At 43.3% G+C, this 134687-nt stretch overlaps 14 protein-coding genes across 29 annotated transcripts; 6 read left to right on the top strand and 8 right to left on the bottom strand.

Moving 5' to 3' along the window:
• Positions 1 to 4873: 4873 nt before the first annotated feature.
• On the top strand, positions 4874 to 7092 carry LOC108116406 (class E basic helix-loop-helix protein 22). Of its 3 annotated transcripts, none has more exons than XM_041818658.1 (5): positions 4874 to 5008; positions 6031 to 6227; positions 6286 to 6529; positions 6650 to 6861; positions 6917 to 7092. In XM_041818658.1, exons 1-5 carry the CDS (start codon positions 4962 to 4964, stop codon positions 7042 to 7044), a joined length of 828 nt encoding a protein of 275 aa, XP_041674592.1. In that variant the 5' UTR covers positions 4874 to 4961; the 3' UTR covers positions 7045 to 7092. The 3 variants fall into 3 exon arrangements, with proteins under 3 accessions (XP_041674592.1, XP_041674591.1, XP_041674590.1); XM_041818657.1 differs by having other exon boundaries at positions 6286 to 6544; XM_041818656.1 differs by having other exon boundaries at positions 6286 to 6556.
• Positions 7093 to 7188: 96 nt separating this feature from the next.
• On the bottom strand, positions 7189 to 9793 carry LOC108116405 (growth hormone-regulated TBC protein 1-A). The gene is given in 4 exon segments (XM_017228283.2): positions 7189 to 8381; positions 8451 to 8528; positions 8531 to 9054; positions 9132 to 9793. Coding segments are annotated over 4 exon segments (963 nt in total). The 5' UTR covers positions 9161 to 9793; the 3' UTR covers positions 7189 to 8049.
• A 258-nt stretch (positions 9794 to 10051) lies between these two features.
• LOC108116407 (MICOS complex subunit MIC27) lies at positions 10052 to 11145 on the top strand. The gene is made up of 2 exons (XM_017228287.1): positions 10052 to 10372; positions 10433 to 11145. Exons 1-2 carry the CDS (start codon positions 10218 to 10220, stop codon positions 10968 to 10970), a joined length of 693 nt encoding a protein of 230 aa, XP_017083776.1. The 5' UTR covers positions 10052 to 10217; the 3' UTR covers positions 10971 to 11145.
• Positions 11146 to 11254: 109 nt separating this feature from the next.
• Positions 11255 to 28515, bottom strand: LOC108116404 (serine proteinase stubble). The gene is made up of 11 exons (XM_017228281.2): positions 28358 to 28515; positions 23992 to 24744; positions 16799 to 16861; positions 15505 to 16083; positions 15201 to 15388; positions 14797 to 15113; positions 13676 to 14081; positions 13100 to 13289; positions 12706 to 13003; positions 12318 to 12467; positions 11255 to 12253 (listed from the first exon to the last, which is right to left on the bottom strand). The coding sequence occupies exons 3-11, from the start codon at positions 16837 to 16839 to the stop codon at positions 12119 to 12121; spliced, it is 2304 nt and encodes a 767-aa protein (XP_017083770.2). The 5' UTR covers positions 16840 to 16861; positions 23992 to 24744; positions 28358 to 28515; the 3' UTR covers positions 11255 to 12118.
• A 25512-nt stretch (positions 28516 to 54027) lies between these two features.
• LOC108116251 (RAC serine/threonine-protein kinase) lies at positions 54028 to 57294 on the bottom strand. The gene is made up of 7 exons (XM_017228041.1): positions 57265 to 57294; positions 56262 to 57068; positions 55993 to 56190; positions 55534 to 55923; positions 55240 to 55473; positions 55029 to 55175; positions 54028 to 54956 (listed from the first exon to the last, which is right to left on the bottom strand). The coding sequence occupies exons 1-7, from the start codon at positions 57292 to 57294 to the stop codon at positions 54873 to 54875; spliced, it is 1890 nt and encodes a 629-aa protein (XP_017083530.1). The 3' UTR covers positions 54028 to 54872.
• A 1936-nt stretch (positions 57295 to 59230) lies between these two features.
• On the top strand, positions 59231 to 90324 carry LOC108116352 (unconventional myosin-XVIIIa). Of its 9 annotated transcripts, none has more exons than XR_001772834.2 (18): positions 59231 to 59344; positions 60431 to 60912; positions 60974 to 61792; positions 62166 to 62309; positions 67211 to 67633; positions 67697 to 67883; positions 68561 to 68727; positions 68786 to 69696; positions 69756 to 70359; positions 70428 to 70622; positions 80875 to 81009; positions 81076 to 81303; positions 85284 to 85652; positions 85715 to 85993; positions 87301 to 88259; positions 88323 to 88706; positions 88774 to 89082; positions 89452 to 89583. XR_001772834.2 is itself a non-coding variant. In XM_017228167.2 (18 exons), the coding sequence occupies exons 2-18, from the start codon at positions 60463 to 60465 to the stop codon at positions 89634 to 89636; spliced, it is 6597 nt and encodes a 2198-aa protein (XP_017083656.2). In that variant the 5' UTR covers positions 59231 to 59344; positions 60431 to 60462; the 3' UTR covers positions 89637 to 90324. The 9 variants fall into 9 exon arrangements, 7 of the variants coding, with proteins under 7 accessions (XP_017083656.2, XP_017083657.2, XP_017083658.1 ...); XR_001772835.2 differs by having other exon boundaries at positions 89468 to 89548; XM_017228167.2 differs by having other exon boundaries at positions 88774 to 88947; positions 89468 to 90324.
• LOC108116355 (phospholipase A1 1) lies at positions 71206 to 73030 on the bottom strand. The gene is made up of 3 exons (XM_017228178.2): positions 72731 to 73030; positions 72418 to 72661; positions 71206 to 72222 (listed from the first exon to the last, which is right to left on the bottom strand). The coding sequence occupies exons 1-3, from the start codon at positions 72798 to 72800 to the stop codon at positions 71379 to 71381; spliced, it is 1158 nt and encodes a 385-aa protein (XP_017083667.2). The 5' UTR covers positions 72801 to 73030; the 3' UTR covers positions 71206 to 71378.
• Positions 90325 to 91285: 961 nt separating the features above from the next.
• Positions 91286 to 98816, top strand: LOC108116409 (NACHT and WD repeat domain-containing protein 2). Its single transcript, XM_017228293.2, has 12 exons — positions 91286 to 91443; positions 91530 to 91939; positions 92140 to 92284; positions 92352 to 92577; positions 92670 to 93111; positions 93218 to 93418; positions 94076 to 94924; positions 94986 to 95378; positions 95434 to 95747; positions 95797 to 95900; positions 95961 to 97082; positions 97140 to 98816. The coding sequence occupies exons 1-12, from the start codon at positions 91341 to 91343 to the stop codon at positions 98024 to 98026; spliced, it is 5196 nt and encodes a 1731-aa protein (XP_017083782.1). The 5' UTR covers positions 91286 to 91340; the 3' UTR covers positions 98027 to 98816.
• Positions 98036 to 107927, bottom strand: LOC108116408 (protein mini spindles). Of its 4 annotated transcripts, none has more exons than XM_017228288.2 (16): positions 107568 to 107927; positions 105857 to 106635; positions 105730 to 105800; positions 105348 to 105667; positions 102755 to 105288; positions 102460 to 102697; positions 101881 to 102398; positions 101395 to 101490; positions 100792 to 101205; positions 100514 to 100703; positions 100198 to 100451; positions 99805 to 100135; positions 99568 to 99741; positions 99367 to 99505; positions 99043 to 99272; positions 98036 to 98986 (listed from the first exon to the last, which is right to left on the bottom strand). In XM_017228288.2, exons 2-16 carry the CDS (start codon positions 106543 to 106545, stop codon positions 98906 to 98908), a joined length of 6279 nt encoding a protein of 2092 aa, XP_017083777.1. In that variant the 5' UTR covers positions 106546 to 106635; positions 107568 to 107927; the 3' UTR covers positions 98036 to 98905. The 4 variants fall into 4 exon arrangements, with proteins under 4 accessions (XP_017083777.1, XP_017083778.1, XP_017083779.1 ...); XM_017228289.2 differs by having other exon boundaries at positions 99043 to 99248; XM_017228290.2 differs by lacking the exon at positions 101395 to 101490.
• Positions 107928 to 108176: 249 nt separating this feature from the next.
• LOC108116285 (methyltransferase-like protein 23) lies at positions 108177 to 109114 on the bottom strand. Its single transcript, XM_017228071.2, has 2 exons — positions 108862 to 109114; positions 108177 to 108799 (listed from the first exon to the last, which is right to left on the bottom strand). The coding sequence occupies exons 1-2, from the start codon at positions 108988 to 108990 to the stop codon at positions 108185 to 108187; spliced, it is 744 nt and encodes a 247-aa protein (XP_017083560.1). The 5' UTR covers positions 108991 to 109114; the 3' UTR covers positions 108177 to 108184.
• A 236-nt stretch (positions 109115 to 109350) lies between these two features.
• LOC108116466 (inhibitor of nuclear factor kappa-B kinase subunit beta) lies at positions 109351 to 112271 on the top strand. Its single transcript, XM_017228396.2, has 5 exons — positions 109351 to 109536; positions 109813 to 111281; positions 111338 to 111507; positions 111571 to 111963; positions 112025 to 112271. Exons 1-5 carry the CDS (start codon positions 109434 to 109436, stop codon positions 112056 to 112058), a joined length of 2169 nt encoding a protein of 722 aa, XP_017083885.2. The 5' UTR covers positions 109351 to 109433; the 3' UTR covers positions 112059 to 112271.
• A 510-nt stretch (positions 112272 to 112781) lies between these two features.
• LOC108116468 (protein takeout) lies at positions 112782 to 113981 on the top strand. Its single transcript, XM_017228399.2, has 4 exons — positions 112782 to 112933; positions 113046 to 113365; positions 113446 to 113500; positions 113569 to 113981. The coding sequence occupies exons 1-4, from the start codon at positions 112843 to 112845 to the stop codon at positions 113877 to 113879; spliced, it is 777 nt and encodes a 258-aa protein (XP_017083888.2). The 5' UTR covers positions 112782 to 112842; the 3' UTR covers positions 113880 to 113981.
• LOC108116467 (protein takeout) lies at positions 113888 to 115176 on the bottom strand. Its single transcript, XM_017228397.2, has 3 exons — positions 114847 to 115176; positions 114502 to 114742; positions 113888 to 114444 (listed from the first exon to the last, which is right to left on the bottom strand). Exons 1-3 carry the CDS (start codon positions 114971 to 114973, stop codon positions 114006 to 114008), a joined length of 807 nt encoding a protein of 268 aa, XP_017083886.2. The 5' UTR covers positions 114974 to 115176; the 3' UTR covers positions 113888 to 114005.
• A 2384-nt stretch (positions 115177 to 117560) lies between these two features.
• LOC108116369 (GATA-binding factor A) lies at positions 117561 to 132943 on the bottom strand. Of its 3 annotated transcripts, none has more exons than XM_017228206.2 (4): positions 132305 to 132943; positions 119317 to 119937; positions 118993 to 119254; positions 117561 to 118873 (listed from the first exon to the last, which is right to left on the bottom strand). In XM_017228206.2, the coding sequence occupies exons 2-4, from the start codon at positions 119818 to 119820 to the stop codon at positions 118188 to 118190; spliced, it is 1452 nt and encodes a 483-aa protein (XP_017083695.1). In that variant the 5' UTR covers positions 119821 to 119937; positions 132305 to 132943; the 3' UTR covers positions 117561 to 118187. The 3 variants fall into 3 exon arrangements, with proteins under 3 accessions (XP_017083695.1, XP_017083693.1, XP_017083692.1); XM_017228204.2 differs by lacking the exon at positions 132305 to 132943 and adding an exon at positions 123423 to 123908 and having other exon boundaries at positions 119326 to 119937; XM_017228203.2 differs by lacking the exon at positions 132305 to 132943 and adding an exon at positions 123423 to 123907.
• Between the last annotated feature and the right edge of the window lie 1744 nt (positions 132944 to 134687).

The following is a 134687-nucleotide window of genomic DNA, read 5'->3' as shown; positions in this document are numbered from 1 at the left end:
CGGCTGCGGCAACCGAAATTTACGATTCAACGGCAACATGCCGCCACTGCAAAAGGGTATTATAGGATTTTTCATATGCTTGCATCGAAACGAAACAAAATCTGGCCAACAAGTTGGCTTTATTACCAACTGATCAGAAATTCTTTAACTAAATGTTTTCAAATTGTTTAGGGTATTGGATGAATGTCTATAGCCTAATGGAATTCACATATAGGTGTTATACGCCTATGACAAATACTGTTAGCTTAGGCGGTGTTCTCTTTGACCAATGAAGAGTATCAAACAACCTTCTTAGCTTTATGACTCCTTTAAAAGTACTTTAATTTAACATTTTTGAGGTAGAATAATAAGTGTTATTTTTATAGTTATTAAAATCAATTTCTTAATTTCCATATTAATAGAAGAGGTAAATAAAAAGTACATTATTCTAGCAACTAAAATCACTTTTTTTTACATCTATAATCAGTAAGAGTATTTATTTATCGACTGACAGGCAACATGCATTTTATTTTTTTTGCACAGCTTGTTTGTTTTGGTTTTGTTTTATAATTCACAGCAGAAAGAATACCAAGCAAGTTCGTTTATTTGGGGGTTCATTAAAATGTATTTACACGTTCATTGATTACTAGTTTTGAGCCGAAAGCTCGCATGTTTGCCCATTGAGAAGTGATGTGAAGTGCGCGGGCGACAGCTGAATGTCATCCCCGACTGAATCTGTAAACCACCTTGAACCCGGGCATTAATATTTCCCCGTCCTTTTTTTAGCCGTTTCAGTTGGTCTTAAAGATAGCAACTTGAGATGAGTTCACCGAAAGATATGCAAATTTTATAAGTTTGCCGAATTCGAGTACAGGTTGATCCACCTGAAGCCTCGTTATTTCCAAAATATTTTTCTTCAATTTTTGTATTTTGAGCGTGCATTCAATTTGTAATTTCACAGTTTATTCTCCATTACTAATGGTGTCAATATGAAATGCTTTGTTTGCTTGGTATGTTTTCTAATTCCTATTAAATCTGTATTCACAAGTGAAAAAAAAATTTTTTTATGATTATTGAAATAAAAACACTCCAATATGCGAAAATTGGTTTTCTCAGATTTTCTCCTCAAAGTCTCAGTATTATGCCTGTAACTAAGCCAATAGTGGTCCGAATATGGAGTACAATACCTCGTTGAGTTTGTTTTCTAATTCCTAGTCGAACTGCATTCACAGTTTGAAATGTAAAATTTTGCCCATTTTTTGCAAAAAATATGATGTTACCCCTTATCTAAAATGCGAAAATTGGATTTCTCAGATTTTCTCCTCGAAGTTTCACTATTTACCCATAACTAAGCCAATAATAATCCGAATATGAAATACAATACCTCGTTAAGATTGTTTTCCTATTTCTAGTCGAACTGCATTCACAGTTTGAAATGTAAAATTTTGCCCATTTTTTGCAAAAAATATGATGTTACCCCTTATCTATAATGCGAAAATTGGTTATCGTAGATTTTCTTCCAAAGTCTAAGTATTATGCCTATAACTAAGTCAATAATAGTCCGAATATGGAATGCCATACTTTGTTTAGTTTGTTTCCTAATTCCTAGTCGATCTGCATTCTCAGTTTAAAATGTCAAATTTGGACCATTTTTTGCGAAAAAAGGTGATGTTACCCCTTATCTAAAATGCGAAAATGGGATTTCTCAGATTTTCTCCTCGAAATCTCAGTATTATGCCCATAACTAAGCCAATAATAGTCCGATTATGAATTGCCATACCTCGTTGAGTTTGTTTTCTAATTCCTAGTGGAACTGCATTCACTGTTTGAAATGTAAAATTTTTACCTTTTTTTTGCAAAAATAGGTGATGTTACCCCTTATCTAAAATGCAAAAATTGGCAATCTTAGATTTTCTTTCAAATTCTCAGTATTGTGCCTATAACTAATGGTCCGAATACGGAATGCCATGCCTCGATAAACTCGAAATTAAATTCCTATTCAAACTGCATTCACAGTTTAAAACTTTTGGCCATTTTTTTACAAAAAAAGATGATGTTACCCTCATCAAAAATGAGATACTTGGTTAGACCCGAAAAATGGTCCTAATCTGAAATGTTTTTGGACCCTAAAAGCACAGGAAATCTTCCGTAGCGAAAGCTCACTCAAAAAGCAAACAAAGACAATTTTCCAACCAATTTTCCCTTTCAAGCTCTTATGAGAAGCTTTCAGTTTTCCAGCTGAAACTCACCTCAGCCGCTGGCGCTAAGGATGTTTGCTTTTCCCAGGATATTCTAGCACGGCGAATCGGAGCGCATGAAATGGCAGGGACTTAGCACGCATTAAACAACATCAAAATAAACAAACAATTTCGCAGACAATTGCTTCGAGGCAGTTTGAATCAGCCGCAGCGAATTGCGGTCGAAGGACTATGGATAAGGGGAATGAGTACCACAAGAGCATGGGGTGGGATTATCCTTGTGGAAAAGTGCTTGGTCCTTCGGTCGTGTGCCGCCACAGAGATTCACAGAATGGATTTGCTCTGGTTTGGATGCAAAGCGCTAATCGATATGTACCAGACAAGGGTACACATCCTGCGTCCTGTCAGCAACTCCAACAGGGATGGCCTGCGGTTGATGGCTGCGCTTCCAACTCCTTGACACTATCAATCTGTTTTCCTTGGTTTTTTTTTTTTTTGATTTAATTGTGAGAACCATTTGATTCAATTATGCCAACTGAATGATCTCAGATAATATTTGATTTTTGGTATAGAACAACTTATAGTATAGATTGAGATATTTTAGTTCAAAGAATAGAAAACTAGATTAGAAAAGAGCTTTGATTTAAGCGAAATCAAAGCACATATTCGCCTAATTTATTTTTAATCAACATGATTAACAAATTAAAAAAAGGTAATCTGATTTCAAAGTTCAAAGTTGGTTAGATTATTATAAGTGGAATGGTTTAATTATAATTCTATTTTTAAAATGTATATTTTCGGAAACTTTTTCAACAGATAATGAAGGTTCTTAATTAGTTTTAGAAGATAAGCAACTTTTATTAACTGATTCCCACAAAGCCTGCAACTCAAATAGCTCTACAACTGTAACCCTAACTTAAATTAGCTTGTTCCATGCAGCTTAGACCCAAAGGACCTCTCAAGTAATGCTCTTATATGCAAATCAAATGGGTTTACGATATTCATTCTATTTACTTTTTGGTTTTCCCACAGTCCGTGATTTTCACTTCCTTCGGTGCACTCGTTTGAAATGCGATAATTTAATTGTGGTGCCATGACAAGTCCAACTCACTGAGTTTAGGGTTAGGATTAGAGGGGTACGTCGAATCGGAAGGGCGGTTTTCCTGCGGCAATTGCAAAAGTTAAATTAACAATCGTGTTTACATTGGTTGGTAACAAGATTTCACTTAAGGATGTCAGCTTTGTTCGCGGCACCACATACCTATCTCCCGCTCAATCGGTTTCGACTTGAATTTTGCACAGGATTCGGGCACTAACCCTCCATCAAAACTGATTACTGTCATCAGACTCATGGTAGTTCTGGATGCGAGGGGTGTGCGAAGTGTGCGCCGACGCGTGCGACAAGCAAATTTGTCTGGTAATGAAAAGGTTTGCGCATCCGCCCTGACATATTGCCGGGGTCCTTTTGTTCTGCGGATCGGACTGCTCGGGATTTTCGCGCCTCGGGTTAGGGCACGTGACCGAGCCGCCTGGCTGGGCGGGGCATTCTCCACTTTGACGCGAGTGACGTAGCTAATTTGCGAGGAAACCAAAACATCAAATAAACATAATTCAATTTTAACAATTACCCTGTGACGGCTGGTTGACAAAGACTGTGGTTTCGAGTGGTTCCTGATCCCGTTTCTCGGTTCTGGTTAGGTTAAATGATCCGTAAAATGTAGCGACCAGCTCTATCTGCCTTGGATCTAATTGCTCTGGTTCTGATTTGTCCTCATCCCGTGGGAATCAAAGTTCAGTTGACTCAGATCAACAGGTCCTTGGACCCCTATATCGTACTCCGATTACTGGCAGACTTTGTGACCCGATGTCATTGGGATCACGTTCCTACGTACGTCTGTAAAAATTGACTTTGGAAGGGGATATGGTAGGGTTATCTGGGGTAGGGTTAGACAGGTCCCCCATCTCTGGAATATTGCTTCTTGTCCCCCCCAATCATCCAAGTGGTAGACACAAACATGGCGGCTTCCTGCTGTGCGAAATATAATGGCAGAATGTCAAAAACAGGTGAAGGAAGCACAAAGTACGTGGAGCTGTAGGTAAGTCTGAGGGGGGTAGTTGGAATGGTGGGCTGTGGTTATAGTAGACTTAAATATGTCCTACAATCATAAAGAATATTTTGTATTTTAGATTAAAGGTGATAATACATTTAAATCATTTTTAAAAATTTAATTTTTCTTGTTTTAAGAATAAAAGTATGATCATAATTTGATATAAACTTTTCAGATTCAATAATACATGGAAAGCTTTATCAAAATGGATATAACATTATATCCCTAAGCCCAAGATCAGACTTCCTAAGTACCACTAAGAAATTTTTCAAAGAAAACTCGACAAATCAATTATCATAATTAACTCCAGATCAAGATCTACGCCCAGCAATCGAAGGGCAGCCAGAGGCGAATATAACCAACGGATTTCCCACAGCATCCGTTCCATTTGCAGGGGGAAAACACCCTGTACTTGGCAAGCTCCGCCCATTGAGTAGAGGACGCACGGCTACTGGCTGCAAGGACATTTAGGGGTGGAAAAGTCCTGGCCAGAGTTGTGGCATTTCCAATTGGATCTGCGGCACTATAAAAGGCTCTCAATTCCCAGGAGATGGACTCATTAAAGTTTTTAACTTATTGGATAGCGGAAGTGCATTCGAGTGTTAGGAAAATTTTAAATCGTATATAATAAGTTCGAATTAGAAAAATAAAACTTAGTGAAGAAAATTAATTAAAAATGTCGCGAAATCAACTACCAGACTCGTCCTCTTCGCCGCCCATAAGGTACGGGAATTCAACATAAATATAAAAAAAATATTTTTTAAGAAAGATATTTAATAACTTAGATTTCATATTCAGTGCTTTTATATTCCCGTTTTTTACTTTTTTAAACAATAAAAACATTTACTTAATAAAACTTGATAATATAGTACGACGCGTAAAAACTAAAATTAATATTATATAAATATTTAATACAAGAGTGGGGCAACGCCCAAAACATGTACTGACATTGGTCTGTTCCGTCGGCAACTTAACACGAAGGATGCTAATTATCAAAAATGTTCAGAAAGTTATTTATTTAGTAAACAAAATTAAATCTAGTATACAATACTACAGTACTGTATACTATACAGTATAGCTGCCAGGGCCTACGACTCAAGATTTCAGTGAATTAAATTATTTAAATAAATGTACAAAATTGTTTTTCAATTTTTCGCCTTTATAGCATGAACATTTATCCTGTAGATCTTAAAATATTTTATAAATTTTTTAATTATCATTCAAGATATACGAGGTGTGTTCAAAAAGTAAGGTGACTCTTCAAATTTCGCGAATTTCAAATTTTTCGATTATCGATTTTTTTGTTTTGTTATATTGGTACACTCTTCCCTAACATCTGTACCAAGTTTCAATGGAACATCCTCTTTTGTTTGGTTGTGAGAGGCGTAAAGTTACAAGTTATTTTGCGAGCTCGGCGATTTTTTGCTATCGAAAAATATGGATCAAAGGATTTGGATTTTTTGGCCAAAAACAACACCACAATAATGCCTCAGCCACCATATTCACCGGATTTGGCCCCATGTGACTTTTTCTTGTTCCCAAAACTGAAGATAATCGAAAAATTTGAAAAATTTGAAATTTGAAAAGTCACCTTACTTTTTGAACACACCTCGTATAACTTCTAAAAGGTTTCGATAATCGAAAAATTTGAAATTCGCGAAATTTGAAGAGTCACCTTACTTTTTGAACACACCTCGTATTTGCCTTTACAATTCAAATAAAATTTACCTCCATTTTCCCAACAGTCATTTACCCTTTCACAACTTTGATGATGATTTGATCAACGATCTGCCCTCCTGCATTTATGCGGGTCAACATCAAGGTGGTGGCGCCACCGGTGGAGGCGGTGGTGGGTCAGGAGGAAGCGGTGGAAACTCTGGGCTGCGTCTCAGCTCGAATAACCTGCGTCATATTCAGCAGCATTATATGCAGCATAGTGGAGGTAAAAAGCAATAAATATATTTCAGAATATTCGGAAATACATTTTATAAATCCAATAGAGAATCTGCTAGACTCATCAACCAATCCGATGGGGGTGCACAATTCCGGCGGTGGAGCGCCTTTGATGTGCAATAGTCCCAGTGCCAGCAGCAGCGGAGGAGGTGGCGGCAACGCAGGCTCAGCAACTCCTGGCGGAGGAGGGGGCCCAAATCCTGGCTATGGTTCAGTGGGAGCACCAACTGCGTCCAGCTACAAAATGCAGCGACAGGCGGCCAATGTGCGGGAAAGGAAACGCATCCAGAGGTCCGCCCCAACTGGGTACACCAAATGGTCTTTTCCATTTTTCAAATTCCTAAAACACCAAATTGCAAATCAGAAGTTGTAACTAACGAGCTTTCCTTATCGTTTCCTTGCGCTTTGCAGTAGCATCAATTCAGCTTTCGATGAACTCAGGGTCCATGTGCCCACTTTTCCCTACGAGAAACGTCTCAGTAAGATCGACACTCTGCGCTTAGCTATCGCCTATATATCCCTGCTTCGTGAGGTTCTCCAAACCGACTACGATCCTTTGACCTACGTGGAAAAGTGCCTGCGGGGAGAAATCAAAGCGGATCGGGCTAATTGGAATACGAGTGGTGAGTAGAGAAGTTAGCCGGAATACCAATGGTCAATAAAATGTTCGCTTTGCAGATCTCACAGCTCGTCTTTCCTGGATAAACTGGGAAAATCTCGGTGTCCATCCTGGTAGGCGAACTCTACTAACTTCATTGGCTCTATCCTCAGAGCCTTTGTGTGGTGCTCATTGCGGAATGCCATAAGCATAGATCTAGTTACGGGCTAAGCCTGTGTAAACTGCTGAAAGCACATACTTACTGACTCATCTTCCCTTAGGGTACCAAAGTCTTCTCTTTATTTTTTGATCCCCCTTTAAGTTTAAGGCTGTACATATTTTCTACAGTTACTAACAGTTAGCAATAGTATTTTATTTGAAAAGCGTCTCGGCTGCATAAAATACAAAACCCATCAGCCATTGTAAACCACTTCCACCTAAGGGAATAGTAATTGGTTGGAATGGCTTGCGGGATAATGCATTTACAAATCAATTCCTCAAATTATATTTCAGGATAAATCTTTTGTAAATAGTATTGAGTATTGGGCAACCGATTCGAGACAAACCGGTTGCGGCTAACAGACGTTTTACAGTTAAGTCAACTATTTAACAACTTTAAAAGCATTTATATATATAAAAGTAAATACACGTTTCATCTAGACGTAGACATTTACATAGCTTCCTATCAAAGTACATATACTCAAAAATAAATACTTCTTTGATCAACAAGATAACTAAGAACACAAACTGTTTGGTTGTTGGGTGAAAAGTGGGCTAAATGCTCTGCCGATGGTTAGGCATGTATATATATATATATATGTATATAAGGTCTACATGTGGAAGATATCAACTATAAACTTTTGGCTACTACTCCTAATGCATGGATATTTCTAATTTAACTAATCTGATCATTTATGTTCCATTTGAAATTTTGGTTTGGTAACTCGACTTGACTTCGTTGGCTAATACTCGAATTGTTTTGGCCTTGGCTACAATTGGGCTACAATTTGGTAATACAAATGCGCACATATATAGGTACGTACTATTTAGAAACAATTACATAATGCACACTCACAATCATGAACATAAACACAATGATACGGTTGAACTACTTTCCTAATAATTGAATTTTTCGATTGCTTCTCCAATTTGTTTTTGGTTTTGTTGCTGTTGTTTGATCTATTGGTCATTAAGCCCCTTCAACTTGGACTTTTTATGCTGGATTTAGCACAGCCACCTTACGCAGACTCTCTAGCTCACTTCGCTTCAGGCGCAGTTTGAACATGGACTCAACAAAGCCATGACAATCTGTCACAATGCTGTCCTGGATCATGGTATCCCGGAATAGGTTGGCCAGGGCGGCAATGTCATCACAAGCCAAAATGGCATTCTTATGTGTCACAAACATGGCCAGGGCAGCACGAAAAACGATCTTGTAGCCTTCAGCGAAGACGCAATCCCAGATACGTAGAACCGTCTCCACGGGCAGCACCTCAGCAAAGATGCAGATGAACCATTTACTTGCGATTACCGGATAGGGTAAACCTACAATGAAGCAGAGTTTAGGCAAGATAGTCAAGGATCATTGCAGAAATTATTTAAGGTAAACCTTACCCAAGTTATCGACCTGCCGATTGACAGCGGGAATCCGCCGAATGACCAACTCCCGAAACACGGCCAGATCCCTTAACAAGGGACAATATTTTCCACGATGTGCTTGAGCAGCCAAAAGGACTTTTCTTCGTCATCGGTAACGATCAGTAGCAAGCCTGCTATGTAGTTGAGTCCCTGGCAGTAACCCACGTCCCGGTTGTGGTGGGCATAGGCGATGAGGATGTTATATAGGCGCTGTTTCTTCGTATCGAAGTGAATATTGTCGGGAAAGGTACGAGGTAGATCGATTGATATGGAATCGCTGATTTCTTTGTCAAAGGTCTCGGTGCGCAGAAGGTTGCGAAATAGATCTGGGGAGCGGCGCTGGGCGGCGGCAGCGCCAGATATCTTCATCCAGACGTCGGGACGGTATGGACCGGGTATGCCCTTCCGAATGTACCGCTTCAATTTGGCATCCACCTGGGTGAGATCAGTATTCTGCTGCAGTATGGCCTCCCATTTCATGCGTCTTCGCGTCAGCGTCTTCAGATAACCATCCATGAACTTGGAATAGTTGTTATAGTCGAAGTAGTCGCCACGCTTGAAGCCATACTCGTCCACATCGCTAACCACGTGCGGTTAAGATAAGTAAATCCAAAAGGTGAAAATAGTGAAAAGTAATGCTATAAATAAGTTACACACCTGAACTTTGAACTGGCGGTAGCATCCATATGAACTTTTGACTAGAGTTTTTATTGCTCACAATGAATAAGTGTGGTTTTGTTCGTTGCTTGCCACGATTTCCTGTCAGCCGCTTCCCGCTCGTGGCATGGCCCAAAAACAAAAAACGATTTGGTATTCTGTGCACGTTGCGCGGTTACGTCGCTGCCTTTTCCTCTGCCTGTGCCGCTGCAACTGCAACGGATTGAACCTGCGTTAAACGTCAATAAACATTGCCTTTAACTTGGCCCTTCATTTATTTATAAGCCCATTTGGCCTTCAGGAGCACTACCTCTGCCTATGCCTCGTCCTTGAGCGATGGGTGGCCTTTTGTGCGCGCCCACTCGTCGTTGTTGTTGCTGCCTCTGCTGCTGAACTGATAACATTAACGGACCGAAGACCAAATTGGGTGGGCGGCTAGCGAACAGGTGAGGAGGGGGACGGGCGTGGGCTTATAGGGACGCTCCGCTGGGCGTGCGCTTGCAGGTGGCCGATGGTAGTTTATCTAACTGTTGTGATTTCATTGAAGATTACTGGTCCGCTTATCAGTGGGTTTAAGTTGGTTTATTTTTGTTTTTATTAGCGAATAAAATTCGCGTCTTGTGACTGGTGACCAGAGGCAGGAACTGGTGAAATGCCACAGGCAGAACTAGTTCCATTCTGCAATGTTCGTGATACGATATTTCGAACTGGCTTATAATCCTTAAACTGGTTTTAAAAAAAAATTTTTATTTATTTATATGTGTAAGTTATGATAATAAGAAAAATATTTTACTACCTTTTGTTGTTACCAATGTTGCAAATAATATTCATGAACGTTTATTTACCCGATATATCGGATAACATACACCCACACGTGATCGTTGCGCACATCTGTTGCACGAATCACCCGATGCCATCATTCCGCGTCATACGTCATTCAGTCGCACCGTGCCTTGAGAAATTACGCAATGTCTAACAACTAATGTAAAACACAAGCGATTTACCTAACAGTTGGCTAAATTCCGTGTGTATACACACTCCGATCGACCCAGAGAGGCACTACACCCAGCTTCTGACCACTTCAAGATGCTGCGCACGACAGCAACGATGGGAATCATGGCGGCGGTGGCCGTGAAAGCGGCACCCGAGCCCCAAAAACCAGCATCAGTCAGTGGGTCGGATTGCAGCCTGGTCTGCCGGCCCAGCGAACTGCCCATCTATGGCAGCCTGCGCAAGACAGAGTAAGTCCTAAGGTTCAGGTCGGGATATGTAACTTACAATTATTTTATAATTCTGTACAGACCGAAACCAGAGCGGCATCCACCACAAGACTCGGCGCTGCACAAGAATCTGGAGACCGGAGTCCGCTATGTGCGCGAAGAGGTCCAGGCTGGCTACAAGGCTGTGGCCGATCGGGCCGGCGTTGTGGGTCATTACTTCGAGACGGCCAAGGCACACACCCAACACACCATCGACCTGCTTAACGAACCCCAGAACTCCTTGCATCGCAGCGGAGCCATTGTTGTGGGCGGTCTGGCGGGATTCATCTTTGCTGCTCGCGGAGGCTTCATCAAGAAGGTGGTGTACACGGGTATAGGAGCTGGAGCGGTTGCCTCTCTGTGCTATCCTCGCCAGGCTGAGGAGAACTGCAGAGTGGTCCTGTATGAAGGCCGCAAAATCTTCGCAGTGGCTTATAACTTCATAAAGGGTGTCAAACCAGGAGACGAAGTGTCAATCGAGCCTATACAGAAGTTCCCAACCTCCCTAGAGGACCTTAAGTTCTTGGCAGGCGACCTATACGAGGAGGCTAAGGATTTGATATTCCCCAAGAAGAAGTAGGAAATGCCCTCTCGCAAAAGGGAACTTCCCAATCACCCCCAATCCGGCCGTGAAATGTGCATCGATTTAAGTTCAATGGAGCTTGGATTATTTCCCATTATGTGATCAAGCTGGAAGTAGTTATATTTTTTCTTGTTGCCAGAAATAAATTGGCCTCGAGTCCGAAAAGTGAAAATCCGGCAGCTTTGTTGTACCTGTGTGTGGGACGTAGCCAGAACCCGCTCTCACATGAAGCTTCGAGTGATTAATTGTTCGACTGCGGTAGAGGTGTTGGTGTCAAGTCAAATGTCACGCCAGTGAGCTGTTGAAAAGTGAAATCCATAGGAAAGTGCCGGCTGCGGATGTCTCCCATCTTTCGCATCTCCCCACGTGCAAATCGATTGTGCCAATCATCATCGTCAATGGCCCGCAGCCGAACATGGCGATGACTGCAAATTGTGTGAATGGTTATGACCATTCCGATGTGCCCTCGGGGGTCTACAATTGCTTTGGAGGAAATCAACTCTTATGTCGATGGGTATCTCTAGACCTGGACCAGATCTCCGAGGGCTATGTTATTTATTAGACAATATTTTCAGTAATCTTTTATTGCTCTCGAGCTTTCGCATAGCTATAGATAAACTTGTTCTTTGGGCAAGATACAAACAAAACGTTCGGATGTCTGCATGCATTTGTTTACAATAAATATAGATTTAGTTAATTGTTAAATATTACTATACTAAAATACCAACAACTTGTGGACATGCAAATGACTCTCAATCCCCCCTCTTCCCATCCCCCAAAACCCTTGCGGCTTTATATGTACAAAGAGATAATCCCTTTTTGAAATCCAGTCGATTTCCTTGTTAGACAACTTACAGCGCTAACATTTTCGCTAGACTAACTTAGTGGGCTTTGACTGTGTGTGTGTGTGTGTGTGTGTGGATGTATGTGAGTGTGCGTAAATGTGAGTGCGAATAGGGGCGTGGCAGTGGCCCACAAGGCCAAGTCAAGGTCAATGCTGTTAAAATTGTTAAATTGAAGCTAACTACGCTTAACATTCCTTTAAGATAAATCACACAAGACTTATAGATACAACTGATAAATTAAAACAAATAACAAAAGTCGAGCTGCCATTATTATAATCGCCATGTTCTCCAGGCTGATCATCATCTGACATGCTCCAGTATCCACGGCGTAAACTTGGAGATTCGCGTACAAACTCCAGGCAGATTGGCCTCAGCACAGCCAATGCCCCAGGAGATGATACCGGCTAGGAAAAAGCGACCGTCTTGGGATTTGGCCTGGAAGATAATAAGATTGTGGATTAGTATACTTTTAGTAGGACTATTATAATTCAGATCTCACCTGTAGTGGACCTCCTGAATCGCCTTGACAGGAGTCCTGGCCTCCTGTTTCGTAGCCTGCGCACAGGAATATGTCCGGAATGAATTCCTGGCGACCGGCGCGCATAAACATCGATTTGCAATTGTCGTTACTCACAATTGGCACGGATACCTAATAGAAGGGTTAAGATAAGTCAAGATAATAGAAAATAATTTTTGATTAAAAAAAAAACTTAAGCTTTGCAGTTCCCCTATAAAAATCTCTTTTATGATCTTCCAGACAATTCCTAATTGCTATCTCCCCATCAAACTCCAAACCAACGTTCATTTGCCTGCATTCAATTCGCTGCGGTTTTCATTGTCGCTGGATTTTGAGATGGAGTTTTAACTAAACCTGGGTTAACACTCACCTCCTGGAGAACGGAGGGCAGGGTGCCGCCCTCGCTGAGACGACCCCAGCCGGTTACCGTGGCGTTCATGCCAATTAGAAGGCTCTCAGTCTCGGGCAGGCAAATGGGACTGACATGCGGCGCGAATTCGAGCGGCTGCTCCAGCTTGACCAGCGCCAGGTCGTACTCGTACGTGAGGAAGCTGTACTTGGGATGCACCACCTTCTTGGCCACCCCGCGTTCAATATAGGGCAGCTGTTCCTGCACATGCGAGAAGTCGTACTCGCCCACGCGGATGCGTATCTGTGAGATGAGCAGGCTGAAAATGGAAGAGGGATAGAGATTAGCTTAAGATCCAGATTCAATTCCGGTTTTGGACTTGGGCTGGGGCTTGGTCATGGGCTGATCCACTCACTCGTCCACGCAGTGTCCGGCGGTGGCTATCCAGTTCTCGTTGATCAAAGCGCCACCGCAGCGGTGGGTGCTGGAGAATCCAAAGAAGGAGGTGCGCCGCACCGACACCTGCCAGGGCCAACGACCGAAGGCCGCACTCTTACCGCCCACGATTCGCGTCTCTGGTCGCGCCAAAGTCGGCACTCCGCACTCTGCAATTGCAGCAATAACAAATTGCATTGTCAAGTTGGATTTTTGCAACAGTCAGCAATACATTTCTATGAAAGCGATTTGGTGTTTACTTTTTGGGAAGGTCTTTTTCGAACATCACAAATTGATATTTTTTATCAGTTAAAGAAATTTTCATTCATAAATTTGTTCTATCTTACCATATTACTCAAAAATGTAAATTTACTCAAATCATTAAAATTAGTATTTAACTACAATAAAGTCAATTTGGGAAAACATTTTTATAAATTTTCCAAAAAAATTGCTTTTGAGTTCAATAAAATATCAAAAATATCTATAAGATATCTATCTACAATCTTATTAATGATACTAAAGTTTATATTCCCAAGTGCATGGGATTTTCACTTACCACTGCGTGCTGCTGAGATGGTCTTCACATGGCCAAGAGCACCGGAGTCGGGGCTGGAGGAGTCCGTTATCTCATTGGTCTCGATGCCGGAGGTGGCCAAGACCGGCGGACGATGCGTGGGACGTTGGCTGCTGGTGACGATTCCGCTGCTGCTGGAGCTAATCGGCCTGGTCGTGGTGGGTGTCTTGCCCGCAGTGGTTGTAGAAGTTGAGCCCAAGGTGCTGGAGATCGCCGTGGTAGGCCGCTGGTAGGGCCTTGTGGGTTTGCTTGTCGTGGTCTTTTTCGTTGTGGTGGCCGGTGTGGTCGTCCGTCGAGTAGTTGTTGTCGTTGTTGTAGATGTCGTCGAGGTGGTTGGCGATGGCCAAACCGAGGACGAGGATGCGGCTAATGATGTGCCCGGCGACAGCTGCAAGGCAGGCCAAAGTGGTAAACATTATGCTAAAATACTCGACCAGGCTGGAGAGGCAAATCATTCTCCATTCCCGTTTCTCATTCCCCATTTCCATTCTCATTCCCATTCCACGCAAAGAATCAATTTTTCATTTCGCCGCTAAATCTGCATTAAGTGGGAAACTTTCTAGGTGAACAGATGAAAGCCTAGATGCTCTAACTAAGGAATCTAAGATTTCTTAACTTCTGTAAGCTTGAATGAAATTTTAACAAACAAATAAGACATATAATAAATATATTCCGAAAGCTTTAAAATATGTCACTGTTTCACCTGTCTCATTTAAATTTTCTTCGAAACTGAAACCGATTCTTTTTCCTGGACTTTAAATTAGCAAGAGCAAGTGGCACGATCTGTTTAAGGTACCCTTTTCCTGGAAGAGTCTTAAATTCCACACACACCCCTGAGAGCGGCAGGCGAATCTTACATCAACTTTTGGCTCCAGCTCCGCATTGTGCAAACAATAAAATGTCCCCCAAGGCTGTGGCCTGCCATTATGGGGCTGAGGTTGAGGCTGAGGCCCAGTCCCAGTCGAGGAGTAAATGACCTCGTGGCTCGTTTGTTTCGCTTTCGACATCAATGCATCACCCAGAACCCAGAACACACAGAACCTGAAGCTGAACCTGAATCTGAACCTGGGACCCAAAGTCGAACCAGACTCGTATTTACATACCTGCGGCCTGGTGGGGCGATGCGGCGGCTGGGGGTGATGCGTCTGGCCTGGCCAAATCAGCGACGTCGTTGATGTCGTCGAGGTGGACGTTGATGGTGCACCGGACGGTGGCGGAGGTGTCCGGTCGTAGACAATCGGTTTCTTTGTGGGCTTCGATGGTTTCGAGGGTCGCGCGGGCATTGGCAAATTGACGATGCCGGGCTTGGTCCAGCCGGTGGGTCGCGGCTTGGTAATAAAGCTCGGCTCGGTGGTCATCTGCCAGTGGTTCTGCTGATTCTGCTGATGCTGCTGCTGGGTCGATGTATGCCAAATGCTATCTGCGGATGGTATTTGTTTGTTACAATTCATGCTAACAATGCACCACCGTTGGGCGGGGGCGCCAAGCCTCCTCAAACTCCACTTACTGGGACTCGAACTGGAGCTGGAACTAGAGCTGGGATGTGAGGCGGAGCTTTGCAGATCCGACGCGGTGGTGGGCTTGCTCTGGTATGGCGGCGGATGCGGGCGTGCCAGAGTTCCCTGATGGTGTGGACCCGAAGGACGAATCACAAGGGTGCCAGCGCCATGAGGACGTTCTATGGTGGTCATGCCACTGCAGAGTATAGTAGAAGATATTTTATTTTTATAAATATTTTATTTATTAGTTCTCATAGAATGAACATAGATAGTGATTAATTAAATCAAACTATTAATTACCCAATCTCTTACCTGATCATGGGCTTGTAGGGCGCCGGAGGACGCGGACGGAGCGTAAGCGGCTTGGTGGGCCTCGTGTAGGAGAAGGCGGTCTGCGGCAGGACGATGTTGTCGGTATAGTTGTGCGTGCAGCAGGAGCCGAACATGAAGGAGTCGACGCACATGCCCACGTGCCTGCCCTCGGACTTGATGCACTCCCACACAAACATGCAGGTGCCCTCGACGCGACCAAAAGAGCATGGCTTGGGGCTAATCTTAAAGTTCTGGCCGCGCTGCAGCTGTTGCATCTGTGGATAGCCTTCCAGACGGTGGGGGCTGCGGTAAAAGCCACCGGTCATGTCATCATCCTCGTTGGAGGTGGGTGAGCCCAGGGACAGCGTTTCGAGACTGTCGGGCGGTGTGATCAGCGCCGCTGCTGCCGTGGCCAGACAATTGACTAAGATTAAGGCTACTAATACTTCTACTATTTGGTCTAGACTGCGCCTACTCCTCGCCGCAGCTCCTCTCGATCCTTGCGAGCCCGCTGCTCTGTTGACTAGCCAATGCCGTTTGGGACACATCTTGGTGGCTGCTGCTGCTATGCTTCTGCTTCTGCAAGGAACCAAAGAACGGGCATGACAGTTTTCGGACATTAGTCTTGTTTCGCCTGCCGGAACCTATCCACCAGAACCCTGTTTAGTCCACTCCTCCCTCTCGACCCCCCTACTAATTAAGCGCACTTGTCGCAACAAAAAGTGGCAGAAAAAAAAAACCCAAAGTCAGGCAACGATTTCTACTCTTTATGATTGTTGCTACTGCTGCTGCTGCCGCTCCTGCTTCTGTTGCAGATGTTGCCGCTGTCGTTGCAGTTTGTTTTTGTGTGCTGCTCGCTGCTGTGCAGTCAGTGACTGGTTTAATTACAACTTTTCACTTTTGCTTCATAATCAGCTTTTTTCGTGGCTGTTGTCTTGTTTTATTGTTGAACAAGACTGAACAAAATTTATTGCGATCGCACGACGGCAACGACGACGTCAAACGACACATGCTACAATTAATAATTTCTTGTCCCAAAAGCAAGTGCACTGCTGCCCCACCCCGCTATTCCCAACCATGCCAACATCCCAACTAACTCTTGGCTGCAGCTCATCAAAGCGGAATCGTTGTGGCGTTTTTTCAACAAATTTAATTAAAGTTTAACCAATCCATTGCTGGCCAAATTAGATGTTTGCCTTTATGGTTTGTAACCTAAACTGGTAGCACACATCGCTGCCTCCTGTAGGCAGGCAGCCACCACCTGCCCCCCATTCCCCTCCGGTTGTCAACTCACCTGTGTCTGAGTCTGGGTCTGATTAAAGTCGCTTGCTTCATCGGTAACGTGCCGGGCGCATGTCTGCAATGGATTGCAAGGAGAATAGTAATAATCAGTATGGTTAGCAGAAGTCGGTTGTTAGAAAATCGTATGCTTTTTTTTTTCGGTCTTTGGTTTTTTTTTATTGTGCCAAGCTATGTTTTGTGCTGTCGAGAATGCTGGGCGGAATGTGGCCGGCTGTAATTAGTGGGCTAACTGCGGGATATATCTAACTATATGCGGTCATGCATATGGCCATGGCGATGGCGATGGAGTTAGTGCTGCAAATGGCCCACCCACCAGACAACCCACACTCACGAGATTGCAGTATTAGCCAGCCACAGATCGTAATCGCCAAGATCGCCATCATAATGATGATTATAATTGGGAGACTGTGGCGGAAGGAAATGTGGCAGAAGTTGTTGGGGCATGTGTAAGTGGATGTGCTGACAGCACATTTGGGGGCGGGATCGTGGCAATTATGCGACACTTAAGAATATTATGCAATTCATGGAATCGGAGATGAAGGAACTTAAGATTGGATAGATGTTGTTGGTGGTGAGTAAATGTTCTGTGATCGACAGAATGATATTTTTAATGGCTTAATGATACATAAATCTTGGGAAGCATTTTAAAAGGAAAATATACCGTTGTATTTAAAGGATAAATTAAAAGCAAGCACCGTTGGAGAAGATATTTACGATTCCTGATTCTACATCAAAATTTCTCTGTCATAAAAATCTTTCTTTTTTAATTGTTAATTTCAACTTTCATGGGAAAATGTAGATACCCAAACATCTTTGATCCAACACACATCAAACATGCTGAACTCGAAGCATGCCCCAACCAAATCCCGTTTATCGCCTAATCATCTTAATGTTGATTATAATTACAAATCGTTTGAATGCAATTTGATACCAAATACTTTGTGCACATCATTGGCTTGGAAAACGCTTCATGTCCATGTTGATTGAAACCGAAATTGATATTGATGTTGGAGTTAAAGTTGGAGTTGGAGTTTGAGTAGATGTGGAAGTGGAGGCTTATATGCTGCGGATGAACATGTGCCACGAGATTAATTTCAGCTTTGGCCACGAACATTTTTCCCCACATCGTGGCCGACTTCGTGCCGTGTTCTCCATGGGCCTCTCGAATCGATTCATCAATTGACCGGCCGGGTCCAAAGACTGCTCAATGGACTCCATTGAGTCAGAGACGCAAACGAAACGCTAACGTTAGCGCTCACTCCTAATAACTCTATTTCCAATTGGGAGAGGGGGTAAAGATGTGCTTGCCCGTGCCACACGCCGTCTATATAGCTGTATAGCTATATATATACCGATCCATTCGGCGCATGAACCGTTGGAAATCGATTTCGTTACGTTTTCATTTCCTCAACGAAAGCAGCATCCAGTTTCTTCTTAACTTCTTTGCTTTTAGTACTTTTGGGCTTGGTTTTTTTTTCGCAGAGAGTTAGTTCGTAAAGAAAAAAATACCCGAAACGTAATTACCCCGTTTAAACGCCCCAAAAACAGAAGCAAAGGAAAAAAGTAGCAGTAGTGGTAGCAAGTCCAAGTAGCAACAGCATTCTCTCGTGCTAATGACTATCTTTAGGAGCCCAAAACGAGCCAAAGACGGGTAGCAGCAGCGGTCTGACAAACAGTCAAATGGGCAGACATCGACTCTGGCCCAGACAGACAAAGCCTCAAATTCAGCCAGCCAGAGGCCAAATAATTTTCCAGCAAAATGCCACAACTATTAGAAAAATGTTATCCGAACTTGGCCGACTCTCAGCCTGACCTGCTAGAGTTTTGTCTGTGATTTTGGGCACTCGGCAATGCTCACTGACAAAAATTTTATAGACTTAAATTGATTACAGATTTAAATAGGGAATAGAACTATTGACCTTATATCTTTGGCTTAGATCAGCATTGAAGCAAGTCAAAGATTTTTGAAATTTCATTTTTGGAAAAGTAGTTTTATAATTGGTTCTGCTCTAGATTTTACTTTCATTTATTTGATTTTAGTTTTGATGTTTTTCCTGTTTTCTAGACCTCTGTTTCCGTATCATAAATTTTATGTTTTTCTAGGAATTTTCTAAAAATCTCTTAAGTAAAAGCCCCTCTTTTGCTGAGTGCAAGTACGTGCTGAGCAGCTCAGCTCAACTCAAAGCTGGGCCTGCAGCAGCCGACTTAGTGGAAGAGAGTAATTGTAATAACAATTGCGCAATTTGCGTCAGTCACTTAACTTCCTCCGCCCCCCATTGCTGCCCTTTTCCACCGCTATTGGCGTGTGGTAAAGTGAGGAAAAGTCTCAGCCCGTTTAGTTAAGAGCACTCCTGTCTGGGGGCATCGGCATCTGGCCAGCTTTAGCATCAGCTTCAGGTCCATCTCCAGCATCAGGTATCAGCTTTGTAGGATGAGGAGGAAGACTTTTACCCGGTAGGCGTTTTGTCAATCGGTTGGCGATCGACAGGCGACGGCACAGATGACAGGCCGCCCAGGCTAATGAAAAAGATAAACAACTGGATCACACAAGCCACTAGCGACTTAAACAGCCTGACACGCAGCACGCTGGTACACTGTGCGAAATTTATGGCTCCTTATAACTTTTTTTAATTATTAAAGATATATGCCCAAAATGGTTGTATAAGCTAGCCATTTCTAATGAATTTTATTAAAGCAATAAACCATCTCATAAGTTTATGCCAAAACGTTTTTAATCTTTATATGGCCAATAAGATGTCTCATATAAATATGAAAAAATCTATGCAAGTAGTGAACATTTCTCTCTGTGCCTATAGGAAGGGTTTCTTTCGATGGGGGCATGGGGCAACTGAGATGAAGCTGGGCTGGCGGCATCTTTTGAGATAGTGAAAGAGGGATAGTGAGCGAGAAAAAGTGAAGAAGGGGCTCGGAGCTTGTTATAATCACTGCGCGTAACGCAAACACAATTTTTGAGTGGCCGGCCATGTGAAATCCATTCCATCCATACCTGGAGGCGGTCACTCGATGCTACAAAAAGGGGAATCTAAGTAAGAGAATCTGAGAGAGTCTGAGAGAGTGCGATGTGTGAGTACTTAGAAGAAGAAACAGTGAGGGGGAAAAGTCGTTGCACCTGAGACGACCGCTTATCAATGTGAAAATCAGTAAGAACTAAGCGAACCAGTCTCAAACAGCGGAAGCATCGCAGTAAATTGAAAGAAGTGTTTAAAATCTCGTTATAACTGAGAATGGCTGTAGGAAATATGGAGCTATAGTACCGAGCATGATAAATGACAGCCATTTGATATAGGGATTAATGGCCAGAAACCGTTTTACGAGCCTAGTAAAAAGTTCTTGATGAATATTATGGATGGAGGCCCGTGGTTTTATATGGCCCAGGCATATGCAGCTATGATATACCAATGATGCCGTGAAACATGACATCACTTTAAGATTAAAAAAAAAAACAAAAAAAAAAACTTATCCTTCACCTAGGCTATTAATTTCACTTGGGAAAAGAGTTAATTTTATGACTGTGTTTACATCAGTGGAACAAACCATATTTATGGTGCTATAAACTAAACAATTTTCTTAGCTTTTGTAAAAATTTTGTTTTTATTTTTTATGTTCAATGCATAAATTAAATCCCCGAACACTTTCTAATAGAGTTATTAAATGGATTTTTCGCATTTTCTCGCTTTTCCACGACTTTTGTTGAATTAATTCGTTTACAAGTTGTAAATATCACAGGATGCTATTTATTCCCCAACTTTCTTACTTTCTTTTTGTTTTTCATTGTGATCTCTTTTTTTTTTTGAACGCATTAACAAACTTTATGGAGCGACTGTTTAAAGCCTGGCGCCTATTACCTGTTAGCTGATTGAAAACATAAGCGAGCGAAGAGCGTTAATTAATTGCATTGCAGCCTTGTGATGCATTACGCATACGCAATGTGGAACGTATCCTCTGGCGTGGCATTGGCCGGGGCAACAATTTCGGTCCGAAATAAAAGCAACACGTTTCCAACCTGTTAAGTGTCTGAGACTGGGCCACAAACATAAATCACCGCCAGAGCGGGCTCGGTTTCCCCCTGGTTTATTAACCTCACGCGGCTAATGGCCAGTGGTCGATGCTTGGTGGCCAATGGCCAATGGCCAGTGGGCATGGTCAAGTGCTATGCAACCTGTGGCTGCCTCTCTGCTGCACTTGCACCTTTTGACTGACCGCAAAGTTTAGAGTCTGCCCCAAGGGCCCCCAGCTGTTATTGTTGTTTGTCTGTTTATGTGTTTGTTTGTTGGTTTATTTGTTTGTTTTTCCCTCCTTTTTTCTTTGCTTTTGTGAGGCATGGGCTTTCCCGCTGCCAGAAATGAAAAACAAAAAAAAACAAGGGGTGAACTGGCTATCTAGCTGGCCCATTGTCCAAATATTTACTTTGTCTTCTTGGCCAGGCTCAAGCCGCATGACGGTGCAGTTTTTAAGGTCGGGTTCTAAAGTGACTTCTCGTAATTTATTTTCCACTCCTCGGCATAATTAATTCGGTTTTCATTTCCAGTTTTGCTTTTCCCCTAGCACCTATTCTAAATGGCTTCATTTTCGATTTCATAACGGTCACTGGTTGCCTAAAAGCTGAATGGATTGGTAAATTGAAAGACCTCATTTCGGGCACGATCATGACTATCGGGACCAGTCCCTTGAGGAAGTTACGGCAACACGTGCGTAACCGTAACGCATCCAATTGGCCGTAAATGAGGGCCTAAATCAGGCCAAAAAAAAAAGAGCAGAAATAAATGTAAAAAAGTAACAGTCTCTGCATTGCAAACATAACACTTTCAGTCAGACAAAAATACCAGGCAAATATGTTTAAGCAAAAAGTCGTGCAGACGGGCAATCACTTTTTCAGCTTCAGTTGGTGTGTGACAATTTGACAGATTGAAAGTGAAAAGAGCTCAAAGTAAATGTCCCTAAGTGCTGGGGCACAGGGATAGATAGCCACCGCCTTATCGTTAATTTGCATGAAGTTCACGTTGCCATCACTTTGTAGCACGCCCCAAGCTATTGGACGGATCCCATGGATATATGGACTCAAAATCGTGGCCCATCCAGTGGGTCAATCAGCATTCACTTGTCCCATTCGCAGACAACTCGAGTGGCAGGCAGCTAAAAAAAGGGCCTCCGGGCAGATGAGCTGCAGAAAGTTAAGAAAAGAAAAGTGGCGAAAATATAGAATGGAGTTCCAAAGTGCCACAGTGCCACATCAATTGAATCCATTCACACCTCCAGACTCATTTAAACTAGATCTCTGGCTCTGTTGGCGAAGAGTGTCAAGAGTGTTAATTGCTGTGTCCGCAATTAATGCAGAAATAATTATACATTTTGCCGCTGACTGTGTTTGTGCCATTCATAATCACAGACCATTCGTTCATTCATTTAGTTGGCCATTCATTCGGTTAGCTCGGTTGGCCAATGATTAATCCAGCAATTGCATTCATCGTCTAGACTTTAATTGAGGCTTATAGCTGTAAATAGTATCTGTGTTGATGTCATAAAATCAACATAATGGCTAACAATCGGATGTGACCCGAAACCTGGTAAACTCTTCTCTCATTATTCTCATTTATTGATTGACTGCGAATGACATTTATGGAGTAACAATGGAGTCGCTTAAATAATTCTCAAAGGCAAGTCTTCCTCTTGACCCTGATTATTATGCCTTTAGAGTCATACTTTGTTGTTATTGTTTTCGGTGGGAATTTCTTGCTCTACTCTGGAATTATACATTTCTATATTTTCGGGCTCAAGGGCAGGGAACCACAACGATTGCCTCATAAAAGTTAAGTTCTGGATTTTACTTAGGTTAAACCGGGGCATGACATGGAAGCAATGTTGAAACTCAGAGACTTGTCATCAAGTTTAAGGTTTCTTTTCATGAAATATAAGAAAAATGCAATTGTTTTGATTTTATTTCCTAACATAAATAATTATTAACCTGAAGGCTTGGGCTAAGATTTGGTTTTATAACAATTAGGTAAAGTTGAAATGCAAACCTAAGGCCACTGCACTTTTATTGTATAACTGTCCCCCTAAAGCCAAGGTCTTTCAAAATCACCGTAATAATCAAAAATTAAACTATCGTACTGATATTATTTCACCATTTCCCAAAAGCGACAGAAATGTTTGACGCATTTAAATAATTTTGCGCCTGAAGTTGTACAAATGGAATAATGGGTTCGGAAAATTATATAACTGCTGGAAGCAGCCAAAGGCAGTCGAAAAGACGGTCACAGTTTGTTGACTGCTGACTGCTGCTGCTGCTGCTGCTGCTTGCCAACAGTGCAATATTGGGCCGAAAGGCCCAGAGACACCGAAATTGGTTAAGAGCAGGAGGACAAATTTGGTTTTACGCGCAAGTGAATTGCGCTTTATGAGCGCTCGCTTTGATTGCCGCACGATGGTGTAGTATGGGATATTATAGATGGGAATGTATAGGATGGAGTGGGTTGTATATATGGTATATGGTATATGGCATATGGCATATGGAACCACATTGCAACAATTATTCTGCTCGATGACTTTCGCTAATAAAAACGACACACGCTGCGGCAGAAGATAGCCCGAGGTTGACACAACCCAGACAGTCTGAGAGATGACTTCGAACGGTGGGGGGAATTTTATAACACTCCCAGCCGGATAATGGCCTCTCTGGATTTACAGACTAGACACGAAATGTGGCAACTATTGCGAAATTAGAATGGCTGGGCAAATTAAGCGAGGCCAGGAGCATAATCAAATTCGTTAGGGGGGAAAATTACACCTGCCAACGATTATAAAACAAATGTTGATGTTAATTTCGTGGTAAATGCATATATTAAGGGAGTTCTCAAGTTGCTAGAAGTGTTTTTTCTAAATTGGACAACCTAACCTAACGGGCTATTTCCTAATTAAGCGACTTGGTGTGGAATAACAAAAGTGATCATTAAAATATTAGCCTGGGCTGAGAACCATAAAACACTAAAAGAATTTTTCAAAGAGTGAGAGAGAGGGAGAAGGGTTCTGAAAAATATTAATCCAAAATATTTAAAAAATGGTTTTGTGTTGATGCATTTTTGGCTTATCTAAGAATGGCATCGTTAGTTTTTGGTGCTAGGTGAAAGCTTAGACAGTAAAGACAGAATTAATACTTCAACTTACTAGACTTTCAGTTCAGTTGCGGTTGAGCTATTTGGCTTTGATCGTTAAATTAACGCCTTGTTTTAAGTGTCTGGTAAATGTTTAACTATCTATCTATTTTCGTTTTTTTTTTTATGGATTATTAAATTTGATTTTCACTCTTTGCCATTTTGGTCACTTGGCTGGGAATTTTTCTTTAACGATTTATCTCTCCGATTGCTTTTATTTTAAAGATTTGCACGCACACTATTTTCGGGAATTTTCGTTAATTATTTTTCTTTATTTTAGAGTCGCGGACTTTCCATCGTTTTCATGGTCAATAAAACACAATTATTCCTCGTGTAATGGCAATCAAATTGTAACGAAAAATTTCTTTTCGTTTTTGTTTGCGATTTTTGTTTCTCCTTTTGTTTTTAACAATTTTGTGTTTAATTGATTTGCATTTCACTGCCAAGCCGTAAAACTTAACTTTTGTTAATAAATGTGAGCTAGTTTTTTTTTGTTTTGTTATTTTTTTTTAAGCTGTAACAACAATCACCGCCACACTCTTAATTAATTGTTGCTGAGAAACCTTTATTTGATTTTTCCCCAGCTTTAGCTTTATTTGTTTTCTTTATTGCTGCGTCTCGAACTGAAAAATTTATTTCGCTTGTGATTGAGTTGAGCTTTTATTGCACCGCGATTTTCCTTGGCCTTTATTGTTTTTCACTTTTTGTTTCGGTTGATTTCTTTTTATTTTCTCACCGCCTCTGCAGACGTGGGCGTTATTGTGGGCTGCAAGACAAAACAGAAGTAGAGCTGTTAATGGAAATGGGCCAACGATCGAATTAGAAATCAGATGCCCAGCATCAATTTTTCGGCTTCACTCTCCGTCTCGATCTCGACCTGCCGAAATTTATGCAAAAAGCCCTCGACAGCCATGTGATTAGGCCAAAAAACCAAAAAACACTAAAAACCAAAAAAAAAAAAGGCACGGTCCGTTCTCCGGACCCTATTTGCATTCGATTCGCTGGTAGCCAAACGGAATTGCCAAAAATTGATGCATATCAGATGGATCGTGGGGAGTCCATTCCACCGAACAGGTTGGAACACTGGGCTCTGGCTTCCAACTAGGCAAGCGGCTGCCACTTGCCCAGTTGGCCTGTTAGACCCAAATTGACGACTATCTTGAGTTATGAGGCGTTATGGAAATGGAAATTGCATTTTACATTCGCGGACCACTCAAAAGTGACAGTTGAAAGCGTCGACGACGACGAAGATTTAACGAATTAATGTTTCGTGTTTATAATTTCGGATCTCTGATTCGAAAGTGACAAACGTTGTGGCAGGGGGGGTCCCCTCCCCACCAATTGATGGCCTCCTAATTCAAAGATGCTTAACTGGGTGAGAGACTAACACTATCACATCAGTAATTGGACTAACAAATTGAGTTTTCTCTGGCTTGAGGAAATTAGTGTAAATTAAAGCCACATAAAAACAAATTCCTTTCTTTTGGGAAAATGTTGGGGGCTTACAAAAGGCCATCAAATGCTTGCTCTTACCAAAATAAACTTAATGAGGCATTAACTTTGAGCTAGTTAGAATTATAACTTAGAAAAACTAGTTTACCTAACAACTTTTTATTTAAACGAAAACCATTTTCAATTTATAATTAGTATAACTATTAAGCAAATAAAAATCAAAAGTTTATTAAGGAAACGTTAATGAAAAACCAGTAACTAAGCCATAATCAACTGGATGTTCTAACCATTTTTTTTATACCTTTCCATTTCAATCAAAGTCAAATCAATGGTACTTTATTATCTAATTAACTGCCTAATTATTTTTATATTTTTTTTATAGTTATAATTAAGCTTTGATATGGGAAAAACATTAAACTGTAAAAAAAATATAATAAATAATGTTCATATTATTAATTTTCTTTATGATAATAATTTGCAGTTTACCACTTATTTCCCTTGTTTATCTTTTCTCTTTGGCAATTGCACTTGCAACCGCTGGAAAGTCTGAGATTTCCCCCACCTTCAAGACACCACAAGAATCACTTTCAGCTGGCTCAGACCGCAGCTTCCTGCCCCTTTGGCCCCTTAACGCTCCCTGCCCCCAGTGGCCAGTGGCTCATTAAATGTGAATTTGCACTTCTTTGCCGCTTAATGGTATGCTTCCTTGTGGCACGAAGACTGCGACGACGTCGACGACGACGACGACGACTGGAAGTTGTCAACGGCCAACAATTAACTGGTGCATCGCCTCAGTGCCACGCTGCTCTTGGCCAGTTGGCCACTCTTGGCCCGATCTTTTGTGTTGCCAGCCCCTTGCCTTAATTGTGCCAAAGTGCTGCCAATTTTTATTGCCGACTTATCGCTTGATTTCCCCCTACCACCCTTACCCCCATTGCACTTTTCCACCATTTCGCGGCTGCTGTGTTGTACTTCACTTAATGAATCCCGTTAGCCAGTTGCAGCCGCAAGTTGATTTTTCGCAACGCATTCGCAGAACAAACATCAAACTGCTGTTGCTTCTGCTGATGCTGCTGCTGCGGACTCCATGGAGCGCTATCAAAACTAATTTATATGCAAATGCAGTTCAAGTAGCTGCAACAAAAGACAAAGTCAAAGACTTTGGTGTGGAGTCCCTGGTGGAAAATTCACGGCACCAGTTTCAACGGTGGAAAAGTCTTCAATAAACAGTGGGAAGTAAACAGAGTTCTGATCTGAGTTCTTATGCCTTCGATGCACAGAAAGAAATGAGATAGTAATTGGATTTTATATAATGATATATTGGGGTTGCAGATATAGTTTAAGAGAGTGTTCCTGCTTAACATCCCTTATTATCTTTTTACACTTTTTCAATCTTAAACCTTCAAGTTCTTTGATTTTTGAATAAATGTTTTGGGAACAAAAGGAAAAATGTGTTAAATTTTTTACATATAATTTTCAGTGCTTACTATGAGTTGGAGGCCCATGAAAAAACGTTTTTCTAATATCAAGAAACTTTTGTCAAACTCTAAAAAAGAGTTACGGAAAGATGAAATCATTGTTTCATTATTTGGCTTTAGACTTTAAAAATTGTTGGGAAATGTAATAACTTGTTGAATGTTAAACAATTCTAGAAAATTATGGACACTTCCAAACTTTTTTTTAGAATTAGTTTTAAAACACTTCAAAAATATTGAAAGGACTATTGATATTTTTTTTTCTTCGTGCCACTTGTACTCTCAATGCGAAAATTCTGGCTGCAAGGCAAAGAGCCAGCACACACGGCATGATTTACCGTAGAGAACAACAAAGAAATTAATTAACTGCACTTGTATTAGATGCCTGTCCGGCTGGCTGCGAGTGTGTTGCATCGGTGAGTATCTGTGAGTGAGTGCATTAGCTTGGCAGTTAAATGCCTCACGAGCAAGTCGCCCAGCCCGCGAGTTGGCATTTGACAGTGTCGGGAGCAGGAAAAACTGGCTGCCGCGGCATTAACTCACTTTGCATTTATTTGCAGCTGAAGCTGAAGCGTTTTTCGTTGTTCTCGCTTCGTGATTTTGTTGTTTCGTTGTTTATTTTTTCTCTTTTACTGGCCAACAAGTGGCAAGTTGAGCAAAGATTGCAGTTTACATTTAGCCAAAAGACTGCGACGCGACTAATTAGTGCTCATGTCGCCTGCCAAAAGTTATCGACCAGGTAGCCCAGGGTTCATTATCCTGTCTAGCTTTTATCCTGCTGTCAGCATTTGCTGCGACCGATAAGGTTTTTATTTCTTAATTAGCAGCCAGCCAGTCGCAGTGCTCCAGTTTGTTTCGCGCCCCTCGGGGTGTTAATTTCAAAATCTCAACGCGTGCCGCAAGCAGAAAATGCTGCTGCTTTTGCTGCTGCTGCAATGCGTTGACAGCGAATGCAATTTGAACTTGATGGCCGGCAACGTGACACGCATATTAAGCAGACTCTTGGAGCTCCGGTTTTGTAATATACGAGCAGTATGCATATGTGCGGCGTTGCCGAGGCGGCGCTTTAAATACGCACAAAGCGGCTCCGCATGCGCAATTAGTCGTGATTGAGTCGCAAGTTTGTTTAAGCATCGAGAGCAGAGGGAGCACAAGATGAAGAAACTACGGCAAAATTACTTCGAACATGGGCACGAACGTGGAAAACTCTCACTTTTCGTTGGCTTTATGTCTTAACAGTTTTTATTTTTTTTTTTTTAAGCATTTTGTGTAATTTTCGATTAACAATTTCGATTAGGTTTTGCGTCTTTTTGATTGATTGAAATGTCTTGTCGGTTTCGGTTACTTCTTTTTATAGTTTCTTAATATTTTTTTTGTTTATTTAATGATTTTTTTTTTTTTGGTTTCTAGCCTCTGGGCTGAATGCTAAAGTGTGTAACAAAAATTAGGCACCTTTTTGTGTATTTCTTCTTGTTGTTGTTTTTAATTTCCATACAGAATGTATGTGCGAACCGAAAAAGCGAACAGTAAACAGCAAACAGCAGACAGAAAATAGCGAAATCGAAACCGAATCCGAATCGGAAACCGATCTGAACCGCACTCAAGCGCTGTGAAAAGCAAACTGCGGCCGGCAAAGCATCAGCCAGCGCATAAAACTGCGCCAGGTGCCAAGAGAAAAGCCCCGCTCGAAGAGCGTTTGGATAAGAGAGAGAGAGAGGAGCCAAAAAACAAGGAGAACCACACAGACGACGGGCCCATAAGCTTCGAAGAGAGATTTATGACGGACAAGTTTGTGCCTTAAGTCTTTCGTTTGAACAGCTGATTGCGAGAGCTCTTTGGCTGGCAAATTGATAAGTGCACAAATGTTTACGGCCGCAGCGACCTCGACCCCCCAGGCTCACTTCTGGGTAAACAAATAGCCGTGTGCGCACCACACACACACACACACAAATTTTGGCCATCAATTTAGCACGAATGGTTTTTGGCCACTTTCCCGCCCATTCTCAGACTTTGTCACTGTTAAACCCAACTCCCCCCTCTGAAAAGCACACCCCCACCTTCTTGGGTGATTCATGGTTTTGCGATTATTTAATCTCCGTATTAGCGCAAGCTCTTTTATTTGGCGACCCATGTGCGGTTTCTTTATTGACTCACCGACTTTTAAAAGTGGGTCAGTGTTAAAGATTTTTCGCCTCTCATTTGTTTGGGGCTTTTTTATGAGTTATCAGTATAACAGTTACATAACACTGAGTGCAGCCTATTGTTGCCGTTTTACGGGGGATGCCAGAAGCAATCGAACCGATGATTCAGTTCGATTCACCGGAGGATGCTGTTAACATTGGGGAATCATTAAGCTGAATATTCGGCAAAGTCGTGGGTCATTTATCAACAGAGGTTTTAATGGGTTTTCCAAGGAAAAACATAAATATTCGGCATTAAAAATGGAATTTTCTTTGAAGAAAACGACGAGATGCCGTATTAGGTCTAAAATTTATGGTTAGAGCTGCGTTTTTTTTTTGCATTTAAAACGATTTCTCGTTAAAATAACTTCTTAAAGTAAAATTGGTATAAAAAACATAAATAATCCAATACGTATAAATGACAAATCGGTGTACCTTCAACCTCTGTTAGTCAAGAACATAGGTAATTACTAATCACAGCAGATAGCAAAGCCGATGTTTATGTTCCAGCACAGATCACTGATCAATCCCGATTACTGCGAACCAATACGATTTGCATGATCCTATCCGCCAATTCCTATCAAATTTAGCTCAAATTGCCGACAATCTCCTAAAGCTAACCGGCTTGAAAAATTAACACTCGAACATTGTAAATGGCCTAGGCGATCGGTTTAGTGCAGTTCAACGAACGTTTGCTGGGTTCTCGATCGGTGATCTTGGCGAAATGAAGAGAAACATTCATTCATGCCTGACTGGGCGCTGATAAATGGATCTTCTAGTGGATTCCTGCACAGCAGAGCAGTTCAATGACAGAATACTCAACGCTGATCGTTGATCGTCGACGACTGGCGATCGTGGATCCATGGCAATTGCCTACTACTGAATTACTCAGACATCGATTGAGCCAAGATCATTTAACACTGTCATCGCTAAACGATCATAAATCAGCTGAGAATAAAGTTGTATAAAAAGGGGGTAATCATGGTTGATGGCTGAAATGGGTGAGATTTTGGTCTTGGGAAAGAAAAGAAGCGAAAGTTCATATAATTGAAATATTTTATACTTAATAGCTTAATCTTTTTAGAACAGTTTTTGATTGATTTTTTATGATTCCTCTTAAATAAAAAATAAAGTATTTTATTCAATAAAATCCGGTTTAATGGTTCTGGTTTAATGCTCTTTCCCTCTACCAACACTTCTTTCCATTTAATAATTCCAACTGTTATGAGTCTGCCAATTTAGCCCGAAACTAAAATATCTCAATTCTGCCATAAAAACTCCCCATGACATCTTTTTTTTTCTACCAATATTTAATTTGGCTCTAAGCGTTCGATGTAAACCGAAAATCGAATTCCACCTTACTGACCCATTTAGCCAACTCCACAACCCCGCGGCTGGCAAGCCAAACGCAGCAAGTGGCACTCTCCGAACTGGCGAAGAGGTGGTGGCCAGTGGCAACGGGGCAGGAGGAACGGATCGAAGCCAGTTGGAGTTGCGACTCTCTGCTTGAGACTTGATTAATCGTTTACACGTGAATCAAATCTCGAATCGTTAATTTAAATGAGTAACACAATGGCCTGAGTCTGAAACAAAATGCTGCCAATATATTTGCCAATTATGCTGGCTCTCAGGCAGACAAACTACGTTTAGTATTACATTAAAAGAAATGTCTTGATAATCTATAAAAATTAGGGAGATTTGGGAAAATATACTTTAAAAGAACTGAAGCTCAAATTGGAAATAACAAATTTTCGATTTGTAAAACATTAAAAAATACTGAATGGGAAAATGTGATGGTAAGAAGAGATCAAATGTCGCTGCCTTACATCAACAGAACATTTTCCGTTGATCTTTATAATTGAACAGGAAATATTTATAAAATATAAAGATAATTTCAAAACCAAGTTCAATTTAATTTGAGTGTAACCTTTGGCTTTTAGCATCCTGTCAACGCTTTTCTGATTGACATTTGCATAATCTGAACCCACCGAAGATCTCGTGTGCCGTGTGTGAACTGAGGGCCTTGGGCCTGGGCTGGGGCAAAGTGAAAGTCCGTGTCAAGATTAATGGGTCGCAATTTGTCATGCCAATGAGGTCTCACACCACTCCAGACGGTCGTATGGTCTTCTGGTCGATAGAAGACTCTGCTCTGGTTAAGCCCGATCTTGGCGTGCACATCATGTCATTTTCATTCGGAATCGTTTTGTGCTGTCAACAATGCCACAAAAGCGCTGCAAATGACATGTACGAACTCAATCGATTATCGAGTAGGAAGTGGAAAGCGAGGCAAGTTTGTGCCTTAAGTCTTTCGTTTTGGGTTCCGCAATGAGAGAAACGGATCGTCAGATGGCGCGATGGCTAAACTCGATGGAATGCGGTAATTAATTAAGCCAAAAGCAAGAACTGCCAACGGCAGCTGTCGAAGAATTTTTCTTTCATTTCCAGCAGGAAAAGCTACCAAGCTCCGTAGCGATAGGGCAAGAACGAAGGGTGGGACATGGTGGGCGGTCGATTCCCGAGAATCCAAACATTGCATGCATGAAATGAGCGTAATTATTAAGTACAAGCCAGGCAGCTGGGCACTAATACCCCTTTGCCACCGCCACCGCTGCCGCTGCCGTCGTCGTCTCTTGGCCGCCTCTTGGCCATGTCTTTATTTAATAGTTGTGTAAGTATTTTTCACAGCAATATTGAATTTTCCGCACACACATGTGACATGGGTCAGTAACCTAGAAATGAAAATAACACCTTGCTGCGGCTATGGCTGTGGCTGTGGCTGCCAACTGCCATAAATGTGGACGGAATGGAGATGGACATGGGATGGAGCCGGGACTGGAGCTGGATCTATAGCTATAGCTATAGCTGGAGCTATGGTGCTGTAGAGCTCTTGAGCCTCGCTGCAAACGAAACGAACCCACCTAGCCACCGCCAGCGACCCCCCTCCGTTGTGTGTGCATGTGTGTGTGTGTCTGTGTGTGCGAGTTTGCTAACGTTTCAAGACCATATCTATATCTAAGCAAGTGTACGGCAGCCCAAGAGAAACACCAGCCAGCGCAACAGAGACGGGGAGAACCTGTATGGAGAGACAAGACCAAGACTTAGACCAAGACCAAGACAAGACCCAGGCCAGGCCAGGCCACATCTCCAGAAAATTTGTTAAACCGCAGCAGAGAAATGTTGAAAACATAAACCCAAAACCGCAAAATGTGGCAAAAACAAAAAACAAAAAAAAGAACTACATACCAAGTGGAAAACCAGCAGTAGCAGCAGCAACAATAAAAAGAACAATAACAACAATAAAATGGCAGCGAACTCTGGAGGCAAATTAAATTAAAAGCACTCACAAATGTAACCCTAAACATTTTCTAATGGCCAAAAAGAATACAAAAGGCCCAAAATGTGTGGCAATGTGAGGGAATAACTATCCAAATGGCAATGACAACAGGAAGCCCAAAAATGTTGTGAAAGAAAACGAACTGAGAATGCCCTAACTAGAAAATAATAAGTTAGACTAGAAAATATATTACTTCTATTAAGAAATCCTAACATCTTAGTTCAACTTCTTATACCTCATTTTAAGCTGGTTATTAATTATATAGAAATCTTTAAATGACATAACATGCTCTATCGACCAACATTTAAACTATGAAAAATATGACAGAATATTAACTTTTCTTTTAGCCAACCTATGATTAATATTCAACCGTAAGGTCCATTAATTACATTTCAGTTGTTCTAGTTTTGATAAGCCACCACCACTCCACATAGCCCCTATTCCATGCGCTAGACCCCAAGATCGGAGGCCGAGCTGCCAGAGTATAACCGCCGGGTTAGTGACTCTCTTGGTGAACTCTTAGTCGGAGGCAGACGGTCACAGTCAGTTAACAGTTGGCGTTATGATGATATAATAAACAATGACGGTCCCAGAGAATGGAGAGGAGGAGTGTATGAATGGCTATGGAGTGCTGAGACCCGGCTAGAACAGATAGATGGTGTAGATTAAAGCCAGGTCATGTCAGGAAAGACAGAGTCAGCGCAGTCAACGCTTTGGCATGCGTTTCAATTTGGGTGTCAGACCAGGCAGAGACTCAAACAAATCACCCAACACCATGGACAAAATGACGGCAGACTAGTAGTGTTGGACGCAGATTAATTTCAGTTGACAAATTACACATGAATTTCTAACGGCAGTCCAATATTTATGGGAATCTTCCCATTGCCCCGCCAACGTCACGCGTGCACCCCAAGCAGACACAACCTGAAGTGGAGCGCTGGCACTGGCCAGGTTCCTACTCCGGTTGACAGCTGAAATTGAGATTAATTGTGCTAAATTAAGTGAGTGAGAAATTACGAAATTATTGCAGCGTGTGTTGCAGTTAGAAATCGCAATCAGTTTGCCCGAATCAGCTGGTCCCGGTCCCGGGCCCCAGAGGGTCCTACAAATTGTCTTCGTCGCGATCCGTGGTCTGGTGAAAATTACAGGTGTGTGGTGGCCAGCGCGAAAGGTGTGAAGCCGGATGAGATCCCGATCCCCGAGAACCAAGAATCAAGCTACGATGCTCCCAAGCCCCAGCTCCAACTCCAGTTCCAGTTGAGGGAGAAGGCCATGGCAATTGGGTGAACGCCCAGTTTTCGACCGGAGGATGGGGCAGCTGATGACTGATGATAGAGTTGATTGAAAGTTAACAGCCAGCAAAAGGGATACCTGGGCAGGCATTACCTTTAAATGTACCCGGACAGCTTGCCTGGTGAATTTTCCACCTTTCGCTCCTTTTTTTTTTCTCTCAAATGGCTAACACATCTTGACGTAGGTAAGAAGACTAGTTGTAAAATTGATCAGATAGCCCCGTATCGTAAGCCCGTAATTTTACATATTTAATTTCTATTAGAGGTAATTAGAAATACTTAAGAGAATCTGCATGTAAGACTTCCGTCTTCTGAGAAGCATCTATCAACGCACTTAGATTGATGATAGAGCTGATTGAAGGTTGTACACGCTGTGAGAAATTCCAGACAGGCAATTAAATAGTATTATATCTTTGATATTAGAGTTCTCGAAAGTTTCATGATGCAGCTTTGATAGATCATAAAAATTTTTGAAAAGGTTTACTATATTTTCCTTTCCCCTATCTATCAGAATTTATATGCACATTAGAAATAGTATTACTGCCATTAGCAATGCAATTTTTATATTCTTTCCACTTAGCATAGGTTAGCTACCGAATTAAATTGAATGAGTGTTGTGAGAGTTGATTGTGGAGAACCCTCGGCCCCCTTAAGGCTTTCGAATTCTAACTCAAAGACTTCCTCTTAAAGAAAGTATCCCAGACGTCCAGAACCGCATTCCATGGACCACAAAAAGCCACTGTAGCAACACCCACCAGGCCCAAAGGTGACACATCACAATCAGAGCTGGAGCAGGAGGAGTCGAATAGAAATGGATTTTGGCCAAGGCCAAGGCAAGAAGGGTAGTGAAGGGCGTGTCCAGGCCATCGCATTCGGTTGCAGTTGCAGTTGCAGCTCCCGGCTGAAGGTAAAAGCGGAAGGTGTCACGGGGGCAGGTGGCTGGCATAAGGTAAGTGGCAGGGGGCAGCAAGCGTCAAAAGCTGTTACAAATTGTGCAATTGGTTTTGGGCTAATGCCAGGCAGGCCATGGAAAAGCCAACCGCCTGGGCAACTTGGAGGCCGAGGCAGCAGATGTGCTGCATGTTGCATGTGTGAGGAAGCGCAGCAAACCGAAAATGGTATACGACCACTGCAACCTGTTTAGGCCATAGAGCTGGGATGAGGCTAAAGCTGGAGATGGAGTCAGAGACCGCGTCGCACTTTACAGTTTGATTTCTCACGAGGCAGACGCGGCATCTACCGCAGGACCGTTACTTACATGCATCTGGTTCCGCACTTCAAGTTCAGGTTCGGGCCAAGCCACTTTTTGGACGAAGAGGGGACAAGGGGACTAGGGGACTCTAAGGAGGACTAGTAGGTACAGGCACTGGGTCGGTAGGAGGGGAGCGATTTGAATAGGGATTTTGTTTTCACTTGTGTCTGGGTCGTAGCAAGCCACATCAAGTGGCACAAGGTCAACAGTGAGCCAGATGAAGATGTTTCTTGGGCCAGGGGAGAGATGTTTCTGCCGGACGGGAAAACCTGCCTGTAAACATCTTCATCGCCATCTCCTTTGCTGCTCATAATGATGATGATGACGATGATGATTATGATGATGGGGATGTTGATGGCGGCGGGGCAGCGTAATGAGTTCAAATCACAGTTGCATCCATGAGATATCGCTGCTCGTGTAATTGTTGGCATTGGCATTTGTCAAACGTTTTGCCCAGCAACGAGCCGACAAACCGACCGACAGGCCATTCGACCAACCGACCAGCAGATGCAGTGCAGCAATTAAAAAAGAAATAGAAGAGAGTCCAGCACTGGGATTCGAACTGGGATGCTGGGACGTTGGGATGTTGGGATGCTGGGAGCTGGGAGCTGGGAGCTGGGAACTTGAGACTGAGTCTGAGGCAAACTGCAAAAGACGGACGTGATTGAACTGCAACTGGGGAACCTGTTTGCTTGTCTATATTAGATATGAGGCAGCGATAAGTGGAGCGTTCTCTCTCTGTCGCTCGGTTGAAGCCAGAGTTGAGATCGTCAATACAAACATGGCCAAGATATCAGCGACAAGCTGACATTCTCTAATAATTGGCCACTGGCATTCCTTCGCGCTTTGAATTTACAGAATTTATGGTCAAAGAGAAAAGATCCCAGGCGATGGCTCACCCAAATCCAATTCACATCGTTTGAAGCATCCGCTCCTGATGATATTCCGAACTCCACTCCCTGCCCATCCTGATGCCCCGTCTTGTTCAAGTGCAAGGCCATTACTCCAAATTAAGTGGCACAGCCGTATGCAAGTTTTACAGCCTCACATCCCATTAACAGGCAACCCCTGAAATCTCCTGGGCCCGCTTCTGATGTCTGGAAGCGCCTCCTGGTCGGATCCCAGCCGGGGAGCTACCATAAACACAGGTATGAATATATGGCTGCATATCCATGTTGGTCCCATCACTCAACGCCACTCTGGGCAATTAGCCGAGTGAAATTCAACACTCGCCAGTGGTACCATTGTCCAATTGGGGCTGGCTTCGGCCAGGCGATTTGGTCATCGGGCGCATGCCTCGCGAAAAAGTTGATTCAAACTGCTCGACTTGATCGCTTGTTTCCTGTTTGGCATTTTTCGGATATTCTACGCATTGTGATCTAATTATTGGGAAATCTCCTCAACTATTTAAACTGAAAGCTTACTATAAAAGGTTTTGAACATTAAACTAGGTTTTAGACATTTTCGTATGTCGAAGAAGTCATCTTTATATTCTTTTAATATTGTTATATTATTTTAAGGAAATATACCTTCAAGCGTTTATGTTATAGAAACCATATTTAATCTTAACCACTAAAATTCTAAGGCACAGATCACTTTTCCAAGAAATCCCCCAGAATTCTGGTTGCGTCTTAGAAAAAACATGAACACAGTCGCATCCGAAGTAACTTGGCAATGGCAACAACTTCATTTTCTGTTGCGGCTGGCATCTATTTTTATTAGCCATGCAATTTGGCCAAAGGCAGCAGGAAAAATAATAAAAATAAGCCTGAGACCAAGAAGAAGAGGCAGCAAAAGAGACTGGGACGGATGATGGCAAGACCTCAATCCATGAAAACCCAACCGCTGGGACACAAACCGAAAACCAAAAAAAAATTTAAAAAACGGTTCCGAGCTGAAGAGACACCTGTCATGAGAGCCTCTTAACAACGGCCATCAGCGGAGGCAGCAACACCTCTATTCAAATAAGCCACAGACTCAGATTTAGGATCGGGTCCGTGTCGGTGTCGCCACTTGTCCAGTTGACTCGCCGTGGACTTTTAGTGGTTCGCTGCAGTCTGTGGTCCGTTGTCCACTGTCCACTGTCCACTGTCCACTGTCCCTCGTCCACCGTCCGTTGTCCGTTGTCTGTTGTCTGGGCCATGCGTGGTCCCATTTCCCAGCGAAACCACTCGCGGTTGACCCAATGCTAAGCGGGCTAAGTTGGACAATGGCCCACAGCGCAGTTTAACGGATGCTTCCTCATCGCCGTTGCGGTGGAGAACATAAAGGGTGGAACGGGTCTGGAGGCATGTTGCTCCATGGATCGCCACGCCGCAGATCGCCACTCGAACTCGTTCCGCGGAAACGTGTTTGCTGTTTGCAGTTTGGTGCCTAGTTGACCACACGAGCAGCGACCGAAGTCAGGCCAACCAAGTGCAAGACCAAGACCAAGACCAAGTCGAAGTCCCATTCCCAGTCCCGGTCCCGTCTTGGACCAGTTGAATATGGCCACAGTTGGGCTGTGCCTCGAAGTGTGGCCACAAATCGAATTGTTGTTAATTAATAACAGCGAAACACCTTTGTCTGGACCCCATTGCCATTGCTATGCCCAATGCCCCCCACCATCTCCCTCTTACTACAGCAGGTGCTCCTAATTTGGGGTGGCGCCCCAATGTTGACGCCCTTTTCTGGCTTGGTTTCGGTTTGGAGTTTACAGATGGCGAGGGGGCGACCATTCGGGCTTGTTAGCATGGAGTTTTGGCCACAAAGTCCAGTTAGACAAGCGCTCCCAGTTGCCCAGTCTATCGCCATCTCTGTCGCTTAATTTGTGGCATAACTCGTTTCGTAATTGAGAATTACATTAGATTCGTGACGAGTGCGTGCAGCAGAACTAGTTCCACAAGCCGCAACTATTGAGTCATTTGGCAGCACAGAAAGGAAAACAAGAAACGCAGAAGCCAGTGGTTATGGAGACATTTGATACTGTGTACTGGATATTATTAAAAGCAATAATGATTGGGATATATTTTGAGACCTTTGATTGTAAGTTACGGTTATGATCTTAGAAATTGTTAAATATTTGTCATATTTCCCTATGTTAATAAGTATAGTCCGAAAAAGAAGAGTACTATCTGTTACGGTATCCCAAAGAACGAGGCTATAAATTGGGCAAGATAAGCCGAGCGTATGCCAATATTTATAAGTTTACGTGGTGCTCTCCACTCATTCTGATGATCAACGGCTGATAGCAGTCGGGCCCACAAACATATCTATCTTTTATTGCACGCAATTTCCTTTCAGCTCAATTCGTTCGCCAAATCATTTTCCCCCAGAACTGGGCAAACATTTTGAGTGCTCCACTGGAGCCGCTCCCGGAGATAATCAGCGTTTGGACCGGGGCTCGCTACCAAAACGAGCTACCAGATTGCCCCTGGAGTGAGAGTGCGGAAAGGAATGATAGCCAAGTGCCAAGTGGATCTCGCTCTGTGTGGGTATTAGCATGGGTAATCAGAGATGGGGCACAGCCCTCTCAGAATGAGGCGATCTATGGCAAAATGGCCAAGTCGAGTGTTTGATAGAAGCTGCCGATCGAAGATAATGAAAGCCCTGTCCCAAGGATACATAGCAATATTCTCTAAAAACCAGAAGGTCTGATCAGCTACAAGTGTTTTCATGAAAAGCTGCTATGATGTTGAAAAACGTAAAAAAGAATATAAGAAAAAGATTTGATACAACCAGCTCAACAAATATAAAGAAGGTCATAATATATGTAAGCCAACTATAGATCAATGCAAAAACACAGACAACAGCTGTCAAAGAAGACGTATACAAACGACATTCAATCGGACATTTCCATCTTGGTTTCCTACCACAAAGTGGAAGAAATCAATGGATGGCAAGTCAAATCATATATAAAATCATCCATCAATAGACGGTTCACACAATCGGTTTGAACTTCCTGTGTGCCAGTGGCTTCATCTGTGGCAACTACATCCACCTCCCTAGCCACCTTTAGTACGGCTAACCACTAGCCACTTGGATATGGGCCGCCAATTGATTCCATTGCTAATAACTGCTAACGGTTCCACAGACACTTGCCGCAGCTACGATTGTGGCTGCAGAAAGGAAACCAGCGGTTACCGATGCAACGCCCAAGTCGCCGGTAGTCTCTTCCAGGTGCAGATCTCGACGCACATCGCCTGCGGCACAGTCGGGATGCGCTTGATGGATACATGTTTATAGCTTTGCAAAACATTTATTACAAGACACAAGTATAGTTTAGAAAAAGTATTATCTAATGTACAAGGACAACATGTCGTATGAGTAATATTACGACTTCAATTTCTAAAAACATTTTAATATTAACTTTAAATGGGCGTACAAAGGTTAAATCAGCAATAAAACCAAGTTTTTTCAAAGTCCATCTAGTTCCGTAAACCCTTCGAGGTTTCTCCTACTCGAGGCTCCACTGTCGTTGGGCAGCAGCACGTTTGCGTGTGGCTTCCGCGGCCGCCAGTTCGAGATTGATTGGGCACTCGTTTATTGTCAGTGGAGCTGGCTTATCGCATCAGTGCAATTTGTTTGCGACGCTGCTGCCGGTGGTGCCGATTCCCCGCCGTTAGAGCTGGGACCTCAGCGAGTGGCTGTGGCGCAACAAGTGAATTTATACCCAGGCATCTGCGCCTGCACCTTATGGAGGATGGCTAGATGGACAAGAGGATGGAGGACTCAATGCCAATGGGCACGCACGCAATGCGGCTTAATGACCCCGCAAGCCTTAATTAAGGCCCGAACTAAAGCACTTTGATTGATTTACGCTTGCAAACTGCCTGAAGACAGGGACAGTGAGATGGAGAGTGCCACAATTAAGAGTGCGGTGGGGCTGGCAAACGAATCCGGCTGCTTGCATAATTACCCCATAAGACTCAATTAACTGTAAATTAAAGAAAATGCTCGCTTACATTATGGCTGCACTTAATGTCGCGTGTGATAATGGTGCAGATCTTCTCTGGCACTCAAAGCCAAGACTTTGCGAAAAAAGAAGTGCTAAACTAGATAGTCGACGGTTGGAATACTCTAACAAGCAGATGATACTTGTTAAATTCTATTAGATATAATTTCAGGTAAGCAGAAGATTTTCTCAAGATTCTCTCGGATTCCAAGATATGATTAATGAAACATAACGGATAATAAAGTAATTTCCACTTTCTACAAAGTTTAAAAAGAAACAATATACCCCTCTAGGAAGTGTATTTTGAGATCTTCGCAGAGTAAAAGCATTTTTTGTTGCTTCCTTTTTTGCTTTTGTTTTGTTTTTTGCTGCCACCACCTCTCCTTTGGCGCACACACATGGAATTAGAGCGGGTAAAAATGTACGAGGAGATAAAAGAGAGGCGAATTAAGTAACAAGGCACTTAACGTTAACACTTAACAAGGCAATGTCGTGGCTGTGTGGAGGCTTAGGGTATGCACCATGCATACGGGGAAGTTGGCCATAAAAGTTGAAGTTGAAGCTAAAACTTCGAGGCCTCTCAGGCCGAGGAGCTGGGGAGCAACGAAATGCCATTAAGTGTCATTGCTCATTCCTGCGAAAGATTGATATCGGACTTTAAATATGTTTACTACGGGCAACGGGGCAGATGGGATAGTCAGGTGATAGCAGGAACATCACCACTGTCACGGGCTCGCTAAGACTTTCGTCTGCTCATCCCCCAAACACCTTGGCCAAAACTTCCCATAAAAGCAAGAAGACGAAAGAGATTCCAAACGGAGGCTACTAACCCATAATTACTTACTTTCCGAAGAATGAATTATACGTCTTCAATTCCCAGAGAACATTCTTGGGGTTAATAACTTTCTTTATTCTCTGAGCTCGTGGCAGAAAGTAAGTTTGTAAATGGTAATAAGCCATAACACTTTAGATATAGTTATGGTAGATTATGGGAATCCATGCAATACTAAACATAAACGTTTTTAATACTAATTGATTTTCTTTCTGTTGGTAAAGAATTTTATTTTTAAGCCACAGATGGAAACAATTCTCAAAACACTTAACTTAAGAACGCAAGAATGTAGTATCTCAGAAAAAAAAACCAACTGCCTATCAAAAGTTTCCCAAAACTTTGATTGATCGCAGCGTTAGAAACCGCAGAGTTCTCCTTCAATACATACCAAAAAGTGGTCCGCAGGTGGGGCAGCAAATGTTGGCCCGCAGTGAACTCCAAGCTGGCAACTGCGAGTGGCAGCCAAAGGCAGTTTGCGGTTAAAGCGGCTTATCACATTAGCACACTTCTAGACTTCCTCCAGGTCTCCAGACCCGAACCGCGCCGTACCGAACGGGGCTAAAAGAGCCGCTGGAGAACCGTTAGCGATCGCGACATTCGCATCCTGCTTGGGATCCTTCGCACACACGCACAAAACCAAATAGCCGAGATACAGATACAAAGATACAGATATATGGTGCTAGAAGGAGATACTACCACAGAGATACGAGTACCGGCCGGCTGCACTTAACTCTTTGCCTGGACGAGATCTTAACAAAACTAACTCGATCGCCATTGATCGGACGCATTTCAACTGAAAGTCAAGTGGAGAATGCCGGCGCTGACGCTGACGTCGACGACGACTGCAACGTCAGCAGCGAACTGCATTCCCAACTCGAGTCGCGGCTTACTCACAAAATAAATAAAACAGAATGATACAAACACACAAAAAACTAAGCCAAACCGAACTGTGTGTGCAGAATTTATGGCTTGGGCTGTGGCCGTCCAGAGAAATGCTCTACAAGGCGGCCACTCAATAGATCTTGGGTCTTCCCAATGAATCAATGGCTTTCCCGGAGCCACTTGCATAAGACAAAAGAAACACAGGAAACCCGCTTGATTTCAAGATCAATCTATAGGGTCCCAAAGAAAGTGGCGCTTGAGTGGGGGGAGACCACCCTATGGTAGTGATGGAAAACTTGAGATTGGAAGAAGTTGAAGATCTCGGGTAACAGTTGCTATTGTTGTTAAAGAAGAAATTAAGAGAAAGAAGTAGAATTTATATTAGTTTGGAAGTGACGTAAATGAACGTTTAAATAAGACTGATATAAGTTATTGATTTATTTGTATTTTTAAATAAATATTTAAGCTCATGAATAAGAAGTTGATTTCCTGTTTTTTTAACATAAAAAAGAGATTAATAAATCTCGTAGATGGAATTCTGAGCCGGAATAAAACGTCTCTTCCGACATAATTCAAAAAGGAAAACCTGAATAAATTCTCCAAACGTCATAACTCCAATACTTTGTGTTGATCCTCAGTTGACATAATTTATGGAAGCTCTTAGGAAACCAAAGAACCCAAAATAACTTCATGTAGCGCACAACAAAGTGTGGAAGAAAAGCAACGTTCTGCAGCGGAGCTGCTCATTTTGTGTGGTTTCATGGCTCTGGAGGCAGGTGGAGCAGATGGGAATGAAAGGTGGGGCAGAGGCAGGGATAGGGGGCAAGAGCAACGGGCCAGCAGCACAATCGAGTTTCCACCAATGTGAATTAAATAGTTGGCCAAAAGAGAGGCGACAGAGAGCTCAAATGCCGCTAAAAAACGCAACAAATCCCAGACGTTGGCCACAAAGTAATGGAAATATTGAGAATTCCTTAGCCGCCACTTCGACGGGGACTCCATCTCGGTTAGAGTCTGGGTCTGAGTCTTGGATGTGGCATAGCCGTAACTCAAACCGACCATTAGAAACGAACATTAGCAGAAGACGTCTAAGAGCTGCAAATGCCGCAATGGAAAAAGAACTAACGAACCCTGACAATTAAGTTTGCGCCACTCTGCCAAACCCAATTGGAATTCAATGTGCATGCAATGCCACAAGCAGAAGCAGCCAGGGATCTCCAGGTGGAGGAGGATGCGGTTCAGGAGAAGTAGGGGCATGCGGAGAAGGAGGATCTGCAGCCACAAATGACGTTGATGATGCTCCCCCAGTCTCCTCATCATAACGAAGCCGGAGTCTCCAGACTGTAGTCGCTGCTGTCTGTCGCTTGCTAATTCCCCAACAAATGTTTGCTGTTGCTGTTGGCGGGTTCTGCAACATGTGTTGCAACAAATCGCCAACCAACTGCAGCTGGAAAGTCGCGTGATGATGCGCCAAGTGAAGAGGAAAAATCTCGTTAAAGGTCGTGTCACAAATTCTGCAGCACTCTGCAGCGAAAAGGGGACAATGCCAAGTGCCAAAAAGCAGCAGCAACAACAACAAAAGCAGCAGCAGCCACAGGCACGGCAGCAACATCAGTTGCAAGTTGCTAGTTCCAACAACGGCAACAACGGCAGATGCAAACTCGTGCCGCAGCTAACACAATAAATTTTCTCTTTCAGCCCAGGCGAATCTCGCAGTAAACTGCGTACATGGGTGGCCAAGTGGTGCTCCTCCTCCTCTAGCTCCTCATGCTGCCACTTGGCCCCCAGTAAATGGTAGCAGAAACAATCTGAATAAATTTGTCGCTAACTCTAGACTTTGTCCACGGGAGCGGGTGGAAAATTTATGAACTCGTTGATAGGCTGATGGAGATCTTTCGGGGAAATATTTAGATGGGTGTGTGAGAGTGGAAGATGGGATGACGTGGCTTGGAGTCACCTATTGGGTAATATATTACGCTGAGTGTATCTTAATGTGTGCTTTTTTATTGATTTCACGACCGTGTCTTAATAAATTCCAATAGAAAAAGTCATAGTGAAAGGTTTATAAGGTCATGATGATGCGGAAAATCGGTATACCTGATATTTTCTTAGCATTATCAACCGAAAATGGTCTTCTCTATAGTTTAACTAATAACAAGACATAACGTTACAGACTTTTAATAGCCCACCATTTAATTTAAGCCATTTCGTTTGATTTCAACTTTGATTCAACCCCACCCATCAATATTATCCTTAATACAGTGCAAATTCCACCTTAAGTACTTGCCATTAAGCATCATTGCAGTAACTTTGTCTTGGCCATAACTCGAAGTCGAGTACCCTCATCGGGGTCTTTAATCTCCAGCGGTCCGGCTGCCGTCAACCGGGCCCCATCCTCCAGACTTTCCACGTCCGCAGCTTCATGCGTGACCCCGATTCCCACAAGACTGGAAATGTTTATGGGTAGGATGGAGGGGAGGTGATCGGTTCGGATCGGGATTGGGTTAGGGATATGGATGGGCTGCGATAAGCGATCACGGAATGAGGGATAACTGGTCGGTTAATGAATGGGTTCGCAATAATTGATGCCACTTTAAATTGGCCAAATGTTGATGGCCCGCACTGGACGAGAACAGCCGAGAACAGGAAGGGAAAGTTGGCCAAGGGACTTGGAGGCTGTCCCAGCAGCAATCGCTGGGTTTCACAGGTGATACTTGGACATGGAGTCAAAGTGATATTTCAACCTTTCTCCCGCTATCCAAAAGCGAAAACATTTTGCGAACGTGATTGGGGATGTGGATGTTTGGACATGGCCTTTTAATCAAGCCCACATTGCGAGGCAAGTGATTTTATGCCTTGCATTTCAGCGCTCACTGACCAATTTAGCAGGCTGAGCACAAAATTTCACCGCAAGATCATCGCACTTGGCACGCAACCCGAAAGCCAGGCCCAAAAATCCCAACTTGGCACTGGACGCCGCGGCCTGATGTTTATGTATGAGTTCAGTCATATTTTGGGCCAAGCCAAACGGTTAGTTGGATGCTGAAAATTTGAAAATGGGATCACTGCTGCGCTGCACTGGCTCGCTGACTGGCACTCGCATGCTCCAATTAGTGCCGCGATGGGATAGGATGTTATGGTATGGGATTTGGATGGGTTGGCTGTCCAGCTATCCACCTATCCAGCTGTCACTCCCGGTTATATCACCCAAATGCAGAGCCAGAAACCAAAAAAAAAAAAAACCGAAATTAAGTTGAATGCACCCGCTAGCGGGAAAGCGCGAATTCCATTGGCCTATGACTCCTGGGAAGCTGTGGAAATCGACTGCATCATATCTGCCGACTGCAGTTGTTGCAGCCGACAACATCACTCATACGTGAATGATTCAATGATTGCATGATCACGAGGCAGATGCACCAGGCCCGGCAGCCGCAGCCGCAGCCACAACCACCCACCTGTCCATCTTCGCTGGCCGCTGGGGTGTTGCATGAATTTGCGCAAATCTTTTAAAATTTAATTAAAAACAATTATTTAAAAATAAAATTTAATTAATTGCAATGTTGCATGAGTAGACACCCCGCTGCTGATACTGTAACGGTGGCACTGGCCTCGCCACATGGGGCATCCACACCTCCAGCTCATGGGTGGCACACTCCCTCCTCCTACACATCAACATCCTCATCCTCATCTCCCAGCTGCATGCGAAATGAAATGCAATGTGCTATATGGCCTATATAGCCAAGTCGGTGTGGCACGGGAATAATTAAGTTATGCTATCTGCTGCTGCCTCGTTGCATAATCAGCTGAACTGAGGGGCAGCGAGAGGGGCTCGGACTCAAGATTGGACGTAATGGATAATGAATAACATTCTTTGGATTAGGATTAGTCTTCGTCTTGTTTATTGAGCGGAGAGAAATGAATAATAAAATGCAGAACAAAGAACTATAAAGTAGCCAAGCTGAATTGATTTTTTATGACATGGAAAAGATTGAGATCCACAGATAGATAAAGAGATTCTAGATTTAATTTATTCCATCTCTGCTGAGGTAAATCCCATTATGAAATCTTTAACGAATGAATAAATATAATCAAATGCAAATAGTTTGGACTATTAACATAAGTTTAATTACTTCACCTATAAAGCTATAAAATAAATATAAAAACTATAAAATTCGCATAACAATGTGTTTATCAATCATTATAATTTGTTTTTTTAGCTAAAACCATTAAATATTTACATTTGTGCCAATGAAAATGACACACACAGCAGGTGTGATAAAGAAAGTATTAATGAAAGCCCAAGTAAACATGACAAAATGAAGAGAACAGCTTTTATTTTATGTAAAAAATGTTTCTTATGAGGTGAGACAAGAAAGATAAACACCAAAGTGTAAAGTTTGTGATAAGAAATCGAGGCTGTCAGTGGTAAATTAGATTAAATCGCTTATTTACATACCTCTCAGATGTGAAATCCCGGCACTAACCAGCAGATGAAAGCTGCCCCAAAGTTCTTTGGCTGCCAACCTACCTAACTATACATGCTGTCCGAGACTGGGAATAAAGAAAATAACATGTTGCCACAAAACTGCAGTTATGCCCTGGAACGACCAGCAACAAGCCAGAAAGCCAAGCTCTAACCACTGATATTGGCCCACGGGGCAACGGCGGGTAACACATTTAAGAAATGCGCCCAAAATATGCCGAGAACAAGGAAATGTTTACTTTGGCAGTTAACGTGCCCGCTCCACTTGGACCCAATAATTGCCGACCAGAACCAAAATAACAGCCCAACTTTGTCTTGGCCGAATGCTGCACGCATAAATTTAGCCTTAATTGGCTTTAATATTATGTTGTCAGCCAAAAAAAAAAATAAAAAAAAGAGAAGAAAAAAAACCGAAATCAGCAACGCCAATCAAAAAGGGACAGGATGGGAAACGGAATTTGGACAGGATCGGGAATGGGAATGGGAATAAGAATGAGACTGGGACAAGACTCGCCAAATGTGGCACGTTTTCGGTTGCCACGGTGTTGGGCTTAATCAGCGGTTTCCATGCAATTGCCAAAAACACAAAATGTCTTACACAAAAGAGGTGGAATGGGCCGAAAAATGCAGATATGCATGTGAAAGTAAAGAACAGGCCCTTAAATAAGCCCAGATCACAGTGATTGCCAAGGCAATGATGATGATGATGGGTCAGGCATCGTACCCTTACCACCACCACCCACCCTCCTCTTTGTGGCCAACAACCTGTTGGACTTTTTGGCGCATTAACGGCTAGCCAGAGTGGCTAAAAAGCGATGGTAAGCGGTGGGAGGCGGGAGAAGGAGTCAGATGATGGGGCAACCTTTTAGACAGACAGGTTCAATGCCACCCAATGCGACGAAGGCAATAAAAGCAAACTACCAAATTTGAAAGAAAAAAACCCACCTGGGCAAGAAGCAATAGTGGAAGACGAAAAACTACACAGCGTTTATATAGCAATTACCAACTCTGCTCGTGTTTCGGATCATATGCAAGCCGCACTCTTTTTGCGGCGACTGTGTGAGTGTTACATCAGAGCTAGAGATGATCAAGTGATTAAGGTTTTCTTGGCCTTTCTTTTAGATACAAAAAATAACAGTTAACATTGGTAATCATCAATAGATCTTATAATAATAATTAATATTTATAACTTTTCATTTATATCTATCTTAAATTCATGAATAGACTTTAAAGCCTGGCAATACATTGTATATGCTAATAAATTACTCTCATTAAAACTCACTGAGAAGTCCTTGGTTCCGGATTAAGTTCTAATGCTGCACTTGAGCCCATCACTCTCCCAGCAGGAATTAGCCTATATCACTTACTCATCTCTGGCCGTGGTCAGTGGCTACTTGGTGGGGTTTACTTTGTGGCTGCTGCTGGAATATATTTAGATATACACACTTATCTATAGATACAGATGCATGGAGGAGCAGTGGAGGTGTATATATATATGTGTGCTTACGTATCTATGTCTAGTGGTTTTGGCTCTGGCCAGCAACAACATCAAAAGTTCATTATGCTCGCTCGCGAATCGTGACATTGCATAATGGCAGCTGCAAGTGGACTGCAAGTGGCCAGGCGGACATGCAAGGCGCCGCCGACGTCTTCGTTGTCTTGGCCATTCCCCAGTCAAAGGTGGTGTACTGGCACACACACACATACACACAGTCACACGTTTGGAGAGAGGAGTTGGGTTAGGTGCCACACCTACCTGGTAGGTGCAACAGCTTGGGTTGGGAAATTGATTCCCCGGCTAACGGCAGAGTAAGCCAGCTGCCTGCTGATCTCTGTCGTCCGCATTCACATTCACAACCACATCTTCATCGCATCCCCATCAGTCAGCTCATCATCGTCAGCAGCTACCGCACACGGCGTATGCAGAATGGGGCATATTCCTTTCGGTGTGGGGCAACCTTAGACTCGTGCTCTGAAGTTCAATTCTACACAGTTCCAAGCTTAAACACAAAAATTCTTATTAAAATATTAATAAAGTTCTGAATCGTAGTCGAGTTTATCTTTTAGCTAGGAACGTATTTTGATAGTCTCTTGGGCAATCCATAGTATACAGAGCTGTTGATCATCAATTCTTGAAACATTATTTTTCCAAGTGCTCCCTTGCCGCCTCACATCCTTTGTCCAGGTTGCAATTAGAATCTTTGTCGTGTCGCTGGCTTATCGCCGCACACTTTCCGACATTTTCGAGGTGTGTTCGGCCAGCTTTCTTCTGTCTTGCCAGCCCATTCTGGCCCATCTACAGAGAGAGACCATCCCATACCATACCATTCCGATTCCCATTCGCAATTCGCATTTCCCCCTCCTGCAACAGAGATAAAAAAGAATGTGTTGCGGGTATTTTTTCCTATTTCTCTTTCTAGGTTATCGCTTATAACAACTCGTACATGGCTCTTTTTTGTCATACTCCATGGAGTTTAGACGGAGTCATATAATAAAGGCGTTCCAAGGCATGCTCGGAAATTGTCCAACGTCTATATTTGGCGTCTATGCTGTGTTCTGTTTTCCCCGAACCCCGAACACCGAACTCCATATCCCGGGACTCTATCACTCCCCTCTGCTGACCACAAGTTGACCATGGAGCCAAGAGTCGGATCCAAAGACTCTCCTTCGGAATGGGAGTAGAGATGTGTGCCATGTTGACCCGTTTTTATTAATGTTAACATGCGGGAGGCGGTGGGGAGATGAGGTGAGGGGCCCAACTGGAACGCTTGACATGTGCACCGAAGCCAATCCAAAATGCTGTTGAACATGGCCAAAATATTTGCAATGCGGTCAAAGTTGAAAAGGTTCCCGCAAACTGGAGTGAGTGCATCAAGTTGTTCAGTGAGTGGATGGGATGGAATGAATGCTTGTTTGTAGATAAACAAATGTACGCTACCGAATCGGAATCTGGAGTGTGTGAAGTTGTTTGTACTAGTAGCAATTGCCAAGATTGTTGCAAGAATTTTATGTCCATGGGGGGGCGATAAAACTTCATGAAGATTGCTAGGAAACGGTATGGAACTTAACATATCTTCTGTAATGCAATATATCAAATGACAGGAAACGGTACTAAATCGTCTTACTATCTGTTATTTCTTTAATCTTTATCCTATATCAAAATAGTACTTCAATTAGTGAGAAATATTTACTACTAATGAGCTCTTTACACAAATGTCTAACCATACTAGTTGTAATTCCGGATAAGTCGCGTTTTATCTAAGTGATAATCTACAGACGAATGGCAAAGTAGTTCATCGTTGAAGCCATTAGTTGATCATTAGCAGATCACACATAACTCATCTCGAAAAAAGTGGATCACTTGTCGCCACACTTTCCCCCACTCCGGCAGCAATTAGCCGACGGATTGAAGAGCCATCAATTCCCCATTCGTTTGGACGGACACCGGGCTACCGAAGAGCCTCCGCTCAATCAGCCTCCAATCAAAGATTGTTAGATGAACGGGTATAAGCCAAAGCGATCCCCTTAAAAGCGAACAAACGAAAATTGCAGCGAAATCGGCGAATAATGCGCGAAACAAATAAATAATTGCCCCGCTAAAAAGTCAAACAAATCTTCGGCTACACCAAAAAGGAGTAACAACGGCCAAATACTGACAACCCCGATTGCTATATATATACGAATATATATAGTGTATATAGGCGGCAAATAATATTAACAACCAACAAACAAACGCCGATCAATCAATCAATCATTTTCACTGAGATGTCGATGGCGAAGTCGAGGCTGGATTGAGTTGGATCCCCCCGACTGGCTGGTCTTGCCCTATGGATTTGATATGGCCATAACCCATAAACCAGCCCCTGCCCCACACTTCTTAGTCATCTCCTGTGTTGTCTGGGCGGCTGTGCAATTAAATAAACGAAAGTTTTTCATTAATTTCGATTGCAGCTAGACGACACTTAGACCAGGGCCTCCTCTTCAGTTCCTTCCCCTGATCTTTCAAACAATTCCAATTCATTAGCCACGCTTTGGCTGGGCTTTTGGGCCTGGTTGGCCATGCCTGAGAAGCCTGTTTTCGATGGACCTGGTCTTTGGTCTTAGTCTTTGGTCTTGCTCTTGGTCTTGGTCCAAGACCTGAACCGCTCTGGAGTGGGGCGTGCTCTCGTGCTGCTCATAAATGTCTGATGGATGTGACGTGCCTTGATGTATTTCACTTTTCTTCTCCGCTTTTCCTAGACTCCATGCTGGAGTTGTTAAGTGCCAGCACATACTCACGATGCCAACCGATGTTGCTGTTGCTGCCTCTGCTGCCCAACAGCAACAACAAATAGTTGTTTGTTATTTTTCTAGTTTCAGAAATTTTCACATTACTATAAACCAAAGAGAGCCCCTAAGAGCTGGAGGTGAAAATAGAAAAATCGCTTGGCAAATGAAAAGCGCGAAAAACGCGCGTAGCGAACAAAGCAAACGAGCCGCTTCCCTCTTTCCAACAGAAACTCATTGGAGGGATGAGGGTATAAGTTGGTAGGAAAACAATGATGATGCCTATAGTACACATTTTCAAATCCGTACTCGATTTCCCAAGTGCTCTTGTCTTTAATTAGCATGGGTTAGTTTCATCAATCTATACAGTTTTTTTTTTTATTTTTTTTTTTTTTATTTTTTTTTCCTTTCCTTATATAATAAATAAAATTTAAAAAAAAAAAAAAAAATAAATTAAAAAAAAAACTTATTTTTTTATTTTAAAAAATAAAAAATAGACACCTTCCAAGAGCATCTAACATTCGGTGCAATGATTTTTCCATCGCTGGCTTTCATTTGGATTCGGTGTTTGCCATTTCATTTGTCGTCTTATCCATCATAAGCTCTCCATCGGGGCTCAGTTTAGCTCAACTCGACATGGACAGCTCCGAAAAGGGAAAGTACAAATCGCACTTTTCCTAAGCACTCAGGGCTTGCCATCGGCACTGTCACAAGCCAAATGCAGCAGTATTGGCCCAAGGATGCAACCCAAACCCAACCCAGAAACAACCTCGTAACGAACCAACCCAACCCAAGCCCATAAAACCCATCTCAAGTTCAATATGATTCACTTCGATTCACTTTCGCTTTCATTGCGTTCGAAATTTAATTTCTTCGCTTTGTCTCGGCTATTTTTGGTTGGGCGCAGTTGCTAAAAATTAATAGCTTTGTGTCGCGGTAAATACGCGCTTATATCCGCTGGCTGGAGCGACACACATTCTGTCTATATATCTACATATACATATATATATATATTGCGAACACACATATGTATATTCAAGGTATATGTACTCGAGGTTGGGGGAAAGCTGCTTCTACTGCGTCCGCGACTCTGTGGCCCCCAAGATTGCGTTGCAATTAATCATCGGACAAAACGCATTGTTCGCGTTCCCTGGCCTGGGATCGGGGAAACTTGGGCGGCTTGGTGGGGTCTGGAGGTGGAAGTCGGACCTCGGCCAACCACGCACCGCTCTTGCCCAGAACTGCCCACTCCTCGGACTTCAGCTGCTGCTGCTCCCGAATATTTAAGTCGGTCATTGGCGCTTGTCCAGTGGGTTTTTTTTTAGCTTTCTGCTTCCTCCATTTCCACATCCACTTCAGATGTTCCCTCGTTTTCGCATAGTTTTCTTGACCTAATTTTCCCAGAGGATGAGGTGAAAAGAATTCTTATTGCTGAGAATTTTCCGCACGAGTTATGTAATCTGAAAAGAAGCTTATAGTTTTTCTCGGAATTATCTATTGCTTCTTGTTACGTTTATACGCCTGTTAGCTCCAAGCTATGTAAAACAAATTAAGATACAAAGAATATGGTATATAACAAATCTAATTTTGAGCACAGCCCCTTTCAGCTTCCACAAAAAGACCCTTTTTCGAATAAAATTGGTTTTATGTAGTTTTATTATTATGTTTTCACTGTATAATAAACTTGGTTTGAATGCATGTATAATATACATGCACACCTTATCGTATATATATCCTGTATATATATATATATATATATATATATTCTCATAATGTATGCATGTTGGTATGCGTAAGCGCGTATAAATTAATCGTAATCATTATAGTACTTATGCAGATCGTACATTATCTACATGGTTGCTGCTCAGTTGATGTTAGTCCTCTTTGAATATACATTGTGGTGTATATGTATGTTTTTTAGTTCGATCTTGAATCGTTTTATAAATCAGCTTAGTCATTATTATCATTATTTAATATTATTAATAATTAAAACTTTGCGAAATCCGCAGTTTCGCCTATCAAAAATTACTCCTAATCAAAATTTTCGGTTAATATAGGGGTTCGGATCTGGATCTGGATCTAGGTTGTGGGGGCACAGGGAGCAGGGTTATGTTTTCCTTTCTACAATACAAAAAACAACTCAAGTTGCTCGACTTGATCTACGATCTGACTGGATATATCTCTCTCGGTATTTCTCTCTATATATAGTCATGTTTTAAACCATTTTGTTTTATTTAATTCTTTTTTTTCTTCTTTAGAACACATTGTAGTTTGCAGTTCGTGTGTGTGTGTGTGTTAATAAATCGAAATCAAAAATTTTGTCTTACAAAAATCAGTAAACTTAGACAACTATTTTTATAGATTTCCAACTGCCCCATCGGCAGGGGGGAAAATGCTTCGATTTTGGGATACTAGAGATGGTAACTATGTTAAGGCTAGTATCCAATTTACTTCAGATGTCCCTAACAGTTTCCTAAATCTTTGCTATAGATCTCCTGGTTGGCTGACTTGCCTAACGAGTCTATATCAGAAGGGTTCTTAGTGGGTGTCGGTTGAAGTCGTTCCTCGGATTGTATGTCTAGTAAGCCATGCTTAGGGGGTTCTATATTTTGTCTATGTATTGCTTGATCGATCTGAGATTGATATTGGCTAGCCTAGATGTCAGCCGCAAGCTTGGTGAGCAGAAAGCAAGGACCTCTGCGCTGTTCAAAGATATAGAGTTTGGTTCGATCGGAGCTAACTGATATCTCTCCTTGGCTTGAGCTGCTTTACTAGTAACTAGTTAGTTAGTTCATTCCTAGTCATTATTCGGAATCATCACAAGTCCAAGACTTAAACCGAACTAGTCCGACTGGCTGTTAACTGTCGGTTCTCCTCGAGTTCCAACTGCCGCTTCTTTGGCATTTTAATCGTTTCCTAATCGCTTCGTTTTCAAATTTGCTTGATTATTGTGTTCATCGGTTGATAGGTTTTGTTTAACATTTAGAAGAGAGATTATGCTTTCAATTCTTTGTTTTTTTTTTCATTTGAAATGCCCGAACTTGAATTTATTTAATAATTTTTATTTACAAAATTTATTTTGCTTTTCTTTTCGAAATATAAAATAACTTTTTGTTTGTTTTTTTTTTTGTGTTTTTCTTGATTTTTGTTTTTATTGCGCATATAAAAATATCAAAAATTCTTTATTTTCTTTTTAGGTTTTTTTTTCTGTTTATATCATTTTCTTTTAATCTTCCGTTTGGAACTATTTGTAAGTCTGTTGTGGTTGATTTATATATATATATATATTTTTTTGCCTGACTTGCTCTAAGTATACAAAACTTGTTATGAACTTTTCAATGCCAAAAATTAAATGACAAAGATAATTTTTTTTCTTGTGTCAAAGGTTAAACCTTTACGGTGGCCTCAAAATGGAGATTTCCAATTCTCCACCTGACACTTAAAATTTTTGTTGATTTTTTTTAGAATTTTTTTCACTTGAAAGGTTTTTGTTTTTTTTTTTTTTTTATATAAATATGTACAAATATATTTTCGTAAAAAAAATTATAATAAAAAATGGCGTCAATTTTAATAATTTTGTTGCTGCTATTGTTTTCGAAATATGTTTTTTGCCAGAATATGACTTTTAGTTGGTTGCTATTTATTGGCGCCTATAAACTGCATTGATGTAAGTTTCGGTCGTTTATTAACTATTAGTTTGTTTGTTTCTGTTGTTTTAGTTTTGCATAAAGCACAGCACATTAGAGGCAATTTTAACATTATATATAACTCGTAATTATTTCTGTTTCTTTTTGCTTCTTTGGAGTATAAATAATGTATATATATACGAGTGTTGCATGTTGCATGTGTTGGGGGCGGGGTTGAATGTGTGTATTTCGATTTGTTGCTGTTTAGTTAACTTAACTTCATGTTCACTATATGCTAAGTGTCTGTGTGAGTGCTGTCCGCGTGAATAATCTGTATAATCAATCAGCTTAAGCGGCCCTCAGACGATGCGTCTACTTAAACGATTTTAGGATGCATGCCTTTATCCTATTACTAAAACGCACCGTCCTGGAGTCGCTTGGTTAAATGTTTTACTTGCGTTTAAAATTAACTAATCACTTCAAGCGCAATGCCCCAAGTGTTATATTTAGATGTATATATAATTATATATATATATATATATGTTTATGTATATATATATTTATATTTATATATATGTGTATAATCATATGTAGTAAATTATTTTCCTCGGCTTCGGCTTCGGCTTCGGCTGCTGCCCTTTCGTTCAACGTTCCCTTTTCTCGTTATACAAAAATAAGTTACTATCAATTCAATTCTCTTATTATTGGTGTATATAAACTAGCAAGAAAACCCTGTGCTTGCCTTCGTTATCATGGTATAATTATTATTTAATATATTCTTGCTTTTTGCTTTCTTTTGCCCATTTCTATATATGTTATAGGTATAGTATAGTAATAGGTGATGAAGCAGAACATGATGTGTGCTTGTAAAAGTTTGTAAACTTGTTCTATTGCATCGATGCGAGACTTGTGGAAGTACTAATGTGCGACGAGGTGCCCAACGTGGAGGCCATGTCTCCTTGGTAGCTGAACTGTGTCGGTGAAACCAAGAAATCGAATGAGCAAACATTGACCCACTTTAAATCTGTTCAATGACCCCTTACCTGCGGGAAAAGCGGCTCTTCGGCAATGGAGCCCAACGGCCCAGTAGGATCCGGCGGCGTTAACTCCACACTTTCTCCCGTAAACTCCTTGTCGAAGTACCTTGTATCCGTATCGGATGTGACCTGAGGCTTGAAAGGCGGCGGTATCTACGGTAAACATATAAAACGCTTTTAGAGACTATACTTAATTAAGAGGCGCATTTGTTCCTACCTTTTTCAGCACCAGATCTGTCCAGTTAATACTCGCAAAGAATGGATGTGCTTGTATCTCCTTGACATCATCCTTTCCACCCCCTAAACGCTTCTTGGGATCCTTAGCCAGAAGGCCTGCTAGCAGATTTTTCGCCTCATCAGTGATATTGCGTGGGAATTTAACTTCCTCCACCAAAATCAATGTAAAAAGCACATCGTGATCACGATTGTAAAACGGAAGACGACCACAGATCTGTAAAGAAATTTGATTTAATATTTATCCAATTATTTACTGTGGAAGCATTCGGCTTACCATCTCGTACATAACCACTCCGGTGCCCCACCAGTCCACCGCCTGACCGTAGTCATTATCATCTAATACTTCCGGAGCTAGGTATTCCGGTGTGCCGCAGAAGGTTTTTGTTGTGCGGCCGTAGGTGATGTCCTCCTTACACAGACCAAAATCGGCGACCTTGATGTGTCCATCTTTGTCCAGCAAAAGATTCTCGAGCTTCAAGTCGCGATAAATGATGCCCTGCGAGTGTAAGTAGCCCAGGGCGGAAATTATTTCTGCCCCATAGAAGCGGGTACGATCCTCCGTGAAGATACGTTCGTGGCTTAAATGCCAAAAAAGCTCGCCGCCGTTGACGTACTGCATGACGAAACACAGGCGGTCGTTGGTTTGAAACGAATATTTGAGTGACTGTAGTATAAAGAAAAGATTTAAAGGTCAGTTTTGTTACAAATCAATGAATTAAACAATAATACTTACAATGAGGAACGGATGATTTGTGGTCTTGAGCACACGACTCTCGGTCAAGGTGTGGGCCACCTCGTCCTTTTGGATGATAACCTCCTTTTTGAGAATTTTGATCGCGAACAGCTTGGCGGTAGCCTTCTCGCGGCACAGGATAACCTTGCCAAAGGTGCCCTTGCCGAGCACCTTCAGGAACTCAAAATTCTCCAATGTCTGCAATGTCAGATAAGAAGTCAGCATAATCACCCCTTTACCCAGTGGTCGATCTACCTAGTAGAACTTACCACTTTCTTAACGCCGCTGCTGTTGCAAGTGGTGCCCTGCACGGAGAACTGCTCGGAGAGCTCAACCTCAGCGATGCCAGCCATGTCCACGTCGGTCATATCTGTCTGAACCGATGGCGACATGGCCACTTCTCCCACATCAACGAGCCGGCTGGACACGTTGCGAATGGCTTCCGTCCACTGTTGGCGCTCCAATTCGGATTCTACGGCAAATGTCCTTTCTATGACCGTGGTCCATTGTAGGCCGCGGATGATAAAGGTGAATGGTTTAGGTCGATCCACGGTCATGATCTGACAGCCCCGCACCGTGAAGTCGTTGAGCAGTGACTCTGAGGCTGCGCTGGCACTGTCTGCCGGCTTGCTTCGGTAGCCTGTTAGTCGTCCATCGGAATGAAGCACGAAGTAGCGCTGTCGCCAAGTCTTGATGTGCTCCCCCCGCTTCATCAGCCATCCCTCTTTGATAATCTGAGACATCTCCGTCAGAGGACCAATGTCCAAGTTGGTCAAGTCGTAGATGGGGTTTCTTGACATAGTACCGGATACGTCAGTGGTGGCCGAGGGGTTCCTGTCTAGCCAGGATTGCTGCCTCCAGCTGAGGTTATCTGCACCACCGCTGCTGTGGCTGTTATTTGGATGGCTGGCTTGGATCTGACTGTTGTTGATGTTGATGCTGTTACTGCTGGTATTGGTGCTAGGCGATTCCGGGATCCTTGAGGCAGATCCTGGAGCTGGGGCGCTGGCAACCACAGTCGATCGCCGCTGTAGGGCAAACGGTAAGTAATTCGTGTTGAGGCTGTTCCACAAACCCTAGGGACAAGCGAATGGTGTGCCTGTAAGAGGTAAAATTGAAATTGGTATGTGTAATTATTAACTCTTAGACAAACATAGGGAAAGCACCCTACCAAAGGGTTAACTACAAATATATTAGAATCCCCAGGGGATCTTAGTCTAGGGACTAAATAGGCACTCCCAGTTCCCCGAAATGAGAAAAATAAATACCCACAAAAAGGGTGCCAAGTATATCCAGATACATCGGCCCAAAAATAGCAAATCTCACGCTGATAGTAAACAATTGTTATTGTCATTTTACATGTTTATGACAAATGCAGTTGACGCTTGCGTCAGCAGCTGGTGCAAAACATTCGCGGCATTTCCGCCGCCAGCAAAGGGATTGCGATTGTATCGAATTGGATTGGATTGGATTCTTAGTCACTGGCCCACATGCAGATGTAGGCGCCATCGTCGCCTTCTGGCTGTTGTTGTTGTTGTTGCTGCCGCTGGCACTTTCGGCTTCAAACGAAATTCCCCGCCATGTTACGCAGCGACACAGCGATACGAGCGAAAATTGTTCGCGATTGCATTTAGCGCGAAATTAAATCAAAACAAGTCGACGGCGGCGACTGTTCATGAACTTATGTATATACATATATGTTTATATATATAAATATATATACAAATATACATATATAGGGGACTCACAGGCGGCACTCGCACTCACACTCGCAAAGCTGCAAAAGCAAAAGCATATTCATTTACAATTTGCGAAAATGTCAACGACGGATGGCCGCCGGCTGTACAAATTTCGCTATCTATCTAAAACTGTAAACAAATGTACATAAAATAAAAATCGACAAAATACACACAGACGCACACACACAGACGGTCACTCGCATACTTAAGCATTCACACAGACATGGCTGCATTGCAAAGTGCGAGGCCAGACTGTGGGTGCGAGGGGGAGGGAGACAGACAGTACGCGTGTCTGCCACAAAGGTGTGTGAGTGTGTGTCAGTTTGTGTTTGTGTATGCGAGTGTCTGGCCGTGTGGGTGTGAGTGAGCAAGCGAGTGTGTGTGTGTGTGGGCAGCGGCGACCTAGCAGCGCAACATGTCAAATCACTTCGTGGAAATGGTGGAAATGCTGGTGGAAAAACTGACAAAAACCCACCTACTTTTGGAAAAGAACGCGACTTTTCCTTTCGCTACTATTGCTATTTGTTTTTCTGCCCGATTTGGTCTTTTGCTGTTGATGGTGACGGCAGCGACAACGTCACGGGCCTTATTATTGTGCGTGTGTTGTTGCTGCTGCTGCTCGACTGCTTACTATTGTTGTTGTTGTTTTTGCTGCTGCTGTTGCTACTGTTGTTGTTGTAGTGTTAAGGTGCCAGACACCAGAGGACGGAACGAAACACACACACTGGCACTCGCGCACTGGAACACACGCAGATTCAGTCTATTTCCGCCACCCGGGCGTTTCCACTCGCTGTTTTTGTAGCCTTCCAACGCGACGTTGCACCAATTGCAAATGCTAAGAAAACCTATTTTTCATAAACACAAGCACGCACACAGGCAAAATAAATTTTCCATGTACCGTTTAGTTTTTACGCTTCACTTTTTTTCGATAACTGGCTCGATAGCTAGTTCGGGCTGCGTTGCCACTAAGTTGGCCGATAGTTTCCGATAGTCACTCTGCAGTATTGCCACATGGGCACCTGAAATGTTGTAAAATTACCAAATATGAAAAATGAAATTCATTATTATTTACATCATCTATTATATACAATTTAATTATGTTTTCATATTAATTACGATATAATTTATTACTCATATTGAGAAACCCCCATCTGGCAATGTTATGTTAGTCAAATTTATTTATATATTTGATATATAATAAATTATAATTTTATGATAAGTTTTGTATGGACAAAATATCTACCAACATTTGCAGAAGTCGCGACTTCGTTATTGTTAAAATCTGAACAGTGTGTATATATGTCCTTTACAGCACTTAATTATTGCATCCCTGCTAGCAACTTGTAAGCCCTAAAATGTCTTACTTGGTTTGTGTCTTACATATCAAATTCTTTTTACCGGAGTTTGAGTCTTAGCTTAACGTACCCTAATGTTGACCGCCAAAAATTGCTATATATTTTTACCAGTGGTGAAGTCGCGTTTTGGTATTTCGTTCAGCAAAATTGGCGGGCACACTTGCTCAGATTTGTTTATGCAGAACGCGAAGTCTTTTTTGAGCCGAATAAAAGCAAAAAAAGGGCAGCGATAAAAGTGCTCCAGTGGCAATTAGCAAGGTAAATAACATGAAATCCGATCGAAAGGGAGAATATCGCCTGCCACTCCCGATTTAACAAATTGGAACTCCAGCGTATGTGTGAGTGCCTGCCAGTGTGTGTGTGTTATCAAAAAAGGCGTAGAAAAGTGCAAAAACAAAGGTGTTATTGACTCGAAACTTTCTTTTTCTGCCTTTCGTGTGTATCACTTGGGCTGTGGCTGAATAAGACCGATTGCCGAATAAGAGCAATTGGGATAGCAAAGGCATAAGTAATAAGGCAGAATCGAGTGCATTCAATTAGTTGGAGAAATGGAAAATTGAAAGAGATGTGTGCGGAGAGTGCAGTCTGGGGCGATCAATACCAACGCAGTCACGAGCCCCCCTTTTCTATGTGTGTGCCTGTGTGTTTGGCTATTGTGTGCGTGTGAAAACAAAACAAATGTATGCTAGCTATGGAAAAGAAAGCGCATAATTGAATAATAAATAATAACAGAAACAGGGCAAATGGCAACGACTCAATGACAAAAGCAAAGCCGCCACCGCAGCACAAGAAATGTGGCTGCAAAAGTGAAGAAAATATGCCATTGTTTATGTGATTTGCAAATGTGCACATTTACACATACACGGTTGCAAGATAACTGTTGTTGTGCGGGCGGGTGCATTGCTCGGTAGGGCTGTACGTGTGTAAGAGAAAGATAGCAATGGACAGAGAACAGGAGAGAATGACAGGGGCGGATGCAGGGGACTGATTCTGCTTTGTTATTGTAATATCAACACTTATTGAAACTGGTTTTAATTAGTGATCAATGATCTCATATTTTATGAGAAGTAAAAGATCCAACAATTAAAAATATTTTTTTTAATTTTGTTATGTTATGTTTTCTATATTTTAAATAATAGGATATAATACAATTCTTTATAAAAACGATACAACCAAGACATAACTATTTTTAGAATGCAACAAATCACATTCTTGACAAGTGCATCCCCGAAAAACTTTACCCTAGATCCGCCCCTGTTCAGATATGAGGAGAAAGAGTGATAGAAAGAGAGCAGTGCAAATCGAATTAGTCCAGACTTTTGGTCACGCCCTTGAACTTTGCAGTTAGCACCTAAGGACCCCACACACCACACAAGATGTTCAACTTTATGAAGAAGAGTGCCGGTGATGATGAGAAGGAGCGCCGCAAACGCGAGAAGAAGCTGCGCAAAGAGGCTAAGGGCACCACCACTGGTGGAAATGGAGGCGTCACTGGTGTTACTGGAAGCATGAGTACGGACGAACTGCTCCGCCTGGATGAGGTGCGTCGGTCTCTCAAAATCCGTGGACGGCGTAAAGAAAAGGAGAAGCTACCCAGCGGAATTACGGCGGACTATAGCGCAGACTTCTTTGCTGCCCTTAATGCGGATGCAAACGGCGGAAGCAATGGGGGAGCAGCAGGAGCTGCAGATCCCGAACAGGATCGTGGCAATGAGGAGATTGTAGCATCTGTGATGACGCACATTGAGAGCCGAGCGTCCAACGGCGCCGGCGTGAGTGTTAACTACAGCGAGGTCACCCATTCTTTGTTAGCCGGAGGGCTTAAGGTAAGTAATATGGATATTCCTTGAATATAATCATATAACTTAACATCCTTCCTTATTCCAGAATCGTTTTCTGCCACCTATACCGCCAAAACCACCGAAACGTGGCATTCTAAAGGGTTCCCGCAGCAATATGACCAATGTGCACGAGGAGATCAGCTTTACAGGCGGCACTGGAGGAGCAGGCGGCACACCAGAGATGCTATTGCGCAATACCTTCCAGAATGAGTTGCTGTACGAGGGAGTGGGAAGAGGGGCCGGCTCGATTGGCTCCAACTCCAGTCAGCACGGTACCTCTTTTACCTCCGTAGAGAGTCTGCGCAGCGATGGAGAACAGGCCGGCGGTCAGCAGCGGGCCATGACCCTGCCGGCCAACGCTCGCTATGGGGCTATACCCCAGGGCAACAGTCAGGGATCGCACCTCCACGTGCTCACCTCGCCGTCGCCCAGCGCCGACAGTCTCACAGATACCACAAACTCCTCGTTCGCTACACCACCCTTCTCGCTAAGTCCCGTTGGCGAGTCACAGGGCATCGACCGTTGGGCCCGCGTTCATGCCTTCGAGGACGTGGAGCTGCCGCTGCCGCCGGTGCAGCTGGTAAAACTTCCGCCTCCCAGGCAGCTCGTTATTAGACGACAGAAGTCGCCGCGCCAGGACTTTGGCTTTAGCCTGCGCAAGGCCATCTGCTTGGACAGAACAGAATCGCTGACTTCGCCCATTTTTAAGCCGGTTATATTTGCTGAGCCAGGTGCTGGGGGCGGAGCCACGGGTCTACTGCCCGGCGATCGCCTCATTAAGGTCAACGGAACGCCAGTGGGTGATCTGTCACGAGAGATCATCATCGAGATGATACGGAACAGCGGCGAGGCTGTCACTGTAGAGGTATGTAGTTCTGAGAATTAGTTAATACCTTTCATGTGCATACGCTGAGAATAACAGTAAAAACATGATAAGAAAAGATATGATAAGAACTTTAATTTCATAAGGTGTCTTTGTTTTATGGATTATATAGGTAAATACTTATGTATTTGTTAACGTTTTGCATGAGTTGTTTGCTATTTTCCTTGTGTTAGATATTAGCAAATTAATTTAAGAGCTATCGCCCGTGCCCAAAAAGTTCTTTTTTTTATCAAAGGAAAAAAGAAATAGTAAAACCATCTTCAGTTATATATTTATGTTTTCCAAAATTGTATCCATTATTTCTATCTTCTTAAAAACTTATTTCTGACCTTTGATTCCCTTGTCACCCATCCAGGTCCAACCAGTCGCTGAGTTGGTGGAACTAAGTAAACGATGCATGGCACCTATCACGGCCACCGTGGAGGAGATCGATCATTCCATAACCAACGGCAACTGCAACACCCTCCGGCGCAGTGCCAGCAAGCGCTTCAAGCGTCAGGTGAGTCCAGATCCCATCCATTTGTGCGGCCAGCTCACAAACACGTGATTGATGGAGCTGCCAGCCCATCATCACAGCATTGCAATGAATTAAACCAAACCTCTAGGCTTTGGTTGCATAACAACACTATCAATTAGTATGAATCGTACTGTGATCAATTATGAAAAGCTCAGGTGCTTCTTAGAATATAATTACGATCTTTAGAACAATTTTCAAGTTGAGAATGTAGTCTTAGAATTTGAAAATTGGTCTCATCGTTAGTCATAAAATTTGAATTATGGTGTCAAGTGAGTAAGCTGATTCCTGTGGTATTCCCTCCCGATAAGTTTCCAATGGAAAATGTTTACTTCGTTATTTTTAATTTTTTTCTCACATGACTCAATGTCAACTGTGCAATGTAGTTACCCACTTATTTCGTTGAGTTTTATGTGACAGATGTCACTATAATTGCCAATTAGTTTTAGTATTTACTAGTTGGAAATATATATCCCATATAGACATCTAATTAACTCAATACTTGTTAGAAAAATTATAAACATTTTTTAGCAAAATATTTATTTTATGATAAAAAGGTCTGTAAACATCGTTGGAGAGCATTCTGTGATCGCATACTTTCCTGGCCAGCTTGTCAACTGCAATTCTTATTGACTCGTTGACTATGCTAGAAACGTGTTTGACATTTTCTCGCCGTGTTTAACTTGCACAAATATTGTGAAATATGTTCGTCAGCTAAGTCTCTCTATCTAGCCAGCGATCTATTCACCTATGTGTGTATCTATGTATCCACCTATCCAGCCTAGCATGGCCTGGCCCTTTCTATAAATATTTACGTATTACTGGTGGAGCAACTTGGGTGGGGTGGTGTTAAGGCGTTGACATATTTCACCGCCTTTACTCGCTTCCATTGAAGAAGACGAAAATAAAACCAAACCGATTTGGCAACACTGTGGAAAAACTCAAACTGCATTTGGTATGCACTTTATGCATTTTAGCATTCGGCCATGCAATACAGCAGCAGCGGCAGCAAAAGCAGCAGCAGCCCACTTCGAAGCGTCCAAAAGACGGCGATCCGTAGATTTTCACGATCCATGATTTTGACTATAGCCCAAACACTAAGCAAGCAGAGCTGCTACCGTCGACTGCAACTGCAACTGCGACTTCGGCGGCGACTGCGACTGCAGCTGTGTGTGCATTTCTACACCCACTTGGAGCTGCCTACACAAATAGCTGGCAAAGCCGCAACAAAACATGACAAAAATTATTGGGGGCTAGACTATCAGATACCCCGGATTCACTCCTTATATCTACCTGTAATAGATTTCTAGATATAGCAGGAAATGCATTGTCATTGTGTTTTTTATTATGGTATTATAATTACCTATATTTAAATGTAAATATTTTTTATATTCTCCAACAACATTTTTCTTAAATTTACATTGTCAGGGTTTACTTTGTTAAGTTGAATAACTTAAAAATACTCCAGACTTCTCATTCTGGTACCAGCATACCCTGGTGCTCCCCCATTACCGGGTATAATCATGGGCAGAGGCTGAAGCAGCGACATCGCTGTCGACGCAGTGTGTTTTCGTCTGGGCTTCTTTTTTTGTCTTTGGATTTGTTTTTGTTTGCGTCTCGGGATTTGTTGTTGTCGGACGGTTCGCAGTGGCTGCGCTTGGAGCAGGGCCGTCAGTATGCTGAAAACTTTACCCAGGTTCGGTACGGAAATCGAAATCGAGAAAAGACTGCGCGACGCCCACGGCGAAGTTCGATGTGGTTACCAGTTGTAGTGCCTGCTGCCTGGCGGAGTGGATTTTGGTGTTTTGTGTGCCATGACGATTACTATTCTGGCTGTCATACGGTCTGGACTGGCTTTAATTCATAACTCTCTGGCGTCGTCGCGTTCGTGACTTGAGTCTTGCAGTGCAATCAATCAATCAGTTCGGTTTGGTTTGGTCCATCGATCGATCGATCGATGATTGGCCATTTTCAGCCGCGCAATTGTCTAATGTCAAAGCGCTAAGTGCTCCAGCCACATAAAGCTAACAGTTCCAAGGTTCCGCGGGCGCTCCAGTTATCCAATCGTCGCCTACTTCCCGCTTCGCTTCAGACTCTGGCTATTGTGTATCTTCGCATCAGTATCTGTATCTGTATATCTGTTTGTTGTTTGCTAATCCGCTCTGGTCATGCTCCGCAAGCTGGCCATGACAATTGTGTGTACCCAGTGATCGCATAACAGCCATGTTCCTCAAGCCGAAAAGCTTCGAGCAATCGCTGCGCGCTGGAATTGTTCCGGCTGTGCCAGCAGCACCAGGATCGGGACTAAATCCCTCTTTCCACAAAGGTTGCACGGGCAAGGCACATGCCTGTGGCACAAACAAATCCCAGCGAACAGCGGGTTCAGGAAATGCAGCCGCTGGAGGATCTAAGGCTGGCAGGCAAACGCCCAAGGCTCAGCGCAAGAACAGTATCAGTTCGGAGACCATTAGCGAGAGCGGCTCAGAGAACTCAAGCAGTTGGCCTTCATCTTCATCCGCTGCTATTCCTTCTACTGCTCCGCCTCCAAAGCCCCCTCGTCTGGCGGCCACGAAAGCTAAAGAAGCCGCTGCCTTGGCATGTTCTCCGCCACAAGCTCCGGTCACACCGATCTTCGAGCGCTCTACGAAACGATCGCTTAGTTTCAGGAGCAGCAACGGAAAGACATCGGAAACTAAGGTTTCTCCTGGAGGAGGTTCTTCTATCCGTCCACCCTGGAACATTTCCGCAGCAGCTGCATCGAAATACGCAGCTGCAGCCGCCGCGAGTGCTCCACAGTCACCCAATCCCAGTACCAGGAGTTCGTTCCGACGACGCCGCGATGCACAGAATATTGGACTTCAATGGCCGGCCATTTGGGCCAGTTCCCTGGCCGCCAACTATAAAAACTACGATGCAATCGTCAAGCAAAAGGTGCACACAAAAACTACACTAAGCTGCAAAAAGTTAGAAATTTTGTTAATGTACGTAGAGAGCTATAAAGAGGGAAGGAGATGATAATTCATTTGAAATGAATTGGCAAATCATGTTCAAAACCTTTTAACTCACTATTGACTTAGGTCTACCAGCATTCGGGTTCGATTTAAATATTATTTAGAAACAACAACTTCCTTAGAAGTCTAAACTTTGTTGCACAGTGTTTAGTGGGCATTTATGTTTATCCAACGCAAACTTTCTAGTACTTCTCTCCAACATCGATGGGTGCAATAAAGAAACAAATGAATGGACAAGCCGACGAACGAACAAAAGATGGGAATCGATCGATAGATCGCCGAACCATGACCCAATGTACGATTTAGTTGTTAGACCTTTTATTATTATGCTCGGACGGTGCGTGGGCCGTTGAGTCCCAAGCTCATAATTTACGGTATGGTACGGTCGTCGTCTTGTCGCTGCATTTATGGCGGTATGACTTTATGGCTCAATACGCCTGCGAAGCCGTCGAGCGGAAGTGTTCATTTAGGTTTGAGTTAACTTCACGGCGTGGCCGCCTCTTTAAAGTTCTTTACAAACTGGAATCGGGTTGCATAATTCAGTAAAAGATAGCTGGATATGAAATCCAGACGGTAGCTTTTGGTAACCAATTCATCCATCCATCCACCGTCTTATCCTATCCGCTATCCATGTTAATTAGTCAGGTCTGATGTCTCTGTGTAGAGCCTCCGCCTCTTCTCCGTCTAATTTGCGTGCTCGCCATCATCATCATCACCATCATCATCAACAGCTGCGGCTACGTCTGCGGGTTCGTTGACTTTGCCGTGGAGTGGAGTGCAGCATTGATTGACAGTGGACATGCGCCCGGGGAACTATTTTGTTTATCTTAATATTTCTCTAAACAAGTTCCACCCGATTGATGAGTGTACGCGAGCTGTGAACTGAACTGGGCTATCGAATTCTGTCCCAGTTGGAAACTAATTAAGCGGGTCCATCGAGCCAATGAATCAAATTAAAAGACATAAATTAGATTTTCCACTTGAACGGGGTATGACTTGGTCTATATTCAAAGGTCTGTGTTTGATTTACTTTGAACCGTGTAGGTTTTAGAATCTTAGTCAAGAGCTGTTTTTACATAAATACACAGGAAAATGTTATAAGAGACTAGTTTTATCTAATTCTAAAAACACCTCCATCTAAATTCAATAACTTCCTATAACCAAAATGGGATCTGCTTCAATTAAATTAAAAGCCTATAAACAAACGTTTTGAAACCGTCGAAGAGCCATAAAAATAAAGTGACTAAGAATCTAATGAAAGACTACATTCGATTTCCGTTCCGGCTTTCCCAACATCTACAAAATTAATTAGTTTCCCGCGCACACTCTACCAAAAACGTGCCTTTAATTGAGGGCTATTGAACCTTGCACAATATTTTCATAATTCGGGAGAAGATCTATCTTGCTTATACCGCGAGAAGGGAGATCTTAGTGAGCAGGGAGATGCTGGGATGCTGCTACGGCGGCTAAATGCCATTTATAGCCACAAATGTGAACTGATGCTGGCGACGACGTTGGTGGGTTGCATAATGGCGCATCCGCGTCGTCGTCGGTTTGGCTGTCTAGCCCAATAGCATTTGGCGCGTCTAGGCGGCTAATTAGGATTTAGAAACATCATCAAATTTAGAAATGCACCCGAAATAAACGGAAAGCAACTCTGCTGCTGGCTGCCGGTTGCCTGCGGCGGTGGAGTAGGGATAATAAATGGAATAAATGCGTGAAAATGTTCCCCGATCCACGCCGATCCGAAAATAAACTCAATGTACACCCCACACTGCCGAACTGCTGCTTCAGTTGAAGTTGTGCCGACAAAATGTTGACCCCAATTTAACTCAATTTTCGTGTTTGCTTTGTTTGTTTTCCATCTTTTTGCAGAGCCGCCATGAGAATGGCAATGGAGGAGGAGTAGAAGGAGGAGCCCAAGGAGTGGGCCATGATCTGGAGGCGGATATGGCGGACGCCAGTCAGCCGGAGCGTGTTTGGCTGGTGCATCGCGGTGGCTTCACTGCAGCCATCCGTTTACCAACGCCGTCTTCTGGTCGGGATGAGGAACATAAACTGAACCTGCGTCTCCTGCATAATGGAGAGCAGCTCACGGTCGACGAGGACGATGTGGAGAAACAGAATAGCCCCGCCTTGGATCTAGCCGAGGACATATGTGAACTTAAATATCTGAACGAGGCGTCCGTGCTCCATTGCCTCCGTCAGCGATACGCCAGCAATCTCATCCACACTAAGGCGGGGCCCACGCTGCTCGTGGTCAATCCCATGGCACCGCTGTCCCTCTACTCCGAAAAGGTAACTACCAACTGGTTACTGGCCTAAGCGGGTTATTTATCGGCTGCTGTCTCTCGTTCGTAGGTTGTCTCCATGTTCCGCGGCTGCAAGACGGAGGACATGCCGCCCCACGTCTATTCACTGGCCCAGACCGCCTACAGGAGCCTGGTCGAGACGCGGCGCGACCAGAGCTTGATATTCATGGGCCGATCTGGTTCTGGCAAATCCACCAGCTTCAAGCATGCACTGAACTACCTGGCGTTGGCAGCTGGTATGCGTTTCCACCATCTTATTGTCGTGGCTGCTCCTACTCGCACTCGAGTTGCAGTTGCATTTGTTGTTTGTTTTCCTTTTAGCCGTAGGCTGTTGTTAGCTGCGGGCTGCTGGCTGGCCCAGTTTGCCTGCCACACCAGCGATACCGCACTAAAATGCAATCTGCGTTCGATTGGCTCATTTGCATTGTTGGCCAAGAAATGCAGCTGCAATTAGTCAAGCCTCGAATTCGGTTCCATTGTTAGATTTATGACCCAAAAAGGGGGAACAGTCTAATGAAAATGTAAATTGCCGCGATACATATTATTGATATTTCATTTGATTGGGCAACTGAAAAAGCTACAAAGAAAAAAATACAACTCTACTGACGTAAACATTAGGTATCAGATTAGGAATCATTTGAATATTTTAATTATCTTTTTTTTTTTTACTTTTTATATAAATAAAATATCCATATTAAATCAATAATAGGAACCTGTCTGTATAGGTTTTAAAGAATCCACAACTCTTTTTTCTCTTTTATTAATTTCTTTTTAATGAATTCATGGAGAATCGAAATTACAACAAAAGATATTGAAAATTAATATGCACAAATGAGAATTTTGTTTTGATAAATTAATTTCAAAAGATACTTGTTCTAAAAAAGAATAAAAACAATTCTTGTCTGTTCTTTAGGTGCCTATAATAACTTCATAAATGCAGAGAAGGTCAATGCCCTGTGCACCATTCTGGAGGCTTTTGGTAATACGAAAACTTGCCTCAACTCGAATGCCACGCGGATGACGCAGCTGTTGAGCCTGGATTTTGATCAAACCGGCCAGATTGCATCTGCATCACTACAGGTAAATTTTCATTAGATACCAGCAATCGTGTAATTTTCATACCTGGTTTTTCGCTTAGGTTCTACTCCCGGAACGACAGAGAGCTGGTCGTCGTTTGGGCCATGAACACAGCTTCCACATCATGACGCGACTTTTGGCTGGCGCCGCTGGTTTGTTGCAAAAGGAGCTGCATCTGGAGAACATTACCTCCGAGGACAGTCATCCATTTATATCCTTGTCCCAAAAGCTGGAGGATCGTCATCGAGCGGCTAATGACTTTATGCGAACGGTTCAGGCCTTTGAAACGTTGAACATTGATGCCAAGGCGGTGCGGGGAATCTGGAGCATTCTGGCGGCCATTTACCATCTGGGCATAGCTGGTGTCACAAAACTGGGGACTGGATCTACAGCCCGTACACAGTTTGCAAATCCTACAGCTGCCCGGAAGGCATCAGGTCTGTTGGGTGTGAATCTAGAGGATCTGTCTTCAGCTGCCTTTGGTTTAACACAACCAAATGCCCCAAATGGCGGTCTAAGTCCTTCGAAATCGCCCACCTCTGACACTGGCCACGAGTGGGCTTGGGAATGTCTAGAGGCTTTGGTCATTGGCCTATACTCCGAGGCTCTGGCTGCAGTGGTGGCTCTGATCAACCGTCAGATTTGTACATCGGCTCACACCATAGCTTCAATAATGCTAATTGACACGCCTGGCTTTCAAAATCCTGCAAGTTGTGGCCAGCAGGTTGGCGCTACCCTGGCGGATTTGCGTCACAACTATCTCCAGGAGCGTCTGCAGATGCTGTTCCATCATACCACACTGGTGGCCCCCCGCGATCGGTATGCCCAGGAGCTGGTGGAAATCGAAATGGATCAGGCTTCGGAGTGCCATCCGGGACCGTTGATCTCGCTAATCGACAAGGCACCCCAAAACCATGTGGTGCGCTCTTCCCAGCGAGATTTACGCGAACACGACCGTCGGGGCATGCTATGGTGAGTTAAATTTATGAACTTTTTAATAAGGAAATTTGTGACACTGATTTATATTTTAGGCTTTTGGATGAGGAAGCCATCTATCCAAACTCCAACGACGATACATTCCTCGAGCGTTTGTTCTCACACTACGGTGACCGGGAACACCATTCGCTACTGCGCAAGTGCGCCGGTCCCCGACAGTTTGTACTTCACCATCTGCAGGGCACTAATCCAGTGCTTTATGCTGTTGATGGTTGGGTGCGGCATAGTCGTGAGCATCCGGGAATTCGAAATGCGGTTTCCCTGCTACAAGACAGCAGTAGGGAGGAAATCAACCGCCTGTACATTGGCTCACTGACACGAGGATCGGGAGCGATGGTTTTCTGTGGTTCCTTTGCTGGATTGGAAGGCACTCAGTCACTGCGTCGCGTGTCCAGTATTCGTCGCTCCTTCACTACGGCCGGAGTGAAACGCAATTCCATTATGCTACAGGTGAAGTTCACCGTGGACGGAATTATCGACACGTTGCGACGCACTGGAACTCATTTTGTACACTGCTATCTGCTGCAACACAACGCTGGCAAACACACCAAGTTCACAGCAAATGGATCGCCCAGCTCAGCTGCCGGTCAGGCGGCCAGCGAGGAGGAAATGGTTAATGTGCCACTGTTAAGGAGTCAGGTGAGCTTCAGCACTGTCCCTATAAAATGTAATAAACTTATAATTTACTTATTTTCTGAATCGCTTAGCTACGTGGCTCACAAGTCCTAGAAGCTGCACGTCTGCATCGCCTTGGTTTTCCCGAATCAGTGCCATTATTGGAGTTTGTTCGCCGCTTTGGTCTTTTGGCCGGTGATTTGGCTAGCAACAAGGATGTGAGCGTAGAGCAGATATTAGCAGTCAATGAGCTGGATGTGGCCAGTTATCGCATTGGACCTAGTCAGGTGAGTTCATAAAATCTTTTACAGTTCAAGTTCAATAAATTAGTAAGACAGATTCGCAACAATCTTGTGAAATTTATTCGAACTAAAACTAGCTATTACTTTCGTTTTCTTACTTTTTACGACTTAAATACATCTCGTCTCGAACTAAACTATTAGATAATAAAGATGATATTTAGCTAATGAAGCCTAAGCTGGAGATATGTTATTTATGGCCTCCTTAGAAAAGTTAAAAATACAAATGACAAAAATCAATTATTCGTGCAATTGAAGTTTCTAATTGCTTTGGTAGCTAGACCAACTGGTTTTCGTAAATATGTGTATTAAATAAAATTAAGCATTTATTGCTTATTTTGGTGGGATTATCGGCTGAACCAGTTTGAGCAGTACCTCTTCTACGTTTCTCCCCCTCCATGCTGTCTCTCGATCTCTCACGTTCCGATAAGATTAATCAACCGCTGTCGAAGGCAACTCCCATCTAATTGTTTTTACTCACGCGTAATTAGTTGGTTAATCCGAAAAAGTGACATTGGCCCAACACGTTCAATAGTTATTGCTAATTAAAAAGGCCAAACATCACATCTGGGCAGTGCTTCAGTTTTACTAAAGGAATTCGGAATAGATTTTCTCTTAATTGTAAATTAATCTTTGTTTTATTCGAATTCTTTGGACGGATTAGCTCTTGGTTAAGACTAAACTTAAATATGTATATAAATCACATTTTGGTCTGTGGCAATTTTGCTTGACTTGGGTTTACATTTATCCAAATGGCCGCCGATCCGCTGTGTCCCGAATTGTGGACGGCCGGGGTCGTCGGATGTGGACCAAGCCATCGTTGTAACCGTATGGTGACTGTTGCCGTGTACTCAGATAGAAGATACCCCTCTTGGGGACCGCCGGTTCACCGCCCATGAACTCGTTGCCTGTGCATATCTGAGCTGCATATTTTCGGCTGCCCCCACTGTTGCAGTTGCAGGTGGCCGAGATAACCGACTGCGACGAATTGCAGCGCAATGCAGCAAATGATTTGGGCTCACGCACTGACTCGGCAAAGTAGAACATGGCCGCAAAGTGATCGCATACAAAGTCAAACTCTGTGGCCGTGGCGTTGGGACAATGTGGCTGCCCCAGGCCCCAGTTTACGAAAAAGGATGCATGACTGAGCTTGGTACTCGGATTGCCGAGCAACGTTAGGTCCGTGTGAATAGATTCTACATACAAAGCATCATTGACATCCAGCCGTTCCTCAGGTCCCAGACTCAGTTGAGTAAGACCAGCGGGATCCAGGGCAATTATGGCACCCAATCGGTTGGGTTTCAATATCTTACCAGTCAAGCCGGAAATGTGACTCCCAGCGCTGTGACCTACCAAGTAGATTTGTTCGTAGGGAACACCTGTATTTTCATGCAGAAAGCGCAGCATCTTGGCCACACTGGCAGCTATCGATGGTAGCTGCTTGGAAACACGCGGATAACTGATATCCAAAGACTGGCGACTCCAATCCAGAATTATTACGTTGTAGTTGCCGCGGGATAAATAGGCATCCTTAATGGCGGCATTCGAGCAAGAAGTACTCTTTCCCGCCCAGCCGTGAATGGAAACCCTAAAAAGAGGAGATAGAATGTTTATAAGATTTGTTTCTTGTGTCGTTGATCCTTCATATATATCCTTTCTCCAAATTGTCTATCTAATTGATATTCTAGTTCAGAGTAGTAAAACCCGAACTCAGAATGTTGATTTATTTTTTGTAGGTTTATAATTAGCTTACAGTGTTAAATTTTTTGGTCTTTCCACTTACCTAACTGGCCATTTGGGATTGAAGTGCGAGTTCTTCAGCGCGTTAAGATCTCCTGGTCGCAGCAACTGACGCTCCTCCGGATTAAGAGGAGTATAAAGATCATAACGAAGGAGCTTTGTTTGCGATGGCCGGGGTCTTCCGAGAATGATGCGTGCCTCAGTATTAATCATATCCTGGATAACATTCGAAATGGATACTTCGCACTTTCCAGGCTCATAAGCCAAGTATTGAGCAGACGCGAGCACTGAAAAAGCAGATGAGGCAAATCTTGCAGAACGAACATAAAAATTGGATATGGGCGATCGAAACTCACTTCCCGCTGCGCCAAGGAGCAGCAGCCACAGCCACCAGCTTAATATATGCATTCCCGTTAACGATCCCATAAACCGAACTGGCCAAATCCAAAAACCCGATGACAATTCACGACAAGGCGTCAATTAAAATCCACTTAAGTGCGACTTAAGGTATTCTGTTGTTTTCGATTTTCTGTCTCAATCCGCGATCCAAATTTTATCACTCACTCGCGTCGCGCCGCTCACTAAAAGAACATGAAATTTCTGAGCAGAGCTTGGCAGATCAGAGCTAACCTGTCGTGTACCTCCGAATCGTTACAAGCCTCGAACCGAAGTATTGCAAGATTCTAGACGGAGGCTTGGTTAAATAAAGCCCGCTGCGTTCTGTCTCTGCTGCCGGCGACCGGGCAAGGGCGGCCTATCAGCAACAGCAGCAGCAGAAGCAGCAGCAGCAGAGCGGTCACTGTCATGATGAACGAACATTAACTGGTTGGAACGGCAGGCCTGTCCGGCCAGTGCAGTCAACCCCCCTCAGGGCAATTGCAGTGGCAGATAGACACAAATCTTACGGCTAAGTAAAGGCAAATACTCTACGGATTTGTCAATAAAGGGATGAAGACCAGAACAACCGGTCGATGGAGATTGTTTCTAATCCGTATCGGTATTTTAGCCAGACATCTGGCTATATAGTGGGTCAATAGGCTTTCACTGACCATTTTGGCCTGACTAAGTTATTAATATATGCATTGATTATACATGATTTTGCTAGCATAATATAATCGACACGCATATCATTGAGTGATTTACAGTTGCGGGTCGAAAATGCCATCAATAGTTGGTTGATCTTCACCAGCTACTTGCTTATATAAGTTGGCCTCAGGTATCATTAATATTAATTGGAAAATTATAAAATCTGACACAATGTATTACACTATCGTTTCGAAAGGGATTATTCATTACAACTTGATGGATTAAATAATTGCATGGCTGGTAATTGAAAAAATACTTGAAACTATTTAAATACACCTAATCACTTACAGAAATTATTAGCCATTATATTGTAACAATTACAGTGATCAAAACGAGAAGTTCTACTTAGATACAACAAAACAATTGTACCCGACAATTCGACAAAGTTCCGAATCAATGAAAAGATGTCTGTAAACAGAAAGCCTCCAGTCGTTGATCTCACTTAGAACTCGGCACTTCCTCACTTTTCACCTGTGCCCGACAAAATGAGGCTGATTTCTTGGTGTCTGGGCCAAAAGATCCAATGTGGGTTAGGGTTCAGCTCAGTTATCTTGGCTTGGAACTTTCGGTTGTTTTGCAAACCATTTAGCAGGCATTAACTTCAGTTTACGACTGCCTGGCTCTTCCTCTCAGGTTTTTTTTTTTTTTTTTTTTTTTCATTTCTTAAAACTCATTCATGCTCATGTTAACATGTATATATATTTATTTTTAAAGATCGTTAAACCCGTGCGTGGCGTTTGCCATTGTCGTGTATGCTTATCTCGCGCCGACTTGTTACAAAAAGTTTATTGACAGGATTTTACGTTTTAAGGCAAGCACTTACACATAATATGAGCTTATTGTTATAATGGTTATTTAAAACGTAACGTAACGCAGAGGAATTCGTTGTCAATGTTCCGCGTATTTATCCAAACAATTTGCTGTTACTTTCAATCTAATCGAGAAATTACCTTGGAATTCGTTGACTGTCATTCCCCAGTCGACGGTTATTGAAACATTTTCAAACTCTGCAACAGCATTCTGTAATTGTTTATGGCATGCGAACAATCACCGCCTCGTCAGGATCCTTTCATCAACTTGGAGTCAACCTGCAATTATTATATTAAATGGCCACCTCTCAATCATCATGATCCCTTTCTAGGTGGATCGAATCCACAGCAGCGTTCGCATTTTGAGGAAACCTCAAACTGGTTACTCATCTTCACTTCAGAGCTAAACTAAGTAAGCATGACTTGACGCAAAGATCGATGAATCTATTTCTGTCCATTCTCTTTCACCAACGTTGTAGGCTCTTTCTTCATCTTCTAATCAAATTAGAATATATTAAGGCATTTGAATAATTTATGCTTAATATTAAAACCAATTCACATTGTTGCTGAGCGGTGTTACTTTCCTTCGAAAACGTAAGGTTCAAACTAGAATTTCGCGTCTTTTAAATAGAACAACATATATCAAGACAAAAATCGCACCTGGCAGATTAGCAGGGAACGTGCCAAGAAAAATTAAGCTTAATGAATCCAGAGAAAAGTTAATATTTAATATTTATATCCACTCAATTATTGTTTATTTATCCAGTCATGCACATTTTTGACAAATTAGCCAAATCGATTTTCGATCAGCTTTAGAATCAGCTTACACAGCTTAAGGTCAATAGCTTATGACACCTTGATTTCATATTAATCAAAAAAACATTTCTGATGATATTGTTAAAAAAATCGAAGCCTGACTGGCTTTAAATCCCTGTCCGCAGGTGTCTTAACTGCCTGGGAATATATCAGTTACTTGCAGCATTTCTGGATTCACTCGGCTGCCTGCTAGAGTTTTTTTTTTTATTTCCTGTTCTCGGCGATGGAACTGTGAATCGAACTGTGCTTTCGGTGGTCAGTGAAGTGATCGTAATAAAACAACTTTGACGTCACTTGCAGCCAGTCCAGTTTGTGCGTCTTCCCCCTAAGCGGGTCTTTCTTTTGCTCGGCGATGACGCTGGCTACTTTCACGGTCAAGTTCATCTCGCCATTGTTGCTTGCTGACTCGGGTATAGAATTCCCCAGATGCAATCTCTGTGCCTGGAAGATGGGCCCAAGATGGACGGGGCTTCTCTGTACCTCAGTTGGACTTTGCGAATGGAAAACGCCTGAGCTCTCGGCGAGATGTGGTCGGATAAAAGTGCAGTTTGTTTGCCATGGAACGGCAACGCGAGTGCCGTCGGATCATTTCGCAACCGGGTTCCAATCCTAGGTCTATTTTGTGACGAGGGGCCAGAGGATTTGGTGGTGGCTGAGGCAATCCTTGTATTGCTAGCCATCGGCTGTGCTGTCTGCGCCATCGTCTGCATCTACCTTGTACGTACGGGAAAGTGTCCAAATCCGAATCCGAAACCAATACCGATTCCCCCGATTATGATTACGAACACACGCACGGCAGCGTTGTCGCCTCGCCGACTTTCACCAAAAAAAGAAAGAAAGAAAGAAAAAACGGCAACCAAAACAAAAATCCAAAATGACGTTGCAACCTGCATTCGCCTCACTGGGAAACCACATTTGACCAGTGCACATTAAAATTTTTTTTCTTAACCAAAGTGAAATTTCCAGCGTTCGCTTTCATTAGAAATGGGGAGTGGTTTGTTCATGGCGGATGGCTGATGGCTGATGGCTGTCTGCTTGCCGAACATGATTATATAACTCGGTTGAGGCGGGTTCTGTCAACGCCGAAAAAAAAGGGGCGGAGGGAGAAATACCTTTTAAATTGGCTCTCCCGATCGAACGGATGGGAAAATAAAAGCCCAAACCAAACGCAATCGAGACACGAAAACTTCATTAACGCCTCCCTTTTGGAAGGGGGCGCGGCTGGCTAGCGTCTTTAGCTTTAATCTCCCAGCCACCCAGACGAGCCCTGCATACTATATATGTAAACTAGTTTTTAATTATGAAACAATAACCAGGAAGCTGCGTGAGATGCGTTTCGAACGGACTGTGTAATCTCATCGACATTTGCGCTGGACTTGTTTACTTCGATTATGTTTCTTGTAATTGCCTCAATCTGTGGCCACAAAAAAGTTTAAGGGAAGCCCCAATGACATCGTTACAGCAGCTTCTGTCACGAGCATGGTAATGATGACTGCGGGGGATCAAGGATTTCCTGATCTTAAAATGCGACGTGCATTTGTTATCATGATTTTGTGGATATTGGCAAGGCTGCTATCAAATGTGGTCCGAGGCTGATGATATCTAATGATTTAATCACACAGTTCAATGGAAATTAAAGTGTAATATAGTAATAAGAGCAAATCGAACTACAATCTAGGGTTATTTATTTAATGCATTTGCCTTTCATTTAACAAATTAAATTCTATAAAAAGTTATTAAAGATATTTTCTTGTTAATGATAAAGTCAAAAGTTAATCTCTTTCAGTCTGTAACTGAGTACAACAATTTTGAATTGTCAGCAGACTTAGAACCCGCTCTGGTTAACGACCTTTCAACCGTGATGCATCCTCTAAAGTCTAGACCATTGCAGCCTATACCAATATTTATTTGTCCCCAATAAACAGCCCAATGACAGTTTTGCCCTGCCCATCCACAGATCTCGTTGAATCTTTTGTAAAGCAGCCAGGGCAAGTCCAATTGCTGGCAATGAAAAGGCAAAATGGAAACACAAATAGTCAGCCGAGGGCAGTTCCAGACCTAGTCCATTGCCTCACTTGTTTCGCTTTTCTTTGTGATTGCCTTGATGGCGATGATGTGACTAATTATGCTGGGTAGCCGCAAGTCGAGCATGTGTGGCCAATTGTTGGTGCTGGTAATTAGCATCATTGGACGAGCATAAGCCCGAGGATCGGTAAATCGGTGTAGCTGGTGGTTGGGGTTCGCTGCTCGGTGGTGGCTGTTTGCTTTGTTGCATTCACTCGCCCCTTTCCCTCGACCAATTACCAACGACCGCGACCTCAGCCAAGTTTGTGTTTTTTTTTTGTTGCTTTGAGCTGTGTTTATGTGCCAGCCGTTTCTCGATAAGCCACTTTCGAATGCAGAGCCAGCATTTGGCTTGGACTCGGACTGGGACTCGAGTTCGGACTGCGTCTGTTTGGCCAGCAAATTCAGTTGCGTCGCCGAGCCCGAAGAGAAAACACCATACCACATCCGAGAGCACCAGAGTTTGCTGCCGCCGCCCAAACCGTGAAAGTGGTGGCCAGTCGCCGTTGAATATTGAAAAGGAAACTGCAATTTATTGCGAAATTATATGCACTTTTACTCATTGCCGACTCTCGAGTCGCTGGACAATTGCTTTACATAATCTCGGAGCAATGTACAAGCACACGGTCAAGTCCAAGTTGAGCCAGGTGCGCAGTAATCCTCCTCCGCCTTCTCCTACTGCCACAACCACAGCCCCAAAGCATGGATTGGGGGCGGGCAAAAAGTTCTTCTCCCATATACGCCACAAAATCGAGGATAATTTAACGCCCAAGCTGAGTGGAAAACTGTATTACAAAGGCAGCAAGCACACCAGATCTATGAGTGCCCTTTGCACAGTGGATGGAGGATGTGTGGGTGGAAAATATACACCCAAAGCTGTACCGATAAGTCCTGTCCCCCTGCAAATTCCCAGCCAGATGAGCAGCAGTGTTTGCAGCTATGTGGACAGCGATGAGGAGAGTCACTTGAGCCTGAGCCTAAACTTGGCACAGCAGTCCCTGGAGGACGAAATTTTCGCGGAGCTGGAGAAGGTTGCTCACGATGAGAGCAAACTGAACGAGGTGCTCCAGAGCTTTGATCATATACTAAATGAGTTTCCGCCTTTGGAGGGAATTAAGTTAGCTCCTCCAGAAGAGATGCCTGCTCCGCCGGCGGAGTTCTGCGATCACCAGCCCATGTTGGCCAAGTCACACAGCACCTTAAGTATTGGCAGAGCTAGGATGCAGGTCTACCAGTCTCCGGAATTGGCAGGATCAGTACTGCTACTACGAGGAGGAGGCACGGATTCCAGATATAACTCCTTGAGTGATTTAAGTGGCAGCAGGATTCCAGTGCGAAAGCAATCGAGTCTTCGCAAGCGCAGCGAAAGTTTTTGCCTGGAGCAACCCAATGTCCTGAGGACGGCCAATAAACAGCGGACTCGATCCCTGCTAACCCTAAATACTACAGGTACTCCAAGAGCAGCCGTTCCACCAGCTGTAGTCATGCCCAAGCGAGCCAACTCTAGCCTGGAGAAGCGACAAATCACCGCCAGACCGGTGGCCAGAAGGGCTAACTCCACCCTGAAACCCGGAGCAGGGAAACCAAAATCACCCAATGCAAATAGCGATGAGCTGCTGGTCAAGTGTTTGGCCAAGGGTCAGGATATCCTGCGACAGGTAGAGAGCATGAGTGCCAAACCCAAAAGGACCGCCAGTCGTGGAGTCACCAAGGAGCACTCGCAGCTGGTGAAAAATAAGAAGAAACTTCAGAAGCTGCACTACGCCAACGAGGAGAAGGTGGGCAGACCCAAGCTGGAGTCCTGCAAGATAATACCTCCTAAGCTAGGAGAGACATCTGACAGAAACCAAGAGCTTCTGGTGAAAGTAGTTCAGGATGTGAAGTCCACACCCCAGCAGCCTCTAAAGAAGCCCACTAAGGAAATCCGGGCAGAGCAAGAAGAGGACTCAGATGATTCTGGACACATTAGCAACACACAGCTCTCCACATCCACTTCCACTAGTAACTCCACCGGAAGTCTCTGCGAATCGGAGGGTGACGAGGCAGAGGAGCAAATGCCTGAGGCAAAGAGCTGTGGCAAATCCAACAAAATCGCCGAGCTGCTGCAAAAATTCGAGGCAGCTGCAGCGGCTGGAAAACAAAGTGCCACCGTTACGACGCACTGCCCCAGTATGGTGGCCAGCAAGGTGGTCGCTCAGGTGCAAGCCGTGTGCTGCATCCAGACCCAGGTGGAGATCTATCCCACCTACACGAAAGAGGTAACTATGCGGCTGCACTGACTTGGCAGCGGCAGAGCCGATCCCGCTTCCGATCCTCCCCAGCCACTCCAATTTTAACTCTCAGCTGCAACTACTGTTTTGCCTCTGTCTATATCTAACTCTATCTAACGTATGCTGTAAATGGAATAAATATTTATTGTACAAAACCACCTGCTATGGGTTTATCTTTCCTCCTTTCTCCCCTGGTTCTCTATCCCTTTCCTTTCACCTCTTTAGTTTTGCTTTGATTAGCCAAGTCCGAGGACCTAACACCTGGTTTCCCAAATTGAGTTTTTATCTTTTTGGCTTAAAGACTTTTAATCTGAAATGTGATATTTTGGATTTACATATATTTTATATATTTTCTGTAAGATACTTATAAATTATCATTGATTATAAGGATTTTTTTTTCAGGTTGATCGGAAACATAACCGTTGACAATTTTCAATTAACTTTCTCTTGGTCTCAAAAATTAGAAATAACGTTTGGTTAACAGATTTTTTAGCACCATCAAGAAGTACTTTAGTTGGCTTTTTATCGCGCTCGGTACCAACCACTCCCTGTGTCCAATTGGTCACATCCGAGTGTCCATGCATCCAACCGCCACCAGCAGGTGATGACTATGCCACACACACTCGGCAATCGCCGGCACAAGACAGTTTAGTTTGCCATTTCACATTGGTTTACTTTCATTTTTGTCTACGTGCCGTGCATAATTATGATTTTGAGAAAATAGTTTCTCGACTTGGTCGCGAATTCGGCGTTGACAGACAGAGACGGACTGAGACTGACTGGGGGCCACACCTCTAAGGTGCGTCTTTTCAGCAGCTAATTTGTATGGGAACCCGGTGGCCCTAAATATGCTAAACCGTTGAGTTTGTGCATTTGCTCCATCTGCATGAACCGCCATTAGGAGGGCACCATTCCAGTGAAGTTTTTTCGCTTTTATGGCAATATCTTGTTTACAATTTCGTTTTCATTGCCCTCTGCCGGCATCGTTTCTGCTTCTTCGTCTCACTTTCACACCTGTAAGAGTGTGGGCATCTTTTTTGCGAACAGGTGTTCAAATTGCTCATAATTTGAATTTTCCTCTCCGTTGCCCCTCCATTCATTTCCGTTTTCATTTGCATGGTCTGGGCTAAGTCTGCCCACCTTGACCTTAAACTTCCTTGGAATGATGTGATTTTATTTTTCGATTTCTCACTTTCCGCTTGAATCTTGAGTTGCTGAGGTTTCATTATGCATCTGACACGTGTAGTAGAGTTCAGATAACTTATTAAATAATGTGAGGACTGCAGATTAGGATAATGCTGAGAATTACAAAATAAATTTCCCAAAGAAAAATAAACAACTTTTAAATTAAAAATGAAAAAAAAAGGTTCAACATTATAAATAAATATGGTCTACTTTTAATTTAAAATATTTTTAAAATAATATTACTTATTTATAAATTTTCTTTCGTTCTAGATCCTCTTCCGCTCGGGAGTTCTAAGTGAGTTGGAAGCCAAGCGCGATGTCCTGCTCTCAGATCGGATTATACAGCTGCAAGCTTTTTGTCGTGGCTACTTGGCCCGCAAAAAGATGTCACAGCGACGAGTTCAGGTAATAGAAAACCCAAACCATTTACAAAGTAACCATTATTAACCCCTTAACATTTTAACCCCACAGGAACTGGCTGTGCGCTGCATTCAACGCAATGTCAAGGCATTCCTGGCCGTACGTGATTGGCCTTGGTGGCGTCTCTTAGTTCGAGTTACTCCCCTGCTCAACGTTCATCGCACCGAGGAGCAGCTAAAGACGGCCAACGAGGAGCTGCTCATGCTGCGAGCCAAACTGGAGAAGATCGAGTGCGATCGTAGCGAGGTCAAGGCGGAGAACCAAAAGCTGGAAGCCAAGGTGAGTCCAATATCCTGATAGACATGTGTCCAAATGGGTCTGCAATTAAAATGGCACCATCTGACATGACAAGTCATCTGCGAGTTCATGTTTGCGTTGGCAGTGCTTGGATATCTGGGGCGCCGAAAGAAGATGAGTGCTTAATATATTTAGATTGTATTGCAGTGGGGGTTCTTCATCAAGAAACCGATTCTGTTGCAAGAGAAATAAGTATTTATATTTGGTGTTTAAATCTATATTTAACTAAAATAATAACTAGCTTGACAGTTTGTTTTCTGGCAGCTTTAGATATGGCTTTGAAGGGATCAAGTGTATATATAAGAGAGGTTGATTTATGTAATTTTAAAAGCTGAAATAAGCAATGTTAGGGTATGACAGATAAATGAAGTCTTCTTCAATTAGTTGCTAAAACGTTTAAGAAGTTTGATTTTTAGGTAGAAGATTGGTAAGAAACAGATCTCCTCTTCAATCAATTAAAAATCGATTTGCCTTTCCAAATTAATCGTGAATAAGATGCACAATTCGCCAATGGATTTCCATTTCCTTTTTTCATTCGTATTATTTGTTTTTTTGAAGTGGGCTAAAAATAACATTTTGGGCATTGAACACCAACTGACTCTGACTCGGAGAGTCCGTGCGAGCGTATATGTTCTGGTGGAGATGGATGGGATGCGATGTGGATGTGGTAAGGCAATGTTTCGCACATATCGCATACCAGAATAGCCAGATGTATTTTTAAATGCTCTAAAAGATCATTAATAATACTTTGTCGCGCTACGTTTGAGTTGCAGCTGGGATGCTATGGGATTCGATAGAATTTATATAATGCCACCAAAGATTGCCAAATTATTGGATCAACAGTTGGCCGAAATCAAGAGGCGACCGTCAGACCATAGATTATGTGATAGGCGGAATTGCTGCTCCGATGTTGCAATTGACTTGGCTCTATGGCGCCTCTTCTCTCTCTCGCTCTTCTGGGAAAATGAGAATTTTCTGGCCATTGGTTTGCCAAAAAGCGAGAGACAAACAGCCAGCCGGCGAGCTTTTCCGCTGGCCAGAACCAAGCGAAATCCGTACGCATCACTTAGTCGCCGAGAAAACGTCGCGTACGCTTGAGGCCCAAAGCGCCGTGTCCGGGAGATTCGATGTGATCCGATCCGAACCCAACCGATCCGATCTGATCTGTCTCGATTCGTTTCCTCGCCGTGCGTTTGTGAAAAATCGCTGCCAAAAGCAATAAAAAAGCCTGCGAAAACAAAGGAAAATCTGTTGGCAATTTGAAGCGCGCGCGTGCTGAGGCAGAAATAAATGCAGCAACAACAAGCAGCAAGAAAATTCAGTCCGAGATAAATTTAAATTGCATCAACGGTCTCAAGTTTTTGACAGCCCCCTAGCATAATATAATCCCCACCGACACACAAAAAGAATCTACACCAAAAACCAACTCGATTGATATAACAAACAACGACAAAACGACATAAAAATTTCGAAATTTGCGAACAGAAACAAAAATCCGACAAATATTGGCCAAGGAAATTTTGCACAGAAACAAAACCCCGAGCCATTAGCCCCCCGATAGAAAAACGAAACCCTCTAACCCCTTCTGACCCGCTTGCCACTAATCCGAACCCATGCCTCCCCTGTCGCCTGCTAATGAGGCTACTACTGCTGACATTGCAGCTTCAGGAGATGAGGATGCAGGACCTCTAGAATCGGACCGATTGGAAAAGGAGAAGTTTCTGGCCCGCGTACTGGCAGCCATGAACGGTGGCCCGAGATCAGGCGTCCTTGCCTCCAACAACAGCAGCGGCTCCTCACTGAACTCCACTCTGAGTGGTTCCGCCCCACTGGCACGTCCACCCAAACCACCGCCGAGCCAGGCCAGGAAGCAGCTCCGCTTGTTGCCCAAGCAGCGGGAGCAGAGTCCTGTGCTGAGCAATGGCCACACTACACGATCCACACTGAATCAACAGAACACTCACACCACTAGCAAATACACTTCAAAAACCACGAGTGGCAGCGGCGGCAGCTCGACGCTTTCATCATCCTTGCTGGGTAATAAGGACTCTGAAAGCCTGTACGAGATCTCGCTGAAACTGCCACTGAATTCACCCACAGGAGCGGAAAGTGATCGTCTCCGCCTGGTGAACCGTTCACCCAGTCCCGCCTACTCCGTGTCCTCGCGCTGCTCCACCCAGTCATCGATCTCAAACTACAATACCAGTTCACGACTGCAGACGCCACCACGAAGGGTGTTTCCACAGAGCTACACCCGGGGATCGGGTGGAGTCGATCCCTACGAGATGCGCCAGTTGGAGAGTTCGCATGTGGTCCTTGATGGCAATCTATCCTTTGTACTCGGCTGCCAGAGACAGCCGGTACATCAGTCGATACGTGCTTCACCCTCCTTCGAGGATCCTCGCACTTCCTCCGCCTATCTGAGTGAAAAGATACAAAACTTTCTGAAGCGCACGGATCATGTACAGGAGGAGTGGACTGCCATGGGTAGAAGGACGCGAAGGACGACCAGCAACAGTGGTCGCGCTGGAGGGTCAGAAAGTCGCTGTACCACTCCGGGAAGCACTTGTTCCGGCTTTGATGACTATGATACCATCTCGCTAATCGAGCGACAGCGCGAGAGGAATAGTATGGAGCGCTGTGGATCTGTGGGACGCACTCGCTCCTCACAGAATATCTTGACCAAGGCCTTCCAGCTGGCCAAGCAGCTTCCCCATACACCGACATCGCGTGGTAACTCTGGTGGCCCGCGATCGGGAGTCCTCGGCGGCCACCATTAGCCTGACCAATGGAGACCACGACGATGATGATGATCGCACCATTCGCGAAGAGGATGATGAGGTACCAGTTGGGCTAACCTTGAGCTTGTCGTTGACACAATTTTCCGCCTCTATTATTTAGTTTTGTTGAGTGGAAGTGATGATGTCTCCTCTCCATAAATATTAAATTCCTAAACAAACACCCCAGCGACGGGGATGGGGTCTTCCATGCTGCGCTGACATTGACAGCGGCAAAGCTCCTCCTTCCACCCCCACACCTGAGTTGGATGAGCATCTATTTTTGGGATCGAATACTGTGTGATTCACACGTCGGAATTCTTTTAGACGGGAGGAAATATTCCATATTCATATCCATAATGTTTGTTGTTTTGTTTTTCGTTTTACGTTTTTGGGGCTAAATAAAATAAATCAAAAGTTTAGGTGGGTCGGAAAAATGTTCATATAAATATGTTCTCCAAAATATTTTCTGGAAATTCAGTTTTTCAGAAGAGCTTTAAAGTCTAAAAAGAACTATTAATGAGGGCATTGAACCGACCTTCTACAGTTTATTGAGTCAGTTTCGATTTGTGCCATGGAAATAGGATTGAATGGTAGTACTACTTCTGGCAGATATGCTTTGATCTATGGTTTAGTAAATGATCCTTTTAAATGAGTAATTTCCTTGTCGCATTTTGTGATCTCAATACCATTTTTCTTTCCGACTTTCTTCATTTTCTTTTCTACCAAACTGAAATTTTTGTATATATTTTACGTCATGGGAATGTGAAATCATTCAGCGGATATTAATGAAACATTTGTTTCGAATAGGTTGGGCTTTTTGTTGTAGATTTTTAACATTTTAATATTTATGATGATTATCTTCCAACTTCAGTTTAAAGGAAGAACTAGCTTTTATTAGAAAACCGAAAACAAACATTTGATATAAAAGTAAAGTACTTCCTTTTCGCATTTCCGCCGGTCAAGGTTCATTAAGTGTATCCCATAACTCACACCATATTGCCACTCCGACAAAGGCGTTTTGTAAATAAAGATCTCAATTGTTTGGACACATGTTAGACAGAAATCGAAAACGCAAAATCGAAATAAACATTCAAATAATATGAAAATAAATTCCTTGGGAAAACTGGCACACAACTAAAAATGAATGTTCTATATCTTTCGGATGCCATTAAATCTTTACAGCTTTCCGAGCTAACGGTGGACTTGGCCGAAGAGCGATCCACGGCTCACATAGCCACCGAGCGGCTGGAGGCGGAAACTGGCGAGCGTCTGAAGCTGGAAAAGGAGCTGGGCGAACAAGCTAACAAAGTTAAGAATCTCCAGGAGACGACCGAGAAGCTGGAAATGGAGCTGATATGCGCCAAATCAGATCTGAATGGCATCTCCGAGGATGAGGATGCGGAAAATGAAGAAGGCGGCAGCGGTGGAGTCTACAAGCTTAAATACGAGCGGGTGGCCAGAGAGCTAGAGTTCACCAAAAGGCGCCTGCACACGCAGCATGAGCACGATCTGGAACAGCTGGTCGGGCTCAAGAAGCAATTGGAGAAGAAGGTTGGCTATAATGACCATTGATTACCTAGATTATATAAGTCTAATATCCCCTACTATTCCAGCTTTCCGATGCCTACGAAGAAGTTGAGGAGCAACGTCAGGTTGTGGGCCAATGGAAGCGCAAGGCACAGAAGATGACCAACGAGATGAACGATCTGCGTATGCTGCTCGAGGAGCAAAATGCCCGCAACAATTTGCTCGAGAAGAAGCAGCGCAAGTTCGATGCTGAGTGCCAGTCTCTGCAGGATGCGTCGCGTCAAGAGCGGCAGGCTAAGGAGCGATACGGTCGCGAGAAGGACGTCCTGCAGGCAGAGAAGTTCACTCTGGAGCAAACTCTAGCGGTAAGTTGCGGCAACATTGTTTCTCTTGCTCTTGACAACATGTTGCCAGTACTGTTAATGTCGGGATACAAGTTGACAAAATTGTATAGGAACATTTGAAGAACACTGATCAACAAAAATGATTTATTTTAGATCTGAATATTAGTTTATGTAGGAAAGTTTTAAAAAAGAAAAGAACAAAAAATGTATTCGTATATACTCGAGAATCTTCTTAAGATGTGCAAATTAAATCTACAGATTTCTATTGTATTCTAATATAATTATACATACTTAAAATAAGAATATGATTTCGTGCAGCTTAGGTAATTAAAATGCAGTTAACATATCACTGGCTTCCTAGTGTTCGAGCAAATTGCGACACGGTGCGCACATTGCAGTCGAGATACAGATAAAGATACTGGATATCTTGGACTGAGAAACTCGTTCGGCTCGTTTGGCCATGCACATTCTAAGGCTATGCGCTCCACGATCTACCTAGACTGCCTACCTGCCCACAACGAGCATTCGACACATGTACGCATGTGCGGCATGTGCGACCCGCTCTCTTGCATAGTTCCATTCCGGGATCTTTCGGTTCTCGGTTCTTAGTTCTGAGTTCTCAATTCTTGGAGTTTCATGTTTTTATCGGTCTGTACTCAAGATACTTTACCTCTCTTGCCGTCTGTCTATCTGTATCTCTGTCTCGGCCTTTCGGTCACACATTTGTGGATCTCCGCTTTGTTGCTTTCTTCACGGTTCCGCTCGACAGTAGCTCGACGAACGTCAACGTGCGATAACTGGAATACATAGTGCTGTAGTTCTGTGCGATCCCTCTGCTTTCGTCTGTCCCAGTGTCACTGTGTTCTGATTGTTCGGCCTGGCAAAAAAGAAATTAAAACGTTGGCGGCGTTCTCATTACGCTTTCGATACTCATAATTAGCTGGAAGAGGAAGAGCCTCCATGGAGGGCGATAACTGAACTGGCCACTACGATTTAGATAGCATAAACCCACGGTCAGAGACACAGAAACTGAAATTTCCCAGCCCAACAGTACAGCCATGAGTTTCCGCTACACAACTCGGCTGATTCATGTGAGTCCAAATGAGCACAAAGCCAAGATTCGAACTCCAGAAAACAGAAGCTATTAAAACGTCTAAATAACCAGAAGCTGCAGTTGATTACAGAAGCGTTTTATAGCAGAGTGAAAATATAATTAACTTAAAACGTAATTTTTCATTTACAAAATATTCTGGACGTAAGCAGTACTACACCAAGGAAAAATCGAAATACTTAATCAATTAAATATATTATTTATATTATTTTAACAGGACACACGTCTGGACCTTGAGCTTAAAGAAGAGAAACTCGCCTCGCTGCAGCGTGAACTGGAGGAGATGACCTTTGGTGGCGGCACCGAAGAGGAGTTTGCCCAACTGCGGCGCTCCAAGAATGAGACAGAGCGTCGGGCCAAGGAGCAGGAGGAGGAACTGGACGAGATGGCTGGTCAAATACAGTTACTTGAACAGGCCAAACTTCGCCTGGAGATGACCCTGGAAACAATGCGGAAGGAAGCGCGACGTGAATCCCAGCAGCGCGACGAAGAACTGGAGGAAGTACGCGGCAATGGTTACAAGAAGATTAAAGCCCTCGAATGTCAGTTAGAGACGGAGCACGAGGAACGGACTCTGCTGCTGCGTGAGAAGCACGAACTGGAGCGGCGCCTCTCCTCTATGGAAGATCGCGATCGCGTTGACCGCGATGCTGAGGAAGCGCTCAACCAGAAGCTTCGACGAGATCTTCGCAAATACAAGGCACTGCTCAAGGATGCCCAGACGCAGTTGGATCGTCAAAAGGCTGACACGCCTGGCAAGACTCTGATAAGACAACTGCGTAACCAACTGGAAGATGCTGAATCTGCTCGTTCGCTGGCTATGAAAGCACGGCAAACTGCTGAAGCTGAACTGACCGAAGTTCAGGCTATGTTCGAGGAGTCGCACCGAGCCAGAAACGATGCTGAGGAGCGAGCCAACGCTGCCCATAGGGATCGCGCTGAGCTGCAGGCACAGATAGAGGAAAATGAGGAGGAGCTGGGTGAGTTGATGAAGAAGTACAGCGCCACGGTGAAGCAGCTGAATACTGAGCAAATTAACGTGTCCGAGGCCGAGTTCAAGCTCAATGAGATGGAAGCGGAGCGCAACAATCTCAAGGAGCAGGTGACCGAGCTGCAACATCGTCTGGATAACGTAGAGAACCTGGGCGATCCTTCCATGGCCATGATGTCCAAGCGGTAAGCAACTAGTACTAAGTTTATGTAAGGAAGTTCGCCTAATTTATTGTGTTTATCAAACAGATTGGAGCTGCGTACAAAGGAACTGGAATCTCGTCTCGAATTGGAACAGGCAACACGGGCTCGTCTTGAGGTTCAAGTCAACCGTCACAAGGAAGCCCTGGAGAAGCTGCAGAATGAGGTGACGCAAGCAAAGATGCGTGAAATGCAGGCCCAGGACGTAATCAAGAAGTCGCAAAAGAGTCTGCGCGACATGCGCGAGGAGTTCCACGCTGTTTCCGGTCGCGAGCAGGAATCGCTGACGCGTCGCAAAGACCTCGAGAAGAAGATGGAGCAAATGGAGTCAGAGGGAGCGGCGCTGAAGAATGATCTGCGATTGGCCCTTCAGCGGATAGCGGATCTACAGCAGGCCATGGAGGAGGAGGGTGAAGAAGAGCTGAGTGAGAGGTGAGTAAAGCAATTTCCGGGTCCATGATTCAGAATTAAAATAATAATCTTATCTAATCCTTTACAGTGAAGAGAGCCTGAGCTCGGTGGGCTCAATTAGTGATCTGGAGGATCGACTGCGGCCAGTGCATGTGAAGCGCAGCTCACAGCAGTCACTAAATGGCAGCATCGGTGGCGGAGGAGGCCCCGTTGTCAGCTCCACCCGCACCGTGGTGTATGAAAAGGACGACAACAGCCCGAGGTACGCTGATAACGAAGTCAACTCGAACAGCAGAAAGCAGCACAAGCATTAAGGCCCAAGCACACAGCGTAGACTCTCTCACCCTCTATTTGTCTGACTCTTAATATGCCTATCGCTAGTTAGCTAGTCTGTAAGGTCTGTTGCTATTTGCCGGCTTATCTAATTTAAATAATTAAACCATACATGCAAACCATCCGCCTCAATCCACATCCACAAACGACCCCAAAAAACCAAATCAACAACCGCCGCCAACACTTTAACGCTGTAATTCTCCAATGACTCCTGCCAATTCAAACAAAATCATAAAAACGAAACGCCCTCAAAACAAACGATGCGTGTAAATATGTTAATGCGTATGTGACAAAAACAACACAAAAAAATACGAAACATACAACAATTCCTAACTCCGCTCCGCTCTGATCCGCTGTACCGCCCCCGCTCCGCTCCGCAACAACGATAACCCGCCCCATCCTACTCCGCGTGTGTGTGCGTGTAAACCATTAGCTTTTTCTTATTGTAGAATAACAGTGACGTCGCCATCGTCGCCACACATACATAAGCTGGCACTGGCGGCCAAAGCCATACCGGCCAAGAAACCGGACACAAAAACTGCAGCACCGACCAGGATGGGACTAACAGTGCCAACGAGCCAATATAATGGCCAGGATGCCGGGCTGGCCAAGCCGTAGATCAATCTCTTGCTCGTGGCTTGTCCACCTGGGGCTGCAGCTTGTAATTTGTAATTTTTATTTTTTGGATATTTATTAGTTGTTTATGATTATTATTTGATTACTGTTTAGTTCAATATGTTTAACTATTTATTATCGAAATATAGCTACATGATAATATATGATATGAACCCAATAGGCATTTGAAAGCAATGCTAAATCGTAGTTAATTTAATTTGCGCGACAGTCCCTAAATGAAAAGTGATTAACATGTTTTATCTCTCTCTCAAAAAAGAAACAAAAACAAAACTGAACTAACACCTATAGCCTATATAGAATATAGTCCATTATCCTATAGCCAACTTAAATAAAATTAGTTAAACGCGTTTCAAAATCATAGGCAAGTGTATGCATATGCAATAAATTGAATCATTAATCAAATTGAATCCCACAAAATCCGAGTATTTTACAAATAACTCTTATTCTTATACGACTCATCGTCCCCTTTCATAACATCCGTAATCAAACGAAATCATTAGCTTCATTCATCACATATGGAAAGAAAAAATTTAATAATAAAAAGGAAGTAATTAATATTGGAATACAAAATTTTACAGATATAACGACATGTAACGGAAAAGAAGCATGAAAATCCTTATAAAACTAACAAAACGAACATAAAAAATAAATATATTGTTATAAAACTCAATATGTGTGTTTTCCTTTGTGACATTAAAAATGTTAAGTTTTGTGGACCTTATAAAAGCTTGAAAACTTATTGCATACTTTTGGGCACGAGTATTATTTCCTAATAGTAAAATTTCTGTAAAAACAAAGATCTAAAATAACGTAAATCGCTTTTCTTTTGGAATAAAACTTTTTCAAACAATGTAATTCAAGTTTGACTTGATAATCTTGAAGGTTCTGCCCAATTTCCTTGGCCTAAGTTTCGAATCAACGAACAACCATCAAAAGCCATCACCTAAAATTGGCACACAAGCAGCACACTTGGCCAAAAACTGAACTTCCGGATAAGAAGTAAGCCAACTCTTGAGCTCCACCGCGGCATTGATTTATTTGTGTAAACACGCACGCTGCTAGGTCGAGGTCAAATGTGTAAGACATACCCATACCCATTCCTGATCACGGGCTAGAAATCTAACACCCACTTACCCCCAAAGTGAAGCCGAAAAGCCATTAAGTGGCACCATTCAGCAGTCGCCATTCCAGGTGACTTTGAAAGTTGCAGCAATCGCAGTCCCACGCCCACGCCTGAAATCCCGGATCGGTCACGAATGAAAACCAGGCACGCAAGTTTGCCGGTTTTTGGGGGAAGGCTCCGAGCACTTGAAAACACTTGTTGTATGTCAAAGCCGGAGGCCCAGACATCAATCAGGCGTCTGACATCCATAAAGCCAAACGATGGCTTTCCAATCCAGGCGGAAGCAACAAGTGTTGCCCGGGGAAACTTCTCCTCGTGGAGTCTCCCTTTTCAAGGGGGAACTGCCGCGTGTCCGTCAGTCGAGCTGAACTCAAAAACAACCGTCAACTAGGCGACTGTCAAATGCGCCACGTATCCGGATTATCGATCAAACAGCAGCGACTTTACGCCAATTTCTGGGTCCCCGTTTTGGCGCAGACACATATTGGATTTCAAAGGCTGCGGAACGTAATCGCAGAGCTGCACTTGCGGCATTTGGAGTAGTAGCTAAAGATAATACCAATATGGATGACCGCACCATCGACTCCATATTCCTGGGCTCCCTGGAGTCCCTGCCGCCGGTTAGCTCGAAAATCGTGCGCATCTTCACCAGCTCCACGTTTACGGGTGGGTCGACAAGCCATCAACCTTTGGCCATATGTGGCTGGGTATTCGAGAAGTGTTAACATGTTATGTAATATGGATTTTCGCAGACACCACCATGGAGCGGAACACATTGATGGCCAAGTGCTATCCGCGGATCAAGGACTACTGTCGCGAGAAGCACGGCCTTGAGTTTCAAGTGGTCGACATGCGCTGGGGTGTGCGAGATGAGGCCACCGACGATCACATGACCACGGAACTTTGCATGCGCGAAATCAAGAATTGTCAGCGACTATCGATGGGTCCCAACTTTATCGTGTTTTTGGGTCAGAAATATGGTTACCGGCCCATTCCTACGTACATTGTGTCCTCTGAGTTGGCACTAATTTGCGAGGAGCTAACATCGATGGGTGTGGACAGGGCCATCCTCGATTTGTGGTACAAAAAGGACAGCAATGCTGTGCCTCCTATCTCAGTGTTGCAGCCCATCTCTTCTATTTTAATTAATTTCAATAACAAGGTAAGTTCTCTGGTGAAGGGATGAATTTCATAATACATTGAATTAGTTTACATTAAAAGTGAAGTGAAAGAAAAAAAGTGAAGTTAACGTTCATAAAAAAAGTACGTGAGGGTTCCGTGGTTTCAATAGTTCCAAAAGTATCAAAAAAATGTGGGTAACATTTGTTAATTAATCTGGTCAAATACAACTCCAATCCTCAGCGTGTGCCCAAACTGCAGGCAGAGGATCAGGCGGTGTGGTGGGATACCCTCAACAAGATGCAGAAGCTGCTGCGCAAGGCGGCTGCCTCCCTGGGAGCCAGCAACAAGATGTCCAAGGAGGATGTCCACAACTACTTCATGTCGGGTAAGTGCGTAGCATATAGAGAGTAGAAAACGTAGTGGTAGCTCAACAACCATTGGTCCGCGTTTAGTGACGGAACGAGAGGTGATCAACGGAATATTGAACGTGAAAAATACAAAAAACCATTGCCTGTCCTATGTGAGGTACATCAACAACATAAACCTGCAGAACCTGAAGAAGGCATCGCTGTTCGTGGACATCATCAATCGCAGCCTGGACACGGAGTCTGCAAAGTTGCTAAGTGACCTGAGAGACACTCGGTTGCCGGCCAAGATCGAGGCCGTCAACGCACAGAAGTAAGGGAAGAAAATGAAAGCCTAAACCGGCGATAGATGAAAAATGAAGGATGCTAATCCTATTTGACATGGGGGTTGGGTGCACTTTCCAGATACACAGTGGAGTGGATTGGACGGGAGGGCCTGGACATTGAGACGCACGAGGAGTACCTGAATCATTTCATCTCTCACTTCTATAAGAATGTGGTGAAGCTGGTGGATAGGGCGATGCGCAAAGAAGACTCCAGTGCACAGGGGCAGATAGTAACTGAGATCCTTCAGCATCTGCACGCTTGCAACAATTCGGTCAAAATATTCTACGGGCGCGAGGAAAGTTGCGAACGTATCAAGCGCTACATGCTGGGGGATTCAGATAAGCCACTTGTCCTTTTCGGCGACGGAGGCTGCGGCAAGACCTCACTGCTCTCCAAGAGCGTTTCCCTCGTGGCCACCGAATGGTTCGCCCACGCACGACCGATCAATGTCATCCGTTTCTTGGGCACCACGCCGGACTCCAGTGCCTTGACGGCCACCCTGATTTCCATCTGTCAGCAGGTGAAGTCCATCCTTTACCAGCCACCAACCAGACCCCAAAAAACTAATTCTAATCGCTTCTAACCTCTTACCCCAATACACACACACCCCCCTCTAATTCAATCAGATCTCTTACAACTACATGCTACCCTTCGAGAACATCCCCGATGATCTTGTTCCCTTAACAGCACATTTTAAGCAATTACTAACTTACGCCAGCCCCGCGCAACCGCTCACCATCTACCTCGATTCTGTTGACCAGCTAACGGGCACTCAAGACTCGAATAAGGTATCCTGGATACCAACGCGTCTGCCCCCGCACTGTAAGGTGAGACCTCTAATGCATTGAGGCTGTGGACCCAACTCCAAGTCCACTTCCTTCTTTTCTTCTTTCCGTACCTCTTTGTGCATGTTTCTCTAATTACTTTTGTGAATATACCTAACTAACATTTTCCTAAATCAATTCTTAGTGCATGATCTAAATTTTATATGTAAATAATTACTACAGACATAAGATATATATATATATTCCTCCCTCTGTCACTGTACAAATTTCTGCATGATATTTTTAGTTTTTACTTCCTAAACACCCGATTCAATCAATTGATATGATCAAAATGTACATTAATAATAATCCCTTGTAAGTGATCGAAAAAGATAGGGTGGCGTATACTTGATATTGGGGTGAACCTACCCTAAAAATTCCCTTTAAACTCCTTGCCTCATAATCATTACTCATACGCCCTGTATATACACACACTGCATGATTCCGCATGCCCAAACTCAGAAGGGAAACTGAGTAAGTTTTTCCAATTGCTTGACCTGTGCGTGCTAAGCAAAATCACTCGACACCGCCACCAGAGCAATTTCAGGCACCTCACCCAAAACGACACCGCAAGGAAGCCGTTCTGCATGAGGCGATCCTCGCTTGGTATCCACCAAATTGCAAAGACCTTGTATACAGATCCTATTCCCCTGATTCCAGATTATCATCTCCTGCGCAAATGAGCCGGCGAATCCGACAGTGTCCCACGAGTATCATGTCCTGTGCAAAATGATCGACGTGGAGGAGAACTTTATTGAGGTGACTGCCCTGGGCGAGGATTTGGCAATGAATGTGATCAAGATGTGGATGAAGACGGCATGCCGGGATCTCAACAACTACCAGTGGCGCCTGGTGGCCAATGCTATCAGCAAGTGCTCCCTGCCGATTTTCGTAAAGCTTGTCTTTGCCGAGATTTGTCGATGGAGGAGTTACACGCGTCCCCAGGAGACACACTTGGCCAACACGGTGATGGACTCCATTATGCTGCTGTTCGAACGAGTGGAGAAACAGCACGGCCGTATACTCGTCTTTCACGCCCTGGCCTACATAACCGCTTCCAAGTCAGGACTATCCGAAAGCGAGCTGGAGGATCTTATCTCATTGGACGATAAAGTCCTGGACGATGTCTACCAATACCATCTGCCGCCGACGCGGCGCATTCCGCCACTTCTCTGGACCCGTATTCGCAACGATCTGCCCAACTATTTGAGTGAACGCGAGGCGGACGGTGTCAACGTAATGAACTGGTATCATAGACAGTTCCGGGACACAGCGAAGGAGCGCTATTTTAAGAACATGAACATGGCCATTTACTTTCACTCCATGATTGCAGATTACTACTTGGGCATTTGGGGTGGCGGTATACCAAAACCTTTCAAGTTTACTGAGATTCAGCGGCATAGGTTCGGTTTGGCAGACAAGGAGGGTTCTGCGGATCGTAAGGTGCCCATACAGCCGTTGGTCTTTAGCAGCAAGGATGGACTCTCCAAACGTTACAACCTGCGCAAGGTAAGATGAAAGACGAATTATATGATTTGATTGGATGATTAATCATTATTATTATTATTAGTTTGGTGAGCTGCCCTTTCACTTTGTCCGGTCTCGTCGCTTTAAGGATCTGTTTGAGCATGTCCTCTTCAATTATGACTGGCTGCACGCCAAGCTCTCCAGCTGTCCGCTACAGGCTGTGCTGGCAGATTTCGAGGATGCCTCTAGCAACACCGACGACAAGGAGGCGAAACGAGAGCTGATGCTGGTGTCGGATGCCCTGCGTCTTGGTGGCGCCATCCTGGCCATCTACCCGAACATGCTGGCTCCGCAGCTGGTCGGACGACTTCTTCCCGAGATTGGTGGAAATCCCAACATAAAAATGCTGTTACGGGCCTGCGATCGCAGTGGCCCCAAGGACTGTGCCCTCATTCCGGTTAATCATTGTCTGCACACGCCAGGAGGACCACTAAAAGTAGGTGTTGGAATATTAAATTGAGGGATCAACTACATAGTCCTTAAATCCTTAGTATTCCCTTGAGGGACACCAGTTCGCGGTATTTGCCTTTTGCCTGACCAGCGACATGCGCTACATGGTCTCCATCTCCACACACTTCATAACCTTCGACTTGTCAACCTCTGATCTAACGCGAGACGTGAATCCCGGTATCGAAGGCATTATGCAGCAACTGGTCCTGAGTCCGGATAACAAGTGGGCTGCCGCCTACTCGAACAACAACCAGACGGTTCTTCTCAACATGCTGTCCAGTGAGTTTGTGGTAATCAACAGTCCTTTTGAGGAATCCCACGGACCAGTCAGTGGTCTCTATCTGCTTAATCAAAAGTAAGTTTTCTGCGTCATCTTACAGAGTGCTTAACCTTTTTGTTTTCAGTTTGTTTATCACATGTAAGCTCCGATGGGCTCAGTTTGATATGCGCGGAAATCTGGTGGATACCTTTGAAGTTCCTGGAGAAAATGACGATTGGGAGATTTTGAGTGAGTATTACCTCGGGCAAATCCCATCTTCACTTAAGTACATGCTTACCCACTGTTTAGCTATGGAGTTCTTCACATCGGTGGATTACAATGTGGTTTTCTGGTCAGGATCCATTAACGACATGCGCCTGAGGCTGGACTCCTGTCGAGGTGATCACTACTCCAATTCTCAGCGGCTTTTTAGCGCTATGGTCATGAACAAGGAAAGGACCCGGGCTTATGGTTGTGCTAATGAGGAGAATTTCGAGGTCTCAGTGTTTGACTTTATCGAAGATGAGACTACCGGTGAGATCTGCTGGAGCTTGGTTAAGAGCCTGCCGCGCTTTGAGAACGATGACAAGGAGATGCTGCTTCAGTTGCGCCTCGATCAACATGATCGAATGCTCCTGGGAACTGCAGGAAAGGGATTTGTCATCTGGGACTTTGGCAGCAAAGAGAAGGATGCAGCAGAGGAGTCTCGTTTAAGAGAGGGCGCGCTCTATCTGGCACTGCCTCATGGGGTACGCAACATTACGACTCGCATCATGCAGTCAAACTCGATCATGGTTAGCTCAAAACTAGACTACGCTGTTGCCGGAGTGCGTAAGAACCTGTACGTGTGGTGTCTTCAGTCCGGCCAGCTTGCCAAGGTGCTGGACGCCCACTTTGGCAGAATTATCCAGCTGGAACCTCTGACTATTGGCAACTGGAATAACCTGGTCACCTCCTCCATTGATCGTTCTGTAAAGGTGTGGAACATTAACAACATCTTTGAGAAGGTCCATGTCATTGACCGTCACGAATTGCAAATTGACGATATCAGTCTTTCCGAAGTGGATATGGCAGTAACCGTAACCCGCAGCTGTGTTGGAGTATGGGAGACACGTTCCGGACGCCTTCTTGCCAAGCTGGCCGACAGTCCTTTGGGCGCCATTGTCACACATGCCGAGATCACTCCGGATGGTCGCTACATTATATCCTCAGAGACAGGAAAGTTTTTAGTTTGGAATCGAGTGTCTGAGCAGGTTGTTTTTAGGGATGACCAACCTGGCATCCAGCAGATTACCCTCATGGACTACGGGTACAAAGTTCTAACCGTCTCTGTGCCGAACATCAATCAGCGAGACATTCTTGCAGCTGCTGCAGGTGGGTCGGATGAAGCCAACCGGCTCACGGCCATAACGACCATGCGTTCAGTACCAGGTGAGATTCCCTTTTTGCTAATAAATGTATAATAAAACAAACTTTCCTGTATTGCAGAGGGTGCTATCCTGTTCCGGTTTGACTTCCCCATAAGAATGATCACAGGTATGCCCTTCCGGCAATCTGTTATAACGGCTGACAATGCCTACATCGTGGTGGTTACGGTGGACAAGTCCAACAAAGATTGCCTGGGCGTATACAGCGCCACCAATGGAGCTTTTGTTTCGAAGATTCTGCTGAAGGGCTGCTCTATCAAAGAGGTAATATCGCTGGTGCCGATGCCGCACAAGGCCAACCAAGTTGCTGTGATAAGTAGTGAGAAGGGCAGCGTCATGGACATAAAGACAAAGAAGCATGTCCGTTCCATCGCCAAGTGGGGCGGCAGTATCACACGGGATGGTAAATGCGGGTTATATGCCCCTACCCGCGGAGGACTGGAAATGTTGGAACTGCGAAAGGGCACCACGGTTAAGACCTTCATACCCAAGGTGGCCGAGGGCGTCTTCTCAGTGATCTGCATTTTCACCGAAAACGATGAGTACGTGGCCTACTACCACAGCGGTCGGAAGACCATACGCGTATTCCGTACAGTGGACACCGAGATGATAGCCAACTACCGCCTGCAGGCGGAGCTTACGGCGATTAAGAGTAGCAAGGATGGACGCGCTATCGTACTGGGAACAGTGGACGGTTGTATGTCTGTGCTGGCCATAGTTGATCCAAAGAAGGAGGAAATGAACGATTATCTCAATGACTTGCCCTCCCGCGACGAAAATTGGAAGGCCAAGCTAGCCAAGATGAAGGCCCGGGTTGGCTTCAAGGCTGCGATTCGTGTGGCCACCATCTCGTCGCGTTACGCAAAGACCAGTAAGGGCGGGGAGGACGGCGAGGAAGAACTGCTCACAGAAATCACAGAGGACGTTGTGGTGCCAGTGGCCGACTAGATCGGTTAGTTGATTTATAAATATAACATTTATTTTCGCATATAGTTCATGAGGATGTTACAAAAATACGCTGCGTGTCTACTGTGTGTGTTATCCTGCGTGTACTGCGTGCTTGTGGCATCGAAATCAATATGTGTATGTGTGTGTGTGCGGATAAAACTGAGTAGGTCTTAAATTAAACAATGGTTAGGGGTAACTGCTATTTGGTAAAAACTACTGTTAGCTAATACGAGTATAAATTAGAGTTTTTAGCGCGCACTGAGCCCAACGCTTGGCTTGAAACAATTTGAGGCGTGTTGAGTGTTGAAAACATAACCAGACATAATAATAACAAGAACCGATCCTAGTGGGCGCGTTATGTGAAACAATGACCTTTGAAGTGTACACAAACCTTTAACATGCTACTGCTTTCACTGATAATTTAAACAAAATAGCGTAGGCATAAATTAACAAGCTGTCTAATGGAACCTGGTCTCAGTCACAGTCGCCACTTTAATCTCAACTTAGCCAATCGAATCTAATTGAATCGCATACGAAACACAACTCAGTGCTAATACATAGACCGATCAATTGTTATTAGACAAAGTACAATACATAGTTGGAGGAGACATAGTAATAGTGTGAACTGTTAATTATTGTTACTGTTGTTAACCTTCTTCCGACACTCACTGCTGCTCCTGTTACTACACATTATTATCGTGAATATATATATGTGCCGATTCGTAAGCATACAACTATGTTAAATAATAAATGATTCATGTAGTTTACGAGGACTGGCTCGTTCAGTGTGTTTTGAGTGTGTCTTCTCTTTTGCTGTATTTATATATATAGCTGCTGCTGTTTATAGCTAAAGATTTCCAGCTACAGGAAGCGCACAGCTTATTGGGCATGATTTTCCTTCTTGATTTGGGCCAATTTTGCCTGGAGATGTTGCAACCGATTGGGTGACATATCCCGCTTCTGAAACAAATTTATTTTTCAATTGCTGTTTATTTTATATAACTTGCTTAACTTACATCCCGTTTAATGAGCGACGCCTTCTGTGCGTTCATTCCGTTCAAGCAGAGATTCTCGTCAGCCACCTTATTGTCCAGCATATTTGAACCTTCGTCTGCTGAACGGGCGGAAGCTAGCTTACCGGCCACGCCACCTCCGGAAAGATGATACTGCAAGCGGTCCATCCAGAAATCGGCATCGTGTCCGGTGTTCTGGTAGTTGACATCTGTGAGATAAGAACGAGTAGCTGCTGCAGTTCGTCGGATTCAAACACAAATATAAATGCATGTGCGTGAGGTTAGTAAATGAAATTGGGTTGTTAAGCGTTTCGTGCTCTGTCTTACCAGTACGATTATCTGGTGCCTGAGTAGAGCCGGCATTCTGATTGCGTTCGATCTCAGCCAGACCCTCCTCGATGTACTTGTGGAAAGTGGCACTAGAGCCTTGCAAGAAGGTACTTAGATCAATATCAGGATTTTGTTGCTGCAATGTTAAACACGTTTGCCTCAGATAAACAATCAATCAAAATGTTCTTTAATACAAACCTTAAAGTCGTAAAGTTTCTGGAGTCCTTGCTGTTTGGTATCTCTATCTGAGATTAGCTTAAAGATCTGTGATACTGTATCATGAGTTTGGTGCGAAATACGCTTGGAGGCAATTTCTTTGGCTCTCTGTGGGGAGGCACCAATTCCGGCCGCAGAGCCATCCTTCTGGAAATTCTACAAAACCGCTCATTATTAATTTTACATCAAATCATTTTTATTTTATTCTCAAGAACCAACCTTAAGGATGCGTATCAAGTACGTGTGTAACTCCGAGTGTGTGGGTATCTGGTTGAGGTGTTGGAGAATGGCATTTCCCTTTACCTTTGCCATGTTGTGCAAAATAGTCTTAATAGTGCGCATTGGAGTGTCAGACGGTCGGTTCTGCCACCAGGTGCTTGGCAGGGCGAGCATAAACTCGTGTACTTCCAGAATGACGGCATCGTAGTTCAGTTCGTTGCTACGCTCTGGCAACATCTTTACGTTGCGCCAGATGCACTTCATCAGCAGATCTGTGAACTTGGGAAGCTTGGCCTCCGGACAAGTCTCGCGCAAAAGACGAATCAAAGCACTAAGATATATTTAGGGCGATTACACATAATGTGATTGTAAAGTATTATTAAATTATCTTACCAATTTAAATTCGTGAAATCAACCTTGTCTAACACTTTAAGGCAGATACCATTTATAACCTTGTTATATTGACTGTCATCGCCTACGGCCAACTTGGGATCGGCCATCAGGTTTAGCAGTGCCGACATGAGGTTCTTGATGCAGGCCACGCTTAGCGTTTTGCCCAGAATGTTGGCATGGAAAAATGTATACAGAATAGATAGTAGAGGCTGATATACAACAACAGACTGAGCCGATGGTATCTGTGAGAGATTCTGCGGGGGAAAATCGACAGGTAAATAAATGAGATTATATATTTTATAAAAATTATCTATACCTTAAACTGCGCCAGCACATTCTGTATAAATATTTCCTCGTAGTCGCGCAGAACTGCCTGCTTCTCCGGTGCCTCAATGATGGCGGCTAACTCGTTTATAGCCGCGCGTGCCTTCAAGGTATCCGTGCTACTCACACCCTTAATCACCTTGACCAGCTGTGGATCATGTTTGGGCAGAACATCAGCCAGGCTGTTGGTAGAGGAAATAAATAATAAAATAAAATAATAAATAAATAAATAAGCATCGGCTTTAAGGAGCAGATAAATAGATAACGTACTTTGGAATATTGTTCTCCAGTTGCTGGGGCGGCTGCTGTAGCTGCATCCGCATGGGGCTGCGATAGGGAGAGATTCCACTGGTTATTCCGCCGGTTGAAGACGGAGAAGTGGTCAGAGTCTGCTGCATGTAGTGCTGCCTTGAAATCAGACGATCGAACTTCTCCTGCGGGTAGTGAATACCGGCCCTAGTGGGCCTCACCTTAATGGGCTCGTCCAGGGATGAGATGCTTACGTTCAGCAGCGGTTTCTGTTCCATTTGGTCCACGCGGACCCAGTCTTTTTCGATCTCGCTTATTACCTGCGAGTCCAAGCCAAATGGACCGCTGGGCTTCTGTTGTTGGGCCTGCTGCTGGAGCTGTTGCAGTTGCTGCTGGAGAAGTTGCAGCTGTGACGAAGGAGCCTGATCAAAAGTACTATAGTGACAGAAAAAAAAGAAAGAATTAGCAAATCTCTGAAATCGAAATAGAACCGAATGAATACAAGTGGATCAATGACAACAATGAGAACAGGGAGGCAAAGGCGACTTTTCAAGCAATCACGGCAACAAGCAATACAAAAACAAATTAACAAAACAACACAAAGTATAAAGAAAGCCACATTACGCCTGTCGAGTCAGGGAGTTCAAGTAGGCAGCCACATTGGTGGCACTCCGCTCCGTCAAGTTGTTCTGCCCACGTGCATTTAACGCCCGCTGCGAACTAAGTTAATAAAATAAAAATATAAACGAAAATCAACAAAAACCAACCGAATTCAACAAAATTATAAAGTTTTATCTACTTCGATATTCGAGGGTGGAAACGAAAAAAGATTCTATCCAAAAGGAGTATTTCCGCTAAAGATAAATGTTTGGATCTGTTCCAATCTTTAATCTCGTTTAAAAATAAATTATATAACCAAAAATATACAAACTTCAGAACTCACACAAACATGTGTAAATAAAATGAAAACATGAAATGCATATCTTTAATATCTTTCAGTATTTTGTAAATCATTTGGACTTTTGGAACCTAGACTTCTTATAGCATTGCTCATAATAACAACAGCAGTTTCCAACCCTCGGCTCTACAGGACACCCACCAAACACATACCCCTCTTCATCCGGTGGCGGCAGTTCATCGCAGCCATTGCCCACCTCTGCATCTTCGATCTCGATGCTGTCGTGTCGCTGAACTGCTGCTGGCCTGCCGCTGGCAGGCATATCGACAGATGCCGGAGGCGTTGGCCTCTTTGTCTTCTTTGCCCGCTTGATGCGCTCGTCCAGCATTGAGAGATCCTTCTCGTTAAGATGGCCAATCATCTTGTAGGTCTTTTCACCAGACAAGAAGAACACCTGGACGATGCAGTTCAGTGCTGCGTTGCGCACGGAATTATCGCGGTCGGAGATTTGGCGAGCAATCTCCCGTACCGATGCCTGGGGACAAATGTTCATGCCGTAGGTCTCGATTAAGAAGGATAACTCGTCCAGGCACTCGGTACGCTGGCGGGCATTCTTCGATTTCAAACCTTCCATCACATAGGCAAACACCTTAACAAAGGGGAAGACCAATATAACTTGCCGCAACACGCGGCGTACTCCATTCCGGACAGCATCCTTTGGATCTCCGATCTGCAAACAAGCAAACAAATTTTTTGAGTAATGTTAAATACTTTTACCTGGTGAGACTAACCTTCAAGAGCAGATGTGGCACGAAGCAGCTGCCTTCATTCTCAGCCAAAATGTATTCCTGGTCAATGAGCATCTGGAAAACCTGCACAAGATATTCGAGACCCTTAATCAAAACAGAAGGGTTCGTATCGTAGAAGCGCAAAGTAAGCCACTTAAGTATTAGGTCCAGATTGCACACTAGCGCCTTGCTGTTGCCAGCCAGATCTTCGCTCAACTGCTCAATGACTTTCAAGTGATAGCTAAAGGAGAATATCAAGAGGTTACCTCCGGTTCACAACATAAATAGTAGGACTCACCGAAAATCGTCGTGGAACATGTTGGCTATCAGCGCTTTATTTACATTGGCCGTGATCATCTGGTCGCGTAAAAGCTCGGTAAATTCCTCTCTCGGCGTCACGAATGTCCACTTGAGTACTTTCATTTTTTGCTCGTCCAGCAGTCTCTGGTTCTTAGAGTTGTTGGCGGTCAGAAGTGGCGATGTGTCGATATCCTCATCCTTCTTACGCGTAGGTGCCGGAAGTTTGTCTTGCCCCCCGGCGGCTCTAGAAGAGGCACTCTTCTGGATTCCAGTCGCTCCGCCGGCCCCGCCACCGCGTACTGTCTTTGCCTTCGACTCCTCGGGTATTGGGGCCTGCTGTTTGCCCTTGGGCAACGGTTTCACTGGGAGATTAGGACGTGCCTTCTCCAGTGCGGCATATATGTCCTTCTTGGAGGCAGGCTTCTGCTTGTCCAAAGCTCGATTCAAAGCGTCAAATCCGAGATGGATCATAATGCCGAGCACCGCTTCATTGGCGTTCTTTCGCACATCGGCATTACGATCACAAATGTGAGCGTATAAGTGCGGCACCATTGAATGGAGGTCCTCCTTCGACACCGACTTGGGGGGAAGGCCTGGCAATTTGTCCGCCAGCCAAGCCCACAGCTCGGTCTTCAAAGCGGGTGATCCTCCCTTAAGAGCATCTGCTATCATTTCGTTCTCAAAAAACTCCTTGTAGCCACCTTTCTCGCCAAAACTGTTGATGCAGTTAAGGGCCGCGGCCCTCACGAAACTCTTATTATCTCCTAAGGCGTGTAAAAACCCAGGGAACAGTGTACGCACATAGTTGCGGCAACCAGCGCCCATGGCCGTAGCAAGCTGTTCGCATATGGCAAGTGTCGTCTGCGCAATCTTTGCATTGGAATCTACTAGGCGATGCGCCAGAGCAGGGGCTAGGTCCCCGATGCTGGGTTTGATTAGCCTAGCCTCCGAAATGATAGCCTGCAGCTTAGTCAGTCCCTCATTGCGGGTCTTCCAGTCCTTATCGGACATCTCCTTCAGCAGTGCCTCCGTAATCTGTGGGGCAATGTCAACGCGAGGCAGAAGATCCGCCATGTTAATGGGCTCCTCTTCTCCGCCTGCACCTCCATCGTCGTCCTCATTATCCGGGGAATTACTGGCTCCACCGGTGCTGCGCTGAACTCCCCTGACTGGCTTGGGCGGTTTTTCGCCCACATTTTTATCGAACTCCACTTGAATCTGGGACTTTAGGGCAGGCTTCTCACTGTCAAAGAACATCATAAGGGCATTGCCCATATACATAGACATGGTGCCCACGAGTTGAATGGCTGCAGAACGAACTGTTGGATTAGTGCTCTGAACGCCCTTTCGCACATCCTCAATAAGTGTTTTGGGCTGGAGTTGGAAACCAAACTCTGTGATGGATTTTGCCACCCAGTTAAATGCCTCAGATTGCACTTTAGGCGACTTCTGCTCGAAGGCAAAGCTTAGCACTTTTCCAACTATATACTCTAGTTTAGTAGCTTCCGCAAAGGCGGACAGGACATCGGCAGCTGCTGATCCATTTTTGGCATCAGCCAGCTTCTCGGTTATTTCGTTAATCACGAGGTCTACGGTTGTCGTAGTCAGCGGATAGTTCTCGGCCACACTGCGGATTATGTCCAGCTTAAATTTAAGTACCTGAAAATTCATTTCTTTAAGGCCGGGTTTACGACCGCTAATCGTTCGGATCAGAATCTGTGATATGCCCGCCTGTTTTGAATCAAAGCCAGTGATTTCGCCGAGAAGCTGCTCCACAGCAGCAAGGCGGTTCTTCCAGTTGGAATCCACCAACCCGTTAAGTATGTCGGCAGGAAGAATTTCCTCGGACTTTTCCTGCAAGTCCTCGGGCGTCAATTCGCGTTCCGTTGCAAGGGCTTTTCCTGCCGCTTTAGATGTTGCAGCTGGTGCAGACGCAGCACCTGCACTAGAACCAGCTGCGGGTTTTTTCAGCACTTTGCGAGCTCCTGTGGTCGCGGGCCGGGTCACGGGTTTGGGATCTACACTTCCCCCAGTGGGCTTGGCAGGAGCAGCTGCTTTCGAAGCCGGTGCTGATGCAGGTCTGGCCTCCTTCTTTGGACCTGCTACTTTTATTTTAATCTCCGCCTTGTCATGGCACTCTTTGATCTTAGCCATCTTGAGTGGGTCGACATCAGCTAGCAGTGGAGTAACAGCTTTCTCGCCCATTAGTTTCATTAAAGTACCCAGAGCTTCAGCGCTGCTGTCGCGAACAGTGGGATCTGGTTCATTCAGAGTCTTTACTAGACTGGTGGTCATTAACTTGAGCAGCTTCTTGTTTAGCGCGGCTGGCTGGGTGCGAGTCAGAGCACGTGCCAGAAACAACGCCGTTTCGGACTTAACACTTGGATTCTTGTTGGCAAGGGACTCCACAATGGACTCTTGTTGGGCCTCCAGGGAAGTGGAACCATAGATGGCATCGATGGCCTCGCGCAATGCTGTCACCACATTAGGTTTCTTTTCTTTGAATTTCTCCAACAGGGATGGGACACAAGCCTGGAGTTTTAGAAAGTGATAAGACTTAGAGGAAAGCAAGATATTTTGAAATTACTTACCGAGGCGTAGTTGGAGAAACGCTTGGCCAAACCTTTGGCCAATAAGGCCAGACATTTTCCGGCCATGGCTACGAGTACGACGTTAGAGTCCTTGGTAATAACCTTTTTAAGAGCGCTTACTAGTGCTCCGTATTCGCCATTCTCCAACTTCGGGTGATCGGTGAGCAGCTTTTCCAAGACCTCTAGCGATTCCTTACGCAAAGTCCATTTTTTTTCCTCCAGCTTGTCGTAAAAATCCTTAGGCATTTTGGAAAGTATGTCAACTGGATCGAGGAGATCCATGGGATCGATTTCCTCTACGCCAGCCTCGCCATCCTCTTCTGCATGAGAAAAAAGAACAAATTTAATCGGTATTAGTTTTGTAATAGTGTTTAGTTCCTACCATTATAGGCATCCTCGGTAGCTGCTGCATCCGCAATCTTGGCTTGCTTTTCTTGCTGGGACTTTAGATATCTACACAGAAAAGTTTTTCAGTAAAGTATTTAATTTAGAGATAGGATTTAACCCACCTGGAGGGTTCCACACGTTCGCCTTTGAGCTTGTCGAACTCATCCTCTAGCTCCTTGAGCGTTACCTGTGGCAACGTCGAGATCTGCGCCTTCATGGCGGCTCCGATCCAGCGGTAGATCTCTATAGCCAGCTGCTTTCCTTCATCGCGGACCGCCTTATCACGATCTGACATCAGCGGGGCCAACTTCTTAATCAACGGCTTGACACCGATCACCTTATGTCCAAATTCGCGAAGAGCCAGTGTGGTGGCTGCCACACAAGCGGACACAATTTTGGGATTCTTGGCTTCCATGCCCTTAACGAGCTCCTCGACCACGGAGTCTTGCTTCTCTATCTCTACATACATTAGAGCCACCTGGACGGAGAGCTCCTTGGTCTTTGTCTTTGGCGCCGCTATGCACTTCTGGACGATGCCAGTCATCACATCACCCACTGTTCGTCCGGCTAGCCCGCTGTTCTCCACAAAAATTAGGGCCGCCTCCAGACCCTTCTCTTGGGCTAGGGCATTTGAGTCTACCACCATTTTCTTGATGAGGCTAGCGAACTTCGACCATTCTGGCGACTTCTCGTCGTCCAATTCGCGAAAAAGCTTGGCTGCCTCCTCGTAGCCATCAACGCGGGCCTTCCATAGTTTATGGACACACCGTTCCTCCACCGGCAGCTTCTTGTACTCGGTATCTTCGGCCATGGTGTGGTACTCCGAGTGCTACTCGTATTGGTCTGAGCAGCAAAAACGTCTCAGTGGTCACAATCGCAAGCAGATGTCTCAACTAACATTCTATTGAACAAAAAAAATTTTTAAAAGTAATTCAGTGGAATTTCTCTAAAAAAAAAAATGGAAAAAAAATATATAAAACCCCAATGAAGCAGAACTATTCTGGTTGTCAGGAGTCATCAAGCTAATGTTTCAAATTTGAGCTTAATCGTCGATGAAATGCCGTAGGCCAAGGAATCAAAATCATCTATCCGTTCCGCTCGAGAGGCGGCAAAAAGTAAATAGGTCGGCCATATTTAGATTGTCGTCGTCTAAGTGCAGTTATTTGGCAAATAGAAATAGAAATAGGAGCGTGCGAATGTGGCTATTCGGAAAAGGTTGGTGGGCTCATCACCCAGGATGGGAGATGGTGATATCATGTCGTGGAATAGCGCGCTTTATTCAGACAATAAATCAGGGGCAGGGCAGTCCCTCCCCCTGACCAACAAAATGGTGACACACACGCACACGCCATACCGTAAATGATTCAGGAGCGGATTATCATGGAACGCAATATCAAATTAATTTAATTATTCATCCAGTTCTCCCTTGAACTTGTATCTTAGTAACCGACCCTGAGAACAGGCATTAGTGCTTGAGTTATAGTAGAGCATTCCATAAGTCGGATATATCCCCGCTTTGACTCCCTCTCTATCGTACTCTCCCATTCTTAAGCGCTCTTCTAAGCTCTCACGCACACCGACGCTCTCTCGTTCGAATTAACGGATCGCAGGCAACAACAAATGTTTCTCCTGCGGGCTGTGCGTCTGGAAAATGCCGTCGTTTACCGTTGCACACAACATCTAGTTGTTGCTAATGCTATTAATTTCCAGTGGCTGCAACTTGAATGTCGCAGATGCACCAGATTTCGACCATTTTAGCGACAAACAAAAAGCGACGCCCTGGAACAAAATCCCTATGCACTCAAGTGCATTCCGGCACACACATGCACTTACCATCAGAATGGGGATCTTAGTACCGCTATGCAGCGGGGGGAGTGGCGCGGTACTGTGTGGGCGGACAGCTGGCCAGTGGCAGCGGTTTTTAAGGGCTGCGCAATGCAATAACTTCGATTTTTCGCAGGCGACACACCAACACTAGCACACGGTACAACACTAAGGCACGCACACTAATTCGACAAAGAAACACCGATGAGCTCTTTTTGCTGCTGCTAAGTCGTGCAGCACAATGAACAATAACTTTATAACTTTTCAATCACTTTAGGGCTCTTCTATGCAGCGGAATTTACGTTGTTTCGCGCGAAGTAAATAAATAATAATTTTTGCAGTTCTTCAGCAGCGTCGTTGCGAGCCAGTGTGACCGCTTTGAATACTTAAAATAGTACATTGAATTCCAGGTATTAATTTTGGGTTGAAAACTTTGATAAAGATTTGAATTTGAAATTTTAAAATCTTTTTCTTTTATCGTTAAACTGTTTTTAACAAGCACATTCAATTCTAGTATTGAATTCATTTCTTATATAAAACTAATTAGTACATTTCTCGCAAATTAAATGAATCACCAAACATCTAATGAAATCCTCAAAAGTACAAAAATAAGACTTGTATAATTGTTATATAGTATTTATTGTGCCACCGTTGTCGACGCGTGTGATTTCCAGCAGGTGAATGGTGTGTCCGCCCATGAACTCTAACAAATCCACGCCCGACTCCTTGCCAATCTCGTCCATGCTAATAGGCAGCGCCTGCAACTTCCACTTCTTGAGCAGCGCCTCGATAGACCAGTCAGCACTTCGTTCTTGGTACGTGAATATAAACTTAGCACCGGCATTCCTTTCTAGCAGAAAAGCCACTGTAACTACGATGTCCTCAAACACGCTGGGATCGTAAAAGCAGTCGGCGGCAATGATAAGGTCCAGCGGTGGGAGTCTGAACACACTGTTCAGCAGCAGGCCCCAACTCAGGCCCACCACATCAATATCTACGCCAGGCTGCAGTTGATTGGCCAAACAGGACTTGCGGATGTGGGCGAGAGACTTAGGCAGGATACAGTTGTCGGTAAGGACCACCTGGGCTCGGCATTTAGCAGCGAGGATGCCAGGTAGAGCGGTGCCGCTTCCTAACTCCAGGATGCGCTTGCCGGCCAATGTCTGTCGTCGCTCCCATAGAAAGTGGGCTAGGATTGGTGCGCAGGGCCACGTGTAAAAGGAGTACGCTCCCTGGAGCAGCTGATGGACGGTGGATTTTCTCAAAATTAGTGGCTGCGGGAACACCTGCCTTCTTTGCTTACCTCGGGTATCTTGATCTCGAGACGCTCCGCCGGTGATCCGCTGAAGACAAACTTGCGGATGTGCTCAGCAGTGGCTGTGGCTGCCACAATATCGTTGTCCTCGCTGCCGCTCTTCATGTGGAAACGCATTTTATCTCGAGCATGCAGGAAAGTACTTTTTTTTATTAAACTGTTGCTATTTCTCAGAGTTTTGTTTACAACCTGTTTGGTTATCGATATCAACCCCAAATCGATTTAAACATCGATGTTGATAGAGGTGAGAGAGGCAATCAATGATTGAATATCGGTTTTATGGTTAAAGTTTGAAATAATATTGAACGTGATTTGAAATTTGTCTGGTTGTAAATATAAATTCAGTTAAATCCAATTATGTTTTAATTTTCACGTGGTCCTTTGTGAGCAAACTGTGATATAAAATATTTTTAACTGGCAGGTGCTAGTGAACGCAAGTGCTTTCAAACTATCTCCCATCCCTAACGATCGTTTTTAAGTTTTGATTTTCCCTGTGCAATGGAGGGATACAGATTGTCTCAACAAAGTGCTGCGTAAATTAAAGACACTAAAGTAGCAAAATGATGAAATCCAAGGGAAATTGGCAGATGTGTGGCGAATTGGGCCAGGGCGGATTTGGCGAGGTGCTTCACTGGCGAAACCTGACAACGGGCCGTGAAATCGGTGAGCTATAAACAATTGTTTGACTCCACATTAACGTACATATATGGAAATGCTTTTCTCTACGTTTGGGTGTTTGTGTGCGGTTCCGAGAACTCGGCCTGATGCAAGCGTTTCCCGGTGCTGCACTGATAGCAGGGCCACCCGCGCGAATTTTAATGCGTGTGGTCGTCAAATGAGATAGCATATAGCCCTTTGGCTGAGTCAGCCGAAAGCCAGTTCCTGTGTCGCAGATATGTATAAATACAGATTTTATTTGTTTATGTATCTTCCATTCAGCAACCAAGCACATAAAGGATTTGAATTCCCTTAGTGCTGATCAGCAGATTAAGCTCAGCGAACGCTGGAACAAGGAATATGATTGGGCTCTACAGTTTCAGGATTTCCCTTACATTGTGGCTGGTGTGAATCTAGACAAGGAAGACCCTACATTCATGAATTACCTAAATGAAGGACACATTGTCAAACTTCCTGTGATTGTTCTCGAATACTGCAACGGCGGTGATGTAAGAAAGCGATTGCGCAGTCCAGAGAACGCAAATGGACTGGTTGAGTTCGAGGTGCGTCAAATTCTGGGAGCTCTACGCCATGCCCTTTACTTTTTGCACTCCAAGTGTGGGATATGTCACCGTGATTTAAAGCCAGATAATATAGTTATCAAACGAGGAGATGATGGTAAGAAGGTTTATAAGCTCACCGATTTTGGACTGGCGCGAATAGCTCCGGAAAAGACAATGGTGCAGAGCGTGGTTGGCACCCGGCACTACTTCGCCCCGGAAGTAGTAGAGTCGGGCCGTTACAACTCGGCCGTGGACTACTGGTCACTGGGGATTATTGCCTATGAGCTAGTAACTGGCGAGCTGCCATTCATACCCCATCAAACTCCTAAAAACATATTAATTAATCTGATTAATAAGCCCAAAGAATGTATTGCCATTACGGAGGATCCAGAAAACAATAGTCGTTTCGTGAATCAGTTCCAACTGCCACAGGAGCACCATCTGTCGCGGCCCTGGGCCGAGGCTTTTACCAAATGGCTGCGGACTCCTCTGAACACAAACTACAAGGAACGCGGGCAACTAGCAACTGATGAAGTACAATCAGTTCCAGTAGTTTTCGCTGAGCTTGACAAGCTACTACAAATGAAGGTGCTAACAATATTTGTTATAAACTGCTGCAAGCGACTTGAGTATGAGGTTTCCTCTGAGATGACTCGGGGAGATTTAAATGACTTGATTGTACGGGACACTGGGATAGACAAAAATGAATTGTTATATGTGCTACCTACATCCCATCCCCACAAGAAGATCACGGCTGCCACTAAGCCTTTGGATTTGTATGTGGAGGAGTGGAGCGACACCAGTAGAGAGGCCCGCAAGCGGACTAAATGCAAGAATCCGCCCGTGATGTTGTATATCTTGCAGGCTAGAAAAGAATGTGATTATAATGTGCCGGAGCTAAATCTGTCGGTTCTGGCTCGAAAGTTTTTAGGGAACCGGATCAAGTCGCGAGAAAAGTGGCTGATCAAACGTGTAGCTCTAGATATGCTTTATATGCTCACCAAGGAGCAGGCGACCCATGAGATGTTCCTGGCTGGTGTTAACGAGCATGCCCTGTCGTTGGAGGACGAAATGATCGACATTCCTTGTTCAGATACCATTAATAAGGAGCTTCTCACAACCTCCTTTGCTTATGATCAGCTAAAGAGGCTGCGCACAGAAGCCCAAGCGAAGAGTCCGACCTTTCAGGTAATTCTGATCACTATTTTTCTATTTAAGCTTCTAGAAATCTGATTTCTTTCTAGCTCAACGACAGTCACGAGTGGGAGGAGTTATCACAAAATTACGAAGCCATAGTAAAGCACGCGAACTCGATTATGTGTCACATTAGCTCTGGCTTGCGCAGCGCCAAGGACATGGTGAAGAGAACAAATCAACTTGTAAAGGATTTTGAGGAGAAAGACATATTCAATGCGTAAGACAGTTATGATAGCAATTTATCTACGCATTTTGTTATTAAATTGTTTTTCTTCTGTAGATCACGATTCTACCAGAATTACCTCTGCAACGGAGCGGTTATTTTACCTGCAGAGTTGAATAAAACCGGCGTTAAGGTTGCAGAAACTCGATCTCTTTTATATAATAAGGGAGAGGCCAAATTATCCAAAGCTATTGATGAATTGCACTTTTATTATGTTAGAAGCAGGGATACCATTCCGGTCCTCCTGACTAAATTTAAAGACATTAAGAACGCTATATTTGGGCTCCATTTGAAGATGCTGACTCCAATTCCTGTCGCCCCACCTCCGATGCATCACTTGAGTGAAGCGATGAGCATTTTGACAATGAGCACTGATTATCCCGGCTCAGATCCATTTGACTCTCTGGGCACAAACAGTGTGATCGACGAGGCAGAAAGAATGAATAGCATGTAAGTGTGTATGACTTACATTTTTGTAACTTATTATAACGAATTTTTTGGTTTTTATCAGCCTTGTCCGTGAAATGGAAATCGATCACTACTAATGCCTCCTGTTCGTCCAGAAACATGACTTCAGTTATATTCGGATCACGATATCAATTCGATTTTAATTTGTTAGTGCATACCCAATTGGTAATTTAAATAGCTTTAATAGTTTCGCAGAAACTAATGCATGTTGCTAATCTCATTTTTTATTTAGTTCAGCTAGAATGCTTTTGTTACCTTTCTCTTTGATATTAAATAAATATTCATGTTTAGCGTGAAATGGGGAACATGGTCTTAATTTTTTTAGTTTCCTGCTTTCCAGATGGCTTTATAAACACTATAAACAAATATAAATCCGTCGAATATATTTAAATAATTATACGAGTACATACGTATACTCTAATTTTTTTGTACGGTGAAGGCGAAGATCAAGGTTTAGATTAGATTTTTAGTTACTTTGTAGACATTATAATGTTTGCAAGCCAACACATAGTTCTAACAAGTGAGAGTGTATATAACTTTCTTACATAGCGAATATTGTTCAATTGGTTAAAAGACTTGCCAGACAGAACCAAAACTTCAAGGTGTGGTATATATATATAACGGTCGGCTTGATTTACGTATAAAACAGCTGTATATAGCACGGCTTGGTCAATTGAAATGAAACTTGCTGAGGATTGCAATGTCACGGGAAATTGCACATGCGGCAGAACAGAGAATTAGTCGGCTTCTGGCCATGCCAGACGTGACTATAAAAGCAATTCGAGCAGCTTGGCAGCCACCACAAGCGGAAAGCCGGTGACCATAATCAGAGCTTCAGGAGGATCGCTAAACAAACACAGGATGAATTGCAACTGGTTGACGGGATTGCTTGTGCTTCTAGGAGTAGTGCTTCAGATAGGAGCGAAGCCTTCGGCGAAGCCTGACCAGCTACGTGAGTAGAGACGACATTCTAAAAATGAATTAAAAGGAAAATGAATTGACCGTCAGAAATCAGTTTTTAAAACTATAGTTTTTCAAACATATATTGCTTCTGTTCTTTTCAGCAACTTTCCTGAAGGTTTGCCATCGAGATTCTCCAGATTTGAACACCTGCGCCCGGGAATCCTATGAGGCTCTACGACCACGGCTGATGCAGGGCATTCCCGAGTTGTATATCCCAGCTATGGAGCCACTAGTAATTCCTCAGGTCAAGATGGACCAGGACTCTGGCGCAATTTATCTTCACTCCGTGTACAAGAACGTTAAAGTCACGGGCATTTCAAAGCACACGGTGAACGATCTGCGTTTGGAACCCTCAAAGCTGAAATTCATTGTGTCGCTGACCTTCCCAAAGCTACACATGGAATCGGATTACAGCATCAAGGTCAGTAGAGAAGTATTGAGTCGTTTCGAAAACCCTATTCAAACTTACTTAACTATAATTTCTCTTTGTTGTTCTTTCAGGGAAAAATTATGATGATGCCGCTCTTGGGCGATGGACACTGCAAGGTGGATCTGAGTAAGTTAGATAGCTACTTGATCGTTCTATATAATTATGTTTCCATCCATATTGTGTCCATCTTACAGTAAACATCACCATGCGCACGGAACTTATTGGACAGGAGTACAAAAAGAATGGAGCTAACTATTTGAAGATCAACAACGTAAATGTAAAGTACGACCTCTCTGACGTGCACATCCATCTGGACAACCTGTTCAACGGAGACAAAGCTTTGGGCGATCGGATGAACGAGTTCCTTAATGAGAACTGGAAGGCTCTGGCCGAGGAAGTGCGTCCCTTGATGAGCACGGCCCTGGTGGATATTTTGAGAGCCTCCGTGGATAAGCTATTTGCGTCCTTTAGCTACGATGATCTGCTACCCAAGGGCAAGAATTAAGTGGATTATTTTTCATCTTATTGATTTAATCGTAGTACAAATATTAGCCTACAAATAAGCACACAATTAAAAGCGAAATAAATTATGAATATAATACATAAACGGAGGATTAGGTCCATGGGATCACTAAACCAACCAAAGTTTGGTAGGCATTTTGGAAAAGACGTTGTTCCACAGGCCGTGGAAAATGTCAGCCAATCCCAGTTCCAAATCTGGACGCAGTTCTGCTATAACTTCTTTGCCATTCTGGTTTAGAAACGAATTGATAGAGGCCGCCAGGATGTCATTCCCATTGAAAAGATTCTTAAGATGGATGCGCATAGCGCCCACATCAAAGCCCACTTTCATTTCATCGATGTGGATTATCTCGTCACCGGTGCGGGTTTCATTCCTCAGGGAGATCCTTGTGTATACCGTCGTGTGAACATTCTTCAGCGCCATGGCCACATCTCCATTGCCGATGAGTGGGAGAAGCAGAATATTTCCCTTTAGGTTGTATTTGGCCCGGATTCTTAGCCTTGGAAGTTCCAGCTCGAAGTTTAGCAGACGCCGCTCCAGATCCAAGCTGAAAAATTAAAATTAAATGAAAACATTTCTTTACTAGAAAAAATAGATTTCCTACCTGGCACGGCGCACAGTCGCGTTTGATGGTCCACGGATTACTAGATCTTGAAATCCGCCGGACAGCACCAGGTTGCCACTGCCTTTGGACACCGAAACCTGGTCAATGTTCAGGGGTTCAAAGCTCTTCACACCGATCTCGGGAATTCCTGCGGCCAGTGCCGGAAAGCATCCCTCAAAGAGCTGCCGAAAGCACTTGTCCTCATTGGGATTAGATCGTTTGCATGTCTGCAGCCATGGAGCTGCAAATCGAGATTTGGATTTATTTTTTTTATTGTAAATTTTATTTGTTAATTCCTTTTTAAGCACGAACAATTTTTAGTTACGGTTAGCTAGCAATACTTACGTCTCTCCTGCAACGGCAGTTTGTCGTTCACAATTTCACGAGTATACGCCCCGTTGCCCTGGGTCACGCAGACTGTAAGGATAACGCCGAAACTAACTATCGACTTCCAGGATGTTGTGTTAAACATGCTTAAAAGATGAAACGAAACCGAAGCGACGGATATCCTTGGACTGGCACTTAATTTCGTGGCTTTAAGTCTGTTATCCGTTGCGCGCGACCGTTACCGACGATGGCTGAAAACCAAGTGCCGGGATAGCCAAGAGAAAAGTCGGACGAAACCATCGAAGGCCATGACAATAGTTGGCTTTTTCGTGCGCTGCTTTTGCGGCCAGTTTTACATACTCTTTTTGCCCGCACTGGCGATTCGAATTCCGCAATTCCCGCTTGCCAATTGACCACAAGAAAAATATAGAAGAAATTAGTCTAAAATGCTATGCACTCTCTGTTGTCTTTTGAAAATTGATTTAATGGAAATGAGATATTTTATATAATATCTAAAAAATTATATTTATAATACAGAAAAAAGATATAGCCATTAATAATAAAGTAATATAAGAAAAAGATTTACTTTCAAGTAATAAACCTAATTATTAAAACCATAAAAACAAAGTGAAAAGTCTAATGAAAAGAAAGGTATTTTATGATAGTTAATGGCAAAAATGTGAATAATTTAATTTATATAAGTCATCAAACTCGTTTAGCTCTATCGTTTTTAATTACAACTAGTACTATACCAACTTTCCCAACTGTAGTGCATGAAGCTACACCACTTGACCGAATATTTGTAATGTTTTATTTGTTGTATTGATATTTGGACTTTTATGTTGCTTTTAATTTTACTTTCGTTTGGCGCGTAAACGCCACCGATTCCCAGGTTGTTTATGTTTATGAATGTTGCGCCACACACACACGTTAACCTGACTCGTCCCCCTGGCCTGCTTCCAGTTCCACCGAAATTCCCTCCCGAAGTTGTTCACCTGTTGACTACTTCTGGTATTACGCAGACATGCCTCGAACGGTTTTGGAGTTGGAGTTGTCTGGGATTGTCGGCGCTGCCTTGCCCCTTCATTGTCACGGGTGTTGTCCGGTTTTGCTGTCTGTGTTCGTGCTCCAATGCCTCGGGCCACAAAGAGAGGCTTCCCATGCCCCTATGATTCCCCAATTTGGCGGTTGTCGCGTGCACTCTGCGTTGCAAGTCTCTGTTACGCAGTCTCCTCAATTAGCATTTGGCTTAGAGGTGGTCCAGTGAGTGGATCGTGAGTGGAGTAGGTAGAATATTATATATATATATTTTTGTATATTTATAGATTTTTTTTTAACTTTAAAAGTTATACTGAAGAACCTTTAAATACAGTTTTTATTTGTTATTTGTTAATAATTTGTTAGAATCTATCAAGCTTTTTACTTAGAGGTCTCCATAAAATGAAAGGAGATGTTATTTCCCCCAGCTTTCCTCACGCTTTCATCTCCAATACCCATTTGTCATTTGATAGCCATTTAATTACCGCAGTTTACAAAAACTTGAATATGCTAAATCAACGGTTATGTGACTAATAAATTGACTCCCCCAGGGGTCGGCTCATTTCAATGTTGCATTATGTGACAATAGTTGATTATTCCAAATGCCATCTATCTTTATCTCATATCTTTTTTGGGCAAAAAAGATGCGTGCGGAAATTACAGAAAATGAGGGGCTTTGCAATAGTTGGCTAGCAGTTTGAGATTGCGATATCTTTAATTGTGGCTGCTTCCTCGCCGACTGGCTCATCAACAAAAATTACAAAAAAAAATAAAAAAATATTCAACAGATATTGACCAGCTGTCGAACTGGCAAAAGTTGTCCCACTCGTAAAGCCTGGAATTGCGCAACTTTCGGCTTGAAATATTAACAAGCATTTTATTTTCTTTAAACGCCAAACAAACGAGTTTAATGTTCGGTATTGATTTGTTTTGTTTACGTTGAGTTTCATGTTTTATTGGCGTTTATTTTCACACTTGCTGTTGCATTCCTCGGTGCCTGTTTTCTTTATGTTTAATACTGTCAGGTTGTCGGATGTCCATGCCAGCCCCAAAGTGATGCAATCACCAGTATGCAGCTCTTTTTGCTACCCTTTTTTTTTGCAATGTCATAAAAGTGTAAAGAAAACGAGTAATTGCAGGGGCTTTCCACAAAACTCTCAGCCAATTTAGGCCCAACCGCAATCCGTTCCTGATCACGTGCAATTGGCGTCCAAGAGTTCAATAGCTTCGATTGGGCTTTTTAAATTGGTACCTTGGTAGGCAGATCACGCTCTTAATTTGATCGTTTTTTACTTGTTTTTAGCGTGTATTTGGTTGCATTTGGCATTGACCGATTAACCTGTCAGCAAGTGTTGTGAAAAGGGCTAACAGTTTGGCACAACCTTTGCCAAAATAAATATTTGTATTATTTGGCATACAAATTATAAAATTATGGTGGAAACAAAAATTTTATGAAGGTAATTTAAATATAACAGTATGATTGCTTTGATGTAGTTGAGGGTAAAATAATGTAGATGTCGATGTCAAGTAATATAAGAGATTATACATGATCGAAGTCGGAGCAGCTTAAAAGTAGGCAACACTGTATTTAGCTTGTGAAAGGCCAAAAGTTTGAACGTATTGAATATACATATTTACGTAAAAACAATTTATAGTGAAGATGTTACAGCCCCCAAAACCCACAAAAGAGTAAATTTTATTTTGATACAATCTTTATTCAGCTTTGATATTCAAAAGAGCAGAGTTACAATAATACTATACCACTAAATACTCGTAAAACTAAATGTTCTATGCAGTGGGTTGGTGGGGAAGTGCGGAATACACATAAAAATATTTAAGCTAGTTGAACAAGAGTTATGATAAGGACCTAAATGGAACTACATTATAAACGAAGCGATAAACAATATCTGTACACTCATAAAAAACTCCATAGATAAGCACATACATATAGACGTAGATTTGTACAACAAGAATTGCTAGTAGTTATTTACAAGATATAAAAACTAAGTGCCATTCAGGCATATCTTAAGCTAGAAACACCCACTTTGCTTTTAGAATTTTAATCAAATTTAGCTAATTTATAATAGCTTAAATTATTGCTATTTCCTGAAACATACGTTTTAGAAAAAGTGTTTAAGCCATCAAAATTAGTTAATCCTGATTAAAACTCCATTACAAATCAGGACGAATAGGTCTAATATCTAAAGTCTTTTCAATGCCAATGATTTCAACGAAGGCTTCAAGTTGGGGTGCAGTTGGTGAGGAGGAGGGAGATCACATCACAGAGCCAAAGTCCATTGTCCAGTGCCCAGGGTTTCGTTCTATGACGTGGCCATCAGCTTGGCCGCCTGGATGACGTTGTGCTGGTGATGATAGCCAGCCAACTCACTGGCCGCTCCGCCTGCCATGGCCGCCGTTGATGCAGCACCTCCCAGTGCCCCGAAGGTGCCTCCGAAATAGCAGTTGTTCACATAGTCATAGTTGGTGGCACTCGCCTCCGTCTTAACTCCATAGGCGGCAGCTGCGGCGGCTGCATGCAAATGATGATGGGCAGCCGCCGTTACATGATGTCCATGGGATCCGCCAAGATGATGGTGGTGCTGGTAGTGGGGCGAAGGAGTTCCATTGCTCAGAGTCGGCGTCTCGGCACTGTGCGAGGTGTAGGCGGACGCACTGCCTCCGCCCGTACTACTGCCGGGCGTGTAGAGTTGCGATCCTGCCGCTCCATGAAGTTGACGGGCACTCAATTGGGATTGACCGGAGGTTGGAGTCATGCCGTGACCATGTTGCTGGTGCTGCTGTTGCGTCGTCGCCTGTCCGTAAAGCGGAAAGCATTGCTGGTGAGCCGACTGCTGTTGCTGCTGCTGCTGTTGTTGCTGCTGTTGCTGTTGCTGCTGCTGGGTGTTGTGATGTCCCATCAATGTACTGCCACTGCTGGGGCTGCTCTTCAGATCCGTGTGCAGCTTGGCTAGACTATGGCGTTCCAAGCTAAGGGAGGGCTTGAGATCTGTTAGGAAAAGAAATCTGGTTAGTGTCTTTGAAAATATAATTCTCGTTTTCCCAAATTGGTACTATAATGGTGAGCTCCTTATTAGGATTATAAAAAACATTCTAAACAAAACTTACCGTGCTCTTCCTTGCACTCCTTGATGGTCTCCAAAGCTGATCCAGAACCAGTGCTAGCTGAACCACTTCCAGTTTTCTTGGGCTTTCGTTTCCTTGTCTGAATGCCGTCCTTGCGCATGGCCAGTGGTCTGTTGACTCCGTGCAACTTGTAGTACAAGCCGCAGGCATTGCACACGGGCTCGCCATCGTTGTTGCGCCTCCACAGTGTTGTGGTCCGGGTGCCGCAGTTGGTGCAGCAAAGTCCCATTCTTCTGGTGGCAGTCTAAAAGGAGGAGTCACTGATTAGTAAGTTAATCTATAGCAGAGCTGGAGGGGACTACTCACTGCACTCACCAGGCGCTTGCTGGGTTTGATCAGCGGCCGGTTCATTCCGTTCATCTTGTGGTAGAGACCGCAGGCGTTGCACAGATAGTGACCAGTTCCATCACGCCTCCACAAAGGAGTTGAAATGGCACCACAATTGACGCACTCGCGTCCCTCTCCAAACTGAAAGTCCATGGCGCTCTCGTAGGGTGAGGAGCGCTGGAAGCCCGACGGATCGTAGGCACTGCGCCAGGATCCCATCATCACTGCGGCATTTGGAGAGTAGAACTGCGCCGGCAGTTGCGCATGCGCCGATCCAAAGCTTTCGGTGGTCCAGGCATTCTGTGCCGCAGCGCTTCCAAAATGGGCAGCCACATGGTTGTACTGTCGGTTTGAAGGCACGTAGACTGGAGCATTTACCGCCTGCTGGTGATAGCCGGATACTCCGACTCCCACTCCGGCACTGGCTGCACTCCCGGCGGCAGCAAGGTCCGTATATGCCGCAACGGCGCTGCTGTGGTACATCTTTACGGCGGCGGCGTGGGAGGCTGAAGCGGATGTGGAGGCCACCGGCAGGGTAACGTTCTGTAGGTCGCCGCTGAAATGCGGATAGTCACGTGCTGACAACTGATCCGATGTGGACTGTAAGAAGAAAATACCAATAATAATTAATAGATGTAAAAGGTGTTAAGAAAAAATGATTAACTAAATTTCTAATTATTATTATTATTATAAAATTAAACACATAATTGCAGGACTTCCCCTTTAAGTTCCTTTGCAATACTCTCATTTCCATCTCTTTCATTCAAGAACTCTCATTGGATGCTCTGGCATTTGGGCAACTCCCCTTGTCCGTCAGCCATTTTGGATTCGATTCTTGCTGCAGCTCCTTTGACTGCTATACAACCCTCCCCTGTGGCATTATCCCCTCCTCCTGAATCAAAACCTGTTTTCCCAGACTGCGCCCTTTCGGGTTACCAACTCGAGTTAATGGCGCTCTCTGCATCTCGCACTGCTCGTGTATCTTGGCATCCGTGAGTTTGTGCATCTGTATCTTTCGCTTCGCAGCACTTATCTGGTGCGTAGGCACTTCGATTTCTTTACAGAGGAGGAGGAGGAGATGGTATGGTCATAAAGTGTCATTTGCAGGCACTCGGTACGCAGTTTGAAATTATAAATTAGGGAAGTGCGTATAGATGAATTCATAAAATAGAGATAAACAGGGGTAAAGCAGGTATTCTAATCATTCTATTTCTTTAGTTAAAATATCTTTGGCATTACTCGTATTAAACTTTATTAGCTAAACAATAAATTACTAATAATAAACCTTCCTATAATTGCGTTTATTTCTACTTTACCATTTTTTATTTCTCAAAACATTTTCATTGTTCATTCAACATTTTTGCACCAAATGAGGGAAATGTTTTCAAGTGGCGTTGCTTGGTTTTTCCCCACATACACTTAAATATTTATTCAGATACGATTTTATTTTTTGTTATTCCTATTTCAGAAAAGTTCAATAGCCAAAGATGCAAAAGCAACCACAACAACAACAACAACAACACTAACGCCAGCCGACAGCGATCATCGAAATCTGTGCTTCACATCGATTTCAATTAAGGCGCCAATTGCATATTTTTATTTATGCGGATATATTCGAATATATTTTTAAATTGCCTTTACAGTCAGCACCAAAAAGTTGAAAAAAAAGAGGGAAAAACATTTGACGTCTTTATCTTATCCCACAAATTTAATGCGATGATGTATGAAATTTTTAATTTTTCTCATTCCCGCTCGCCTCTCGAGGGGGCCGCAAAAGCAAATAAATTTAATTTGTAAACAGATGGCCACTTAAGGGGCGGGGAGACTCGGAATGGCAAAGTTTGGGCAATATTAATGAAATTAAAAGATTTTAAATTGCAGTTCAATGTAATTGCAGGCAACCAAGTTGTTGGGCAAGAACTCGTTGCAAGGGATCTGCGGTTTGAAAAGTGCCGCCGGCAATTTGAGCAATTAAATTTGAGAAATAATATATTAAATAATTATATCTGTATTAGTATCAGGAGTAACTCATATAATTGTTCTAAGATGAAGTAAGTGTTTCCTATTAATCGACTTAAAATTAAATGCAAAATCTTGAGTAGATTTATCGATTTTACGATAGAAATAAAAGTCTTTACATTGTTAAGTTAAATTTCATATTAATTAAAGTACAATACGCTGTTTTTCGTATTCCTTCACCAAATTAAAAATGATTTTTTTATTGTCTGATACATTTTTTATATGTACTTTATTTTTACACTTTATGGCCTTTAAATTCACACTTTTGTGCTCAAAAAGATAATTTATTGAAAAGCATTTTAAAGTAAAATAATGTTACATTAAAAATATCAAAGCAAGAATTTAACATTTATGTAAACTCAAAAGTTAATAAAATTTCTTTGCTTTTAAGCTTGATTTTCCACAAAGTTATGGGTTAATCAATCAGATTGATTGAGTGCAACGTGACGTATGAGCAATAATATTTAATACTCCACACGCAACTGTCAAAACAAATTAATAGTGAGAGCGAGAGGGGAATATGGCTTAAAGATCAGTGCAACAATTTCGGCTGCAATTCCCCAAATTCCATCAAACCATGAGAGCGAAAGGGACAGCGAGACGGGGGCAATCAAAGAGTTGACCACGCGTGCATAATGATGTCGCTCCCCTTAGAAGATCACTCGATCAAAGGGAGCGCCGAGTGAGAGATGCGATGGCGATGGCGATGGAGTCCGAGTCGTTGTGGAAGTTGCTGGGCGAGATCAAAGGAGTCGGCGACCACACGAAAAATTGTCAACAAGCCAGGCGCAAAAGGCCCAAATGGATGAAAGAACAGATCCAAGGGATCATGACGTACCAGTATGTATGGGTAATAACACAATGTGTGAGTGAGAAAGGGAGAGGGCGCTTTGGCGCTTATTAAAAAGCGATCAGCAAAAGGGACAAGCCGCGAAATCCCTTAAAGGAGGCGAGGAATTCAAATTAACAGCCATAAAAAATCAATTTCATAAAAGTGCACTTAAAAAAATTACATGTTGCCATTATTAAAAACAATTTTTTAAAAAATATATAATAAAAGTCTACAAAAATAAAATATTTCGAATAATTTCTATTCTCATCCTCTTAATAACCTTAAACTCTTAAATTCATTAATTTACTGTAAATTTTCTCTTAGTGCACTAAAGAAGAGAATCAAAAGAGGATACCGAAACCTATACGAAGTATAACGTTAATAATTTGTCACCGCAAATGAAGGAACAAAAACAAACAGAGAAAACCACTTGAGCAGAGCCGCAGAGCTCAGTCAGAAGCAGGATGAAAAGGAGCAGTCGGAAGAGGTGGGGAGGGGATCGGAGGATAAGTGGAGAACGAGGATGAGCGGCGCTTTGAGTGTTTGTGTCTTGTTTGCATCCCGCTCTCAGGCTGGCGCTCTGCCGTCAAGTGGAGGATCCTGTTTTCGACTCTCCACTCCTCTCCACTTCAGCCAACTCCACTTGACTCATTCATTCATGATCTTTGCTATTCCAGGCTCTCTCTCTGTGCTTTCTCCTACCTCTTATTTACCCCATCGCCTTCTCCTACTCCAACTTGGTTAGTTGGATTCGGTTTTGGATTTTGTTTTGGCCTAATCGCCGGAGCCATTTAAGTTTGCCGCCTGTCAAGGCTCATTTTATGTGAGGAAAGTCATTTTACTACAACTAATAGATGCATAGAGATTAAGGAGTTATTAAATTTGATGCGAACTAATTAATCCGATTAAATATTTTGCGGTGAAAGATAATGACCGAGAGGCAAACATATTTCGGATTGTTTTCAAGATTTTTAAAATAATATTCATACTATGAGTTCCATTCTTTTAAGTTGGGTTTAAAAACTGCTTTTCCTAAAGATGACCACCTATTCTAGATACGTTTATAAATAATTACATCATCTTATTATCATATCGAAAAGCAGTTTCTTATGATTGATAGTCTCATTATCTGCAATTCAAGTTGGAAACTTGATACGACAGCCGAAAAAAAAGAAGCTGAAGCACATGTTCGGTGACATATTTACGAGAACGTGAAAAACGTGAGGAAACTTACATCGCCATCACTCAGTAAGATGCCCATGATTTATGGCCAAATAATTCGCAGCTCGTTTTAGAATGATTAATGTTCCACGCACGCAGCTCAGTTCAAGTTGAGGTCGGGCTTCCGATATGGTTATATATATATTTTTGATTCTGTATAGCTATGGCTATTGATATTGACGTTGGGAAGTATAAATAAATAATCGTATCACAAATACATTCGGATTAATTGCAACAAGCTCTGAAATGTTTTATTGCACTTTTACACGAAATTTGTTTATTATTTATATGGCATTTTATGGGCCTTGTTGTAAGACATTTGATTAATGTGGCCTATAAAGCGATAAATTTCGGTTTAATCCATTTACGACCACTTAACCGATTCCGGGGCTTTTGTTTTTATTTTATTTTTTTTTTTTTTAGGTTTTATTTTTCAGAGAGCGAGAGCACAACGATCCGACTTCCTTGAGGCGAACAAACAAACTAAAAAACCCCTCGAAGTAAACAAAAACTTAATCCCAAATATCCAGATCCAGTTCCAGGCGTTGGCGTTGACGTCAACTGCGACAGCGACTGCGACTGCGACAGAGAAGCGGCAAGAAGTCAACGGCAACAACATAAAAAGTCAATTTCATCAATGGGCAATGGTCCGCCGTCGCTCCTCTCTCTCTCTCTCTCTTTCCCATATCCCTGCACTCCGGTAATGTCACCCAATCTTGATGGGTAAGAGCGGGATGCAGCTCAGCTGACAGGTAAAAATTTGTAGGTGCATTTCAAGACGCCAGCGGCGGGAGAGACGACGGCAGCGGCGCTGACTCGAAAATTAGTCAATTTCATGTAAGTCTTGAAAAATGATGTCCCGCACACTTGAGCCGGGAAATTGAAGCAGGTCCGCACTTGAGACCCGAAACGGTAGGCACTCTACCACTCGACTCCTCTAATCCGATTTTCAAGACCTGAACCTCTAACCATTTCTATTCCTAATCTTACACAGAAAGAAAAGGTATTCAAGATCTAGGAATTTATCTAATAATTTGATTGACTTGATAGGAGTTTATGGTGTTCTTAAAGAATAAATATATAAAATGCTAAAAATATGTCAATAATATCATAAATCATGAAGGAAAACAGTGTCCCATTCTGTTTTTAAGCATAAATTAAAGTATAGAATATACCACTCCTTTTATTTAACATTATAATAATTCCTCCTTAACTATTTTTAGTGTTTAACTTTGTCATTATCCACTTGAAATTGATATTATTTTTCTTGAGTGGATGAAGTGAATGAGAAACCGAGGCGAGATTGTGGGCACTGAAGGCCCGGCCCATTGTCAGCAGCTCATTAAATTGCCTGGGCGTGTGTCTGTCCCATAGAAAGGATCACAGGATCTCGACGGGCTCAAATTAATTGATCGCTCATCCATGGGCCTGTGTGTTTATATAGCCCTTAATGGTGGGCGATTAATTCAGATGACTGAAATTGCAACTACGGCAAGGGGAATCACAAATAATTCCTTGGAAAGTGGAATGAGGAATCGGCATTTCTATATCCACAAGTAATTTAATACTGTTAATGCGACTGATGAGTGCGTAAAGATAAAAAATGTGATTAATGTTTCTTAGAAAGTGAATTCGTAAACAATTTTTAAGGAAGTTTAAGTGACAGAGTAATACTTTTATCATTAAAAATAAGTTTATAAAATGAATAAATCTATTTATAAATTGTATAAATTTCCATTTCCTTTTGCAGCTGATATGAGCAATGGGACATAACAACATATTAATACTATAAAAATAATATTCTTAATAACCAAGCTATTGTATGAATCAATATCTAATTCTAGTTCTTGTCAGATCCAAGCCATTAGTTTACTAATTCGAAACCACAGACCGACCACAAATCACAACGGACAGCAACCCGAGACCCCAGGAGACGTCATTAATCAAGCAATTTGCCTTAGTTTCTGGCAATCGGCCAAAAGACAAGAAAAGGTTCTCGGCCAGATTCGCTCCATTAAAATGCAAAGCAAAAGTGGCAGAAAAAATAAAAGCAAAAACAAAAAAAGAAGAACAAAAGCAAGGCGAGGAAAGTCAGTCAGTCACCAAGAGAGTCCAAGGTGAGGTACGAAAGATGTCAAAACAAAAACCGCAGGGTTGGGAAGGATTACGCTGGAGACGGAGGAAGGCGGCGGCGGACATGCGCATATTTCAATCCGCGCTGACACATCCTGCTGCGCTAATGGACCTTAATTTGTGAACAGCTTTATATATCATGCGCCAGACCGTTAATGTGATCATCCACACGATCTGGCCGCGACTCGGCAGTTGAAGGTGGAGCTGGCGATAAAGTTTTTTTATGGAGCTTATCGGTTGAATGCGCGGAATGGAATGGAACTGGCACGCGCTTTCCTGGAAATGGAAATGGATACGGAAAAACTGCCAGAAGAAAGGCTCTCTCTCTCTCTCTCTCTCATTCTCTATAGCAGAGTCATTCTCAAGCGCATTGAGCCAGTGATAACGTGCAGACAAATGATAATTGCTCTGGCTCCACTCTAATCCTTCTCTGGCCGAAGTCGAAATCCCTTTTAAATGGGGTCGGGGAAATGTCGCCAGAAATTTTCAAAGTGGCGTCACCGCTTATCCGCCCCTGTCCAACCCCTTTCTTCGACTTTCTCCCACCCTACTCTTTGTGGTTGTGGGGCAGAACCGGTGAAGTCTTACTCTCGGGTACTTTGCATCTCGATGATCACAATTCCCATTGATCGTCATCCTCATCGCCATCAACATCGTCGTCTGTGCACGAGTATTTGTATGGATCTGGCTCTCTCGGCAAAGATGAAAGCGATCTTTATTGGTTTTTGTAGTGATTTTAAGTGGATTTGTGGTTCGATTCTTAATGCCGAAGTGCGCCAGGCCAGCCTCAGCCTTAGCCTCAGATTGAGATTCAGAGATCCAAAGAGATTTGGATTCAACCTCAACCTCTGTGGCACTGCGGCGGCGATGTCTCTGCGGTTATATCGTTTTTATTCAAATTTGTATGTTTATTTCTTTCTTTATGCGTAATTATGGGAATCTTCCAGCTGTCGTCCGCCAGACGAAGACATACTTGGCCCGCGGCCGTTGAGTGTTTTAGGCAGTTAGAGTCTTGTAATTATGGCCTTTGGTTCGTCTTTAATGTCGCAAATGCATCTAGCTGAGGGAAAGGGAACGGCTTACATGGACAGTGTTCTTTGATGGCTGAGTTTCCATCAGAAGTTGGGAAAGACCAGTGCGGGTTTTTTGAGAAGATTCACGGCGTTCTTTAGGGAGTTGAAAGCGTTTTATGAATATTTGCAGTCGATTGCATTATCAATATGATACGTAGCTATAAAGTGAACTATTTTATATAATTAAAACAGAAAATTATCATTATGATTATGAAGATATGTTTTAAAATCAAATCAAAGAATAAGTTAAGGTTATAGGTTTTATCACCATCTGAGTTGCTGTTCCTAAAGAATTGTAATTTCATGGCTTAAAATAACAGCGTTTTCTTATCACTTGTTAGGCATTGCAAATGGAAATTAGTTTTTTATTTATGACTCGAAAAGTTTCCTAACCCAATGTCTGGGTAATTTTCCTAGCGCCTCAAAAGTTCCGATCTGGGTTCGTTATCGAATGTGCCATTAGGGGTTCTTTTCAAGCAACCGCTGCAGTTACCCATTAAAGTAACTCCCCGAGCTCCACTTTTCGAAGTGCCAACCCCACATGTCCAGCACCCGTTACACTTGCCCCAGCCCGCACTCAATTCAAGGAGGCACTTGACATGGCAACTAAAACGCAATTGAAGTGCGACAGCTACTTACAAATTCCTGAACAACGAAATTAAAAAAAAAAATAACAAATAGAACCGGAGAACTAGCGAAGAACTCAATTTGAATATGGAAAGAAGATAAGTGAGGCCCCCTTCTACCCAGCACTGATGATTGTTCCAATCGCTGATTTTGAGTGTGTGTCAGTCTATAAACATCGTTGCGTATGGCGGCGCATTAATGCTTATCACTTTGCCTTCGGCAGGGAACTGATGGCGGAAATGGTGACTTATTGCAACTTTTCCACTGATAATGTTTCATTTGCTTATGCATTTTGTTTAATAATTAATTACCACCCAGATATGCATATCTATGCTTTGTGGTGAGCGCACTTTTATGCTGGGTCTTTTTTTTTTTTTGGTGGGCCACAAAGCGTGTGAATAACGAAAGACTCAAGCAACGAACTCGATTTGGGAGTCCTTAGGGGAGAGCATAGATGGCGTCTAAATTAAGCCTGCTTTTTGATCTTTACCGATACCATGAAGATCGGGAAGATGTCCCCCATTCTGCCTTCCTTGCCAGGTCCATTATTATTTTCTACACTGGAAAAATATGTGTTTAATATAGAAGAACTTTTCAGATGATTTTATGAGAAAGTTTTAAGATGAATATTAATCCAGAGAGTACTTAGCGCAAACATATGTTGAACTTTTGCTACATTGATACCAACAATCATCAACATGATTATCATATACATTTTTTTCCCCTGTGTAGTGGCAGTGACAAGTTTTCGGCACGCGGACTGACCGATTCCCGAGCAATGTGCCTCGAATGTGTCTCTCGATTGGGCCCCCATTTCGTCGTCCGCCGTCCGTCGGCCCCTGACCAAAGCTTTTAAGTGTCTTGGCGTCGGCGCGGCTTATGTCTTCTCTTCTACCTCCCTCCCTCCTAGTTGACATTTACATTTGTGAGATCAGAGAGAAAAACAGAGAAAGAACGAGTGAGAAAGAACTAGAGAGAGAGAGAGAGAGAGAGAGGTCGAGAACCAAGGGGAATTAATTGCTATGGAAAAATCAAGATTTAATCGGTGCTCTTGACTGTGAAAAGATGTCGCCTAATTTTCCCTAGTCTTTAATTAATTAATTATGGCCACCTAATCATGAAAATGGAAGGAAAATATGCATTGGGGAGTTTTCGAAAGTTGTTTTTTTTTTATTACCCTTTGGCGCCGGCCCCGCGGCACAAATGAACTTTAAGCCTGAGAAATATCGAGATAAGGTTCTCAACTGCAAGCGGTATCGAAATCACAATTTCTCCAACAGTATTTATTGTTGGAGCTTATATTAACCACAGCTTCCCCTAAGACCCAGCGATAAGGTCGAAGATTATGCCTCCCTCGCGAAGGTTCCGCAAGACCTCGGATACGATAAATCCGCCTTGATATCGGTATCGCCATGAATAAGGCTAGCTTATCATGCTGACTCTTTGTATTCAGGCTAAAAATTATACCGTATATGATTTATATGGCGTTGTGATAGGAATTTAATCATGCGCCACTGGTAAACAATATTTGTGGATAAGAATTGGATTGGAGGGCAGTGAACGAGTGTTTTGATTTAAATCTTTGACCTGAAACCAAGAGTTACTGTTTACTCAAATTTAAACAATAACAACCTACTCACTAGCTTTGCCTATTTTTCATTAGATAAGAAACATTCGACGCCTAAAACATAAATAAATATGCATTTTTTATATTTATTTGTTTGAGATTATTAAATATTTTAGCATTTATTCTCTAGTTTGGGAAATTTCTAAAAATTAGCACTTAACCTTTTCTATTTTCCAAAAAATATTCAATAACCCACACACAGCAAGCCACTCAGACTGCTGACGCCAAGTTCCCGGCTACCGAGAAGTCTCAGGACCTCGCCAGGATCTCCTATCTTTCATCCCAAGTCCTTGGCTAACACGCAATTAGCCGCCGTCTCACTGGACACGGCATGACTTCCAGGACGTTGGGTCAATGGGTCTCCAGTTTAGGGCTGTACTTCCTATTGGGCCCCTGTTACTGGCCCGTTGACCTGCTTGAGGTGAACTGCAGCCAGGGGCATTTATCATGGCCTGCCAGTTGTTTCTGCCGGCGATACACTTTCCACTTGCGTGATGCATTCTCGAAAGCCAGCCAGCTCTACCTGAATGAATATGGTTATGGACATGGCTACGAGCCGGGTTCAGTGCAGTTTCGACGACTTGTGTTAGTGCTGTGTAGGCTGGTGGTCAGCTTGGCGAGCGAGTGTTGAAATTGCATAATTAGGTTGGGTTGTTGCAGTTTGCATTTTTAGACGAGTATTTCTGGGGGTTGTTTGAGCAGAGTTGCCAGGTTGTTTTGAAATTTGAATATTTTAAAATATTCAAACTTACTTTTTAAAGTACTATTATTGTAAAATGCATTTACTGGATAATGTTTGATATCTTAGTATAATTTTTATTAACTTTTAATGAAAGGTGCCTTATTTTGATGATTTTTAAATAGTTTTATTCAGTATCTCATAGAAGTTAATATCATATTTTCAATTTGGAATGTTATAAATTAGTATCTTACATCATGAACTATCAAAAAATGTATTTTTTTTCTTAACTCTACAACCCTAACTCTCTATGACCTTTGGTTTGGCCTCGCTAAACATTTTGGGTTAAGATTTATGATGCAATTTCCCGAAAATTCTCTCGGACCAAAACTGGAGACAAAGTTAGAGCCATTTAACTAGTTTTGTTTTGCCTTCTTTCCGATGTTTGAAGCCAATTTCAGTTTTATGGTTTTTGTTGGTCTCATAAAAGTGTCATAAATTAAAAGGCGCTTAAACACGCACACAGATCCATCCACTTGGATGGACATGGACATGGATATGGCGGAGGGATCTCATGTAACCTGTGCCACTGGTCACACGCAGCGCCTTTGACTCATGACCTCCTCCGAGGGCAGAATAGGGCATGGGTTTGGCTGGCCTTTTGGCCTGCTTTTATGGCCCCTCAGGACTTGCCTTTACTGTTTTCCACCTAATGATTTTATGGCACTTTTTGCAATATTTTCCGTGCACTCGAGAATCTGCCGTCATGTTGTGTCATTGTCAACACTGTCCGGGCACTATGGGATTCCATTCTCTGGTCACTCGGCTGTCTGGGTCATCCATTCTGTTGTCCAGTTAGTGGTGGCGCCAGCAGTTAATTGCTATATGGAATGGCACTTGTTAGTGTACCTGATGAGGGATGACAGATTGGTGGCCTCTGCTCGGAAGTGAAAGTGTAGCAAAGGGTTGTAAGATCTTTGAGATTGATGCTAATTGGTGTTTGGTCAAGGATGGATATTGAAATGATAGAAGGGTTGCTAATTCGACTGGGTGTTCAAGGTTATTGGATTGATTTTAAAAGATTTTTAGTTCAAGGTCTCTCTAAGCGTGTCTATTTTTATGAAGGTAAGAGGTAGAACTTATTATACATCCCAAATTGTATCTCTCAAGTCTCTACATGAAACAAATAGCATTTCTGTTCTATTTTTACACCTCTTAAGGAAGGAAATATAAATTTTGAATCCAAAAGTAGTGCAACTTATAGAGAAAACACTTTTCTTTATAAAGTTGCAGAATTCTCAGTTAAATAAAGATATAGGTATAGTAAAAAAAACGCTTTAATTTATTAATGGAAGAATACTTTTACCACAGCTTGTTGAAAGGCGATAAAAGCACTTTGGCTGCAATAAAATCCGAGATAAGGTCTCTTTGAGATGCCTAATTGTTGCCAAACAATTTCATTTCTTTTGGAACTGTAAGCTGCCTTTGGAACCCCTTTTCACCTCCCTTTTTGTCAGTTACTTACACCTTGTTCTAATTTATGTGCATTACCAAAGAGTTTTGGCCATGTTCGGAGCGGGAAAAACTAGACGAGACCCTAATGAATAGTGATACGAGCTAATGTTAATGTTAATTCGAATGTTAATGACTGCCGTCCGTTGTTCTTGCAAGTTTTGCTCTGGAGTCTTTTGTTTGGGGTTGGCCCGAGTCGGCAATTTATGTATCTGCAGTGCAATTGTGCGAATAATTATGCCAACTACTGGTTCTCTGTGCTGCTGAGTGTTGAAAAATGTATGAAACAAGTGAAGTTTTCATTCGTTTTTCAACGACTTTCAGGCTCCACATCAATTATATCCCGCTGAAATGGAAGGTTGAAAGATTTTTGACACTTGGTCTTTGAAACGGGGAGCTAATCGAAACAAAACTGCGCTCATGTCAACTGCCAATGGACGCCAAGTTCATATCAAAAACCCTCCCCTGGAACAGCCCCTTAATCTTCAAACTTTGACAGCTCAAAAGTTGAACGGAAATTTATCGCTTTTCTTGCTATATTTTATGGCAATTAATGCCTGAATATAAAACTCAAGCGCATAAATTACAATTCAATTAAATTATTGAAAAACACAACAAAGCCAAAGGCAACACGCTCAGCTGCTAATGGCACAATCGAAAATGATTTACTTGCCAACATTTTTGTTGGCCAAAAAAAATTTACGACCCTTTCACCCAATTGACTTCTGAATATTACCAACTACATCGTAGACAATATCCATTTGGGTTATCAAAGATTATCTTTTACTAGTTTAGTTAGATATATCGATTAAATAGATTGTTTACATGTTCAAGATTAGTCCAATGCTAATTTCATTGTTGATCCATAAAGATTGTGTCGTGGCCGAGCTTAGCTAATTGATACAACAGATCATATTGTTTATGTCTAATTTAAGCTGTAACTGTTCTCGCACAAAGTTGCAGTTCTCCAATCATTGGAATCGATCATTGAATGGCATTTAACAACGCTCTAATGAGTTGCCACTGGAGTTGGGAACCAGTTTATATTCATTTTAGATGTTTGATAAAATGATGAGGTTAAAATGAAGATATTAAGGTTGTACTTATGAGACGGAATCTAATGATGCGATTAAAGGAATTGCTATAAATTATTGATTAAATTATTCTTATTTCTTAATAAATTCCTTTTCCTTTGCTCATAATAACCATTTAACTTTAAGCCCTTAAAATTAATTAAAACTTACTTAGTTTCTGGGATAAACAGCAAATATCTGTCTTTTTACCCTCCTTTTGATTAAGCTGCGGATCTCCAATTGCTTTGTTTGATATATGCTAATCGAGATTTGTATGCCAATTGGCAGTTATGGCACTTAATGGCCTTTTTGTTGGTCGGTTAAACAGAAATGTAAACTGCTTTTAAATCGCATTTATTGTTTTCACAGCGAACGTTTTGTGAGTTTTTGTTTAGTGTGTGCTTGGTGGTTTGTTGATTTGATTTTGAATGGCGGTGTCCAAACAAAAGGCACCACAAATCACACGAAAAATCACAAAAAAACTAAAAGATCACGAAGATCTCGGTTCACTCACAGATACACATAAGCTATCCAGTTGGAGATGATGGCCAATGGATGCTAGAACCGGAACCCGTTTAATTAATCAAAAACGTTGACTATTAAAACTGTGAGTTTTCCAGTTTTCTGTTAATGAATAATTGCTGTTTTCGCTTATAGATCACTGTTGTTTATTTTGAATTTTTGATTTTTGGCGACGGCAATTCGCGTTTCGCTCGCTTCATTCGCTGCGTTTTCGCGTGTCGCGCATAAACGTTCGGAATCCAACTGAAGGCAAGGAATTTCAAATTCGACGGGGACTCCTTGTCGCACCGCCTGCGCTGCTGTATGCGAGTGTGTATGAGTACGTTCTGATTGGAATGGGGAAGCACAGGCGAACACACACACACACACACACAAACACAAGATGGAGTGAGCAAGCGAGCGAGCGCGTTTCTTTTGGGCTTCCGGTTGGATGTGCGCCAAGAGAGCAACTGACTGCATTTGAAAATGCGCTCTTTCTCTCTCTCGCGGGCAAACAAACGGGTTTCTTATACACACATACTAACACTCTTTATCGATATAAAAGTGGGTGTTGCCTTGGCGATAGCGCGCTCTCTCTCTTTATCACACACTTGGCAACCCATCCTGCTTACTCGCTCTCTTTCTTAATCGAAATGTGGCCATATTAAAGTTTGCTTGATTTGCTGTTTAGATATTGGTGTTTTTTTTACAACAAACGAGAGAGAGGGCGAGTGTGAGTGAGTGAGAGAGCTAGAGCGAGAGGGGGCTATACTCTGGGGACAGCCCACTTTGAGCTGGCTAATGCGGCGTATGCGCAATATCGCCACTTCGCCATTTAAAGACCATTATTTTCGCTAATAAAAGAAATAAATAACATAATATCAAAGCCATAAGCCAGGACTCCTCTTTTTCCGCTGCTAAAATCCATACTTTATGTGCTCTTTAATTGGCTGCTTCATAACTCTTCTGCCATCGCAATTAATGGCCATGTTATATACACTTACTTATGTACCCGAACTTGTGTACTAGTTAGTCGGCTGCAATTTATAGGTTTAACGCCCACTTGTGATTTATTTATCTGATAATGTCTTCATTAAGCTGATGCCATTTACATACATTCAATCGGTACGAACTTTAGAGGTGAGAATAAACAAATTCTTTTTGATTTACAAATTAGTTTTGCCATTCATTTGTCATAATGCCGATAAGGCAATCAGTTAATGCTGCCTTCGATGCATAAATTTTAATTATTAGCATTGCAAAAGGCTTTTCAATGAGAACAAATTATTCGGTTGCAGTTTTTGCGGCCATAAATTACATCGATTGAGTTTATAAATAACAAATGTAGAAACTTTTTAAGACATTGGTTTGCAATCGTATTTCTGGGATCAGTACATACGTTTTCTATCGAGTTCTCTTTTTTCTTATCTTCAACTTAGTAAACCTTTTCCTCTGAAAAATCTATATATAGACAAGTAAAGAACTCCCTTCTTATACATTCGTGATCTTAACTTTCTCTAAAAAATCGAAAATGTTGACGCATTAAACTGATGCTCTTCAAGGAAGTTGTAATCTTTGATTGAGCTTTTTGTGTCATGCCACTTCTCGGGATTTTATATAAGCAATGACTAATCTGGCGAGATAATATAATAATATAATATACTGCCCACGCAATTTATATAGTCATAATGCATAATCTGTTTTTGTAAACTAATGAGATTGTAATGTCATGACACATTTTTCTTCCCCCAAAAAACGCTCCTTCTTACGCACATAGCAAGTTCCTTATTTACTAATTACTTGTCAGCATTAAAAAATTGCCATTTTAAATTGGAATTTCAGGCGGGGACAGTCCGATAAGCTTCTCGTTCCCCATTTTCGTGTCTAAGTCTGTTGGTCAAAGCCTAATGTTCAATTACCACAAATTAAATTTATTAAATGGCAAGCGGGCCAGCAGACGATAAAGTTCAATTATTTATAGGAACTGCCAAAATACGAGCCAGGCCAAATCATAAAGAGAAAAAGCAGACACGGACACGAAAAGCGTTTGCCT

The sequence above is a fragment of the Drosophila eugracilis genome, unplaced genomic scaffold, assembly GCF_018153835.1.
Source record: "Drosophila eugracilis isolate 14026-0451.02 unplaced genomic scaffold, ASM1815383v1 contig_367, whole genome shotgun sequence".
NCBI lineage: Eukaryota > Metazoa > Arthropoda > Insecta > Diptera > Drosophilidae > Drosophila > Drosophila eugracilis.
Note: the sequence above shows the minus strand (reverse complement) of the source record. Positions and strands in the feature narration are given on the sequence as shown.

What these genes read in the sequence shown, in the direction of transcription:
- LOC108116406 (XM_041818656.1), top strand. Translation starts at nt 4,962, where the DNA reads ATGTCGCGAAATCAACTACCAGACTCGTCCTCTTCGCCGCCCATAAG. An exon ending in TCCTCTTCGCCGCCCATAAG is followed by an intron (nt 5,009 to 6,030) that starts GTACGGGAATTC and finishes TTTTCCCAACAG; the next exon opens with TCATTTACCCTTTCACAACT. An exon ending in TTATATGCAGCATAGTGGAG is followed by an intron (nt 6,228 to 6,285) that starts GTAAAAAGCAAT and finishes TAAATCCAATAG; the next exon opens with AGAATCTGCTAGACTCATCA.
- LOC108116407 (XM_017228287.1), top strand. Translation starts at nt 10,218, where the DNA reads ATGCTGCGCACGACAGCAACGATGGGAATCATGGCGGCGGTGGCCGTG. An exon ending in GGCAGCCTGCGCAAGACAGA is followed by an intron (nt 10,373 to 10,432) that starts GTAAGTCCTAAG and finishes AATTCTGTACAG; the next exon opens with ACCGAAACCAGAGCGGCATC.
- LOC108116404 (XM_017228281.2), bottom strand. Translation starts at nt 16,839, where the DNA reads ATGAAGCAAGCGACTTTAATCAGACCCAGACTCAGACACAG. An exon ending in CAGCTCCAGTTCGAGTCCCA is followed by an intron (nt 15,114 to 15,200) that starts GTAAGTGGAGTT and finishes TACCATCCGCAG; the next exon opens with ATAGCATTTGGCATACATCG. An exon ending in TGCCCTCCGTTCTCCAGGAG is followed by an intron (nt 12,468 to 12,705) that starts GTGAGTGTTAAC and finishes CCCTTCTATTAG; the next exon opens with GTATCCGTGCCAATTGTGAG.
- LOC108116251 (XM_017228041.1), bottom strand. Translation starts at nt 57,294, where the DNA reads ATGTATCTGGATATACTTGGCACCCTTTTT. An exon ending in GCAGCGGCGTTAAGAAAGTG is followed by an intron (nt 56,191 to 56,261) that starts GTAAGTTCTACT and finishes CTGACATTGCAG; the next exon opens with ACATTGGAGAATTTTGAGTT. An exon ending in AAGAGCCGCTTTTCCCGCAG is followed by an intron (nt 54,957 to 55,028) that starts GTAAGGGGTCAT and finishes TCACCGACACAG; the next exon opens with TTCAGCTACCAAGGAGACAT.
- LOC108116352 (XM_017228167.2), top strand. Translation starts at nt 60,463, where the DNA reads ATGTTCAACTTTATGAAGAAGAGTGCCGGTGATGATGAGAAGGAGCGC. An exon ending in TGTCACAGCGACGAGTTCAG is followed by an intron (nt 81,010 to 81,075) that starts GTAATAGAAAAC and finishes TTAACCCCACAG; the next exon opens with GAACTGGCTGTGCGCTGCAT. An exon ending in CTCTGGAGCAAACTCTAGCG is followed by an intron (nt 85,994 to 87,300) that starts GTAAGTTGCGGC and finishes TTATTTTAACAG; the next exon opens with GACACACGTCTGGACCTTGA.
- LOC108116355 (XM_017228178.2), bottom strand. Translation starts at nt 72,800, where the DNA reads ATGGGATCGTTAACGGGAATGCATATATTAAGCTGGTGGCTGTGGCTG. An exon ending in GCTCCTTGGCGCAGCGGGAA is followed by an intron (nt 72,662 to 72,730) that starts GTGAGTTTCGAT and finishes CTGCTTTTTCAG; the next exon opens with TGCTCGCGTCTGCTCAATAC. An exon ending in AATCCCAAATGGCCAGTTAG is followed by an intron (nt 72,223 to 72,417) that starts GTAAGTGGAAAG and finishes TCCTCTTTTTAG; the next exon opens with GGTTTCCATTCACGGCTGGG.
- LOC108116409 (XM_017228293.2), top strand. Translation starts at nt 91,341, where the DNA reads ATGGATGACCGCACCATCGACTCCATATTCCTGGGCTCCCTGGAGTCC. An exon ending in CCACAACTACTTCATGTCGG is followed by an intron (nt 92,285 to 92,351) that starts GTAAGTGCGTAG and finishes GTCCGCGTTTAG; the next exon opens with TGACGGAACGAGAGGTGATC. An exon ending in GTCTGCCCCCGCACTGTAAG is followed by an intron (nt 93,419 to 94,075) that starts GTGAGACCTCTA and finishes CCCTGATTCCAG; the next exon opens with ATTATCATCTCCTGCGCAAA.
- LOC108116408 (XM_017228288.2), bottom strand. Translation starts at nt 106,545, where the DNA reads ATGGCCGAAGATACCGAGTACAAGAAGCTGCCGGTGGAGGAACGGTGT. An exon ending in ATGTTCCACGACGATTTTCG is followed by an intron (nt 102,698 to 102,754) that starts GTGAGTCCTACT and finishes ATTCTCCTTTAG; the next exon opens with CTATCACTTGAAAGTCATTG. An exon ending in GATTTCACGAATTTAAATTG is followed by an intron (nt 100,136 to 100,197) that starts GTAAGATAATTT and finishes AATATATCTTAG; the next exon opens with TGCTTTGATTCGTCTTTTGC.
- LOC108116285 (XM_017228071.2), bottom strand. Translation starts at nt 108,990, where the DNA reads ATGCGTTTCCACATGAAGAGCGGCAGCGAGGACAACGATATTGTGGCA. An exon ending in TCGAGATCAAGATACCCGAG is followed by an intron (nt 108,800 to 108,861) that starts GTAAGCAAAGAA and finishes ACCGTCCATCAG; the next exon opens with CTGCTCCAGGGAGCGTACTC.
- LOC108116466 (XM_017228396.2), top strand. Translation starts at nt 109,434, where the DNA reads ATGATGAAATCCAAGGGAAATTGGCAGATGTGTGGCGAATTGGGCCAG. An exon ending in GACAACGGGCCGTGAAATCG is followed by an intron (nt 109,537 to 109,812) that starts GTGAGCTATAAA and finishes TCTTCCATTCAG; the next exon opens with CAACCAAGCACATAAAGGAT. An exon ending in GCAGAAAGAATGAATAGCAT is followed by an intron (nt 111,964 to 112,024) that starts GTAAGTGTGTAT and finishes GGTTTTTATCAG; the next exon opens with CCTTGTCCGTGAAATGGAAA.
- LOC108116468 (XM_017228399.2), top strand. Translation starts at nt 112,843, where the DNA reads ATGAATTGCAACTGGTTGACGGGATTGCTTGTGCTTCTAGGAGTAGTG. An exon ending in AATCGGATTACAGCATCAAG is followed by an intron (nt 113,366 to 113,445) that starts GTCAGTAGAGAA and finishes TTGTTCTTTCAG; the next exon opens with GGAAAAATTATGATGATGCC. An exon ending in ACACTGCAAGGTGGATCTGA is followed by an intron (nt 113,501 to 113,568) that starts GTAAGTTAGATA and finishes TCCATCTTACAG; the next exon opens with TAAACATCACCATGCGCACG.
- LOC108116467 (XM_017228397.2), bottom strand. Translation starts at nt 114,973, where the DNA reads ATGTTTAACACAACATCCTGGAAGTCGATAGTTAGTTTCGGCGTTATC. An exon ending in ACTGCCGTTGCAGGAGAGAC is followed by an intron (nt 114,743 to 114,846) that starts GTAAGTATTGCT and finishes CTCGATTTGCAG; the next exon opens with CTCCATGGCTGCAGACATGC. An exon ending in GCGACTGTGCGCCGTGCCAG is followed by an intron (nt 114,445 to 114,501) that starts GTAGGAAATCTA and finishes TTAATTTTTCAG; the next exon opens with CTTGGATCTGGAGCGGCGTC.
- LOC108116369 (XM_017228203.2), bottom strand. Translation starts at nt 123,449, where the DNA reads ATGGGCATCTTACTGAGTGATGGCGAT. An exon ending in TCTTACTGAGTGATGGCGAT is followed by an intron (nt 119,938 to 123,422) that starts GTAAGTTTCCTC and finishes TTCTTCTTACAG; the next exon opens with TCCACATCGGATCAGTTGTC. An exon ending in GCAAGCGCCTGGTGAGTGCA is followed by an intron (nt 119,255 to 119,316) that starts GTGAGTAGTCCC and finishes TCCTCCTTTTAG; the next exon opens with ACTGCCACCAGAAGAATGGG.